Source organism: Cuculus canorus, chromosome 10, assembly GCF_017976375.1.
Source record: "Cuculus canorus isolate bCucCan1 chromosome 10, bCucCan1.pri, whole genome shotgun sequence".
NCBI lineage: Eukaryota > Metazoa > Chordata > Aves > Cuculiformes > Cuculidae > Cuculus > Cuculus canorus.
The window spans coordinates 1,598,910-1,711,301 of record NC_071410.1 but is presented as its reverse complement, the minus strand read 5'-3'; the positions used below and the strand labels follow the sequence as shown (position 1 = coordinate 1,711,301).

The 112,392-nt window shown below is 47.7% G+C and overlaps 2 protein-coding genes and 1 long non-coding RNA gene across 9 annotated transcripts; 1 reads left to right on the top strand and 2 right to left on the bottom strand.

Annotated features, from left to right (window-relative positions):
- The first annotated feature begins 16,813 nt into the window (after window positions 1-16,813).
- Window positions 16,814-112,192, top strand: CYSLTR1 (cysteinyl leukotriene receptor 1). Of its 6 annotated transcripts, none has more exons than XM_054075501.1 (4): window positions 16,814-16,962; window positions 102,623-102,746; window positions 107,652-107,817; window positions 110,476-112,192. In XM_054075501.1, the coding sequence occupies exons 2-4, from the start codon at window positions 102,733-102,735 to the stop codon at window positions 111,538-111,540; spliced, it is 1,245 nt and encodes a 414-aa protein (XP_053931476.1). In that variant the 5' UTR covers window positions 16,814-16,962; window positions 102,623-102,732; the 3' UTR covers window positions 111,541-112,192. The 6 variants fall into 6 exon arrangements, with proteins under 6 accessions (XP_053931476.1, XP_053931475.1, XP_053931474.1 ...); XM_054075500.1 differs by lacking the exon at window positions 16,814-16,962 and adding an exon at window positions 94,504-94,648; XM_054075503.1 differs by lacking the exon at window positions 16,814-16,962 and adding an exon at window positions 105,866-106,153 and having other exon boundaries at window positions 100,136-102,746.
- On the bottom strand, window positions 31,373-45,130 carry LPAR4 (lysophosphatidic acid receptor 4). Of its 2 annotated transcripts, none has more exons than XM_054075505.1 (2): window positions 44,721-45,130; window positions 31,373-33,515 (listed from the first exon to the last, which is right to left on the bottom strand). In XM_054075505.1, the coding sequence occupies exon 2, from the start codon at window positions 33,366-33,368 to the stop codon at window positions 32,322-32,324; it is 1,047 nt and encodes a 348-aa protein (XP_053931480.1). In that variant the 5' UTR covers window positions 33,369-33,515; window positions 44,721-45,130; the 3' UTR covers window positions 31,373-32,321. The 2 variants fall into 2 exon arrangements, with proteins under 2 accessions (XP_053931480.1, XP_053931481.1); XM_054075506.1 differs by lacking the exon at window positions 44,721-45,130 and adding an exon at window positions 43,837-44,118.
- Window positions 71,566-87,098, bottom strand: LOC128853132 (uncharacterized). The gene is made up of 3 exons (XR_008451423.1): window positions 86,569-87,098; window positions 72,778-79,980; window positions 71,566-72,674 (listed from the first exon to the last, which is right to left on the bottom strand). It is a non-coding gene; the product is annotated as an uncharacterized LOC128853132 (long non-coding RNA).
- Window positions 112,193-112,392: the final 200 nt, after the last annotated feature.

Sequence of the window (112,392 nt, the reverse complement as noted above, 5' to 3'; positions counted from 1 at the left end):
GGGCTCCAAGGAGAATGATTCATGGGAGAAAACAGGCTCGTGAAACAATCATTTTATTGTTCCATTAAGATGAGAAACAGCACTGGCAGTACCTACGAATCAAAGCATCTGCAACGATGATTTCACTGCTTGATTGGAATAATGAAAAGACATGAAGTTTTTTTCCCTATCACTGCTTCTATAAGAGAGCAGGATAAAGTCTTGGGAGCTGATTTAATTTTCCTGTCAAAAGTTAGAGGAGCAGGGATGCATGTACCTGAAGATAGAACAGATTTATCTCAACCCTTCTTGAGAAATATTATCTAAGCATAATTTTGGGGGGATTTTTGCTTATAAAGATTTTTTGTAGACTCTAATTCTTACACTAAGCTCCTAACTGCGCTTGGACTCCACTGAAGCTGGACACTGCCAGTATGAACGCAAGGTGTGTGCCCTCCTGTGGGTAGAGACAGAGCTGAAATCCGACAGTGGAGCAAGCTCTAGGCAAATAAATGAACAGGGGTTGGGAAGAGGCATGGAAAAGAGCTGTGGCATCCCACAAGAAGGTAGATTTGGTCTTCTGAGACTGGTGGGAGGGAGCAGAGAAGGAGCCAACGAGACTGCGTGTCAGACCAGGGCCTGCTTCCTATTTTGTCGCATGCTGTCCTTTGCTTGCATCCCGTGAGGACTGTTAAACCAGCTGTGTGTTGGAAGGAATGAGTAAGTCATTACTACTGCAGGCACACATCATTTGGGATAGAGGAATCAAGATTTCCTTTGCAATGCTAATTTGTTGACCCTGTTGATTTTTTTCTGCTACTACTTCTCCTTTTGACCATGTCTCCAGTACCTCTGTGTCCTTTTTCCTATTTTCTCTTTCAAATTCATGTTTCACTCATCAGTAACTGTTTTTCTCTGACACCTGGGGAGGAAATGCAACACAATCGTGTCTTAACTACATCTGCAGCATTCTGCAGTTTTGCCATGTTTCAAGCAGAAGGCATCCTTCCGATTCTAGGATGACAAAGTAGTTAAGATACCTCCTATTTTTCTTATATTTTTCCTTATTTTCTCCCTTTTTTAGCCTCACATCTATTTTGTTTTCTATCTGTAATGTGGATTGTATCAAACTAACAGTTCCTTAAATGCTATCTCTGAAGCTGAGTTATTGGTTGCCTTAAGGAATGTGACTCTAAGTCAGCGTTTCTAACCATAGATGATCAGATGTGGGATTAAGGAGCTAGGAGAAGGAAGATTTGTTGTCTTTGAGTCACTCTAAATTTACTTTCCCCCCAGTGTTACAGTTGTACTTGGAGGGGCAAAGCGCAACTACCAGTTGCACTACCCTTGAACCGGTACCACAGCTCCTATCTATTCATTAGGGCTTAATTCCGAGCTGTAACTAGCAAAATCCCATGCAAACATTCCATATAATTTCTAGGGCCGTTTAATTTTTTTGCACAGAGATCAGGCCCATTTGAAGCTGTGTGTGCAAACACTGGGGGCATTTACTACGAACACACCTTGCCAACAGCTTCCCACGCACGCAGTGTGTGTTTAGCTAAGGACCCAGATCACAACAGTCCTTCCTATCTTGAGAAAAAGGGATCCCACTAACTTCTAGTGGGTTTTAATTTGACTGTAACGTTCCATTTTTGCTGCTTTAAAATGAAAACCTTTAAGAATCTGTTTGGGAGATCCAGAAGAAAGCTTTTGATATTGGGATAATGCCTCTGCCTTTAAATCCTGTTAAGAAACTGAAGAGTATGGTTGCAGGATGTCCATATGTAGAACATCCCAACAAGTAATCTAAGAGAGAAAAAGTTCAGAATTGGCTTCTTAAAAAGTCTGATTTCAGACTAAAAGCAAAGTTCCTTATGTCCCTTCCCTGCTGAAATCAGTGGAAGAATGCAGGCCAGTCCTGTGATGCCCTGGAAAACAAACCATAGCCAATCCCAGTGCCCGTTAGGCTCTGACTGAGAAATTATATTTGCCTTTGAACTAGAACTGGACTCCACAGTTTCTCATTTCAGGCTGGGTTTTGGTCTTTTTTGTTCAGGTTTTTTTTGGCTTGCTGAGCTTTCATAAAATGCTTTGGGTTGGGTTTTTTTCTGTTAATTCTTTGTAAGCAGATGACAGATGTTTCACAGATCTGTCAATGATTCTCAGATTCCTCTTCCACATCAATATCAACCCTGTCTCTCCTTTTCCCAGGACGTCTCAGCATCTTTGCACCTAGATAAAAACCAGTACATGACAAAATACGTTGTCTTGGATAACTGCATCTCATAAATTCATGGTACAATCAGTTTTTTTTCTGAGAACTACTGTACAGTTAAAAAAAAAAAAGAAACCACTGGTTTGTGGTCGAGACATGAACAGAAATGTGAGTTTTACTCAACTGAATAATGGTGTCAGGGTGCAAAGATCAGCCATGGTGGTTCCTTTTTCTTTCTTTCATTCTAACTGGGAAGAGAATTAATATCTGGAAGGAGCACTGGACAGTTGCTGCATGGAGGATTTCAAGCTAGCTATGTTTACCTGTATTTATTAGATTGCCGCAGAGCCAAAGGTACCAGGCTTCATCAAAGCAATATCCTGCCTTTTGTCAGCCGTCTCAGCTGCAGAGGAAGGGAAGATATGCCTTCCACGGTGCGTGCGGCAGCGAGACAGCAGGTATTGGAGCAGGAGGGAAATTCCAGCGCGAGCACGTGAGCGGTATGGCGAGGGCTGAGCAGGGTTTAACCGCTCACCACAGCTGTGCTGGGGCTGCTGCGTGTTTTGGCAGCGCAGGCGAGTAAGACGGTTCTGGGGGAGAGGCGCAGGAAACCAAGCAGGATAAGCATATCGTGAGCAGTCCACAGACTAGCTTGCAGGAGCAGGAAGGGACAGTGGCCACGCACAGCCTGGCGCTGAGACGGTGTCGGGCACGGACTCCTCTGAACTCTAGAACGGGCACTGCAGAGCGGTGAGAGAGAAACAGGGCTGAGTTCACATGAAGTCAGGTCAAATCTGCAAGCAGGAAATGTTTGTTATTTGCTGGCAATATGGTTTCTTGTTAAAACTGGCAAAAGTAATTAATTCTATTCTCGTGGGGAGCAAATGAGCACTGGCAAAAAAATCTATTTTTGCTTCCTAAAACATAGATGAAAGTCATTGCAGAAGCGAGAGGAGCTCTGCAGCTGAGAGAACTCATTGTTTCTCATTCAGTCCTCTCTGTTGAGAAAAGATTACCAGAAGATGGAGGGAGGGCATTTAGATCCTATTGCGGTGCTATTTAAACATGACCCTTTTCACATTAAGGTGTGAATTCATCACACAGAGCTTAGCAGCCTCTTCCTTTACAGCTTTATTTTATGAATCACATGTTCAAGCTCGAAACTCAGCTACCTTTCATCTCATGGCTATTTCTTCAGACAAGGCTATATATAACTTTCATCTGAAACTGTCCCAAGAGCAGAACACGGCTGCTTTCTGCTTGTATGTGTTAAGGCTAGACCAACTGCATCCGTATGTCCCTGAACAATGAGTACTCTCGTGTCTGATGACTGAACACTTAAGCGGCTGCAGAAGCGTGTATGCAGCTCATGGGCTTCTCCTCCATCCCCAGGGGAGGCAGGGTCCTCACGGAAGTGGGTGCTGCAAGCAGGGAGCTCACAGGAGAAGCTAAGCCAATGGGTACGTGATCTTTCCCTCTCTCTCTGGCTCAGTGAGTCTTGAATTCTTGGCTGTACAAATGGAAGAGCTGAGAAAGGAAGGGTGGAAATGCGCCCCGCCTTTTTACAAAGAATAATAGGCAAGTGCGGTAGTGCGGGCAGTCTCCCTTGAGGCGTGTGACGTGAGTGGGAACCCACCTTGAACACCAGCGCTGAGCCGAGCGGGTCCTCCAGCCACGTGGAAGTCACAAAGGACAGCAGTGACACCACCACAGCTGCCTGGCACCTGGCTTCTCTTTGTTTGGCTTAACCACCACTGCATCTGTGTCTTGCAAAGAGCTGGATCCTGTCAGTGCGAGTGTGTCTTGAGCACAGGGGGTGGGTGACACGAGCTGTTTGAGAGGCTTGAAAGAATATCTCTTTCCTGGACTCCTGCTGGATTGAGGCAGGAGGTTGGTGTTGAACAGCTCTGGAGAGCACAGCTCCCGGCATGTGGCACAATTCCAGGCACTTCCTGTAGCACAAGTGGAAATGCAAAGTGTCTAAAGTGCTTGGGCACATCCAGGGCAGTGCTGGCTGCCTGTGACAGCAGTTTGGTTTCTTCAGTTTGACCAAAATCACTTTTAAGAATCCCGAGTCCTTTCTCCAACCTCAGCTTGAGTCTTTGGGAGTGTGCTTGCCAACGAAAAACTGATCACTGGGGAAGACAATCAAAAGCTTTCCCCTTGTAGGGCACCGAAGAAAGCTTTGAGGAGATGATACCTTTTTTCTCAGCCTATTTCTTGGTGAGAGAGTAAACTTGGGCAAAAGGCTGCTAACACTGGAACACTGCCCACGCAGCTGTGTGACACACAGCACCGACCTGGCTGAACTCGCCAAGGTTTCACATTCATTCACAAAACTCTCACTTTGGAGTGGCATTCTTGGGAACCGCCTGTGCTCCTGTATACATTTGCCCTGTACTCCCCACTGCTTGTCCTGATTTATTTGACTGAAGTGTGACTGCCCCGACCTGAATCCAAACTAACTCCGGCCTGTTGGATAATCCCGTGGTGCACAAATCCCTGCATCTCCCTGTGCTGCAGTGGCTGCAGAATGCTTTCCCCTCTGCCCATTTAGCTCCAGCCCTGGGGCTGTAACAGCACTGTTCCTCGCATGACCTGCCTGCGTATTTATGCAGCTTTGCGGACGGGCTTCAAAGCCCACACCGTTCCGTGCAGCTGTGGCTCGGCTGTTAGTGGTTCCCCAGGCAGCGGGTCTGAAGGCCCCTGAGCTATGAGATGAAGCACAGACAAACGATCGTGTATTTACATAACTTCCCTGATGAATTACTGGAGCGCCTCGTGGCCATGGTATTAGCTGTTCCACTTCAAGAGGATCAAGAAAGAGCAAGGGATAAGACAAAAAGCTTCTGATTTCTTGTGTTGGTGTCAGTCCCTCTCTCCAGAGCCCTTCGTGTCAATGTTTATTTGGCTCTGCCCGAATGAGAGCTCTCCATGCGCAGAGGTTCATTTGCTCTGCAGCTCTGTTAATGGATGCAACCACGCCAAAGCAGCCAGCAGCACGCAGCCCTCCAACAAGATCCAAGCGGATTTTAGGAACTTTCAACCTTCCTGAAGACCAGAATATATCTGGCAAACCACGTCAGTTTCAAATCACTGTTCATGGCTTCTGAAGCTGCCGCTGGTTCTCAATCCATTCACTGTTCCATCTAGAGAGCGAGGCAGACGCAGGGAGTTGCAACAACCGCTCTGGGTACAGCATGGAGGAGGCTCTGCCAGTTCGGTGTGCGTCACCTGCGCACACTCACAGAATCACAGAATCACAAGGTTGGAAAGGACCCATTGGATCATCGAGTCCAACCATTCCTAACACTCCCTAAACCATGTCCCTCAGCACTTCATCCACCCGTTCCTTAAAGCCCTTGAACTGACAGCTGCGCTGGTTTTCTTTTACCACATGAGGCCAGGCTGCTCCATCACCCAGGGCCTGACTTCTGGAGCAGTCCACATAAGAAAGGGCTATGGATGAGGTGGATGAACGTCTTGCACCGAGCACCAATTTCAGAAGCCGCTCAGAGCTCTGCCCCAGCACAGGACGAGGTGGCCAAGACGAGGCAGGGCAGCAGATGAACCACAGACAGCCACCTTGCATCTACCACAGTCACACAAACCGCTCGGCTCTTTCAGAAGCTATTTCAGCCTTCACTCTTGCCTCTGACAAAGCTATGGCTGATGACTTCTGCAGTGGAAAGACATGTTCTTTTTAGTCTCTCTCCACTTCTGTGAGAGCCTCCATGGAGCCGTGTGGCAGGTGGGGCACATAGAGTCTATAACAGCATGCAGGGGAAATGCAAAGCAGAAGGGATGGGAGGTGAAGACCATCACCAGGCACACCCTCTCTTTGTGCTTGGAGGAGACACACCGAGATCTGCTGAGGGGAAAAGATCAGCCCTGGATTCACGACAGCTCATTCCCACACTGCCTTCAGCAGTTACACCGGTGGTGACGGGAGGGAAGAGGCCCTCACCGTGCACGCACGACATTGGTTTAGTGGAGAAGGAAGAAGGTTTCTAGGGGTCTGCTAAAAGGAAGCTGGTATGGGAGTGACTCAGTGTCTCATTGTAGAAAAATCTGGACGGCTGCGAGCCTCCACAGCAATCACAGCAGTGATGGTTGGCAGCTGCTACATCCAGTGACTAAATCTTTGCTCACCTGAGTACCCCTAACGCCCTGGGCAGCCTCACCTGCGGCTCCCACCCCGCCCACAGCTCCGTTTAGGCTCAGGGTGGGGTTATTGCTTCCTTTCCATCTCTGGTGGAGGTATGTCCGGGAGGGACGGACCTCGGCCGTGCAGGTAACTTGTTTTCTAGGGTGGGCCCGGAGCTGCGTGTTGTAGTTTGCTTCCAGCCTGAGCGTTGATCCTGGCTCTTGGAGGAGCGCCTCAGAGCTGCATGGCAGGCCGCTCCCTGGCTCGGCCTGTGCCTCTGCCCCCTTTGTTCCCGGCTGGATGAGCCCTGGCCCTTATTTGCTTCTAAAGTGTTAAAATTCCTAGGTCATCGAACAGGAAATTTAGGTTTCAATTCTGCAGGGGTGGGATTGAGCTCCCATGACACCAGATGCTGCAAAACCACTGGAACTTTGCCTTCACACAGGTCATCTTTTCTTAAATTCTATACATGATAGAAACAATAGTATGCCCTAAACCACCCATCTTTCTTCAGGTAGCTGTGATGCAGATGTCTTAATTTGGAGAGATGACTCTTACCCTTTGTTCACTTTGTGTAATTACTAGGTGAACCTGGATCATTACTTAGGAGGGTTTATATGCTGAGGTAGCTGAGGGCACTCTTGTCCTGTGCCTTGAGGGGCTACAGAGAGTGATCTCCTTTGTGGGCAACCATTAACTGCTAAAACAACCACTTTTTTTATTACTTATCAGTGTCCTTGGTTGTTTTTTTGTGAAGGCATCTAATTCTGCTCATGCTTGTTAAATGCCGATCTCTTTCAATCTTTTCCAGAAATGTGGCAGAAGGATGCTTAATGTCATGACTCTGGTTTCCCTCACATTGGAAATGGGTTCAAGAAGCTCTGACAGCTCCTGCTGAGTGAGAACCAGAGCAAACCTCAGGTACTGAATGGACTACAGTAAGATAGGAGGATGCCTCATGATTGTAAATGTGTCCAGCCTTTTTTTTTTTTGGTTTTTTGTTTGTTTGTTTGTTTGCTTGAAGTGAGAGTTTGGTTAGAGGTCTGTTAGTTCTGCCTCTGCCTCACGCCAGTGGCCCAAGTCCTTTACTGGATGTAGCTGTTAGTAATTGCAGCACAGGGATTTATAGACACATTTATTCTACTTTTATGTTGTTCTTAAATAAAATACTGCCTGCGTTGCTGATCTTATAGCTCTTAGCATCAGGAGACGGTAAACGGAGAATGTTCACCCTCTAACAGGGTTTGTATGACCCTGTTAGAGCCTCCTTTGGTTGCCAAGAAGGGTACGGTGAGGGTGTGATTGTTTGATACCTGTTCTGGGAGAAGGTAGACTTCGCCTTTGTAAGCGACTGTTCTTCCCTTAGTGACTCAAGGGAAGCGGAGAGGGCTCATTAACATCTAAGACTGTGCAAGTTGTGTCCCATGCCTGGTGTGCAGAGCCAGGAAAAGGTTGAGATCAGATACGCCTCCAGAGTTCAGGCAGCAGAGATGTGAGAAACTGTAAGATGTCAGCCTGGGACTTCAGCTCCTGGATTTCACTTCCGTGAGCTGCTGAGGTCCTTCTTGGAAGCAGCCTGGCACACCTGGCAAAGGTCAGGGCGGGAGCTGGGTGTGCTCTTCCTTCAGCCCATGCTTTTCCAGCTGCTGAACTGCTTTTTCTTCCTCTCTGCTCTTTCCAATTGGTAACAGGGTCATACTGTCCCCCTTCTTCCCTTCCAGCCTGTGTGACCCTTTTTGTGCTCCATGGCAGACGTGGCTGTGGAGTTCATTTCAATTTCAGACAATTTTTTGTATTGATAGAGTAAATGGTTTTATATCTATGACCTTATAGCTCCTTAGGTTTAATTACTATTTTAAGCTTATTTTTCACCTTCAAGGTCTGGCTAGATGGACATTCCCTTGCTGAAAATGTGCCTTCAGGGCAGGAAGGAACTTGACTTTGTGAAGATTTATGTCCCTTTTAACCTAATTATGTGACTATTTGTAATAATAATCGTCAGTCTCACTTCAGATAGTAAGATTTCTGTAAGCAGTTAATTGCGCCTGGCTTTAAGATGTCTACTACTGAAATGCAATGAGGTGAAGGCATTTATGTGAATGAAACATTGGAAATGTGTTATTAAAGTCTGGACACTGTCTTGAATTGCTTGTGCAGAAGTGTAAGGATGTGGAGTTGGGAGTAGAACTTAAGTGGAGCAATACAAGAAAACATTAGTTTCTGCAAAACACTTGAGGCCATTTAGAATGGGATTTAAGTACTTTTTAGGCTGACATGAAAACAAGAGTAATAAGAACTTTCTATAGATGTGTAACCGTAGGGAAAGCAGAAAGTTAGTTCACTGTAATTGAGAAAAAATGAAATGAGGAAAAGATAATTCTCTGAAACAATGAACCTTACAAAATTTTGAGACGAATCACTTGAACCACTTCTGGTCTGACAGACATTTCCATCAAATCAGGCTTTATTTTAGCAGTAGATGCACGCCTGAAAGTTTTAAGAAAGATTCACTTTGGCATTCACTCTGTCTCCATGCTGCTTCATTCCCCTTTTATTTTTCACTCTGTGCAGCTGCTAATTTTTTTTCCTTTAATTAAAAATATAGCTAAATAGGGACCAGTAACGATCTCCCCTGTTGCTGGCGCAGCACAGGGGCTCCGTGCTGCCAGGGTCCCTGGCCCTGGGATGTCCCTCAGGAAATGGCAGCCACTGGACCTCTCCCCGGCAGCGAGGGATGAGTTGCCAACCTCTCCATGTGCATAGCAGGAGCAGGATGCCATTCCCAGAGGGTTCACCCTCCAGTGCCTCTCAGCTCCTCAGGGCAGGAGGGAATCCACAGGCTGTTGCCTCACAGAGTTGTTGCCCAGCACTTCATCCGATATCCTTCTCAGGGTGTTACCACTGGTTTTCTGATTTCTCTTCTTATTTTTGTATGTGCATTTTTCTCCTGTGTCAGATGGATGGATGGATGGAAAGATGTGATAGGAGGGAAGCACAGAGACGTGTCTCTTGCCTTTCCTGAGGCACCGGGGGCAAGTGGCAGCGTGTCCCCTCTGGCCCCGGCCAGCCCAGAAGCACCAGCGCAGAGCATTTCAGCTTCACGCTGCTGTAATCGGGCAGCAGCTCTTCGTCCCAGAGGGGAGCTTTGTTGAGGAGGAAGGACCTGGCAGCCACCTCAGCCGTGCCCTGTTGCAGAGCCGTGCAGTGGAGGGGAAGCAGACTGTCTGTGGTCAGGGCTGTGGGCAGTCCTGTCCCTGCTGGCACTCCCGTTGCTCGTCAGCATTGGTTTCTGAGGGAAGGTGACTCTTCGCGTTAACTGAACCCAGAAAAGCTTCTGGTTTTCATCTGTCTGCACAAGTATAGCAGCCCTGTGCATCTCTTCTGCCCTCCGTTCTCCTCTGTGCACCTCTCCCGGCAGTAAAGATGTCTTGCTCTTCTGCTTTCCTCCTCTCATTTGGCCTTTTCCTCCCTCAGTCTTAGTAAAATCCACACTCAGTTCTGGTTTCTTTCTCACCAGTACTTTTATCTCCTTGTCATCCTTAGTTCTGGAGACCTTTTTCTTATGCAGGCAGATCATCTTTATCTTTACATCTCCTACACTTGTTTCCACTACTATTTCTGCCAACCCGGCTCTCATGTAATTCATTTCCTGTTTCTTTCTCTCTCCCCTGTCTTTTCCTTTTCTGTCTCTGAAATCTTTACTCTGTCTCTAGAAAAGTCTTCATCGCTCATAGCCTCCTCAGATGTCAATCTCCTAGGTGCTCCTGCCTTGGACAGTGTCCACTTTCACCTCCCTGGCTTCTGCTTCCCACCCACCTTCACAGACCTCTGAGCACCCTGCACCCTTTCTCCTCTCTCTGCCCTCTGGCTGTTCACTCCACCGGGATCTTCACTCGGCCAGCTTCTCCAATGTCAGCTCATGTTTTTCTTCTCTTTTTGCAGTCTCCTCCTCTTGCCCACCATGACCTCAATGATTCATATTGCACTTTTTCCTCTTCCTCATGTTGTGCATGGTCTAGCCTGACAGGTCCAGACTCTGCCTTTCATCACATACCCTTTTTCTGGTTACATGTGTACATGGCATGAACGCCATCACCTTTCTCTAATGCATATGTGATGTCTTTCTTATAAACTGTGGTGTTGTACTTAGCAATTCTCCTTCTCTGGGTAAATCAAATCCTGAATCCACAGTTTTGTCTTTGCTTGGCCAGAAGTCCTAGTTTCCCTGCTACATCTCTAGTAGCTTTTTTTTTGAGAACACATCTTCCTCCCTGACTTTTTTAGGTTTCCTAGAGTACTCTGTCCTTCATTCTCTTCTATTCTCCCACTACACCCCATCTCTGGATAATCCCAGAAACAGAAAGCCTTTGCCTATGCTGTGCTATGTACCGAATCTTGGGTGCTTCTGGCCCATCTCCCTTTGCCCACGTTACAAACTCAGGGCAGGCAGATACCATTCCAATTCAGCAAAGTCCTTACTGTACTTTTCCAGATTGGCCAATGGATCTGTTTTAATCCCAGGAGGCAGCATAGAAATTCCATCTAGCATCTGGTATTGTGACAGCTGTCACATCACTTAGCAAACGTATTGGAAATTCGTGACTCTACACCCTAATGTGTGTGGGATGCAGCAGACAATGGCCCCATCTTCATTAGGATTTTCATGTGCTTCAGCCTTTTTCTGTCGGATTGTTGAAGGAATGGAGAAAACTTCTCAAAAGATTCCTTAACAATTGGTTGATGTTAATAACTAATTGACTTCTCCAAATGTTTACACAAACTATCTCCTGGATTTCTATCATGAACATCCAGGCTTCGTTGCCTGGATTTTTGGTTGCTGACTTGGTTGCTCCTCTTCCCAGGAAAGAGCCATGCAAGCTCTTGAACAAGTTCATGAGTAGAGCAATGGGATGGAAGCGAGCCGAGTCAGTGCTCAGAAGTGCTCGGAACTCTGCCTGTGCTTTGTTGAAAAGAAAACCTGCCATCTGTCAGAGTGACGTTATGGTGGGTCAAAGTAAAGCACTAGTGCTTTCAATTTGGAATTAAATAACTCAAAGAGGTGTGAAAGTGGGGAGCAGAGAGAGCTTTGTTCTTGCAAACCTCAAAGGAGAAATAACTTGGCTTAGGTTTATGCTTTAACAGGTGGGTTTGGTTTTTTTCTAGTTTTAACCACTTCATCTGTCTGCTTTGAAGGTCAGATGGTTTCACATCAGCTCTTCATAGGAAGCTGAGGGTCTTTCAGATTGTCTCTGCTAGTAGTATTTATGATCAGCTATGCAATTATCAAAACTTAAGTAGTTTGGCCTTTCTGGGTAGCAGTTGCTGCTGTCATCTTGTTCAACGGTGTCTCTCGTTGCAATAAGCCTTTTGTAATTTTATGAAGAATCGCTGATAATGGCCATTGACATTATAATGGTCAATAATGTATTGACACCCTGGATCGGGGATTGAAAGGGAAAGTAACCAGAAAGCATACCTTTACACCCCTGCTTCAGGTCTCACGCTTGTATATTGCTGCCGGCGGAACTGTAGCTCTACAGCCGCAGTGCCAAGGGTTGTTATTGTCAAAGGGTGACTCTGGACTGCGCGATTGAGAGCAATGTGTTAATCTGTGAGCAGTTTCTCATAGCAAGGGTGGGGAAGGGGGAAGCTGGAAAACAGGCATAGCTGGGGTTTGTTTCCCACTTGAGCCTTGTTTCCAGGTCTGATCCAGGATGAGGAAGGCAGGAGAAGGCAAGCTTGTGTGAGGAGCTGGTTGAACAGTTTGGTTTATATTAGCTCTGGGTTCAGGTTTTTTTTTTCCTTCTACTCTTACCATTGTTTTGATTACCTCCTATTTGAGGGGAGTGTTCTGTTGAGTGCCCGGGAGCACGCTGAAGGAGTGTACGTGGCATTGTCAAGAAGAAACCTTATTCTACAGAGGTATTTTAGAGCTTAGTTGTGAAAATGCACTGAGCTGCCTGGAGAAGTAAAGCGGAACTGAATCCTAATGCTTAAGAGCATTTGTTATCTGGTGGCTTCAAGATCTGACAAACCAAAGGTGTTCTCATCCACCCCCTGGGCTGCTCTGCTCTGTTCCTCCTCATGGTGTTTTTCTTTCTGAACACAGGATGGCAGTACGTGCTTTGAGCACCGGTTGCAATATTGCGTGTATAAAATTAATGCTAACTTCTAATCCTTTTCTTTGCAGTAACTTGTAAGAAATGAAGAGTATTTATTCCACAGTGCCCAAATGTGTCATCTTCCTTCCCTTTATAAAAATGCAATCCATTCCTCCTTCTGCCCTTACTCCTAACAGTGCTGCATTTTCTCCTGGTGCTGTGTCCCAGTGCTTTGAATCAGTGCTTTTGGTGCAAACTGCTTGTGTAGATACCAGGTTTGGGGGGGCTTTACAGCGAGATCAGTCTGCTGCTCTGTGGTGCAATGGGAAAAGCAATTTCTGGCATTGGAGTAGAAGTTCTATCAAAGGAATCTGTCAGTGGTGGACTGAAGAGGGCAGCTCAGAGGAAAAGGACCTTCAGAAGCAGTTGTAGGGGGAGAGATTCTGGCTGTGACTATGGCATGAGGCTCTGGGGTGTCTCAGGCTAGCTTGGATAAGAAGCTTTTAGCTGAGCCAAGTTTTTGAAGAACCCTTATGAATTACTTTCTTCCTTAGCCTTTCTCGCCTTGTGGAGGTCATGTGGGTGGCAGCAATCTTTTTCCTCCAAAGATATCCCCAGTTTTCTGCCTCAGCAGATGAGTTTATGGAAAGTAACTCATTTTTCTGTATTTTACCAATTCCTCTGAGCACCTCCTGACACCCCCTGTGCGTGTTCCACGGCTGCCCTCTGCCGCCGCTGGGCTCTGTAGCAGCACTGGCCCTTTGGCTGGATGGCATTAAGCAGGTTTGCATACAGACTTTGTAGCCTTGAGTTACAGTGGGTGTTGTTTCACGTTGCTTATCTTTTGCTGTTACCTCTCTTTGAGAGTATGATTGTAGGACCAGACTTGAAATTTAACAACCTCTAATATAGACACCATGTTGTTATAACAGACCTTTTAGCTGGAAAAGATAACTACTTCCAACTATATTTGCATTCTTCACTGAATGCTTTACGGTTTCTGCACCTCCCTTCCCTCGACGCACTGTCTGCTTTGACTTCTGTTATGTTTGACGTTGATATATCAGTTTTGTCTGTGATGCAATGAGACCTTCAGACAGGAAAAACACAAGAAATGGCTTTTCTCTGTATTTTTGCTGCACCAAAACCATCCCTGCCTATTCCCTTGCGTGGGACAAAGCCACGCAATGAAATCTAATAGTGTAGGAGCACCGTGTATTCCCTCTTTCAAGCAGCAGTCTGAGCAGATTATAGGGGATGCTCTGGAGCCGCTGCTCTGCTGAGCAGGGGTCTGGTTAACTGGAGGGTGGGTAAAACCCTGATGTGGAGCAGAACAGACTCGATGCACTGCTTAGATCAGAAACACATTAGTGACACAGACCTGCTGTAAACAGGCTTTTAGTTTTGGAAAGGAAAAAGGAGGTGCTGTTTGGAACATAGGTAGCTTAAATTGTGGGTGGGTCTGTTTCCTCAGACCTTTGCTGTCTTTAATAGCTTCATCAGTCTCTTAGTTAACTTGAGTAAGGCACAAACCTGAGTAGTGCTGGACCGCACGCCAAAGGAGCGGCTGCACTGCTCTCAGGAAAGCCAAGAAATGCTTCCTTACTATAAATAAGATATAAGCATGCAAGCCAAATGTGGAGCTAGGAATGAAAATGACTGAAATAAAAGGCAGAAGACAGCAAGCATGTGAAATTCAAGGCTTCAGAGAGGAGGCATTTTCTCACTGAACATGTGTATTTTACCTGACTACATGAATAAATTACGCTTTCTAGCAGAAGTGCGGGAAAATAAACTGCTACTGCATTTAAAATCTATCAAAACCTTAGTCTAATTCGGAGTGCATTCATGAAGGGGAAGTTTGTGGATGTCTTCTGTAGGTGATGCAGGGGGAACCAGTCTATTGCACAGGTCTGTGCCTTGGACAGCTTCTCACATGCAAAGGGAGAGGATAAAAGAGCATATTCTTGCTTTACTAAGCACCAGAGAAGAGCTGACTATGCAGATCTGATCATCTGTCACTGGAGAACGCTTCCCTTGCACACAGAACCCAAATAAGTAGATGTGTGAAGTTGTGAAGCATCCTTTACCACATTCAGGAGTCAGACTTTTACAAAGACTACCTGAATCAAATGGCAGGTCCCCAGAGTTCTGAGAGCTATCCTTCTGGGAAAAAGAGCAGGGATTTGTGTATGCTCTGTACGGCCATTGGGAGGTGCGGACCAAGTCCCAAAGGCCCAAGGATGTTGGAAGCAAATCTTAGCAAAGTGCTTTCAACCCTGAAGAGGTTAATTGAAGACGCCCTAGTCCTAATCACAGTAAGTGCAAGACTACCAGTCATTCCAGACGCTTCCTGTGGAGTGTATTGACACAGCGTTCCTGCAGCAGGATGGCCAGCAGAGGAGACAAGTCGCTCGTGGTTCTGGGAACTAAGACAAACAAAGCCTCAGTGATCCCACGTAGCTATACAAAGCATCGGTGCTCCCACGTAGCTTTGGCCAACTTCCAGGTCTCATGGGTGGGAAAGAAGTATTAACTGAAGCTCGCCAAAAACCTCTCACTGACCTTGCTAAAAAAGGGCCTCAACAGTCCTCCTCCTGATTTCTAGGGCTTGGTATTTTTCATCTAGCAGTATAATCTGCAAATTAAATAAGACAGTGGACATATTTTGGAGGACATGGGCTCGTGATTTGCAGGAAAGCACAAGACGTGTTCCTGAAAATCCTTATTTACCTAAATCTAGAACTGGTGCACATCTCGCCTGAAGGCTGCTGTGCACACCTTAGGTGAAATCAATCTGATCTGTCTTCAAATTGTACCAGTGAAATTATGACTTGTTGCTTCCTGAAGCTTTGCTGAGAAGAAAACAGCAAGGAGGCCTTGGAGATAGGAGCTGGGTGCAAGAGAGCAGCCCTCCCTCTGGGAAAACTGCCCTTCTGGTGCTGCAGGGATCTCGCTACCACTGCAAAGGAAGGTGTGGTTGGAGTGGGGATTTGGGGGGATCTCTTGAGTCACCCACCCATCTTTGGTCATCAGGGCGTTCCCAACAGATCCAGGATGGCGATGAGTTTGCAGTTAGGATAGGGGTGCACAGCAAAGAGGTTCAAGTGTGTGTCCTGAAAAAGGCCTTGTGCAGCCACCGCTGTCAGAGGCTGCTGCTCAGTGAGAGCTCAGGTGCTGAGCAAAGCAGGTGCCTCGGCCCTGGGTGATTTCTGAGCAACTTGCGTAGTGAACTAATAATGGTCTTCCACAGCAATCCGTAAGCTCAGTGGAGCAGGGCTGCGTGGTGCACCCACAACAGGGAATCGGTTTGATAGGGGTGTAATACAAACTTGTTGTGACAAAAGGTCAGTGATGTTCTGCTCAACAGAAAGTTGTTATGGGATCTCGCTGTCCTGTGCCTGGGAATTATTTAGGAATTACTGTACGTGTGCATGTAGTGGTGAGGAAGCAATTGCCTGTCCTCTTAGTCCAATAGCTGTGTGTGGGATCTCACAAGTGCAGCTGCACCTTGCTGGCTTTCTTGGTACCAGCAATGATGTGTTTGTTCTTCCTGGCTTCTTGCACTAGCGTGCAGTCATTTCTGTACAAGAAAACAGGATGAGCTGGTGGCGTGAATCCTTTTTGGGCTGGGAAACTGGTGTAGGAGTTGATGACATCAGTGATTCTGGACCTAGGAGTCTCTACCCTTTTCTTTGTAGTGCCTGTGAGAGACCATTTAAGCGTGTGACAGATGGGAGGCTATTAAAGTGACTGATGTGACTCATGCTGGTTTAATTTATCTTCCCATTTCAAGTTTGTGTTTTGGGTTTTCCCTTCCTATCTGTCCCACATCACCTCCATCTTTTGTGTCTGCTCTCTAGCTAGCTCTTTCCTTCCCTCCACTTCTTACAGATTTATGTCTGCTTTACCTCTTTTTATTTGCCCAAACCCATTTTGCCCCTTTGTGCCTTTCTCCCTGTTGTCTGCACGCACTTTTTTAACCTGTCTGTTAGTCCTTGCATCCTCCACTACCCTGGGGCCATGGGAGGACTTTGAGCCCTACCTCCTCTACTTTTTAAGTAGGTAGAATGATTCAAGCCATCTAATCAACCCATATTATCTAATCCCAACCTCAGCACTGATTGTTTCATACAGGGTAACACTGGATAAAATCAAGCTAATGGGTAGGCTGAGAAGATCCATTTGGGGAGTGACCAGAAAATATCCAAGTGGATTTCCATGGGCAGGTAGATGGCTGCAAAGCCACTATGAGGACCTTCAACAGTGGCATAACAGTCTTTAAGCAGGGCCTGCAGTATGGCAAGTGTACAAACACAGGCTGTTAAGGAACGTGTTTCTTTTCAGGGTCCCCCTCCAGACACCAGGCAGAAAAGTGTTGGGATGACCTTCATACCTGATTCTGTTTCATCAGTGCTGTGATGTGCAAGGAGTAGCATCTGCCTACAAATACCAGCCAGCATCACACCTGGGATTACAGCCCACCTCTTGCTGCGCATCATACCTTTGGATCAGAGGTAAGGAGTCAGTGCCCGGCTGCTGGCGGTGCGAACTTCCCTTTTGAGTACATCATGTTTTTATTGTTCATGAAAGAAAGAAAAAGGTGTTCCGTGTTCTTGAGCCTTGAGTCAAGATGGGATAATTTGCATTTTTGTTTATGGTGTCTAATGAACGATCCCAGTGACTAGAAGAGAACTGGAGAGGGCACATGGGAGTGTTCTCAGAAATGGCCCTGTACCAACTCGGTTTCTGATGTAAGAACATCAGTTCTCACTTGAAGTGTGTACCAGAGCCTCAGAAACCAAACAGAAATGCTGACATTGCCTATAAACTAAATCCTTGATGTTTTGAAATGCTTGCACTGCGGTTATCTCAAGAGCTCTAACATGGAATCAAGCATGTTAGCAGTATTTCAGCATCACATAGCCAGGTGTGTTGATGGTTGCGGTAGGGGGTGATGGGCCACCTGAAGTGAAACCCAGCACACATGGATATTCACAGCCGAACAGTGCCCATCTGCCTCCTTTCTGCTACTAGATTTGACTTAAAGATGGGGGGGTTTGGTTGGGAAGAGCAATGTTGTCAGTGCTCAGCTCTGAAGGTGGAGGCTGCAGAAGCACTGATGCACAGAGCCTGTGTGTTGGTGCAGGCAGTGGTTTGCTGCTTCAGGTGTCCAAACTGCAGGAGTTTGAAGATTCCAGAAATTATGCCTTGTTTTGTTGGTTTGGCAGTACAATTCAGTGCCTCTGTGTGTGTTTTCTTAAGGAAAAACTGCCTGTCTCATTTCCATGGTTGGGGAAATCACTATACAAACAGTTCCATGCAGGAATACAGTATGCAGGGAAGGGATATCTCGGCATGATCCTTGAGCTAGGGCTCACTTCTTCCCTATCTGTAACAGCTCAGGGCCAGCAGAGCTCTCTAGGGCTGACTTTTTTCCCCTTTGGTTTTAGGGGATGGTTTTGGGGAGGTCCGGACACAAGTTGTGTTTGGGGCCAGCATGAATCCTACTGTGTCACAGCTCTGAGCTGAAGCTGCTGCTGAGGGGTGCTTGTTCAGAAACAAAGGTGTGTGGTGTGCTGGGCAGGTTTTCTGTTCTGTATATTTCTAAATAAACAGTACAAATGCCAGTCCTTCAGCTAATGGATAAAATCTAGGCTGTTTAAAAGGAGTTTCAGTGTCAGCAGTGTCCTGCCTCTTCCTCTGTTGACCAGTGTGGCTGTAAGATAACTGCTTCAGCATGAGGGTCTACAGCAGACAAGACCAAAAATGTTTCTCTGTGATCATCCAAAGTATACAGACCTGAAAATAAAGCCTCCTTTGCTCTCGTGCCCTACATCTTCAGCAGAAACCATGCCCTTTCCGTTAGGAAACGATGTTTTAGTGAAGTACAGATATATGGGCCACACAGAGCAGACTGAGAATTTGCAGGTCCTAACATGAAGGATTTTCACATTGGAGACATTTTTACTTTTAAATAGATCAAGCTTAAAAATAAGCCCAATTCTTGTGTGTTTTGCATCAGATTTCCTGTAAAAGTAATAAGGTATTCAAATAATGACCTTTCCCCTTTGCCAGCTCTCTGTGCTGTCCTGAAGCTGACTTTGAGAGTTGCCATGGAAATTCAAACTTGCCAGGCCATCTGCATAGGATGAGTTTGACTATGAATCGGGAAACAAAAGGAACTGGATGAAAAGTCCTTTTATCTGAATACGCATTTTCAGCAGTGATCACTTGTAATCAAAATTCCTTCCCTGATTTCCTGCTGGGGACAGGAGACTCCAAGCCTTGTGGCAGTACAAGAGGAGCTAACACAAAACTATTTTTTGTCGCTATGGTGCTCTGAATAAATAGCCTTTTTTAGGACGGTCTCCAAAACACCCCTGGATCTTGCTAGCTAACGCAGCCATTCAACTGCCCAATTATCTGTATCTCTTTATATTTCAATTTATCCTGTGTTTCCTTGGTTAAGACATAGTTTTCCATATAGAGATGGAGCTTCCATACTCACTTGCTTTTCGTGTTCCCTGTGTGAAAAGAATATGAATAAGAAACCCGCTACCTGCCACCAGCAGGTAAGAAACTAAGTGTAGCCTGGCAAAGTCTGTGATCACTTGCTTTTAGCCACTTGCTTCTCAAGGCCTGAAACTGCGCGAAATGCTGTGATGCTGAGCTGCTTCCTTACACAAACAACTGGGGAGGTGGAGGTTTTGGAAGAATTATTTTCCTTAGTCCTGTGAAGTTACTGAGACAGGAGGACTTTTCCATGGTGTGAGGCTGCAGTTGGGCCGTGCTGTTCCATGCAAAGATGTGACCTTGAGCCTCACAGTCTGGCTCGATTTGATAAGCACCTTGCTGTTCTGACCTGGAGTGTTCTAAAGCTGAGCTGCGCGCCTTTCATCAGCTCAATACGGTGCCTACGGGTCTCTTGCAGAGCTCCTGGCTCTGCCCGCGGGGCCGAGCACATTGAAAATCAGCTGGTTGAATTCTCTCTTTGGCGCTTTGTGATGTGGCTCAGTCCCTCCAGTGCATGTCACTGGTGCCGACAGACACCAGAGCCCATCTCTGCTCTTTGTCCGGAGCAGCCGTGCGTGGGTGAGCGCAGAAGGAAAGGGGGAAAGTGTAAAAATACGCTCAATATATTTTCATGAGAGAACACTGTGGAATATGTTCTTTCACTTCAAACTCTGCAAGAAAAGGAAGTAAATTTGATCTCTGCTCCTTGCTCACAGCCTTTTAAGTTTCTTTCTGTAGCAGTCAAGTGAGACAAAGCCAGTAAAAATATATCCTGTTTTAGCCATTGGTCTCGCCCCGCTCCAGCTGCAACCGTCTGCTCAGCCTTACCAGAGGAAATTTTACTGCTGGAGCTTGGGCTATGAAACCAAGTGGGTTTTATGAGCAACTGCTTGAAATCTCCTGTGTTACCCATCTCCCCCTGGTGAAATATTTAGCAGAAGAGTGAGGGAAAGAGCAATCCAGGAGAAGTGTGAAAACACTACGGCCGTTGGAAAAAGTCCCTGTTTGCTCACAGAGCCCTGTGTGGTGTTTGAGATTTCCTGTTTGAAGCACAGAGACAACGGTGGTGCTGATCACTGACCGGATAAAAATCATTTTTAATGGTCAAACAGCACAGATAAGAAACACTGCAGGAATTGGGGGGATTGTACTGCTTGTATATGGACTGGTTCTTCTGTAGTAGAAAGCGTTCAGCGTCCATGAGGAGGAGGAGCAGAGGCCATGTCCTGTTCTGGATGCTCTGCCTTTGACAGTGGGACCCTTCACAGCTCTTATTTCCCAAACATCTCTCCTCAGGATGGGAGCTCTTGCCTTGGGTTCTCCCTACTCCCGAGAGCTCCCACACAAAGAAAGTCATTCTTGAAACGAAGGGTAATTCTGTTAACTCCACACACCACAAATTTCTTTGCGATCAGGAACTTGTTCCGTACGTCTGTTACATAGATCTGCTTGTAGCGTTTCCTTTTTTGCCGAGATGTCCTTTCTGTACCGTGGTACTTTGTATGCTTTCCCCTTGCTGCTCCCCGTGGCTGTGTCTGCAGGGCAGCGTGTTTTCCCAGAGCCTCCCCGAAATCTCTGCCAGTTCCAATCTGCAGCTCAGCTGCCTCGACACCCACTTCTCACAAAGAGCCCTGGTATCCCACACCTCTGTGCACACCCCAGAGGCTTATATTTGTATTTGCCTGATTAGGGCTCATCTGCTGTGAAGTTTGTGCAGATGTTTCTTTATTTAAACCATACTTTATGAGGGGAAGGAAAGGAGAGACACATGCAGAGGAAGGAGGTGTGTTTCATAGCATCGCTTACTCTGAAGTGACTTCGGTGCCAGGAAAATGTGTGCATCGCTCATAATTCTTTTTGTCTCATTTGTCCTTCCTACTCCCCCCTCAAAAAAAACACCAACAGGAATTCCTTGCTTCCTTACTTGCTAATTAAATCTCTCTGCCTACAATGAACTAAGAAGGTCTATCAATGAAGCAGTATGTGGTCAAATGATGGTTGGAACGGCTCCACAGGAAATTTGGTAGGAAAATACAACTTCAGCAGCTTAGCAGGCTTTATTTTTAGGGCGCGTGAGCTTGTTTAACTCTTGAATGCAAACTGCCAAATTTCTATTGTTGTCAGATGGCTCCTGTCCCACCAGGCTGAGTCAAACGGGTGACTCACGGGCAAGGGGGAATCACTTTGGCAATGCATTGTGATATTTTTTTTTCCTTCCCTCCTCCATTCTAAGATGTTGAAGATAAAACCTCCAGTCTAAGATGATAAAACTTGTTTGCAAGTTAGTCTCCAGTTTGTTCTGGTTAATAAAATCCTGCTTGTAATCAAAAAAAACCCATCACATTGCAAAACTGTTTGAAAGCACCTCGTGTATTGAAGTTGGGTGCTTTTGCAGTTGGCGTGGCTGCCTCTGCTCGTGCTCCGGGCTGGCCAGGTGCAAGCCAAGTCCTGAACGGAAACAACAGGGCCATGTTAGCTCAGCATTGTTCCTCAGCCAGCAACCCCTGCCAGGAGCTGGGATTTATTAAACCTGGAGAACAGTGCTGTACAGAGGCAGGGATGGGGATTTCAGGTGTGAGCTGGCTGGCATCTAGTCACCTTGGCAAGTGGATGTAAATCCTGTGCAAGGGTGAAGTCCATATGTTATTTGGGAAAAATAATATTCTACGTGCAGCGCACAGCCCCTCTCCTCTCCCTCAGCCCTGATCCTCCCATATCCTTACCCTCCTCTGTGGTACAAGCTACTCCCAGAAATCAGTGAGTTCTGCAAGATATATATGAGGTCAGACACAAAAACCAAAGACTGACCCTACAGCTTGGGAACCAAGCATGGGAGGGGAGAGATGCAGAGGTGGGTATAGAGCATGTCCTAACTTCTCACAGTAAGACAAGGCTCAGCAAGATTGCTTCACTTAGTGCAAGTGGACGTGGGTTCAAACAGAGCCAATTCCTTACCCTCAGTCAGAAAAGGTCAGTGTGAGTTTGCATCTAAACACAGTGCCAGCCCCCAAAGCTTTGGCTGTGAAGCCCTTTCAGCTCCTAAGAACATCCCTGCACTTGAGCACCAACCCTGCTCACCAGAGGTGGCTTCCATTTCCCCAAGATCCAGTTGGTGCTCAAAGGAGCCCATTTTTGGTTGGTAGAAGATGTGAAAGCAAAACCAACAGAGATCCTCAACAGCCTTTCACAAAATCAGCTGGGCAGTTGCTTTGGATGCTGTCAGCATCGTACGCAGCCAGGTGTCAGCTCAGAAGGGAGCTGTGGTGAAGGTGATCAGAGTTGATTTCCTTAATTTGTTAAGGAAACAGTTATAGGCACAGTCTCAGGGGTTTTGTGTCTGATCTTGTATACATGTGAGGTTATCTTGGGCTCCTTACTGTGCTTGCTGCTTACACTTCTGCCTTTTTGGCTGGGTACCAGCTGGGATACAGGAGGACATGCTTTGAGACCATTGCCCACAGAGATGAGAAAACTTCACAGCATTTCTGATGGTCTTCTCTTATCCTGTGCTCTGAAGTAGGTTGGGGCTCTGGTGCCTTGGGGCAGAGCAGCAGCCAAGCAGCGCAGGGCATATATTGCTGTGAGCACTCCTTGTCTAACAGCCGCTGGGCAGTCACTGTGAATCTGGCTGCAGCAGACCCAGAAGGCAGCAAGCCAGTCATGGGGTTTTTTTGATGTTTCTTCAGGCTTATGGCACTTTGTAAAGATCTTACCATTTCTCTCACAAGTACTTAGAGGGGTCTAGGCTGGTGACCTTTTTTCCATTATCATGCTTGCTGTGAGGTGTTTGAATGTCACGACTTGTCGCCTTGTCCCTTGGGTGTGTTGTGCAGAGCGCTGGTTCCCCTACGTGTGAGGTTTCTCCACGGCATCGGGGTGCACTAGGCTTTGCTGCCCGGCAGCTCTTCAGGCACCAAGGACACAAACTGTTGCTGTCGGTGTTGGATTATGCTCAAGCATGGCTCTTAAAATGAGTAACAAGTCTCGCTAATACAACATCTTGTCTGTAGGCTTCATCAGAGTGGGAAAAGACTGATGGCTACAGCAGAAGGTACAATTAGACTTTAATAGCCAACTACACTGTGACACTTTCTTCTGCTTATAGCAGGCTTATATCATCTCAGCTTCCGGTGACTTATGTACTGAAGGGTCTGTTATGAGTTCATTGTTTAGGAACTATGAGTCTGTTTACTGTTTATATTATGTCTAAAGAACTTTACTCATTGAGAGTTCTTTACCATAGTGTATCCTTGGGTCCTTCACTAAAGCCTCAGATCGCACAAAGTCCAAGATTTTGGTGTTGGACAAATCTACATGTGATTTTTAAAAAAATCCCTAAATAGCCAAAACACGCAGTCCTGCAACTTTTACATCAGTCTGGCTCAAGGCCATGGCAGTCTGTCACACACAAGGACTCCTCAAGAACTCAAGCAATTGTTCTCACTGCTTCAACAGTGGTTATCCTGATTTTTTTTTTCCTCTTTAGCCTTGTGACTGTTAAGTTTGCTCAAACTGCCCTGCTTTGTCTAACAAGAGTAAAGTGATAACTGCCCCTCCTCAGCTGCAGGCTTCCAGATAACTGTAAAGGATGCTTTTAATGGTTTGGGTATTTTTTTCCAAGGATATGTTGCTGTATCAGCAGAAGGTTCTCTGATGTTATGAGAGCTGGAGTACAAAGCCAAGCAGATTAAGATAGCTGAATAAAAACGGAGTATGAGTCAGGCCCTGAGAGTAGGGAAGGCGTTTGGTTGCTGGGGGATGTATGCAGCCAGCTGGGTTGTGCAGGATGAACGATGTGCGCAATGGGTTTATTTCTGTATTGAATAGTGAAATAGTTTTTGAATCACCCTTGATAATTCTGATCTGAAATATGGGTTTGCTGCCCTTGGGCTGACCTCTAAGCATGTGGTGGCTTTGAGGTGCTAGTCTTACTGGCTAGGGAGTGCAAATGTTCAGGTGTTGTATTTAAGACTCGGGGAAATCAAAATCTTCTTCCACCGTATACCTACCCTTTATTCTGGGAGAGATGCTCTGATGCACTGACCTGGGCTGCAAAGTTGGCTTTGAAAGTTCCTGTTCTACCCCCAAATATGCTCTCCTGCTCTCATTCATGCCAGCACAGCTGTTAGAGACAGAGCTGTTAGCAGGAACCCGGTTAAATGATCCAGGTTAAAAATAAACTCACATTTTGGGGAGAGGTGGTGGAAATGAGAGTTACCTTTAAACCAGATCATTGTAGTGATCTAACAGACAGTGTGAGCTCCCAAGCTGTTGTAGCCCTGCTCAAGGTCATTAGAAGAGCCAGAGATGGGTGTGGGGAGAAGGGAGAGTGGCAGCCTCCAAAGTCAGTTTTGTTGTCCTCCACCCCTCAAAAATAGAGGGACAATTGAGCTGTGAACCCTGGTTTCAGAGTGCATCAATTGACATGAGTTGTGTCTAAAGAGTTGTGTGAGTCGTGTATAAACATTTGGGAAGATGAGCGATTGCTGCATCACAGTGTCTTACTTGCAATTCCCCATCCTTGTTTCTTCCTTTGATCCCTAGCTGCGATACTAGTTTGTGATGATGAAACTGTATATGGGAACAAGACAGGAATCTGAACAGCAGCTGTATTTGACTGTACCAACATCATGACAAACAGGATGAATATTCCTCTTCCTCTGGGCTTAGGATGCCTATTGTACAGCAATGTCTTCTTTCCCACATCCAAATGGGAGTGGGGGTGGAAACAAAAACGATTCTCTAGCAAAACTGAGAGAAGATGCATTTCTAATTGTATAATTTGCAATGCAAAACCATTAGGTTGGTGGAGGGAATTCAATAGGAACCCTTGGCCCCGTGTTCTGTGGCCTCTTAGCTGTACACGTGCCAACGACCACTGCCAGCAGTGAAAACAGCATCACCAAGCACCAGAAACAGAAAACGCCTTCTCCGGATCTTACTGCGAGGAGAGCGTTTAGCAGAATGTGGTTGTTGGTAGAGTGAAATTTGTCCTTTGATAACTCTAAACCCTGCACAAATCTGAAAAGGAATCGGTCTTCTCCAGTTCCTCCCTGGGCATGGTTGCTGCCCGGTGGTTACATGCCTGGCTTTGCACTGGGTTTAAGTATTTTGCATACCTGATATTGCTCCTGTGCAGGAATACTGTTTCTCTTCTGATAGCTCTGTAGTTGCACGAGTGAATCTCAACTCCGTCGTGGCCTCAAGCTCTGTGAGTGGTGCTGATTGTGCTATTTATAACAGAAAATTGGAAAAATCTCTTTATTGCCTTACCCAGGGCAGCGTGGTCATCACCTGACCTTGCTGGATCGTGCCCTGTGCTTGCACAAGGCTTTATTGGGGTATTTTTGTTCTCAGTTCAGGTCGTATGTTACTGCACAGGACCTGCACAAGGCTGTGATGGCCAGTGAGAGAGCACGCTAGAACTTGTGATGTTAATAATGACAGGATGTCACTGGTTGAACACAGGGTAATTTTTTTTTTCTTACCTATGTAAAATCTGTAAAAGTCTTTCCCAACCCAAGATTCTACCTCTGTGCAGTAGAAAGCGATCTCCCCTGTGATATCTGTGCGCCGATCTGATGCTGTGCCATGTGACACCTCTGTTTAAAGCACTTTCCCCCAACTCCCCGATGCAGCTGATCTTGATTTAGTGTATGAAATAACACCTCTGCTGTGCATCAGCTGCTAAATCGGTGTTGCTGAAGCGTGCCAGGCAGTTCCCGGACTCCTTGTGTAATATCTCACCACTCACTTTTGCTGGGATGGCTTTCCTGCCGTGTCGCTTCCAGAGGTAACACAGCTTGATGCCAGCTTTGGAAACAGCACCGTTCTTCCAGTGCTCAAAAAATATTTCTCGATTTAATTTTTTTCCGTTAGTGTGAGGATGCAAACTTTGTGGTACAGTTGAGTTTGAAGTTAATACGTAACAGCCAAAACACCAAGTCTATAAAGATATTTTCCTTTTCCTCTGGAGAAGATAGCTACCCTCACTTTCTTTTGGGGTTGAAGGTGCTGTACCAGTAAAGAAATTCCTTCCAGCAAGGCATGAGAAGTAGGAAATGTGAGGGTGGAAGAGGGGTTGCAGAGGTGCCCGCTGAAGCGAGGGTGGCTGTGGGAGACGCAGACAGGGACAGAAGGTGGCTTGGTATCCCAGGCTCTAACTTGTCATCCTGTGCAGGAGGGAGAAACGAGAACTTGGGGAAACAAGTTGAAGTTTATTCTCAGCCCATGGCAGGGGAACTGGATGAGCTTTAAGGGCTCTTCCAACCCAAACCATTCTAGGATTAAAAAAATAGGTTCAGTGGCAACTGCTTTGGTCTTACCTGTCCAATGTGGTCTTAGGATGCCGACTCTCAAAAACAGTAGAGAGAATGACTCCCAAGGAAGTATTCCATGACTGTAAAGATGATTGAGGCTAATGATGCGCTGCCTTGGGAGAAGCTGGGGGGATTTGTATAAAACCAGAAAAAGCAATGACCAGCTTCCCGTGCTTATGGTTTCCAGGAAACTGTGTGCACTGGATGTACTCAGTTTCTTAAGACGCCTACAGAAAAACTTGAATTGAAATATTATTCCAGTCAGTGTGTGTATTTATAGAAGTCAGAGTAAATGAGTGCGCGCACACACAGTTTTTCAGGAAAAAAATTATCCTTTTTTTCAAATGTGTGCACACACAGAGCTGCATAAAAGAGCAAACAGTGCAAAATGTGTGTTGAGTTCTATACAATATTGACATTGGTCAAAACCCCCCAGGCAGAGAAAAGTTAGCATAGGGTTTTCTAAGGTCCCGGACAGTTAATTATTCTAGGAAAACATAGTGATCCTAAAGAGGAACTACCCGGCTCTTTGTCACAGTGTTTTAGGTGCTTATGAGTGAATTTCCTGTTGGGTTTGCATGGAAGTTAAAGTTATGAATTAAAACCAAGAGCGGCCAGCAGTGTTAAGCATTAATTTTAAGTGAAGTGACATTTTCCAGAGAAAAACCAGGAATAGTGCAATGCTTTTCTTCGTGGTGAAATGTGCCCATTTTATAGAGGTTAAAATTCACTGAGGTAAGGGACAAGCTTAAGATTGTCTATTTTCTTTCTCCGGTCCAAGTGGGCTTCAGTGTTCCAGAAGCCCTGTTCCCTGCGGAACCTCAGCAGGCAAAGTCCTCCCAGTTACCAACAGAACAAACATGGAAGGGAGAAGATTCCAGCAGGTGGACTCAGTACCTAGAGAAAACGATCTTTGCCCACTGCTGTGGAAAGTAAAAAAGATGTTTTCAGTAGATCTTCCTCTTCCACTTTTAGGCTCATTGAGTGCAGCATCTTGAATCCTTCACAAACTTTATTTCTTCAACAAGACATCTCTGTAGCACCTTGGGGCTGGTGTGAGTTATGGTCCTTAGGGGTGCATCGGGGGGGACTCTCAGGGTAAGCCTGAGGTCAGCATTCAGAAGTTAAAATTACAGCTTTTCCAGCAATAGGGGAGAAACAGGGTTTGGGCATCTAATCTTATGCAGAACAGCCCTGCCTCTTAAATTAATGCTGAGCAACATAATCTGCTTACTGAAATGAGAGCTGTTTTGTTTCTGTTCTTAAACCCTGCCCAAAGAACTATTTGGAGTCCGTCCTTTCAGATGCAGCAAAGCTTTGGGCTTATCCTCTGCTGAGGGGTTACGTTTGTTCAGCAGGCGCAGCGAGACCCAGCTGACTTCTGGTGCCCAATACCAGCGGAGGAGGACTGGCTGGCTCTGGACTGGCTGGGATTGTTAGGAATGGTTGGACTCGATAATCCAGTGGGTCCTTTCCAACCTGATTCTGGGATTCTCCCAACCCTTTCTGTGGGATGGTCACCTTTGTGCAGCTGGCTGTGGGACGTGCAGGATCCTGGCAGTGCTGCTGATGGCACGCATCGCTCTGCATGTGTGGCTTGCCCTTTGCAGCCTAAATTGATGATATCTGAGCATCCCCATGCTGTGCTCCAGGGTGTGCCGGGGAAACAGCCTCAGCTCCCTCACTCCTCCTCCTTTCCCTTTCTCTAAAGAGGGTACCTTCCTCTGTTCTGAGACAGCCTCTCCAAGGTGGTAGTTTCCTGCCTATTTTACAGCAAGTCCACCCACTAGGAATGGTATGGAGTGTTCCTGGGGAGCTCTGGGTAGGGACACTGACTTTCAAGGAGATTATCAGAACTGCCAGATAACCTCATCAGATGATGGATCCCCTTTTCCTTCCCCGGCTGTGTCAGGGAATCCCTCTCAGGGTTACGCAGCAGGTTTTTGCTAGGGAGGGACAGCCTGCAGGCAGTCTCACCCTGTTGCCCCTGCAGCACCACAGGGAGAGCATCCTAAAAACATCACGGGGGTGCTTTGAGAGGGACCTAGAGGCTGAACCTGAAGAGCAGGTCTGCGGTGGGCCAGTTTAGGAGGACCAGAGCCTCGCATTGTGATGTGCAGTGACGCACTTGCACGTGCAGCATGGGAGCTTTTTGCCTTTCTTACACAAGGAGACAGTACATGACTTCATACACGACTTGTGCTGCCTCCTTGCATTCCATAGGCTTGAGCCTAAGCCGTTCACACCGATTCTGCAAAGCTGGTGAAGATTTATGCTGTCCCATGAACACTTAGCACGTTCCAGCGGACGTGGAGCCTGCTGTAAGAGGAGAGCCTTTCCTGGTCACTGCAATACAGGGCCCCGCTTCCCCCTGTACTCGCATCTGCCCCCAAAACTCAGGCTGGTGTGGTGTTTCGTATAGGTGTGCATATACCAAGGTGAGTCTGAGTAAAGAGGTTTTCACCTTACATTTCAGAGCGTCAGCTTTCCAGCAAGGCCATGAGCCGTAAGGTGTGCGGTGAGCTTGTAGTGAATGAATGAATCACAATGGGAGGACTGGGGAACAGGAAAAGTGAGCTGGCCGGGGGCAATGACATCCTTGATTAATGCTGTATGTTTAATGCCCGCGAGGATTGCTGGGTGCTGTCTCAGCTTCAGCTAGACAAAGGCATCACCTTCTAATTAATTTGATTTTTGCATTTAAACCCCTAGTTCTGGCCATTTACTGACAATAGCTCTTTGTCAGACGGGGGGGGAGGAGGAACACTAGACTGCTCCTCAGCCAGAAAAACTGTGAATCCACTTTTCTTTACCACGTTGCTCCTTCCAGCTTGGCTTTACCAACATCTAAAAAATTACTTTTCCTCTCTGAATGCATAATTGGTTATTTATACACAAACCGTTGAGCATTCACATGGCAAACCTGACCTAGACAAAAAAAGATTAGTCAAGAACTGTCCTACCAGATGTGAGTGTCAGTCAGCATATGATCTCCACATAATTTATAAGGTATTAAATTACAAAATAATGAATCTTTTCAGTTAACATTTTGGCACAGGATGATAGTATTACATTTTATGTGAGAATATCGACCGCAGCTCTTGCCCTATAAAACTGCAAACAGAAATTTGTAAGCATTGGCACTAGTTTCGCTTAGAAAAAGACACCCATTATGCTCGGATTACAGTTAAGCTATGTATGTAGAGCCTGGAGGTTGTCCAGTCACACACAGTTCTTTCCCCCTCTCTCTTTCAACATTTCCTTAAGAAGGCTAGACAGTGGTTTCTGGGTTGGATTTGGGTTTTTTTTCTTCCCTTGGATTTAACTGGAGTGAGGTCTGTGGAGCACAGAGCCAAAGGTCTTCCAGAACTCTTGCAAACAAGGTCTTCCTCTGCTGTCAGCTCTGAGGTGCTGGGCCAAAGTCTGCTCTTGCTCACCCTGAGCAACTGAGCAGAGAACTGCCCTGTCCCACGAAGCTCCCAAACCCCACTAACTCGGGGATCTCATCTTTCTGCTCCTCGCTTTCACGTGGGACGAAGCAGCTTTAAAACAGGATTTACAAGGTGGCATTTAAAAGGTTGCCCACTGACATCAACCCCGCGTGTCAACAAGTTTCTAGTCTCTCATTGTAAAACAAATACTAAAGGTTTTTGCCTCGGAAAAGAGCATTTACTCATACACCATATATTTTTCTTGCAAATAGGAAGAGGGTTTAAAATGCACCCTCAGCTTTTTAGTGAATCCTTTTCACTCTCATTCCTTCTCTCTCCCATCCCTGAAAATGGAATTCTTGTCTCATTAAGTACAATTTCTGATGGCAGGGTAGTGGTAGGGCAGTGGGACTGGGTGCCTCTCCTCTTCTGCACAGCTTAGGCTGTGTCAGTGCTGTTGATGGTTCGCAACCCCCTCTTCTTGGCCTGACAGCTCTGTGGCGTGAGGGATGGTTTGCTGCCTCTCCAAAACCCTGCCTGTATCGAAGCCTGCAAATTCCCTCTTGCCTCGCTTTGCATTTTGATCTAAGGTACGGAAACAGCTTCTCTGAATTATGTACATTTTATGGCAAGTGTTGAAAGAGGCTCATCAGCCAAAGGAAATAAGGATTTTAAAAGGTCTAAACAGTTTGGTTCAGGCCTGCACGGGAAGGAAAGGGGCATGGCACTGCCTTCCACTCTGCCTGTGGTTCAGTGGCAAACACTGCTGCTTAAAACGCAGCTCGTTGCTTCTCTTTGAGGTGAACTTTCCCCGGGCACCAACAAACGCCCTACAACTGACTGTGACCCTGTCCTGTGTGCAAGTTCCTAGTAAATAGAGCTGTAACTCAAGGCTGAGCTGTAACAGTTTGGCTGCCCTCGTGCTCCCTGCATACAAGGGGTTGATGATACGGTTCTCTGCAGGGCGAGCTGAAAGCCAGGGGCACGGGAGAAGCAACAGTCATGTCAGGGCTCAGCTAGAGTGGTCTCTGCAGTCTGTCTTAGCCTGGCAAGCAATTGACTTTTTTTTATACAAAGTGAATTTAATAATAAATATTCCCTTCAAAGCTTTTCTGCAGCTGAATTCTTTTCACACTTCACAAATCTCTGGTTGCTTTAAGTAATAATCACATGTGATGGGTGGTGCTCTGTCATGAGGCTTGATCTGAGCGACTTAGGATAAATAGGAGAGTGGAAAACAGCTGTTTGATTAAGATTTTGTCTTTTTTTTTTTCCTTTTGGCAACAAAGTCCTAGAAGCAGCTTTATGCTATACCGTGGAAAATGTAAATTATTGATCTAACAAGAAGTAGTTTCATACTTTTTCAAGTTACATTGGTTTTCTCGTTTGGGTCTTGCACTGAAGAGTGACTCAGCCTGTTCAGGTCAGGAGAGTTTCAGACATAGAACAACGGCTGGGGAAATGAACCAAGTAAAATGCAATGACATGCATGATTGAGATTATATGAATGCATAGAAAGTTAACTAAAGGGAGTGCAGGATATGTAATAAATTAATTGAAAATCAAGAAAGCGTTGCTGTAACCAACCAAACAGATTAGCAGCACATAGTTCCTTTGCTCCCCTCTAGTTTAGCTGACTGTATAGCAAACCCAGCCACTCGCAAGATCTTCCGTGAGTTGGAGGCTGACCCCAGCCGGCTGTATGCAAACAGCTCTGGAGAGGTGAGCACTCGGTGATTCTTCAGCTGCTCATGATTTCCACACAAGAGATTTGACCCCGTGACAGCTCTGGGGTTTGAGGCCTTTTCTTTCAGCTGACTTTAGAGTCCGGCCCTTACCAGAAATAATCACATAGCATCTCCTGGGACATAAAACCCCAAGTGCAGCGGAGCAGTAATGTGCTCTTGACCTCTCTGTAGAGGCGGCATTTAAAATAAATTAAAAGACATCTTAATCTGACAAAGATGGAACTTATTTCAAAACTGCATTATTAATTATTAATTTCTCTTATTATTCTTTCTTTTCTATCAGAAAGCAACTGTTTTGCATCCTTTCAAAACAATTATTTACACTTCAAACATGCAATAATTCAGCATGCCTGTGCCTAGTGAAACCAAGCTTTTGCAGGGAAATGAGGAAAAGCCAAAAGCTTTTATTATGCCTTTTTAAGTAAACATACATATTGTGTGAAATTATTGAGTTAACATATGATGATGCATCTCCAGAAGGTGTGAAATATTGACAGGTATCTCTAAGAAAATCAGATTTTCTATTTCCCAACTGGTCCCATGTCAACTGCTGGGAGAAAAAAATGCCAAATGTTGGCACCTTCTGATTATTAAAGTAGGTGTTCTGTTCCCTCCTTAGTTGGAACATAATTTTTCACCCATCCATGATCTCCAAAGGGAAATCCATCAGGATTTTTATATTTCCTGTTCACCTGTTGCATCGGATGGGACCATCCAGTATAAGGGTTTATCTACCTCTGCAGCTATCTCCCCAGCAACTTTTCTTCATTAACACCGAGTGTGAACCCACATATTCCAAACCACTATTACACACGTGATGTTAATTAAAAGCTAATGGATAGCTCCATGAATAAACATCTCATTAGAAATGCGATTCGGATGTTGGGTCTCCTCCATTTGTCATAGCCTGGTCACTTATTTCATCCTGCGGTGCTGGTAGCGCAGTCTTTGTTAGAGGTGTCTCAGTCTTGAAAAGAGAGTCCATTTTTATCTGGGTTTTTATGTTGAAAGACTTCTGGAAGGATTCTGATGTAAAGTAGTAGATGAACGGGTCAAAGCAGCAGTTCATTGTAGCAATGCACAATGTGATTGGGTACATTGTCCTTGCAAACCTCTCCAAGGAGCAATTTGCTATCGTTTGGGACCGCACGAGAGCATACAGGAAGAGTATGGAATTGTAAGGCACAAAGCACACCACGAAAATGGCCACGTGCACAATGATCATTTTCAGTACTTTCTCTTTGTTTGTCCCAATCTGAGACAAGGTGGCAGGTTTCCGGAGAGTCCTGAGAACTAAAGAAGAGCACGTAAGGTTGAGTAGCAAAGGTATTATGAATCCTACCACTTCAATAAATATAGTGATCTTGGACAAATAGGTTTTCCAGATGCGCTTGGAAAAACCTTCAAAACAGGTTGTGCTGGTGTTTGAAACGTTGGTTGTAGAGAACAACGAAGCTGAAATCCCACCGCTGAGGACCAGTATCCAAACACCAGCACAGACGATGGCGGAATTTCTCCTGGTCCTAATGGTGCGAGATCGGAATGGATAGACAATAGCAAGGAAACGGTCGACACTAATGCAGGTGAGGAACAGCATGCTCCCGTAGATGTTAGTGAGAAATGCTGTACCTGAGATCTTGCACAGGCTGTCCCCAAAAGGCCAGTGCCTGTTGAAATTATAAAATATTTTAAAAGGCAAAGTGAACACAAAAAGCAGATCTGAAACAGCCAGGTTTGTCATGAAAATGGCTGTTTCGCTACGCATCTTCATCCGAAAGCAGAAGACAAAGAGGGAGGCACAGTTAGTAATCAAACCAAGGATGAAGACCACGCTGTACACGGCTCCGTACAAGTTGTACTTAAAGGAATCATCTGTCAAACAGGTATGATTGTTGCTGTGGTTTCCCATGCCAAGTTTGTGATGTGCTTCCGAAGAACTTCAAAGTCTATTTCAGTGACATCCATATAATAAGGCAGTGATCTTTCTTCTTACTGAAGAAACGCATTCCAGGGAGGTTACTTGACACCTTGCTACCACATCACGAATCCTTTCATCCTAAAGGAGAGAGAAAAAGATGCTATCAGTCTTGCAACCTCCTATCACCTAAAGAGACTGTGCAAGAGAACACATGCTCTTTCCTTTCCAAATGAATGGATGGGCAAACAAGACCAGTTATTAGTTTTCGAGGCAGTCTTTATAAATCCCGCTATTATTGGGATATTTCTAAGTTGACCACAGCAGTTACCATCCTCAGCCTTGCCTTTCCTTCCCCTATCACTCTGTAGTCCTCTATTGGAAGGAGAGTGAGTACTAATTCCAACTTTCCATTTGGAAAGATTTTTCTTTAAAATGTGAAATGGAATTGGCCCAGTGTGTTTGGAAAGAAATTGTGGACCCATGGCATTGCCCAGGAAGAGAATCGAACAGTCTGAAGTGTTCACCTAACCTTATGACAGAAGGAGAAATATGTTGAAAGTTTTGCTTGCTTGTAACTGCGCGGAAATGAGTTCTGTGGGTTTTCAACCTCTTCTGATGCAAAAGTATGAATACCCCAAACCTTACATGGACAAAGCTTTGCATTTTCTCTACTTGAAAATAGGAGCATACTTACACAGGTTTTTCAAAGCAAAAGATGAAAATGTTGTATTCCAGAAGTGTTTTTCAGAAACACTTTTCAAAGTTATGCTTGCCACTTTTGGAAAATGTTGCCTATTTTCCTTAATTTCTGCAAAAATGCTATTACTTTCCAAGGAACATTTTTTGCAAATATGAAGTGCTTTGCAAACAGGATTCCTCTAAGCTGTACTGACAGCTTCACTTCTTTTCTGCTCTTTGCCACAGTTCTGAACCTGAAATTTGGAAAAATCTCATAAATATGCTCTTGTAAGAATTTGCCCCAGTTCAGCAAGCTTTAGAGAAGTGCAGAGTTGAAGCAAATATGCTGTTTGCGGGAAATCAGTGCTTTCTGGACTGTCTCGATGCTCTCACTGCCATTCCAACTACTGGTTTTAAGGCCTGTGAGGGTAAGAGATTGGCCGTTCTCCCTCACTGGAGTGCGCAGGGTTTGCGAGTTGGAATGTGGATACATCTTGGAAATGTGGAGCAAAGTCAGATAACTAAGGGAAAGGCCTTTGCCTTATAAACTACAGCAAACCAAATATGAAACAGAGTTTGTAACCCTCTTGTAATCTAAGAAACATCTTAATTTAGGAAGGTGAAACCCTTGTGAAGGGTAGGATCCTTTCCAGAAAGTCATCCTCTGACAGCATAACTTCAACAACCGAGTTGTGTTAAAGGTTGAAATGGCAACATGTAAACAAATAAACTAGGGAAGAAAGCATGGAATCGGGACAATTCGGGATGCAAACTGATCAAAATCAAATGTTTTCCGTATGTTTTTCAACAGGAAAAGCTCACGCTGACCTTGTTCTTGCATGCAGGCTGTCAGTGAGTCAGCTGGTAAAATGTCAAGTGTTGAGAAAGACGTGACAGCCATGGCTTTGCCAGAGGGAAGGGACAAATTCTGCCCTCACCTGGGAGGACCTGGGCAGCTGCAGGCTGGACAGAAACCAGAGAGAGGGCAGGACCTCGCCTTTGCAGCTTCTGCATTAGTTGGACTTAAAATAGTAGGAAGGGAGGATCCCCAGATCTCACTTCTCTGAAAGATGGCTTTCAAATTATTTGAATCTTTTGATATCCAAAAAGATGACCTGGATCTATTTGTCCTCCCCCATCAGAGACAGTTCATGGTCCCTGCAGGCCAGGGCAGAGTCAGGAACGGGGCCGTGGAGTGGTGCTTTGCGTGGGTTTATTGTTTGGTCCGTGTGATAGATGCTCATTGCCCAGTTTATTCAGTTCTTCCTTTCTTAGATGCATTTTGAGTTACATAATTGCAATGATCTCCTGTATCAGCAACTGCTCAAACCAGAAGCAGATATGCCCTTATCTGATCGCTGTAGATCGTGTGACAACAGCAGAGGAGACCAAGCCCAGGCTGAGGCTCTCTACAGCACATGTCAGCACGCACCTCATTGTGCAGACTGTACGGGGCTTTGGGGACCAGCAGACAGAGGAGGGAACGGGCTGTGTAGAGAGCAAAAAGTTCCTTGCATCCCTTTGTGGTTTGGCCCTTATCTGTTTTTTCTACTAAATTCATAGCTAAGTAAACTTCATTGTGAAATGACCTCAAAAAGATACAAAAATTTAAACTTATGACAAGGATAGCAGTAAAATCTCAAAGGTGCGCTTTCTTTTAATACACAGTAATCTACATGAGCAAAGGTCTCACCTTTGAAATGCCTTTAAGCAAGAACAAAAGTACACATGAGCTCCAGGAGGGATAGCTGTGCCTCTTAGCTTAAACCTCAGCCCAATGCATTGAGTACTTGGCTTTTAATTCCCTCTGAGTAAAGAGAAAGCTGCACCTTGTCTCCACCTGGAGCAATTTTTGTTTGTATTGAAATGTAACCTCTTAAGTAGATCCTTTTCTCCTGCAGTGTGTGAAAACCAGGTGCACCGGGCTTTCCTGGTCCAGGCTTCATGTCTGGGTCCTAACTGGGGAGGTCTGAGAGGGACTGAGTGTCCTTCAAAACCTCACGTGGCCATGTGCCTGGGAGGTCGATGGAGACCCCTCTATCCAGCCTGCACGCACAGTCCAGGACTTTGGCTCTTCCTCAAACCCCAGCCTGACGCAGCAGCTTTGAAAGGTGGCTTTGAAATGCTCACCTTTACTACTGACAGAAGCAGCTATTGCCAGCAGCCTGACCCAGATACTCATTACACAGGGGAAAAGATGCTCGATCACTCAAGTATTTCCCCCCTCCCTGCTCTGCATCAGACACCCACAAGGTCAAATCCCAGTTTTTCTGGTGTCTCTGGGAATTGCCTGCCAGCAATTGTCTAGCTCGGTCATGGTCTTTAAAATATAAACCTGTGCTGTTTACCTCTCTAGCACAGAGGTGTTTAAACAAGCTGACAGGATGCTTTGAAACTCAGCCATGTGCTTTCAATTCTGCAGCTTGAGCCTACGGATTTAGTTTTCTGAATGTAAAATTTACTTTCCTTCCTTTTTCGCTGAGGATTAAAGCAGTGGGATGATCTTCATGTACACCATGTTCACCACTTGGAAAAAAAAAACCAACTAGCAATACATTGTAAAGTGCTGAGTTAAGTGAATATAAAGAAAACCATTTAACCATTCTGTATTCCAGGCAGGCTAAAACTGTAAATCCTGTATCTAAAATGAGGGCAGTACATGAGGGGGGGAACATATCCAGCTGTTGTCAGAAGTGGTACCCAGCAGAACAGACAGCCTATTTAACATGGTAATATGAATATTCTCTCTCGAAGCAGGGGTGGTAGAAGCAAACCTCCAGCAGCTGGTGCTCCCTGACGTAGCCCTGTCGTTCTGGGAGTTACAAAGTGGGGCTCAGTGGAGTAGCTGACAGGGTTTGTTCCCGTTTGCCCTTTATTGTAGAGATATCCCCTGTCCTCTGTGTGTTGAAAACAAAGGAAAACCTCTACGTATTACTTCCTATGGTCCACGAGTATCCTGTTTACGGTTCTGTTATTTCCTCCTCCTCCTGGCACCTCAAGGAGCCTTCAGAACAGCCAGCCTGGGCTTAATTCAGATCAACCTTTCATTAGCACCAAAAATTACTGCAGGCAGAAAGCACACTGTAAAATCAGATTCAGTAATTCCACAAAGACCATTCTTTCTTCTTCCTGCACTTCTCATTCTCCACAAGTCCAGCAAACTTAGGTCAGAAAAGCCAGTGTGTAGTTTGCGACTGACATTTTTGCCTCTTTGCATTTTCTTTTCCTTACACGAGATTTTAGATGGATGTAACTTTCTCAGGCTGAATATGTAGGGCATCCCGTGTGCATTCATTTAAACCTCTAAGCACTGCAGAGCCTTTTCTTGCGACGTCTGATACAGATCAAATGCAAAACCCTTCCACATCTGAAGGGTCTCTTTCTAGATTATCACTGTGTGTACTCAGACTGTCTCTAAATCTTGCGAGACACAGGTTTTATAGGTCCAGAAGCCCAAAATGATGAACCTAAAAGCAGGGATCTGAGGTTGGGGGGGGTTCTCTGGACTGTATCCGGCAATGTCTCTGGGTTATGGCAGCACTTGCTGTGTTTTTATATGGTCTCAGACCCTGAACTTGGGAATAAATAAGTATTTTCCTCAGCACAGCATATGCTCTATGCCTTCTCTGACAAGAACTACATTCATTAGAGGGTTTTCACTTCCCTGTCCCTCACCCAGTTGGTACAAGGATTGTACGATGTGTAACTCGTTCCCACTGCTGAGCCCAGGGTAAAGGCTTCACAACCACAAACTCTGTCATTTCTTCAGCTCCTTGGGTTTTGTTTCCCTCCTTCCCTCCACTTTAATTACACAGAAGGCTCAAAATAGATCTCGTCGGTTTGGGGCAGAGGGAGTTTCTTGGGGTTTTTTGAAACTTTTTTGCAGAGATGAGAATTTTGCATAAGGCTTTTGGGTACTTTTGGCTTTTTAAGTACTATAGGTAAGGTGAGATACTCTGCAACTGTTTGCATATGGACTTAAGAGATGAACAAGAAACTTCTCCTACCAGAAAAAGTAAGTGTTTCTGACACACAGCAGCGCTGACGAGGAATCGTACCACCACCAAGCTGTCATTTCTATACGTTACATTCACTTGAAAACCACAAAATATGATTTCAAGAAAGCAAAGCAGTGATGCAAAACACAACAGAACTGTCTCATCCCTGGGTTGCCCATTGGTTTGCTGCCCCTGCAATACCTCAGTGCCTGCAAGGTGTTCTCCGCTTACTGATATTTTCTCTTTTCAATGAAAGTTGCTGGTTTTGATTGCATTAGCCAAAAGCACTTAGAAGAACAACCCTCCAGTCTGGGGGAATCTGGGTGCTGCCTTTTCCCTTTCTGCGGCTGACAGGGCAGTAGCTGCGTGGCACAGTGATGCTGGCTCCATTTTCCAGGGCTAAGGACAGCTTAAGGAAAACTGTACTGCCGGAGCAGGCTGCTGCTGCAGGGAAATGCCTGGGGATGGGAAATTGTTTGGGACACCAAGTTTGGGGCTGGGTCTCAAACTGACAGCTTGTGGAGTCTCTGTGAGCTCTCCCCCTTCCCCAGCGCTGGCAGTTTCACCTGTGTGAACATTCCCTACATGAACCTTTGCCCATGTTTCTTCCCTGGTGCAGCAGGAGAAAGGATTGGGGATTAGACAGTGGGAAACAAAGCAGCTGCCTGTAAACAAAGCTCTATTGACTGTATGAAGTGATGGAAAGTAGAAATGCTTTAATCTCTTTCATTTACTAATCCGAAGTGATGTATCTGAGAACAGTGGGACAGAAGTAGACAGAAGTGTGACTTTGAAGTTCAGCAAAGGTTTCTGTAGCTTCAAAGAGCCATTCTTCCCTGTGTTTTATCAGAGTGAATGCCTAACCGGTATGCTGGGCAAAAAGGGGACATTTTTCTGATGATTAGCATAAAAGACAGGCAGGAAGGCTGTTATTCATGGCTTTGACACTTATTGTGCCATCAGTACCTTCATTCCGCAGTGTTTGCTTCGAGTGTAGCAACACCTCCCACACCTCGTGGGAAGGTGGAATCCTGAGCTACTCGTGATCATTTGGGTCAATCAGGTTTCACTGCCTACTTTTCAAATTACCTTTGATAGATGAAAAACAAAACACAGGAGCCTGTGGAGCATCTCCCTTTGCTCGGTCCCCCAAAGCCACCCCAGGGACCCACCGGAGGCGGTGGGAGCGTGCCGACTGTTCCTTTGCTCCCTGCCTGGGGTGGCTTTGGCTCTCCGGGAGCTTTGCAGACCCTCCCAAGTTCAACACCTACTTTCTGTTGCCTGGAAGTCAGTGAATGAATTACGGCAGGACCCCAATTTAATTCTTCTCGAAGACAGAGTGGGGGAAATGGAAACCTGAGCCAATCGGACCTCATCCAAAAGGCGCTCTCCTTTTTTCTTTGCCCCCTAGTTTTTTTAATTGGTCAGCCCTGCCGTTGTCTCCGAACTGTCCTCCGAGACTTACAAAGCATTTCCTGCTCATGGTGACTTCTCTGTGCTGTATCTGTTTTGTATTGAGCTAATTAAAATGTTTCCTTCTGAAGAGAATGGTGAACTGACTTACCCCACACTCAGACACTGATCCTCAGGGCATGACTCTCTTTTTGTTTTCACTAAGAATGTCTCTCTCCATTTACATCACCCCTTTAACCCTTGGTGCGCTTTGGCCTTCCCCAGCCAGTACAGCCTTAGGAGGGTCTGGTCCAGAGCCCAGAAAGGATGGAATTCACCCCAAACTTCCCAGCAAAGTATGCTTTATGTTACTCTTGCAAGAGGGACTTTTTGCTTGTGAAGGAACCTCAATCTGATGATGGAAGCCTGTAGGAATGCTGCTTTTTTTTGACTCTCAGGTTGCTCGCTAAGGGGAGATGGCATTATAACAGCATTGCTAGATTCAATAGAAATCCCAATAGGAGAGGATTTAGATGCAAAGAAAAAAAAAGGGAGAAAGGAGACTTAGGCTGTTTGACCCAATACTTGAAGATTTACAGGTTGTTTTAACTCAGGAGTAGAAGTTGGTGGTGGAAGTAGCTGTGTCTTTGATGTAGGCATGTTTATTTAAAAAGCAGGGGTAAGAAAAAAAAACCCAAAAATAAGAAATGAGAGAGTTCTGTTTCCCTGAACCACCGGGGAATCCAACAACAGGACTCGGTTTATTTGCTTACAGTTCCAAAACACCCTCCAGTCAGCGTCCTGCCCAGAAAGCTTCCTTTCTTTGCTTTCTCTGCCACAATTTCCCGTGGTTCCTTGGTGATTGCTTGGTTTCTTGACTCCTTGTTGCCTTTCCTCAGCAACTTGAGAGGTGCCTGCAGCTGCATGAAGCCCTCCTTTCACCCAAACCTCCTCTGACCGCTCTTGCCAGGGCTGTGGCTCCAGGCTGGTTCCTCTACCGTCCCTTGGCTGAAGCAGGAGGGATGCACTTTCACCTCTGTTTATCCTCAAATCATAGGCCTTTTCACGCCCCTTGTGTACATCAGCATCCACAGCTTCCATCCAGCACCACAGCACAACCCCTATTTCAGCTTCGCGAGCTGGACTGGGTGCAAGGACCTGAAGCTGGTTTCTTTGTGGGTGCTGAGCCGAGTCCTCCAGCGGGGCAGAAGCAATCCATACTCTGGTCCAGGCTCAGGACCTTGAAGGTCATTTATTTACTGGAAGGATTTGATAAATTAGGGCTTTGTTCTCTCCAATTGCTTTGTTCTGGGGAGGGGAAGAGGAAGGTTTGAGAACTCTCTTGGGACAGCTGAGTGGGTATTGCCATCGTGGTTACATTTGCTCCAGCGCTCTGAGCACTGGAGATGCACAGTCCCTCCCAGAGCTGCTGGGCTTCAGTGGGAGGAAGCATCCAACCCCCCTGCTCTCCAAGGAGCACCTCTCTCAGAAAGAAATGTTTGTTGATTTGGAAGGATGGCTGGAGTTTTCATGTCATCTCCCTCCCACTTCGGGGAAGAACATTGTCAAGAATTCGGTGGCACGTGTGAGGAGGCACAACGCACCGCGATGCTATTTATCGGTACAAACTGGAGAGGTGGCAATTTGCACCGATGTGTTAAAATCAATAAGAAATGACTTCACAAAAGAAAAATACCAACTCTCAGCCAGCGTGTGCTGTTTCTGTGGTGAAGTTTCTTAGAAATCAGACTTCTACTACTAAGATGAGAGAATGGGAATGATAAATGAATTAGCATAAAGGATGCTGCTTTTATTGCTAAATATGGTAATTTCCAGTTCCTGTGTAAAAGTAAATGCAGGCTGGGGCAGAAGATGGTGCCTTATCTGCAGGTTGAAGAAATAAAAATGGAAATAACATTAGATGAAAATAAGAGCTCCTGTTGTGGCTATTTGCTTATAGGCATGACAGGTACTCAAAATATTATGAGATCATGTTCTGTACAGTCTGCTCTGCTGATAGCACGCGTCTTTGTCTCCGGGCACAGGGACTGATGGATGTCTCTCAGTTTCACTTGCCAAGATAAAGAGACTTCCTTTCTTCTAAAAAACCTAGCCAGACCATTACAAATAATTCAGAAGACTTTCCTTGCAGCCAGGGTCAGCTGAGGCTAGTTTGGCTCTGAAGCGGTCTGGAACTTTACCCCCTTTTCTGGGACTGAACTGAGAAGATGTTGCATTAGAGGAAGCCTTGCAGAGCCACTGTCTGCTCTCGGGAATAAAGAGCTCCTCTTTTCAAGGGAAGAATTTGCCTTTTGTGAAAGGTGATGTCTCCTCTTCCCTGAAACTAAATTGGATCTTTATTTATGGAGGACAAGCAATGTGTGAAGGAGCAGAGTGAGTCTCTGCATGCGCGCCTGACCTGGAAAGACCTGTTGGAGCTGGGTGTGTGCTCCAGGAGCCATCCTCACCCACCCCAGGCTGTGGACGGGATGCCTCACCAGTGTCCCATTTGTGATCCTGGAGCTCTGTGTGAGCCTTCACGCTGGGACCACCGTGCCATGCATGTACACCTGGTAGACGCTGGTAAATGGAGCCCTGACACTCAAACAGGCTCTGACCAGCGTTAGCTGTGGCCGGAACACAGGCATCACAAACATTGCCGTAAATACGTATAGCTGCAAGCAGCCGTGCTTTAAGAGCCAAGGCAGTACCATGATAACTGAATCCCACTTCATTTTGCCACGTACTGCTCTCCCCAGGCAGCAATCTTCTCCCACCATCTGTTCCAGAAGTAACAAATCCTCCTCCAGTGCACCATTTCCCCAGGTTCTGGCCCAGTGTTTGGGTAAAATTGCCTTATCGCCCGCTCTTGTGCTCCAGCCATGAGGCCGCAGGCTGGGGAAAGGCAACCATCTTACAGCCGGGAGAGCATCCTCTCCCCAGCACGAGCTGCAGCGCTCGGGCACAGTTAAGGTCTCAATCCTTGCTTCTCAGGGAGGCACAGGGTCTCGCACTTATTGTCGTGTTACAGCACCCCGGATGAAAGCGAAGAGGTGGTTTCATTCAGGCATTGCTTCTGTTCCATCCGTGTGGAGCTGAGCGCCGAACTCCAGAATCTCAAAGACAGTGATTTCTATCGACTGACCCAACCCCAGCCAGGGAGGGTCTCCTTTTAAGTCTCATAGGATTAAAGTGAAATGTATGCTCAGCCTTCCCCTCCCTCCCTCCCTCCCTCCCTCTCTCTTCTTCCCTCCCATGTTTTTGAGGATTTTCTTTTAAAATTCAGAGGCTTTGGACCCCCAAAGTGCCACCCTTGCTTTCCTGCCTGTTCTATTTTGGATTGCAGAGCGCTGGTAAGGGAAAGATGTAAAAATGCCTTATCAGCGACCTGTGAACTTTGCACTTCCCATGCTCTGGGTTTCACTGTTCTGTTCATCCAGGGGAGCAATACAACACAGTGCAATTGTCTCCTCTCAAACAAAGATTAAGGAGTGTCATTAGAAACCCCAATTGTCATGCAAATTCTCCTGCCGCGGACTTACACTGTGTTAAATCCTATTTCTCCCAAACAGCTGTATCTTTAAATTATGTTGTTCATCGTTTATTTTACTTCTGACACCGATTTTTCCTGTCTGCTTGAAGCTCTATTTGAGTTTTTCACAAGGAATTTTGCCACTGAGCTTACAAAGAGTAGATTTTAACCATCACTGAAAGCCAAAGCGATAGATAAAATTTAAAGGTTTGCAGTATTAAAAAAAAACCAACTTATTTCATAATTTTTCATATAGTTTGCATGAACTGATGTCACATTATATGAAGCTGAAAGCACGGATCGCTGTAAGCTGAATTTACACCACACTTATATAGAAGTTTACACCACACTTATGTAGAAGCCTTTCTTAAGTTTATATTCAGGCGTCTCTAAGAGTCTGACTTCAAGCACAAAAGAAAAGCCCTAAGCAAGGGATATTCTTCACGAATCTGAAACAAACAACAGGAGCAGAAAAGTCTTTAACTCGTCATCCCCGGTGACACCACGAGAAGTGTGATGTGAATTACAACGATTTCCACAGCAACAGTTTGGAGGAGCAGCTCGCACAGGGATTACTTTGCAAAAACCTGGAGATCATCTTTCTCCCTTTAAACAGAAACATTGGCCTCTCCCCCCCCCCGAGCCACGGCGGAGCTCAAGGACGAGGAATGAGAGCTGCCCGTGCAGAAAAAACATTGCTAATCCCCACCGAAACGCACCGCTCCAGCCCATCCCGGGCTGGTTTTATCCCACAGATTTGTTGAGCCTTCAGAAAGCGCCACCATCCTTTTTTTCCTGAGCTGACATGAACCCGGGATGCTTTCCTGTCGAGTTACAAAGCGAGGAAACAGGCACTTACCGCGTCCGAGCGGCCGGGGCAGCGCTCGGGGCAGCGCTGGCGGATCGCAGCCCGGTCCGCCCCCGGCAGCCGCCGTTCATCCTCTGTGTGTGCGCGGCCCACGCGGAAAAGCTGCGCTCTCAACTCTCCGCGCGGTTACCCATCGCTCTCTACAGCCTAAGGCCGGCGGCAGCGCTCTGCCCGCCTTTGTTCGGGGAGGAGAGACCCGGCGAACGCCGCGGCCATCGCGCCTCGGGAAACGGGAGACGAGTCCGGGCCCAATGGATGCACGGGGGGGGGAGGAACTGTTGGGGTCTCGGTGGGAACGGCTTTCCATGGGGTGGGGCTGTGCTGGGAGCGGCTGAGCCCGCCCCGCGCTGGGGCTCCGCTCGGTCCCTCTCCCAGGGCTGTATTCCCATCCAGAATTAACAGCTTAAGGACAGCCCGACAATGGGCAACGTGGATTTCCTGCGCGATGAGCGGGGGCAGCGCCTGCCGGAGCGTGCCTCGATGGCAGCCACGGGCAAAGCTGCCGACGGCTCGGGATGTCCTTTGCGCGCCTCAGAATGCTTTATTTTAGTTTCCAATTAAAATTTGAGGAGGAGAGGGGGGAGGTGGGAACCGCACAGGCATTGGGTGAGAGCGGGGAGCCGCCAAGCGAAGCCGGCCGTGATTTACAAAGGGGGTTGTTTGGTTTGGGGGGTTTGAATCCTCTCAGAGGAGCTGACTCGGAACAGGCTGGACTCCTGCCCCCCAGCAGTTCGCCCCAAGAGCCCTGCGTTCCCGCTGGAAAACCTGGAGGCGTTCACATGTGAAAATGAGAGATCCTTGAGGGGAGCGCCGCTGCCTCCCAGGGAATCCCAGCAGAGCCGCCAGCTGAAACTGTTCTGTTTTTTATGTCTTACCTTTAATATGGGTCCTTCGGCTCGGGAAGCGGATCCCGTGGCAGCGGGCGGCTCCTTTGCCTCAGCCTGTTTATGCTGTGCAGCAGCCGGTGGTTTTTTTCTCTCCTTTTCAGCCCTCTGCAGTTCCATAGGTTTGCAATCCTGCGTGTGCTTTCAAAGCCCAGCCTCCCACCTAACGCGTCTCGCTCGCATTGTGTTTGTCTCCCCTTTTCCTCTGCTCTCCTTGGCTGTTCCCACAGGCAGTCAAGGCCAGTAAACAACTCATTGTGAAGCTGGAACTAATGTTATTCCTCGGGCTGGTGGCTGCCGCAGTGGGCTTTTATCCAGCTGATGCAAATAACTTCCTGACTATCTCATATAACAGCCCAGCTCCGGGCTGCAAAACCTCGGAGGGCTCACGGTTTAATCAAACGCCTGAAAACACGAGTGTGAATTGGGATTGAAAACGGTGAAGGTACAGGCGTTTCCTGCTCCTAATGGTCCAGAGGTTCATCTTCCCTCTTTTTGCTGACGGACAGGGTGGGTGAGGTGGGCTGTACCCCACTGCTGTGCAGCTGGGGGGGGGCATGCAGCCTGGGAGAGGGCTCAGCATGCAAATCCACCCCTATCACCAGCAAACTTGCATACAGAGATCAGCTTTGGCCCTTCATGGCTTGTGGGCATTTCAGGCTGGCTGCTCGGAAATCCTCATCCCTCGGGTGGGAGGCAGCTGCTTTTCACACCCTGGGGCCCATTGTTATGCGAGGGCTCCGGGTGAGGACCAATTAAACAACACGTCTGCATTTGAAATCGCCCTTGTTAGGGAAAGAAATGTAGTTTGGATGGTTTGAAGCTGGGTGTGCTGACACAGAGTAGAATGAGCACACAGAAGCCCTTCTCAGATTAACGTTTTGTGTCTCAGCCTTCAAAACTACCTGTTCCTGGGCAAACCCCCCTAGAGAGGAGATCGGTACTCCCAATGAGGATTAAATACAGCACAAATCTTAAAATAAAGCGAAGCTTCTGTGCTTTTTACAGTGCATGGCCAGAATGTGGCAACTGTGCCAGCTTTGAGGCTGTTGGGATTTAACCAGGCAGCTGCACCAATCTGGGGTGTTTGCTTTTTCTCTGGAGTTATTGGTTTAATTAAACACTCCTAACAAAAGTCTTCAGCTGTTGTGAACTTCAAGGCCTCTCAGGAATCCCTCTTTATATGTTGCCTTTAACCTGAGAGGAGACTGGCGATGGTATTTTTGCCTTTTGTGAAGTCTATCCTTCTAAACTGTCCTAGCGGTTCCAATTTCATATCCATTCATGGTTGCCATTGAATTCAAAAGCATCTCTAGCGAGTAGGTTATTCAGTCACCTGTTACTTTGAGTTTCCCTTCCTAAAAGGAGCATCCTTTTCCGCTCGATACAGCCAACTCTAGGAGCTGGACAAATAGAACCTCTAGGTTGACCCATGATGCTACTCTCCATCCTCTAGAGATCATAAACACAAATACCAAACTTTCCCCTTACAAGACACAGAAAGCTTTTGGCATTAATGAGAAAGAAAACGTCTCTATAATAATGTATTCCTGCTCCCCTCCAAGGCGCGTTTCACCAAGCAGCACGCGTACACCTCTGCCCTTCTCCACACCAGCGACACAGGCCGAGTGCTGTGCTATCAGTGCACTCTGTGTATTTTTTTAAGTGGATAAAGTACAAACATTTCCAACAAAGTATCCTTAACATAGGTTTATTTGTCAAACACGGAAAAAAAAGGAGGTGGCTGCCTCTCTTCTTAGTTACAGTTACAGGCGAGTGTTTTCTTTAAAATGGAAAAACAATGAATAGACTCCTCGGCACTTCATCCTCTCCTCTCTGCACAGCCGTCTGCTGTCCCCACCCGGATCCCATGGTGTTCATTTTAGGATTGGTTCAGGGTGGGAGTTAGTGAGCTCTCCTTGTTAAAATATTGGCAGTACATCAATAATCTCTACTTGTTTTGGAAAACAAGGGGAACTGGGCTGTTATCTTATTGGAAGCCATGGCTGCTGAGAAGGCATAACATGTTTAAGCAAAAGTTTTGCCCCCTGTTTACAGTACTCGGATGTTCTGCTTGTGCATGGAAACCCTACTGATACGATCCTTCTGTTGTGTTTCTGGTTGTCTATTGTGCCAGTGGTCTAGCGGCTTTCGGACCGGCGTATGAGAATTCCATTGATCTTAGCAAGGCAGGAATATCTGAATTTAAGGAAGAAAATTGCCCCAAAGACATGGAATTTTGCATTTCTAGCTAAGTAACGCTTAATTCTTCTGCTGTCAAACACACTGACTATTGTTAGTCAATTGATGCTTTATTCTGCCAGGATTCCAACATCAGGGTGCTTATGGGCACTCAAAAGGAGCCAAAGAGCAGAACCGAAATGAAAATTGCATTTTAGAGGCCACTAGAACATATCTGACAGACATTAGCTTTTCCCCTTCCTCCTCTGTCCATTGGCACGGCTTGTTTCCTTCCTTTGCTTTCTCACGGCAGCAGACTTCAGTAGCAAAACGCTGCGTGGCTTTAGTTCTTCGTGCTATGGCAGCGCATGTCAGGTGTCCTGAGGCCCCGGGGAGCCCTCCCTGACGCAGAGAAGAGCTTGTTAAGAAGCCGCTGATGCTGCAGTGGTCAGAAGGGACCATCCAGGAGCAGCTTCACAGCACTGGAGTGGTTCGGGGACTCTGCTTGGGGCCGTGGGTAACCCCAGGTTGCCCAATTTGCCACCCTTTGAGCTTACAAATTTGGTTGTGTTTAGAACTTTTGGCTGCCTGCAGTGGATCCTGATGGTATCCTGTGTCGTTTGCTCATCCTATGAGGCATGCAGCTTCCTCAGGTCTCAGGGTTTTAAAAGACCAGCTTTAGGACTGGAGCTCCCATGCTACCGCGGCTTCTGTGGAACAAAGGTAAAGCTTGGGTGACCCCAAAGGAAGCATCGGGATGATTAAACCATCAGGTTCCATTCTGGTCAGATGGAGTATTTCATTTAGCTGTTCCCAGGAAAGTGGAAGGAAAGAATTAGCAATACTGGCATTTTCCTTGGGAAAAAAAATAAAAGAAATATCACTTTACAGAAGGCACAGTCTCTGCTGGAAAAGATTTTGAAGGATAATTCCTGAGCAAAGGTAGCAGAGCCCTCCTGGAGCTCACCAATGCTGCGGTGTTTACTGATGCTTAATGGCTTGTCCCTGCTTCCATTCAAAATCCCTTTCTATAACAAAGCCATAAAAAATCACAAATGGAAATGTAATGCCCCATCCTCTTAGTTTTGGTTTGTTTTTTTTTTTAAATATGCATTTAGATTATGCTTTTTAATCACTTTCAGTGCTGCAGAGAGATGACAAAATAAAGCAAGCGTGCCTTTGAGTCAGTGCCTTCAGTTTTCAAAGGCTCTGTTTGAAAACTCTGCTTTGTTAATTTACCAGCACTTAAAGTTCCATTACTTCCCAACCCAACAGGACCTTCTGCTAATGGATGACAGGATATTTCTTCTCCAAATGTTTAGTGAAACTGAAGCTTTGGGGGGGGCGGGAGAAAGTGCTGCTGGTGCCAGCAGGGTGACCGAGTGTCCAGAAAGTCCCCGCTGCTCCCCGTGCTGGCAGTTTTCTAGTGATGGAGACCATCTGCTAACACGGGGTACAGCCTGTTAGGAAGGACTGGAGCAACCCATCAGCCTGGGATTTGCTTCTCTGGTGTTTAGACCCCGCCAATGGCAACTGGCCACGTTCTCCGGAGTCCTTAGGGCCTTCCTATGTTCAACGCACTCCACTGGAGGCTACTGGGATGTGTTGCGTTGTGTACAAAGTACAACAAAAGGTTGTACTGTTTGCTGCGTCAGGCAACCAGAAACCTTTGGTGGCACCAAGTGCCTGAGCCTGAACATTCCTCCAAACTATGCGTTTTTTTCCTAAACCTTTGCTTTTCTTTGCTATGTGGCATCATCAGTAAGCTGAAAGAATGTCAGTCTTTTGGACAGTGGCCTCTCCGTGCCTTGAGGCACACCTTTCCCTTTGCTTTCTGTGTTTTGCAGTGAGTTTACTGGGCTCTTCCAGCTCCGAGACTGCTTGTCTCAGTAGTCTCCGAGTCTTTAATTTTTCTTGTCAGTGCAGAAGGGGTTCATTTTGCAGACTTTTCATTCATTGCTCATTTCCCCCATAACACGGAGCAATTTCCAATTTTACATGATCAAATCTAGCCCATAATGTCTCCCTCAGAAACTGTATCGGGAGTTCCTTCAAGCAAGAGAGAACTACCTGATTATCCTCTCCTCCAGAACGAGTTCAGATACTCACTCTGTCCTAGTTTGGGGGGGGATCCGAGGTCGTTGACTCTTTTTACCCAGTTCAAAGGGGCTGCTTCTCAGTTCCGTGTGCTTCACAGTCCCCACTTTAATAAACGCGTGGTAACATATCCGCTTGTTTTGACAAGAGGCACCAGTTATGCTGAAATCTTATCCCCTGGAAAACGGAGCAGGTGTTTCCCAGCAAAGCTGCTGGGCTGCCTGCGGGAGCTGCCGCCAGCGCCAGCTGATGAGGAGCCTGAGCTCCAAGTGAATGGCACTGCTCCTCTCCCGCGGGAGGATGGTGTTCGAACATGTCCAAGGGGAAGCGGAGAGGGCTGCCTTTGTGTTCCCGTCGGTGGAGAGCTGAGCAAATTTTAACGAAGAGTGGATGAAATGGAGTTGTTTTATTCTTTTTCTGGATCCCAACAGATTCTTTTATTCTTTTTCTGGATCCCAACAGATGGCTCCCATTCCAGGCATGGTGGAGCCTGGGTTTTTAGCAGGGATGGAGATGCTGTACATGTATTCCGGACAGCACAGCTCCCCTGGGCTGTAGCCAGACCATAGCACGGCATTGGTAAAGGCTGGTGCTTCACTGGGGGAAACTGAGTTTCACCAGATGAATCAGGAAGGCTGAAGAGCTACAGCACCAGCAGGAGGCAGTTAATGAAGCAAGCAGAGAACAACAGACACCGTGGGCCAACGCTGGCTGACTTCCCCACACAGTAGCGGGGACAGCATCTTGGAGCACGGCAGTGGAGGGATGTTGTTTCAACAAAACAAACCCAAAGGCCGTGAGGAGCCGGTGAATATCATCTGTGTTCCAATGGCAAAAAAAAAATCAGGGTTTGGAAGGAGCTTGGAGCACCTAAAACAATTGAAGGCGCAACTGGGCAGGAGCTTGCAATTCTGCTGTGCATGAATAGAAGGAAGAAGCAGCTGAATATCAGGAAACCTCTTCTAACAATGCGGACTATTAGGCTTCGGTGGAGATTCCCGAGGGAAGCGGTAAAAGACGGCACGGGCTGAATAATAGAAAACCAGACAAAACCATAGTGTACATATACTGTGAAGAAATCCTTCAGTACAGGGATACACAGTTCACAATTCCTAGTGAGCACAGCATTGCTGTCATTAATAACATCTTTAAGATGCGTTTTTTGATACACGGATTTAGAAGAGTTCTTGCAGCCAAGGAGGCCACAAGCTCTCTGTGTGGGTCTTCTCCCTGTGAGGTGGGTGGTAGAGGAGGGAAGAGGGGATGTGCTGCCTGACACAGCCCTGCAGTGACCTCGCACTTTGTTTCCCAACAACACAAAGTGGTTGCCTTGGCTATGCCTGTCCCTTGGAGGAAGCCTGTTTTCTGCCTTTTCCTAGGGATTGTCAATTAAGCCAGGCCCTACTCCTTCTAGTGGGCAGCTTCCTTCCTAGAGCTGTTTGGGAGGGGGGATCTCCCCACTGCCGTGTGCTGGGTCCCACTTTAGGAGCAGTGAGGGTGTGGGGCTTGCAGGATTTTGGCTGTGCGGCAGAAGGTAGGGCGATGCTGGGTGACTCCCAGCCCCTCTGAGCTCCCCTCACCTTCGCAATGTGCCAGCCCCCGTGGCTGTTGTCACCGACAGAGAACAGAAACAAAGCTAAATTAGTAAAATTCATCATCTTCTGTAGCTTCAGCGTCTTGAGAACCCCTTGCAGCATCACAACATACAACAACAGTGTGGCTGTTATCAGAGAGTTTATTGAAGAAAGAAATATGCTAGAATGGATGAAAAGTTCAATATTCCCAATTTCCGTTAACATCCAAGCCACTGCAGTTCCTAGGAGTTGGCACAGCTCTGACTTCTCAGCGGATGACCCTTTTGAGTGTCTTAACCCCAAAGAAGGCTCTTTTTAGTATGACTGCTCCACGGTGAGCGGGGCTGCGCTGCACGCCAAGGTCCAAACCTTCCTGCTGTTCTCCTCTCCTAGGGACTACATTAGTAAAGCATATTAACGGAGCTAATCTTCCCAAGCCGTGGGCTTTTCTGTTGCACAAACTTACAGTTGGGCGGTGTTAGACAAATCAAAGCCCTATTATTCACGTTGTACCACCACTTAATGCCTGCTCTCTCCAGTCCATTGTTGATAGCACTTTGGCATTGCGTCAATCTGATTGCAATTAAGCTTTTTTTACAAAGCATTGGTCAAGGCTGTCTGTTCTGGTTTTGATTGTTCGTGCTCTGAAAGGTCCTCCACAATGGATGTTCCGGGGAATATGCTACCAGCTGTGTAATGCCCTTGTCTGGTAATTTTGATAATTTTTTTGTGACTCATGGAGGCTATTTTGGTTCTGATTTGTTTGTTTTTCTGATTAAAAAGTGGTTTCTAAAGGGATAAAAGTATGTATTTAATGCACTAGGGTTATGTATATTTTTCTGAAGTCTTTTTCTATCCGCAGAAGACTTTCTTAAGGTTTCTTCTACCAAAGACTCAAAAAATATGTTTGTGTTCCCAACAAAAGTAGGATGCTATGTTCCTCTACTATGTGGACAGGCTGAGGGAGTTGGGCTTTACACCAGACTGTGTGCCTTCTTCTGTAAGATGCTCAGAGCTTTGACTGAAGTATTCCTGCCGTTCAGTGCCCTGGGCTTTGGTGGCCAACGTGCCAGCACTTGTGAAAACGGTGGCTCCTCTGAGATTTAACCATATCGAGGCAACTCCTTCCCTTCTGGTTTTATGCATTATCTGGGACCACAACAATGGGGGTTCCCTGTAGAACTTGGGAAGACTGAAGAATGTTTGGTTTTGCAGTTTTCCTTTGTCCAAAAGCCATTTTTAACATGGAATTTCTCAGATTCAAACCTCAAACAGCATTCTCATGCCAAGGACATCCTAACCGTTTGTGGAGATTTTCATCTTGTAAAATTCCCCCCGGCTGATCCCTTCCCGGTGTCCAGCCCACTGCCGCCAGCTCAGCTCCCGCAGGAGCCCCGTTGCACACCGGCTGCACGGCTCTGGAGAGCAGCGCTCCGTGAAATGCGAGACCCTCTCTCATAATTCATGGGCTTCCTATTTTGTCATAGCTAAGTGAACAGGGAAGGACAAATGTATTTCCTGTGGCTCAGAACGCAATACAGGCTTTACTCCTGGGGTCATATCTTCCCTCCATTACAACCCTTCTTCTCCCGGGGGAGAGGATTTACTTAGAAGAAGGATTTTACTTGACATTTAATGGTGAGTGTTACTGACTGAAGATCATAGACCAAAGCAAATAAACCCCTATAGTTTTACATAGTCTGATGAAAAGCCTGGTTGCTAAGTAGTCCCTCATTTCTCGTGATGTAATTTTACTGATTAGTAATAGACTCCTCCAAGGCAAATTGGCTCTGAAATGGCAGGAAAAGGGATGTTTTTTTTTGTTTCTCAGCACCTGAGTGGCTGCTGCCCAAGCTGCTCTGGCACCCGCTGCTCTCAGGGTGCGCTGCTGTGGGCTTGAAGATTATTTTGTTCATCCTGTCCCCACTGCTGCCTTTGTCAGAACCACAGATGTGACATTCAGCAAAAAGAAAGCTGGGAAGACTTTAATCTAGTTCAGCCAAGTAGTGACACGGCCACGGCTGGTGGGTTTGCTGAGGCTTTGGTGGAGCTGTTCTGTATTGGTTTGAAACAGCTTTTATTGACTTTGTGCGACCAAAAGCTTCTGAATGGCCCTGACTCTCACTCCTGGGCCCGACTCTGCACTGCCTGTGCCGGGAAGGGCTGGGAACGTCGGGGAGCACAGTGCTCAGTGCAAGGCGGCCGTACCCAGTTTGGCTGCAGTCTGTGATCAGAGCAGGACGGCGTGCTGAGGCCAACGAGATGCCGTGACCCGCAGTGAGCACAGTGTTCCATGGCCTCTGCCCTCCTGCACATCATCCTTTCCGAGCTCCAGCAGGTCAGCCCAGCGTTGCCCATTCAGGGATTTGGCTGTTGGCCCCGAGCTGGGGCTCTGCAGAGCTGCCGGCGGGGCCGGGGCAGGGGGAGAGCCATGGCAAAGGGCAGGAGAGGCTGTGCCTCAGCAGCGTCAGCCCAGCCTGGCAGCAGCCCTGCCCACCTCTGCATGTCCTTCAGCACAGGACAGCCCTCTCCTCGTTGATCACCTCTGCATTCATGCCACTCTAACCATTTCAGAGAATTATTGAATAGAGCCATGGAATCGTTAAGGCTGGAAAAGACCTCTAAGCTCATTCAGCCCAACTGTCAGCCCAACACCACCGTGCCTACTAAACCGTGTCCTGAAGTGCCACATCCATATGGTTTTTGAACCCCTCCAGGGATGGAGACTCCCCCACCGCCCTGGGCAGCCTCTGCCAGGACTTCACCGCTCTGTCAGTAAAGAAATATTTCTTGATATCCAACCTAAACCTCCCCTGGCGCAACTTGAGGCCTTTTCCTCTGGTCCTACTGCTTGTTACTTGAGAGAAGAGACCAACACCCTGCTCACTACAACCTCCTTTCTGGTAGTTGTAGAGGGCCATACGGTCTCCCCTCGGCTGTGTGCGATTCCCCTCCTTGCAGTGAAGTTGCTTTCACTGTGCAGCAGCTGGAAGGAGCAGAGCTGCAGGGCAGACCCCAGCTTTTCTGCAGGAGCTGCAGATGCACGACTGGGAAACAATGAGTTTTCAATCAAGCCAGCATCTTCTAGCAGGCTCTCTGCTCCGGCCTGGGGGGATCTGGCTCCAGCTGCACTGTGCTGTGATTCAGGACAGGAAGCAGAAACCAGCACACCCAAAGGGAAGCACTGGAGGAATTCAGGGAGACAGAAAGCAATTAAATAGCCTGGAATTTGTCCAGGTCCTTAGGGTTGTCACCCCACCTCCTACGACCTTTTAACAACCACACGTGGTCTGGGTCTCCATGTTACACCTCTTCTGAGAGGTGGTGGACCGGAGGGTTTCTTTGGTACCAGTTTCAGACCAAGCTCCACCTCCAGGCACTGCAGTGCAGTTTCCTGTGGCCGCTTGGAAAGGTTTTGCTTCGGGAGCTCTCGCTGTGGCAGTGGCACGGCTGGACTCTGCCAGAGCTTGTGATAAATATTCTCATGTGAATTTGAAATGACTTCTCAGACCTTTACTAGCAGATGCTATACTTATCTTAATGCTGACACATCTTTAAATAGCACAGTTGCATTACAAGGTCCCTGTTTAAAGAGTTTACCACTGTTGCTTTTGCTGAGCGTAGTTCATCCAAGGCAGTTTGAAAAGGAGCAGAGCCTCCCTAAGCGCCACTTTGATCCTGCTAACATTTTTCTGACCAAAAATAGTTGCCAGAGACTCTCCCTGCTCTGTGAAGTCATTGTTACACCTCTTCTGTAAACACTTTTTCCTCTCTTCTTGTTTTCTTTAGCTTTCCCAAACCACCTCTCCTACCATCATCCAAATCCTGCTGAACGGCTTCCAAATTCCTCATCAACCCCCTTTCTCAACGCAGCCTTTTGGTATCAACTGCCCTTGGCTGCCAAGCACGTGGTGCTCCACCTCACCCCGGAGTAAATGACTTATTTCAGAGGCTCCCCTGGGAAGCGTGATTGCTCCTCTTTGGCTGGGCTGCCCTGCTCCAGCAGTGGTGGGATATCTGTTTGCAGTGTGAGTGATAGAAACCTGTAGCTTCTTCCCCCCTTCTTCTTGGCTCTTTGCACTTATACTTGGCTTCTGCTAATTTATAATGATGATGGATGCATCTTTAATCACAGGAGTACTTTGCACGTCCCCCTGGCAGTTGCCGGCTCTGATACAGTGCCTGTGCTCTGGGAGCTGCTGCCAAGGCAGAGCAGCAGCTGCCGGCCCGGCTGGAGCTGAGCACAGCCCAGGGCTCAACATACTGCTCCTATTTTCCAATCTCTTTCTTTTTCATCTGCTTTTATTGATTTTTTTGACCGCGTTATCTTTTAACGAGGACAGTGTCAACAAACGACAGGTCAATCTAAGCTTTCAGCAGCACCAACAAAATATCATCCATGGGAAATGGAGAGAATCGAGACCTTTTTGGGTGGTAAACAGTGGCTGCAGCAGCTTTACAGCTGTTTCAATGATGGTCCTTTATCTGGAGAAGGAGATGGGGGGAGAATCTTCCCAAAGCCATCTGCTGGAAGGAGAAAGCTGACCCAGTGCATGCACTCAGCCTTGTGACCACCACAGTTGGTTTGGGTTCCATGAGGGCCACATGTTAGCAAGCTGGCCTTAACGTCCTTATTTCTCATCCTTGGACCCCTTTATAGGCAACAGAGCTTTCGGTGTGTTAAACGTGATGCTGCAGCACAGCTGGCAGTGGAGAACAGGGAGTGCGCAGCCAGCCCTGCGGCTACAGCTCGCTCCCCAAGGAGAGAAAGGGAAAGGAGCTGCTGACATGGCCCCTCCTTCATTTTTTAGGATCCTGCCGCACCAAAGTCACGGGAAGCACCATAGCTTCTCCTTGCTGGAGAAGCTCATAATTACATACCTGCTCGTCACCCCACTTTGCCACAGGCATATCTGTGGTCAGCGGAATTGTTCTCTCCATCCCTGGGTGGGTCTGTAACCCACCTTTTACTTGTCCTACAGTTGCTGCTTGGTCTTGCCTTTCTCCTCCCCGGGACCCTTTTGCTTGGACCTTTTCAATTTAGTTTTGCTACGAGCACAAGTTATGACCAGAGCTCTGCATGTGCAGCGCTGGAGTTAAACTTTCCCCTTGTTTTAAAAGAACACATGGTTTTGTTTAGCACTAGCTAAGGAATTACAAGCCGTATGTCTTGAATATGTATCTGCCAAGGTAAGTAATCTCTGCTGTGAACTCCAACAATCAAAGCTCAGGGTTATTTGTTTTCCTATGTATAGATTTACCAGCTGCTGGTCTCCAACATTTATTGATGTTTTCTTTTTGCTAATCAAGACGTCATTGCCATGTTTAACTAGGCGGTCTGTCATCTGACATGCAGCGGGTAGCTGGGCAAGCTGCGTGGCTTTTCCACCACCTGGGGCAGCCCAGCCCTCCTGTGTGCCTGCAGCAGGCTGGGGACGGACCTGGCACCGAGCCCCGACTTACTGTTTCTACCAATTCTACTCGGGGGATCAGGTACAAGCAGTGATTTACCCATCCTGACGGCTCCCCCAGAAAAAGACTTGCAGAAACCTTAATACAGGCTGAGAGAGTTGGGGTTGTTCAGCCTGGAGAAGAGAAGGCTCCAGGGAGACCTTAGAGCGGCTTCCACTGCTGAATGGGGCTCCGGGAAAGCTGGGGAGGGGCTCTTGGTCAGAGAGTGCAGGGATAGGATGAGGGGGAATGATTTTCAGCTGGAAGAAGGGAGATTGAGGTGAGATTTTAGGGAGAAATGTTTTCCTGTGAGGGTGAGGAGGCCCTGGTTGTCCAGAGAAGTCTTTACAAAGAAAGGGTTTATCTGGCTCAGATGTTTTTCTCCTTGCTGGATTTCAAAGGCTTCCTCAAACACCACAGCAACAGAGATTTGGGGGACAGTTCTTGAGAAAACTTTAAAATGCAATTTGGGAGTTGTTATCACTTGCCTTTATAGCACCGACAAAAAGAGATTTGAACTGTGGTACTCTCAGATAATCTACTGACATCATTGACCGCATGTTTTAGTCGTGGAGTTCCTTGACAGCGTACAGGCATAGAGCGCTTTCAGGATCTCCCTGGCCCCGGGGACACGTTGGGAGCAGCCCGAGGCTGCGCCTGCCCAGCAGCCTGGCTGGACCCAGCACCTCGCCTGCAAAACCTCTACCTGTGCTCCTGGCATGGCTTGCACACGTCCTTTTTTTTTGGTCCAGAGAACCACGGGCAAAAAAGGAAGTGGCCTAGAGCTTGGTGTAGCTGTGTGCGTGAAAGCGGGGCCAGAACCCAGGGAGCAGAGCCAGGAGAGCGATCTCTGGTCTGCTGGGAGAGAGCGAGCTGCGCTTCGGTCCAGAGGCTCAAAGTGCTGCTGCTCTTCCTGCCTGCAGTCGGGCAGAAGCACATTTCTCTAAAGGGAGGTTTGAAACTGGGAAGAGAGAGCAGAAGGCAAGGTCCTGGTCCCTTCTCGCCCAAGGAAGAGCTGGTGTTCCCAGGGGATGAGCAGAAGGGAATGCTCTCCAACATGTTACACAAACTACAACAAACAAAACCCCATCTACTGCCGCAAAATGATCCCTGGGACATAAATACAGCAAAATCTCTGCTCACTGAAGCTTCCCATGCCATGACCTATGGATGGTCTCCAGCTCAGCCAGGGAGCAGGCAGGAATCTGGCTTTCACCTGTCTGTCCCAAGGGTTTCCATCAGCCGGTGCAGCACTCGCCCTTTGGTTTGTTCATTTGGGTGACTTTATCTTAATCTACCTGGGAGAATTCCGTGAGCTGCATTGATTCTGAGTGTGCTCTGAGCTCTTGACCAAGGACACCGTGTTGAGCACTGAGGTTGCTGTGGCTCTCGCCAGAGCAGGTCTCCATAAACACGCGGGGTGGCAGCTCTGCTGGGGTGCAGCGCTGGAACCTGATGTTTAAAAATAGCCCGAATGGAGAGATGAAAAGAGCCCACAGCGTGTCCACCAAACACAAACCCTTTAATGAAGCCGAGGGACTGGGGCTGGACCAACAAATTTGTGAGCAGAGGGAGATCTGGTAGCCAGTGTCACTATGAATAGAGCGCTTGTAAAGAGACTTACGTGCAATTTGCACAAGCAGGGAGGCTGCGCAAGGGAAAACAAGGTTCAATGAAATCTTTTTAAAGGCTCTGCTTTTTCAGTCCGTGTTTAACATTTAAACTGCTACGAATTTGATACCTCCAGATCCAAACTCATTCCGCTACAGAAGCAGGGAGAGAAAAACTTGTTTGGCTTGATTTTCAGGTAAACTTTGACTTCTTCATGGGCTTTTTTCCTGTCTCTCTATATTGGTGGAACACATTCTTACCCATTTCACACATTCTTACAGCCTCACAACAGTATCAGTCGTTTTGCTAAATGCAGTTCTCTGGATAACTCGGAGAATAAACCCCGTTTTCTGTGTATTGAAGAAGGAGCCATCTCTATCATAAAGAAACCCGTGTTTGTGATTCAGAATGGGGTATTCTGCAGAGCAGAAAGCTCATAGAAAAGCTGCAGGAAAGCTCCCACCTGCAGGGATTCAAGCTGTCTTACCTACCCACTGCCAGCCCTCTGCCACAGCTCAGGAGGAGAAAAGAGAGGAGAGGGGAGACCTAAAAGGATAGTCCAACTATCTTGTCCAGTCTAGTCCAATTGCCTGAGAGGAGCCGTGTGTTTAGCTCTGCTAGGATGGTGCGAAGCGTGACTTTGGTGTCTTCAGGGAATTCATTGAGGAGGCTTTAATGACAGGCAGTCTGTTAGTTTAGGATGATGATGTCTGCATTTTCCATTGGACCCAATTAAGCTGCTGGATGTCGGGCTGAGCTACTGTGTTTCTGCAAACCCGATGTAAAGTTGAGAGATTTTTTTCTTAAAAGCAAGCAAATTTGGCTTCTGGAAAAGGTGCCTGAAACGAGTGCCAAGTGCAGGCCAGGATCAATACTAAGAGGTGCAGCCTGAGCGAGACCAGGAGATGCAAAGCCATGAACTCTGAGGAAGCTCAGCTCTGTGTTTTATAGCCCCGAAATGACTGCAAAACACTATGAAAATACCCTGGTTGACTGTAACTCTTTGGGACCTGCAGCCATGCCCTGCACAGCGCAGCGCTGCACGCAGCCACCGAGCCTGCCTGGGCAGGGGCAATGTCTGAGCCGTTTGACACGGGCTTAAATCCAACCCTGTCTGGGCACGGCCGTGCCTCCCGGTTACTCACACTCTTGGGCTCATCTCTACCATGCAGTCTTTCCAGCTGTTCAAAAAAATCCCTGAAACACTAAACCATAAACTCCTTTTTTTTTTCTCCCTTTCACAATTAGAGAACTCAGCTAAGAAGTGCCCACAGCACTGCTTTTGCTGCCTTTGCTGATTAACTCCTCAGCCCCAGAGGCGACAAATATCGTCTCCCTTTGAGGGCTGAGCCAGATAGTCCTGTTTTCTTCAAATCTGCTTTTTCTCCCAAACGGTGGATCACACATGGATGATGTAAGTTTTTAGGATGCTGTTCTTGCTGCTTTCTCTGTGACTCTGTGCACATGTACTGTCACACGGTGAGGTCCGTGTTCCTCTCTAATGAGATGAAATAAGTAACCTGATAGTTTTGTGTTTCTCTGCCTGACTGCCTTCCCCTTAAAAACAAGGCAGAAGCAGCAGCATCAGAGTCCCTGCAGTGTATGCGCTTGGGTTTCGAGGGGTTGGTTACCGACATCGGTACCCAGGGTGGTCAGCAGGAGGCTGTGAGTGCAGGGACCTGGCTTCCAGTGTTGGTGCTCAGCACCTGAAGGTCAGCTCTTCTGTCCAAATAGGTGCCCCAAAACATAGTGAACCTTTTAAACATCTCTTCTGAGGTGCCTTCCTAGCAGGTTTGTGTGCATTTGCAAACACAGCCTTGCACTAGGGACACAAACACCAGATACACCTCCGTGTGCTGCTGTGATGGGACGTCCTGGATCTATCAGCGAGTGGCTGTGTCACAAGGTGCTGCTGAAGAGGCAGCTCATCCTCTGCTAATTAACTCTGCCAAGAGCCGAGCGCAGCAGGCAGGGAGGACCAGCCTGCTGACAGCCCTGCCCTGTTCTCTGACAGAGGGGCTTTGTTCGGCTCAGGTGTCCCTGCACGGAGCCCAGCAGGCTGAGCTGCGACGGAGCAGCAGGCACCGCTCGGACTTGCATGGAAACTCAGGTCATGTCGTGCAAATCAGTTCACTCCTGCAGACCGCTGGCAGACGCCCTGCCTCCCCGGGTTCACTGGGTGTTACCATGGAAAGCATCAGCTATTTCTGTTTCGCCTCTTGTTGCTTTTACAGCAGCGGTGCTGAGGGCAGGGAGCAAAAACCATGTGGTCAGATAATGCAGCCGCTCTGAGCGCGCAGGAGGCAGAACAGTCTTACTTGTCCTGCCTGTCTGAAACCACCATCCGAGGCACGAGCATTTGCCAGCCAGCTACAGCCACAGGTGCTCTTGTAGAAATAAGTTTCCCATGACAATTCAAGCCTCACTTGCCAGCTAACTGGTGGACGGGCACAGTTGTCTGAGCTCTGCAGGAGTGGCTACTGGGCACGCAGCCACCCCACCACACAGCCAAGAGGGGCAGAGGATGGAATAGCAGCTGCATTGCATTTGATAAACTGGTGTTGCCTGAGGAAAAGTCACATTGGGTCCACAATGCTGTGTTGATGCTCAGATAAAGTTCCACGTTGCTGGTGCGAGGGGAAGAGGAGGGAGATGCCAGCCACTCTTCCTTGTGAGTGTGGAAATTTTAGCTACCACAGCCGGCAGGTGAAATGAATCTATAATCCTCTCTGCAGAGCTGGTGGCGCAGTTCGGCTGTTTATCTCAATCCTTAGGCAAGGTCAAGCAGGATTTTGCTTACAGAAGGGCTGAAGCCGGGTGCTAATTCATCACCAAGGGAGCATCCCTCGACCTGGCACCACAGACCCAGTCTGAGATGGCTTCAGGCAGGTGCAGGTCTGCAAACACACTGAGGGATTTAGGAATGACAGAGCCAGCAGGCAATGGGGTGGGGGGAAAGCCCTTCTCTGCTCCAAAGAACATCCAAGCCCATGGAAAAGGGGATTAAACCAGGAGGTCTGATAAGTCATTTCCTATTTTATTTTTTTTTTAATTTTTTAAATGAGCTGTGTGATTTAAGATTGCTGATGCGAAACAAGACCAACACAGTTTGGAGAGCGAGGGCAGTGCTTGGTTTCTGAGCGGCCAGCACCCGCTGGCACTCAGGCTCCCCGCGCTGGCTGCAGGGGTGCCCGGGCAGCGCACGGAGCAGGGGCGGCGCAGTGCTGGGTGCTGGTGGAAGGGAGCGAGCAGCGCCGCAGAGCCATTCAGGGCTCAGGTATTGAACGTCTTTTGATAGAGGTCTTCTTTTCAACTGCTAGTCATGTGCAGACTCAATGGAGGAAGAGGAGGATGAGGCAGAGCATGGCTGATTTGTCAGAAGCTGAGAGAATGTTTTCCCTCATGCTTCCATTCCAGCTCGCAGTGGCGCAGCCCTTTGGAACCAGCTGACAAAGCACACCTTGCTCAAGTGGATGCGTTTTGCCTGCGTTCAGAGCTGTGCCTGTTCACATCCATGGCAGAGCTGGCCCTAGAGCTTTGCAGCAGCGTGCACAGGAGCAGGATGTGGCCCTTGGTCCGTTATCCCAAGCCAAGGAGCTCGCGGCTCACTCAGCAGCCGCCTCCTCTGCTGTGTTTTTGCGCAGCGCTGCTTCCGCTGCTGCCAGGGCTCACCTGCGCTTTCAAAATACCCATTCTGTGTCAGTGCAGACTCTCTGTCAGGGCTGCGGCTCTGAGTCAGCAAAACATTTCAACGCGTGCTCTATCGCACCCCGCCCCGATACAGGAGTTAAGCAGCTGCTTATTATAAGCTTGCACTTATATATCGTGGGGGGCTGGAGGGGTATTGCCAAGCGATGGCCAAGACTCAGAGCTGGTAACGGCGGCTCTTGCTGCCCACCTGGAGCTCCAGGTGGACCCTGCCCAGGCTGCCTCCTGCTCTAATGCTGTTAAAGAACGAAAAATAGTCCAAAACTGTAAATATGGGAATAAACACTCCCAGAAGTCATCTGCTGTTAATTTACAGTTGAATCAATTCATTTTAATCCAAAAACAGCAGAGCAGTTTTCAGTCTCTGAAGGCCATTGAATATTATTACGCTTGATATCATAAGCAAAAGGATAGCAGGGCACGTCTTTCCCCCGACTGTTTTATTTCACCAAGAGCACTTAGTGTTTTGCCAAATTCTGTCTCTGAGGGTCACTGCAAATGCGTTCTCCTTCTGCTTTTCATATAATACTGAAAAGTGAGCTGCGATTGTGCAACTGGTTAACTATTCTTGCAATTTTAGCTTGGAGGCTCCTCTCTTTTAAAGAACACAGCTTGCTCTCGCAGACTTATGTCCCCCTAAAAAAAATGAGTACATGAGCAACCTGTGCAGTGCAGCCACAGCAGGCTGTTACCTGAAATAATGTGAATTATTCCTCTTATCTCCTTAAAAGAGGAATTTCTATTTTTACAGGATGACTTAAAGGCCGGTGGAAACACGTGAGAGAGCAGAAACCCAAATATTTAGGCAGATCTGCAAACCACTTCCCATAGCCAACACCGCAGCTGCAGCCAATGCCAAACACTGTCTGTTTGCTTCCTGGGTGATACATTTTTCTTAAACGATAAGCTGCTGGAGCAGTTCGAAGTGAGCTTCGCCTGGCGCTTGCAGTGCTGAGCGGCACTGAGAACCAGCAGCAGTGTGGGTTTTTTTCACAGAATTGTTCCTGGTCGCTGGTTATTGTCCTGGTGTGGAGTCTTACTGGGCACTACGGCTGCCACGGTCCCCATTCTAACAAAGGATGCTACGGAGTGTGCCTCGGTGTCTGTCCTTGCAGGCACGGGGGTGTCTGTCCTTGCAGAGCTGTGCTGGAGGTTATCTGGAACGTGGGACAGCTTTCTGGGTGCAGAAAGGTCCCATACCTCAGGTGGCCATAGGTCTCACCCCTGTTTTCCTTACTCCGTGAATGTGCTCCAGGGCTGGGCAGGGTCTCACGCAGCCTTTGCTGGCGCACGGATGCTCAGCACCCCTACGGAGAGCAGCGTGGGGCCTGAGCACAGGGCAGCACAGCTCATGTTCTTGAGATTTAAAAAATATCTATACTGTTGCTGCTGAAAAGTATGAATTGAAGCCTAGTCTCGCTTGATCTTTCCCTTCCTTTCAGCCTTTTTAACTAATAGTAGGCACATGTAAGTGATTAACACAGCCTCGTGCGGCTGTTTCTCGTTGTTTGTGCAATCCTCAACACGTGCTTTATCTTCCAAGTACGAGGTGGACGTGTTTGGCATTTCGTGCCTGGGGACTTTGCCAGCCTGGTGGGACATGGCTCGGCTGTGCTGCTGCCACAACACCGCTGTCACGGTGACAGCTTCCAGCTCCTCCCTGGGCGCTGCTCAGACCCCTGGACCGTTACACTGGGATCGCTGCTGGAAGGGATCCCTCATTTTATTCTGGTAATAAATGCTTTTTTAATTTGTGGCCTTAATAACAGCTGTCAAGGCGGGTTTTGTCTTCGACACGTTCTTTTGACCCCTCCCCGTGTCCCTGCCATCTATCAGAAGTCCGGGTGGATCTATGTCAGGTGCCAAAACCGAGGATAGAAGGGGAAATCAATTAAAATCTTAGAAAAACTTTCCATATCCCTAATGAAATATTGTTTTCTTTGAAAAACATTTCACAGAAGATTTGATCAAGGTCCATTCTGTCCAGCTGGCAACCAGTTCACAAAGTCATCCAAAAAACATCATGAAATGATGTTAATGACAATAAAAACCATTCAACATGCAAAGGGAGTTTAAAAATAATGCAAATATTGCAGAAAATAAATGCATGCTGTGTATACACATTATGAAAAGTAAGAGAAATTAAGAATGGAATTGCGTCAGGGTAAAGATGGCAAGAAATTCTGCCAAGTGCTCAGGTGGATTTCACACAGATTTCCAGTCTTGAATCGCAAAGAAAAGGGGTTCTATTGCTCTGACCATGGGGAGCCTTGGTGTGAACAGGAGCTCAGGTGCCTGCTTCCTCCCGTCTCTGGACAGGTCACACAGAACTGAACCAATCTGAGCTCTTCAACATGACCAGTGCCGGAGGCCATGGGTGAGCCACCCGCTGCTCGGCTGACTCAACACGGCCAAGTGCTGAGTCCCGCATTTGGGACACAACAACCCCATGAAGCTCCAGGCATGAGGAAGAGCCACTGGAAAGCTACCTGGTAGAGAAGGACCTGGGGGTGTTGGTCAACAGTGGCTGAACGTAAGCCAGCAGTGGCCCAGGTGGCCAAGAAGGCCAGTGGCATCCTGACTTGTATTAGCCCTGGTGTGGCCAGCAGGACAGGGACAGGATTGTCCCCCTGGACCTGGCAGTGGTGGGGCTGCACCTCGAATCCAGGGTTCAGTTTTGGGCTCCTCACTACAAGAAAGACATGGAGGGGCTGGAGTGTGTCCAGAGAAGTGAACAGAGCTGGGGAAGGGGTTGGAGAACAAGTCCTATGAGGAGCAGGTGAGGAAGCTGGGATTGTTTATCCTGGAGAAGAGGAGGCTGAGGGGAGACCTCATCGCTCTCTGCAGCTCCCTGAAAGGAGGTTGGATCAAGATGGGTCTTGGTCTCTTCTCACAGCTAACAAGGGATAGGACAAGAAGAAATGGCCTTAGGTTGCACCAAAGGGTGTTTAGATTAGATATTAGGAAAAGTTCCTTCACTGACAGAGCGGTGAAGCCCTGGCAGAGGCTGCCCAGGGCCGGGGAGGAGTCCCCAGCCCTGAAAGGATGCGCGTGGCCGTGGCACTTGGGGACATGCTTTAGCAGGCACGGTGGGGTTGGGCTGATGGTTGGACTTAGAGATATTTTTCAACCTTAATGATTCTATGACTCTTACCTTGATCACTTTCTATGCGCCTTTTCTCTCGATATTTTTTTTGACCCAGCTTACGCAAAAGGTTTCTGTCCGTGAAGGCACCCTGAGGCCCTGCAGAGTCTGGTGGCGTTGCTGATTCTCGGTGGGGTTGTTTGCGTAACTTTCTATGTGCTCTTTAGATTCAGACGCCTTGTTTTGATCTTTCTTTGAGTAATTCTTTGAAGTGTTGATCCATGACGTGGTTTCCTACAGCCTCCTAAGAGGTACGAGATAATAAAAAATACGAGTTTTATTTAGGATTTTCATTTTTTTCCAAAAAAAAAAGACTGTTCGGGGGAAAAAAACGTCTAGGTTTATGCCGTAACTGGGAGGAAGGTTCGTTCTAGGTCTGTAAAAACCAAGCATGAATGCAAGCTTGAGCAGTGCTACAGTAGCAGCGTGGATAACAGGTCCTGCTGGAGCCGGGAGCTCCTGCAAATGGAGCAGAAATGTGATAGCATATAAGGGCATTTAGGGGAAAATGCAGCGTAACTGAAATGATTTGGTTTATCCTTGTTTGTGGCTTGTGGCTGAAAGTCTGGCAGCTTTTTGATGTTTCCCAAATCCATGTTAACCTATGAGAGGAGCGTCGCTGAGTGACTGGGAGCTGGGGAAGGTCCACCCTATGTGAAAAGCTGTGACCAAAACTAAATGCATAGATGAAACAAACAGTCTTGTGCTGGCAAAACTGAGGTGGTTGTGGTTTCCTTTCTAATTTCTGTGCTCCCGGGACATGAGTAAGCAGCTGGCAGTCGTAGTCCATAAACAGTCAGATAAGCACTAGCAGAGGTTAAAGCACAGAGGGACCCAATATACTTATCTGACCTCAAATATCATGGGCCATCACGTCTGTCCTCTTACCCTGTTCGGACCTTTCCAAGTTGGAGACAACCATGTTTATTTGCAGTTGGACCCAAAACACATCTGCACACTGCTTCCCTAGCACTGTCCTGTGGGTTTTCTCTCCAGAGCTACATCTGCAAAGAAGTAGAAGGAAATCTGGCAAGGGCCGTACTGTGGGAAAAAGAAGTCACGCAGCTTCACAGCATTGAAGAGAGCCACACATATAGTAGAGAGCTACACTGGCCTGTGAGGACAAATAGGATCTCCCCACCAAAAAGCTTCTCTTCCTGTCTGTTGGACCACAGAAACCATGCTGAAGAAACACTGAGCAACACCTGGTGCTCAAGGGGTTGTTTTTCAGGTTGCCAGAAGAGGAAAGTGGCATTTTTAGCACATAGGCGAGGTGTTGCAGCAGGATGACCATCACTACATACCTATTAAATTAAGATCTTTGTACAAAATGAGCCTTAAAACATGCTGAAGTTGTGTTTGTGTTTAGAAAAAGAATGAATGGCAAAGAGATACACTCTGAAAATACAAAGTAGAAGCAGATGTAGTTTAGTGGCAGGAAGGTGTGGTGGTGGGAAAAGCACCAATCTGAACTGTCAGTGCCCATAGCCTGGAGAATAGAGGCCTCAGAGTGATGGGAGCCCCCTTCTCCCATCTCCACCCCCACTCAGGTGGCTCTGTGGTGCTCAGTTTAACTGGCCAGGGAAGTGGGTTTGTGCTCCTCTTAGCCAGGTATCCCTGCTCTATAGCATGGTTATGGGGGAAAACCACAAGGGATGAGACTTGATAGGTGCGTGTATTCCTCTGATGTCCTGCCCGGGTCCTGCATTGCTGGCGGTCCCCAAGAACACATTCCCAGTGGAGGGAGCTCCAGTCTCATCCTTTGGGCTGCTCCCTGTGACCTTGCCCAGAACCTGCAGAAGCCAATGTTTTGGATATATTCACTTGGTGGTACTTGGGAGCTTTACCTTGAGTGGTCTTGTGTAAGGGAAATCCATGGCCCATATACCCGGCCAGCTGAACCTGCCATAAATGCAATAAGCCACAAATATCCTTAAAAAAACCTTCCCTTTAAGCATCAGCATAAGGTTTAGTCCCTCTTCTCGCTCTGAGGAACATTTTGGCTCTTTGCAATGTGATCAGGTATTATGGAAATGAATTTACAAATACATGCAAGGTCACAGAGTAATTCGAAGACAGGGAGTTAAACTTGTTTCCTTTTCCTTTGTTTTTAAGTCCATTCTCATTGCATACAGAGCGTAGCTGAGACAAACTTTGCACTAAACATACATTAGCACCAGATTCTGCAAAGAAGCATATTTTTGCCTGTTGTTTTTTCCCTTAATCCAGGGCTTTAAATGGATCCTTCCATAATTCAAGGTCATCGTTAAATATTTTAAATAGTTGGTCAAATGCCAAACTATTTTCATTGCCTGAATGTCTCTCCTTGGAGAATTATTGCAGACAATGAAATGCAGCATCTTCAACATTTGTGTCAAAGAGAAACCTCCCATGACAAGGAATTTCGTAACTCAGGAACTTGACTCTATTGTCCTGAGTAGGACAAAGGGTCTCGCTGTGTATTTTATCACCAGATCTCTGTGACATCCTGCACTGCAATTATTATGGGTTTTATTACAGGGAAAGAGAGATCTCATTTCTGGAGTTCATAAGAAACCGGGAATTAAACCGCTGGTAATCCTTAGAAATATATGGATGGAGGAGTTGCGTGCACTAGGAAGGCTTGATTGCCCCTGATGTTGCCAGCACTCTCACCAGGAGCATCCACAGGGCTCGGAATGGCAAAATGACCAAATTGAAAGGAAAAGGAGGTTTTCCGTCCTTCAATTCCCAAGGGCAGCATAGTGAAAGCCTCTTCAAGGCAGTGAGAGGCCTCCTTGGTATCTGGGTGACGCCTTGATCTGCAGCGGAGTACACAAGCAAGCCTCAGTCCCACCATACACTTTGGTTTTCTGTTTTATACTGCAAATGAACTAATCAAACTCTTTCTAGGATACTCTTTTCACCATCACTTTCCTTGTGGACATAGTTGAGGAGGTTAAATGGGGCTGACAGAGAGGCAGCAGTGGAAGAGCTTGTACCAGGCAGGAGCCGTAGCTACACTGCTTATGGAGATTGACCAAAAAACATTCAAATGGCCGCTATGCTTTGTTCACGCTGAGGGTGGGGAGGCCCTGGCCCAGGGTGCCCAGAGCAGTGGTGGATGCCCCATCCCTGGAGGGGTTCCAGGCCAGGTTGGATGGGGCTTGGAGCCCCTGAGCCAGTGGGAGGTGTCCCTGCCCATGGCACAGGGTAGAATTCGGTGATCTTTAAGGTCCCTTCCAACTCAAACCATTCTATGATTCCATGATTCTATGTTGTCTGCCTGATCATGAACCCTTATTTGCTTGGTGGAAGCAGTAAGAAGAATTTTCTGAAGCTGGATTATGAACAGATTAGACATTTGTCTTCCTTTTGTGAGAGCAAGCAAGCATTATTAGCTGGAAAACAGATGTACCTGGCTTCGAGTGAGTAAAACGCTGTCATCTTTATTTTCTTCAGAGCCCTGAGTGATTTCTGCATTGATTGGCACTAATACTCCAGAGTCTGTGGCAAGAGTTGGGTGTTTATCTCTGTTACAATCAGCAGGCTGGGCTGGTGTTCATTTCCTTTAGCTCACCAGTTAACGGATGGGCTGGGGTTTCACAGGTGACGTGCCCTGTGCCGGCCGTGGTGGGAACACGAGGGGCCGTGGAAGCTCCTGCTCACCACCGCGGCACGGAGGGAAAGGCACAAACTGATGGCCTTGCAGCAGGACACGGTGTGGTTCCAACATCTGCAGGAGATGCACCACGACCACCAGAGTGGCATCTGACAGCAGGAATGAAAAGGCTATAGGGAGATGTCTGCCCATCGTTTAATTAGTGACAGCAACGGTCTTGAAGAGTTTAGTTGAAAAGATTATGGAAGGTGTTTTACTTTGTAGAGGAAACAACTTTTATTTTGCATCTAGTTAATCCTTTTTTCCCTCTTTGTTGCTTTTTTTCTCTCTTTAAGGGAAGGAGAGAGTAGAAGTCGGGATTAATTTCTTCTTTCGTTTCCTTGCTCCTAATAAAGACTCGGATAGAGCGTAATTCAAGCGAGCACTTCGCATGGAGTAAGGGGAGAAGAGTCCTTCTAGCAAAGTGGGGCAACTTTGTATGTGATTGCTTTCGGTTCAGCTGGGGATCTGTACCACGTCGTGCACCGTGTGGAAACAGCCCCTGGACGAGTGTGTCAGACTGCTGCAGAGCAAAATGTGCGTGTGAAGCACGAGAGAAGAGTTTCCCTTTGCTTTTCAGGTGCTCCTTTAGCTTGAAAATTATTTTTAAACTGGAAATGAAGATAACTGGGGGAAAAAAGAGACTGCAGTCTTAACCTTTTTAGCCCCACAGCTTTCGCTGTTCCAAATGCGTTTGCCTGGTGAGTTTATATGTGGTTGTTTAGAGGCAGCATATTTTCACTCTCTGTTTCTGTAACCAGTAAATAATGCAGGGGAAATGGTGAGCTTGGCAGGATTTATCAGATGGTTGCATGGAGCCATCCCCCAGCGCCCGCGGAGGCTGGAGGGACACCCCTTTGGTGCTCGCTGCAGTTGGGGGGCATCGGCCTGGCTACAGACGGGCACGGCTTCAACAGGGAGACAAAAGGTTGAACACAGAGAAGGAGCTCGAGAAGCCAATGGCTAGGGATATTATTTCTTTATGATCTCTTTTCTGGCCTGTTCAATATTTGTTTTACGCAGCTGCCTCCGACATCTGCTTTCTATCTCTTCTCTTTATCCGTGCAGGTATTCAGAAATGCCTTTCTTCTTTCCGCTGCTTTATGTGTCTCCTGTCTTGTCAATGAAACGTGCAGCTAATTGGATTAAAAAAAATCATTTTAAAATGGGCTCTTGCATATCTTACACACAAATAATTAAAGGAGTAACGTTAGCTGCCTTTCACATAAAGGAAGATGGGGGAAAACAGGAAGATGAGCCTAAAATTTCTTGGGAATCTGAAAGTAACCTCAGCCCATTCTGCAGTTTCAAGTTGAGATCCTTGCCCACCTTTCTACTTGATGGCTTTTAAGCTACTTTCCCAGCCTCCAACTTCTCCCTTCTTCAGTTGGGGCAATCAGGATGCGAGCTGTGATTCAGCCTTTTGGCCCAAGATCCACCTCCAGAGCATCGGGCTTCCCGGGTGAGCAGCTCCTTCTGGTTAAGCATGTAGCTGTAATGCCAGAAATGGCTGATTCTTTGGCTTTTGTCGTTAGTTGGCATGAAAATGTTGCCGAGCAGCACTGCTGCCCTGCTACAGCAGCTCTGCTTTACCCAGCTGCAATAAGGAGGCTTACACGTGTCAGGAGGGGCTGTGTTTAAGCTATTCCGTTCCAGTTTCATCTGCAATCGTGTTCCCTTCCATTCCAGTTTCATCCACAATCATCTTTCCTTCCACGCCAGTTTCATCTGCAATTGTCTTTGCTTCTCTCCTCCTCCCCAGTAAATCTGGGGTTGTTGCTTTTGGATAAAGAAGGCTACAGCTCTGCAGCATTCCTCAAAAAGCAAATACAACTTTTGACCTCAGCAAAGTTATGCCTGGATTGAAGGTCAGCAGCTCCACAAGCCGTTTGGGCTAGAGACACTGATGGCTCTTCCTTCCAATACTACAGCCTCCTCGGAGAAAAACCCTTTTTCTTCGTAGAAAATCCCTCTCCTTTTGATGTTTTTCCCATTCGTTGTTACTTATCTCCTTGGACACAGTTTGCTCTTCGAATAACATCCCTCCATGCTACAATATCTCTGTATTTCTGTGGCCAAGTTTCTCTTGCATCCTGAATTATCCACGGAACAGGCAAATCTGCCTGTTCTCACGTAGATGATCAACAGTGAGGGTAACCGCTAAGCCCCATGACTAACTCTTATGAGGCAGAAAGCACTCCGGCACTCAGGTGGGGTAGTTTGGGGGTTAGCCAGCCCTTCCAGCCGAGAGGGCAAACTGGGTTTGCACCCCCTCCTCCTTGCCACCTTCCTGAGCTACCAGGGCAAACAGCCAGCGTATGAATGGAGGTTGGAAAAGAGCCGCTCATGGCTCTGTATGGTGTCTAAAAGGAGTAGGGGGGTTTCAAGGAGAGAAATACGCAGCAGAAATGGAGCCAGGAGGGATCGGGGTCTGCAAACCCTGGAGGTCCCCAAACCAGCCCTGCAGCAGAGCAGCACCGAGGTCGGTGTCTGTGGGCATTCACATCACTGGTTTTCCTTAGTAGGCAGAGGAAAATCTGACGTGGTTTTGCATGTTTGTAGATGTGACAGTGTAAGCTATGGTAAAATATCTGCTTATAGCATGACCTCTTAACCTGAGGGCTTTTCTGCTCTGCGGTGAATTCCAGCAAGCCCTGTGCTGCTGTGTTTACAAGGAAAATGCCTGCTTTCTGTGTTCTCAAGGCCACGGCTTGTCTTGCTAAAGATCCTTAGTTAGCGTTGCTCACCCCAGTAAAGCTGGAGTGAATAAATATTCCTACTCTGCTATTAAAAAAACCCAAAAAAACTAAAATTGAATTTTGATAATTTGTCACCTCCTCTGGTTATGCGTTATGAGTTTTGGTCACCGTACCCAGAATCAGCCCCAGCGCCAGGGTGGCCGGCAGGGCGAGCATCCCTTGCAGCCGGACCCCCAGGTAATCCATCCGAAAGGCAGGAAGGATGTAGCCCACCCTGGGGACTCTCCTTGCAGCCAGCCAGACAAACCATCCTTCCAGAAGGATGCTGGCTCCCCACCGTGGCAACGAGCATGAGCACAGCTGGTTGGTGTGTTGACAGCCCAGCGGCGACCGAGGTCAGAGCAGGATGGAAAGGTGATGGATGGGAAAGGCCATGGGGTGCTGGTCATGACCAGCTCCATTGCCCCTCCAGCAGCTGCTGCTACGGGAGCTGTTTCGGCAAAGGGCTGGGGTAAATTACTGTTCCTGGCAATGACAGGCAGGGTCCCCCTTCCCAATGGTTTCCCGGCTCTGTAAACAGACTTCTGTGTGCCTGGCTGCAGATCAGAGCCGTGCTCATCAGCCCATCCAGCTCCGCAGCAAAGCTCCGCAGCGTTCCCAAAGAAAAGCCAAAACCAATATGTTTATGAAATCAAAAGATTGCAAATACACTTTATTTACATTGCTGACACTGAAAGGAGAAACACATGCTGCTGGTTTGGGTGCCTGTCCAGCCTAATTTCAGGAATATACAGAGATCAGAGGGAGGAAAAAGAGGAATTGCAGTCTATAGTCTGTCCCATCTCCAGTTTTAAATGTTATAAATCATTTGTGTGGTGCAGCAGCGAACGGAGATGGGCTCGGCTTTGTCACAGGCTGGGCTCCATGGATCGGTGCCGTGAGTTAAATTGTCGGTAACAGGCAGGGCAGTGCTGCACTGCTCAGGGAAGCGCTCATCTCTGTCCCTCCCAATGCGCTGCAGTGGGGATGTGAAGCCATGGACCTAAACATTTTATTATTTCATATGTGCTATTTATTGTTTTTATACGCATTCTACCACCATGTAAGAACTGACAGGAGCAAGTGCACAGCATCCCCATCTTCATCCTCAAAGCTCTCGAATTAAGCTTAATTACACTTTGTCCCTCTCAACCAAACAGGTGGGCAAGGCAAACGAATAATGTATTATAAAGCTGTCCTGCTTTTTGGAATGGTAATGTGTTTTCATTGCCAGGTGGACAGGGGTGAGAGCCTGGGTCACGTTGAGCTGCTGGATTTTTCCTCTAACAGGCAGGACCCTCGGCAAGTGGAGCCTCCCTGCCCGGGGCACCAAGGGCAGTGCGAGGGGGCAAAGCTTGCTCGGGCACAGCTGCTCTGGGACCTGCTGTTAAACCTGTTCCTGTGGCCCAGAGCAACCCTTGAAGCCGTGTCAGTAAGGGCTCCTTCATCAGCATCACCTCTCCATCGCAGTTTGGCTGCCATTGAAACGGGTGACATGCAGGACCTCTTTCTGGGGTTTCCTGGTGATCCGGCTGTGGGGCTCATCCTGGGCTGCAAGGGAAAGTAAATACAGAGAAGTAACCAGGAGACGTTAAGGAAGTTCTACCATCAGTTCCTCTATTTTGGGGCTCGCTTGGAGGTCCTGTAAGCTGTGGCAACGCAGCTCACCGTGTCACGGGCTGCGAGCTTCCCGCAGAGGGTGCGTTGCGGTCAGGGGCTCCGGAAGAGCTGCTTTTTGGCACATTCAATCGGTGAGGCTTTCCAGTGAGTTCTGGCCAGTTGTTCATTATCAGAGCGTATCTAAAAATAAACACATAGAGGAAGGGGGGATTTTTCTTTCATCTACATGAAATTGTCTGTGTTTCCTAGAGAAAAGGGTTCTTAATGAGGGAATTGGCTGAACCTTGTATGTCATGATTAACGTGGAGGGAGTTTACACCCATTCAACCAGCAAGCAGAGCTCATCCCCTTCTGCTTGGATGGATTGCGGTCCTTCCCATCCCTGTTGCATCCTCACAGCCTCGTGTGCCTGAATGCACTGCTTGACTCCCTCGGTATGGCTCCTGGTGCCTCATCTGTAGCTGCAATATGGTTTTCCCTTGATTCTATAGTAAGATATATGTCCAGGATTTCGGGAGTACTGGGTCAGGGGCTGGAATTGAGCACTTTTTCTTGCAGATGTCAAGCCGTGGGGTGACTTTTGAGTCACGGTGTCACCTGATACCCCGGTAAGCTCCTGTTAAATTGAAAACCATATGTCATCGAGGGAGCTTTGCGCAGTCCCTGCCCCGACTGTGCGACCCACGTTGTGCATGATTTCACTTACAGCAGCATCCCTTGCAAAAACGCAAGATCTGTGGGGTGCGGCAAGAGCCCCGTTCTGACCCCTGCCTGCACGAGCTCACACTCACACCCTGAGCATTCACTTTTCATCTTCAGTTATGAACATATTGTCGTGCTGTTATGACGAGCAGGAACCTGCAGCAGGGCCAGACCTGGAGCGATTTCTTCTTTAGCTCTGTAGAAGTGTAATTGCTTGCCCTAACTCCAATAATCCTTAGGGAAAGGGAGGGGATAATCAGTTCCAGAGGGTTTATTTGGCATAGTTGCAGCATGCAAGGGTCTGGTGTGGTGGACAGAAAGGTGGGACTGGGTCTGAAGCGGCCGTGACTTCTGCTAAGTCAGAGTCAAGCAGGAGATTTTTTGTTTCAGTTGGCCTAAGCCATTGCTTTCCCAGCAGAGGGCACGATGTGCAAATGAGAATGGTGACTAACCTGCTAGAAGCGATATCAGAAATGATACAGTAAAAAGGAACAAGTGTGCAGAACCAGGAATCCCAAAAGCAGCCTGCATCGGAGAACGCCGTGTCCTTCTTGCGACCGGGGCGGCTCAGCACCGTGCAAAGGGTCTGGCTGCCTCTCCAGCGAGCATCTCGTGCTGCCGACTGCTCCTGGCCCAGAGCCACAGTGCCGAAATATCTTCTGCACTTTTGAAAGCACTGGTTTCATTATCAAACAGCTCAGAGCTATTTAAAATGTAATTTGGAGAAATTTCTGTGAATTAAAATATTTTGGAGCCAACATCTGCTAGAAGGAATGCAATTCCTCCTCGTTTTTCAGAATTTTGAGGCATTGATGTCAAAAGAGCAACATTTTCCACCACAACTCAATGTCAAACATAACTTGCTGCAGGGAACAAATCCATCTCTTCAGTTTAATCTGCTCATTTGTGCTGTGCGAGGCCTAAACTAAAGCCTTTTTGTCTGGCTTTCAGTGCTTAAGAAAGTAGATCTCTGAAAGATTACTTGGTTGTAGAAAAATACTTCCATTTCTGACTGCTCCCTTCTCAGAAATGGCTCCCTGGATTATTATCAGTCTGGTTTTGGAAGAGATTTCCCAGCAAAGGCATGAGAAAAGTTCCATTCTTTCCTTAATAATGATGCAAACACAGTCCAGGACTGTCCACCCTGCTTTCTACACCACCACCAGCTTGCGCTCATCTCGTGGTGTTTGTTTTTGTTTAAAACTCCTTCCCAGTCCATCACTGACCGTACACCTGGCCACATGGTTTATAGTTTTTATAAGATCTGCTGTGGACTTTCTGCCATTGACCGTGGACCTCTGGGCCTCACATCACTTGGAAAGCCCTTAAAAGCACTGCCTGATCTGCTTCAGCAGGTCTTACTCTTTTTAAAGCTCTGGAAGCATTTTAGATTGGCTCCCAAAATCATAGAATCATCACAGAATGGTTTGGGTTAGAAGAGACCTCAAAGCCCACCCAGCCCCACCCCCTGCCATGGGCAGGGACACCTCCCACTGGATCAGGGGCTCCGAGCCCCATCCAACCTGGCCTGGAACCCCTCCAGGGATGGGGCAGCCACCACTGCTCTGGGCAACCTGGGCCAGGGCCTCCCCACCCTCATAGGAAAAAAATTTTGACTTCTGTTGCATCTTCAGGTCTCAGAATCCACCATCCCCACCGCATGCAAACCGAAGGTCTGGTACCCACAGGTACGTGTGCAGTTGGAGGTAAAGGTGCTTGCAGGTGGTCTCAGAGGGGAGGACAGGGCATGCCCTGAGCCATCCCTGTTTAGCAGAGGTGCCTCCTTGCCAGGGCTCGGTGCTTCCTCGCTCTCCCCAGGCAGAGAATTCCCCTCTTGGTTGCGCAGGGGCTGTGCGAAGGGCAGGACACGGCTAATGCAAGATGCAAATGCCTTCCTGCAGTTGCCCACGCTGGACTACATCCTCCCAGCTGTGTCTTCCTTGGGCTGTTCCTGTTGGTTTGCAGAAGAGGGATGGGTTCCTCTTCCCTGCACCCCAGAAAAGGCTTCTGCGGTCAGGAAGAGGATGGACTGCGCTTCCTCAGCCACCCGAAAGGACAGCAGTGTTTGCAGTGCCCATGAAACCAGGAGAAGAAGTGCTGTGGTCTTCTTGTGCAGAAAATAGCTCCAGGCTCGTGGTGAGGACACATGGGACTGTGAAGCTCTCGCAGTGACCTGGCCTCGTAGCCACAGCTGTGTGCACAATCAGGAGCGCTGGCTCAGGAACCAGCCTGAATCGCCTCGGAAACTGTGCTTCAAGGGAAGAAAAAAAAAAATAGCCGATGTGTATTCATAGAGCTGTAGAGAAATCCCCTTTCTTTAAACAAATGTGAAACTTCAGATGAGGGTACAAACAAAGAGAGCAGCGGGTCTGACATCAACTGCAAAGAGCTCTGGGGATTCCAGCTATGCAAATCTCTCGGCAACCCAATCTGCTGCCTCAGATGTGGGCGCAGAGCAGGGACTTCTTTGCAGAGCATCGTCCCTTCCAGCCAGTTCATGGCCCAGAAAACCCACCTGCTGGCAGGAGGAGCACTGGCGGTGGGTCATGCTCAGGGGTGAGCTGTTGTGTGCATAAAGTTCTGCAGCACAAGGAGAAGCCAAAGCCTCCTCAGTCTCACTGGGACTGATTTCAATCCCTCGCTGCACAAAGCATGTTTTCAGCCCTGGGGAAGAGGGTCTCCACTCCGCACCAAACATGAGCTCCACACTGAAACTATGGGTAAATCCTGGAGCTTCAAACTGCCTGGTAGCTTTCTGCTGACAGGGGAAAGAAAATGCTTTCTATTTATCATTTTTATCATCCTGTGGAAGGTTCATTTCCTTTCTGTTTGAGAAGGTGATCAGAAGTGGGTGTGATGGGGTCAGGCTTCTGGTAAACGTTCAACAGCAAAAACCAGTTTGCTTTCTCCTGCTTAGATGTAGGACAGGAGATACAAGGCTACAGCAGCGTCTCTCAGCCATTTGGTGCAGGGGAGGACGCGGGGAACGGTTTTCAGCTGAAAGAGGGGAGATTGAGGGAGAAATGATTTCCTGCGAGGGTCGGGAAGCACCCAGAGTTGATCTCTTCTCCCAAGTAACAAATGATAGGATGAGAAGAAATGGCCTCAGATCGCACCAGGGTATGTTTAGATTGGACATTGGGAAAAATGTCTTTAAAGGGTGGTGAAGCCCTGGCAGAGGCTGCCCAGGGCAGGACTGGAGTCTCCATCCCCCACGGGCTTCAAAAACCGTGTGGCCCTTCAGGACATGCTTTAGCAGGCACGGTGGGGCTGGGCTGATGGTTGGACTGGATGAGCTCGGAGGGCTTTTCCAACCTCAATGATTCCAAGATTTTATGATCCTGAGTGGTGAATTCAAAGATAAAAAATCCTGGCTGCCTTGTGTCCTAAAGAGAGTTCCAGTCCACTTGTGGACACTCAGCCTTCTGCATGGGCTTCCATAGGAGGAGCCAAAAAGCAGATCCTCAGGAAGAGCACATGTTCGTCATAAATAACACACTCTTTAACAAAACAAAATTTATTAATTACAGTACTTCAAGTAACATTTCGTCTCCTCTGAAAATGGCATTTGAAGCTGCCAGAATAAGAACAGTTTTCTCAGGGCACCAAATTCTGGAGACATCCTTCTCGCAGCAGGAATCAGCTCTGCTGGGCAGCATCCGAATTTAAGGGATTGCATCATTAGTTTTTTTATGAACTTGATTACCTTTCTGTTCTTCTTTTTCTAAGAACCCATCCCTCAGTGGTGGTTCTTTTCGGTCTTCTCAGAAGCAGTGGCAAACACTCGTCACTCACTTCTGACCCTGCACTGTCTGCAGCATCTCTGGCACTGCCAACATTCATCATAAATACCTGCACATACACAGATAAATTCTGTGAACTCAAATAATAATAATATTCATAGTTTTTTGTTATAGCAGCCAGAGGGATTGGGATATTTTTAAAGATTTCAGCAGCAGTAAGAGCTCAGCACTTTAATCTTAGAGCCAGACAAGTACAGCTGCATTATTAGTGCTTGGGGTTTGATGTAGAAGCCAAGGTGCAGCCTGTTCTTAGATATGGTAGCAAAGATCAAGAAGGAACATAAAGAGAAGGAGGAAAAGAAGCAGGAAGGATCTCTAAAACAACTCTGGAGATATTAAACTGCATACAGTCATGTAAAAAACATTATTGTTGGAGTCCGTGTCAGAAAAGACTCCCTTGAGCGATCTCTGAGATCCCGATGCGAGATGCACACTTCTCAGCCTGGGATATTTGCCTCTCACTAAGACGCTGCTCACTTTATCTGAGGTGTTAAAACCTGCAGACAGTCCCGAGGAGAGATGGTCCTCTCGCTGCCGGCTGCCTCCTGCCTGCAGCACGGCGGGTGCACCCAGTTTCACTGCCCCTTTTCTGGGTGTTCCCTTCCAGTCAAGTTCATCTTAGAGAAGGAGGAAAAAGCATTTTTGAGACCAGTTGCAAAAAGTGTGATTGTGACATTTAGAAACTGGTTGGTGAGCCGAGCAAAGAGCAGGAAACTCTGCACTTGCTGTTTGCCTTGGGTTTGTGAAGCCTGATCTTCAACTGATAGCGCCTGTGCCTCTGCCCACCTTGGCTTGCAGACCGCTCAGGAAAGTGGTCACAGCTCCAACTTTCAGCTCCAATAGTCTAAGTGCCAGGCAACCGCTGCCAGCAGGGCACGTCAGGCATTCGCTGGTACCAGTTTGAGTGTGAGGACCTACTGCAGGCTGAAGGAGAGAGGGTTAGAGCTGAAATTCATCATGCTTGGGTTTTGTGCCCCACATCTTTCTTCTTCCCAAGTAGGCAGAGGCTTGTTGCTGTGTTCAAGCTGGCAAGGTATACTGAAGTTCTGGAAGCATGACAGAGGGAGGCTGTACGTAGTGGCTTGGTTATTAATACATGGGGGTTTGTCTTATTTCACTTTTCTTTCCACCTTTTATGATCTGTGGGTTGCAGAACTTATCACAGAAGTTCAGTCTCTCCAAAGCCCAGTCTTTAATTGAAGTTGGAGGGCACCTCCCATGTAAGAGCGCGAGAGTAACTGGAAGTACCTACGTCCACTTGTGCATTGGGGAGCATCTGAGGTATCTGGAGTACCTTATGTTCTGCTGATAAGCTATTAGTGTTTTGAGGAGACCCCAGGAATCACCACCTGGGTAACAGCTCTGTTATACATACACTTGAGCACCACTGAGGGACATGCATGGCCCTGGTTTTCTGCACCGCCACCGAGGGAGCTGGAGCAGCTCTGCTAAGGCCAGGGCATCCCTCTCTGCCTCCGAAACCACAGCCACTGATATCACAGACCCTCCTGGGTACAGCACATGGAGCCTTCAGCAGAAGGGCTTTCTCAAACCCTCTCCCCTCTCACAGGGGTGCAGCAAATAGCTGCATTCTGACTTTCCATGTCCTGTTTATTTCTGAATGTGAGAGAAGCTGTTTATTTCTGTGTTGTAGCCACCTCCCAAAAATAGCTCCAAGTCTGCAGTGAGGTGTGGCCGCTCAGCCCTGCTCTGTCCTGGGGACTCTCGTGGTGGGGCTGTGGGACAAGCCCAGCTGGGCTAGGTCAGCTTGGTCCTCATCTTCTCTCTCAATCCTACCCGTTCTCCATCCTAACTGGTGAGTCACCTGAATTAGAGATATTTTAGGACATAGATCATCTCTTTAGTAGACAACCCTATAGGTCTTGGCTCAACAGGTCCCTGAGTAAGCCTCTAAGCACCCTTTTTATATAACAAATGTTTACGTTGCTTTAGTTTTTACAGCCATTCGTGACATGCCATTTGTTTCACCTGAACAACGAACGAACTCTACGTGGAGAACTATCAAAGCAAGCCTGGGGCGCTCTAAGGCTGTCAGTCAGCCTGAGCACCCACAGCCCAGCGCTCGTGTCCCAGTCCCAAGGGGCTCCTCGACCCCTCCAAGCTCCTCTCAACATCCAAAGCTAAATACCATCATAAACCAGGGAGGTTTAAACGCCGTGCTGTGCCAAAACGAGCTTGGTTGTAGAACAGTTTTCAAACCAGTAGTTTCAAACTGTGCTGAAGTATCTCCTCTTTGGTGTCACTGCTTCCACGGGGAACGGGCGCTGCTTTTTTTTAGTGTAGATCTGTTGGACATGCTAAAAAATATTTTGTAGTAGATGTATACATTGACAATCCTTAAAAGAATCCCCAGGAGGTAACTGAGGGACCTGAGCAGGGCTGCGGCCGTGCTGGAGAAGTGGAACAACACAACGTAAGGGCTGTGGGTGGGAGCAGCAGTGCTGCTGGCCTGCAGGAGGTCATCTGCCTGGAACAGGGCGCACTCTGCCATCACCAGGATCCAGATGGTGCTGGACATCAGCCTGGCGTTTCTCACCGTCCGTAACTGTCGAGACTCCGTGGGGAAAAAGGTTATCAAGTACGCCTCGAAGGCAACACAGCTTAGCAGCAAGCAGCTGATGTGTGTGTTTGCAGCGAGGAGGTTCTGCAGCAGGGCTGGTGTGAACGCTGTAGACGCGATATTAATGTCAAAGGTCTGTACGACCATCTCCGTAACAACGCTAGCAGCAACCAGGATGTCTGCCTTCGCTAGGCTTGAAATTAGAACCGTGGTGGACTTGGATGAAACCTTTGTAGACTGCAGGATGATTATCGCGTACAGACTGCCCAGCAGGCCCAGGAAAGTGCTGACCGTATTTGAAGAAGACAGGACAAGGTATTGGATGTATTTCAGTGCCAGGTATCGCCTGAGATCTTTCATGTGATCTCTCTCCATGGAAATGCCAGTTAGGGAAGAATACCTAGAATACAGAGAAAAGGAGGGTGATTGAATGTAAAATTAGTGGGATGGATTCCAGACAAATTATTGGGTGTCTGCATTTGTGCAGACGTGCTGGCATCCTCTACACTTAGCATTGATGGTTACCAAGCTCCAGAGGCATTCAGTATGTGAAATCTTCAGACTGCATCAACTATTGAATAAATTGCTTATAAACCCAGGCAATAGCATTTTTCTGTAGTTAATGCAGGAATCATTGCAAAGAACTGGCATGACTCTGGACTCATACTGGAAAACCAAAGGTCAGAATAGGGCTCGTTTCATTACGTGAGTTTTTTCTGTTTGCCTTTGTGGGTCAATTCAAGAAGGAAGAATGTATTGCCTAATGTTGCAAGAAAAACGTTTTCCAGTTGTGCTGTGTAGAAGAGTAAATAAGATGTTAATTTCTCTTTCTGGGAAACAAAGTAATAACCTAACTGGAATACTATCCAAGAAATGTCCCAATTGATTCAGTAATTGATAATTAACATGCGTTCCATGTTGGAACAGCTCCAGAGGAGGCCAAGGAGATGACCTGAGGGCTGCAGCACCTCTGCAGTGAGGATGGGCTGAGAGAGTTGTGGGTGTTCAGCCTGGAGAAGAGAAGGCTCTGGGGAGACCTTAGAGCAGCTTTTGGTACCTGAAGGTGTCCCAGGAAAGCTGGAGAAAAGGCTTTTTACAAGGGCATGGAGAGATAGGATGAGGAGGAATGGCTTTAGATTGGAAGAGGGAAGATTTAGATCAGACATTAGGAAGAAATTCTTCACACTGAGGGTGGGGAGGCCCTGGCCCAGATTGCCCAGAGCAGTGGTGGCTGCCCCATCCCTGGAGGGGTTCCAGGCCAGGTTGGATGGGGCTTGGAGCCCCTCATCCAGTGGGAGGTGTCCCTGCCCATGGCAGGGGGTGGGACTGGGTGGGCTTTGAGATCCCTTCCAACCCAAACCATTCTATGATTCTATGCAGATACCCAACTGATTTCCTTTTCTGGTCATTAACTCAACACTTTATACCCGAACGGCAGCTGTAGCTTCTGAATAAAGCTGAATGCCCAGCTCCAGTGTGGGAAATGGCAATGAATTACAGATACTGGGCTACAGGTGGGCTCGGCAGCGCTTGCTGCCACAGCTTCACAGCACACAACTGCTGGCTGCAGAACCCACCGGGGTTTGTTTGTAAGTTTTGCCAAGAAGGGATGTGGTCTCTGGTTCGGCGTGTGGTAGGTGACAGCATCCCCATGCTCGCTGGAGCTCCCGTGCCTCTGAGTTTTCATCTCTGAGTGCAGGAATGGAGCTTCCTGGGGCCACAGCAGCTGCTACGTGGCTGGAACCTGATCCGGTCGGTGCCCAGCCCCAGCTATGGCACTGTTTAAAACGTTTCTCTCATGTTCTGAGTTTATGTCTGCATTTCTTTGGGAGTAAACTAAAAGCCAAGAGCCATTTTAAACATTATTGTTAACAGTTATTAAGTTTATTTTTCTTAAGTGCCATTAACAAAGCCTAAGACCAACTCGCTCTTCCACTGATGGGGTATCTGTGGGCAACTGCTGGCTTTTTTCTCCTGGGACTCAGCAGAGCCACGATTAAACACAACTCTCATTCCCCCCGGGGACAGCTATGCTGCTCTGTTTCCTCTTTGTTTATCAGCTGAACCTCTTAATGCAGCCAGTTGGATGTTTATGAATCAGTTCTGAGATCTGACCAGGGATTTGAGGGAAGGTTTATAGGCCTGTGGGAAGGTACACAAAAGAGCCTGAAGGTGTTTGAAGAGGAGCACATCTAGTCCTCCTTGTGCTTCTGGGTGCCTGGAGTCCTTTCATACTTCCCCACCACTGGTTGCCTGCAAACTTCTGCAGAGATGCTGTGCTTTGGGGTTGAGTTTCTCCCTTGCTCAACTTGATACCAGCCTCGCTTCACTGGCATGCGTGAGCAAGAGGAAAAGCTGCATCCCACTGACCATTCGCTAACACTACCCGATGGAATCAGCCACCGAGAGTGGCAAACTGCTGGATTTAGGCAACATTCGAAACAAAGACATTTATGAGAACAGCCCATTCCTACAAGCTGCCAGTGGCAGTCCTTTATCTGACCTATAAGAGGTTTTGAACTCACCCTTAAATTCAGTGGAAAGAAGTACCTGTTTCTGATCTCAGTGGGTGGCTTCCAGTGAAGTATTTTGCATCAGTGAGATTAAGTTTGCTTAATAGCTCTTCACAGTCATTTCGTATCGACATGCTGAAGTAATCTAATAAGTCAGGGTTGCATCCCAATGCGCCGCTCATTTCCTGCACATGCAAAGCACCCATTGCCTTCAACTGCAGCTCTGTATGACACAGAGAACTGGTTGGAGGTGACTAACAGCTCAGGATCTGGCCTTGTATTTACACACGCATATCTTAAGCAGGAATGAACTCTGTAAAGTGCCCAAGTATTTTCAGGTGTCGGCAGGATTTATGTAGTACCACATTGAAAGGGTGTAAATGTGAACCATCTTTCTAGGGGATAAGGTTACGCAGTAAGAGGCTGACTTGGTTAAATCATTAGTTTCCCATCATCTCAAAAGCAAGAAAAGTAGTTTACAAAAAAATTGAATGAGAATTATCTGATGAAGACTATTATAAAGGAACAGCATAAACATGTCACAATGATATTGGAAGACACAAGATGAGGTGCAGTGCAGAAGTGGTGTGTGGGTAAGAAGTAAACTCTCCATAAATCCACTGTTAGATAAAGGAAGATCAAGGAACAAGCCTGCTCCCTGCAAAGTTTGTATTAGAAACCAACACTTCATGCTAAAATTAGAAGACAATTCTTCTCTGAAAGTCACTTGTGCGGCGGAACGTGTGCCACAGCAAGAGCTTGTAACAGAAAGCCTCCTGTAGGGCTCCTGACTGGACTAAAAGAAGGACGAGATGGAAGTTACTGAGGTAAATTCTGTGTTTTCAAATTCCTGAGCTTCAGGCAGTTTATCCAAGAGCCAACTGGCTGAAGCCATTTCAGAGGTATTCAGGTTTTCATGGAGAAGTCTTAAAAGACAGATACTAGAAGTTCCAGAAGGCTTGAAACAGCGAGGATGGGGCCTGTCTTTAGAAGGGAGGAGCAGGGCAAGAGGACCTGGAAAAGTGTAGGTTTAAGTTCCCAGAAAACTGCTAAAATAATCAAACTAATTGTTTTCTAAATGGTAGAAAGGAGATAAGGAAGAACAATGTGGATTTCTCACAAATAAAACAAATCTATTGAGCCCATCTTCCTTCTGTGGCAGGATAAGAGATGTCATGGGTGAGGAGAGAACCAGCAGGTGTCGTCTCTTGGATTTTATTAAGACTCTCGGTATCATTTCAGGAGGCATTCTTAGAAAGGAGCAAGCTAAGGAAATGTGGACTAAACGAAACTGTGATTAAGTTGCGCACAGATGAATGGGAAACTAAGAAAAAGCTAATTATCAGAAATTAAAGGAATGATGTTTCAGATGGGGTTCTGCTGAGATCTGACATTTCGTGCATTTTCATTATCTACAACAAGGAACAGAGTTGGTCCTTATGAAGTTTGCTTATTAAGTCAGGGATCATGAATCTGCAGGTGCAGTGTCAGATCCATACAAGAGCTGGTCCTTGTGTGGCAGTGAGTGAGAGGAACGAACGAACGCGAGGGCAGGAGGGCGGTGTCTATTAGGAGTACGGGTAGGAGCGGACATCTTCTTGTGGGCTGGTGGACATCAAGTGCTTTTCAGCCCTATTTCTTGCACATCTGTGAAGAACGTTTAGACTACCAAATTATAACAATCATTGCTGAGATGCAGCAATACAGTCTTTGCTCACAAAGAACTAATCTCAGTCATTAAAATGATCATTGTAGTGACACTAACAATTTTGTATGAGCCAGCTGCCAAGCCATTTGTGTTGTGTCTCAAGTCCCTCATTTATTTGTGCCTAAGTTTGCTGTAATGCTTCCAAACACACCTTTATCCAGACTCTACTCTTTCTGAAAGTTTGACAGTTATTTCCCTTTATTTTGAATATTGGATCGGTGGTGAAGGGGTTAGAGATCTAGCTGAATATAACTATACTATTTTTTTATCTTTAAGCACCTATCTCCCTATGTGAATTGTCAGAATTCCTGAGAGGAACACCTTGGAGCTTGTATTTAAAGTTTTGCCAGTACAGTTACCTAACAGGTCTGGGTGGTTGATTCAATCCTGGCTTGTTTTTCCTTCGGGTGAGGCAATGGGAAAATGATAATTCTGAGAGGTTCCCAGGAAAGGTACTTAGCCAATATCTTTAAGAGTGAGATTCCCGTCTCTTGTTGAGACTTGGTTTGTACCAGGTCGGTTCATCCGAGATTCACATGCACCTTTTCTCTTTCTTTAAGTATCTGAGCCAACTCATTGGTGGAATCCTTTACAGGAGAGGTAGGAAAAACGTAGTCCAGTACCTTAGCCGAACTGTGATACTGCTCATCTTACTCTAATTTTCCACAATGATTAACTAGAAAATGATTGCACATTTTTTGCTTTGACAAAATCTCTCTGAAATCAGTGGTCTGTGTTCTTTCCATGAAGCTGTGTAGACAAAGACAGATTTCTCCAGTGACTCCATCTCGTTCTTCTATTTCATTCGTCCTTTTTTCCGTTTAAGAAGTTTGAAAGGAAGAAGACAGCAATCAGTGGTTGGATTTACAGCAGACTTTATCATGTCCTTGTGGAGCATTTGAGCTCTGAGCTTCTGGGCATTGGGTCCTATATTTCACCCCGGGACTCGGTGATGAGCCCATAGTCTCTACTAATGACGAGGGTTAGAAAAGGATGCTGAGCAGCCGGCACAGCCGCAGGAGGGGCCCAGAGCAGCCAGTCCAGACGCTGAGCTCGGTGTGATTTTCACCCCCTCCCTTCTTGAAAACTTTGGCATTTTGCATAATGCTGCCAGCATTTTACATAACGTTGCATCGTACTTAGGAAAGGAACTGGAGTTTCTGAGTGGAAGATACCTTCCCACTTTCTGTTAGAGTTGTGTCTGTGGTGTCCTCCCTTCCAAGCCACAGCTGCCCCAGGAGACGGGATCACTGCCGTGGCTCCCTCCTGCCTCCCTCCACCCCTTTCACGCTATGATTTAGTGATTAAAACTCTCACCCAGAATGTAGCAGAGCGAGGTTTGATTTCCTCCTCTGCTGCAGGGGATTTAGATGTTTATCTCTCGTGGGTGTCCTAACCAGCGGGCTACAGGTTGTCCTGAGGTGGGGACGCTTTTCGTACCACCTGAGGAATCCGGGCACAGCAGATCAAAACAGCCGACACCCTGGGCCAAGGGGCAGGGATGAGGAAAAGACTCATGGATCACAAGACAGGTAATTGTGGATGTTTGCAAGGCAAAAGGGTGTCTCGGTTTCTGATATCCGCTCCGAATGCTGTTTGTATACATCAGCTCTAGTAAATGAGATGGAACTGGGGGGTGTTCCTGGGCGCTGGACCTCGGCTCTTCACAGTCTTGAGAGAGCCCCAGGGCCCCCCAGGGCAGGTTTGGCACCGCCAACGCACACCCTCCGGAACACTGTGAGGGCAGGGGCTGGGCTGCAGGGGGGCACGGAGCGCTGCCCGTGTCACAGGGATGGGTTGAGGGCACCACCCTCAGCGACCCAGCCGAGCTCGGAGCCCGAGATCCTGCGGGGCACATCGCTAGTCAGATATAACCTTTATATATGTAAGATTAAAGAGTCATTGAATAAAGAATAGATGTATGAAGGGAGTGCAAAGAAAGATCTGAAGCCACAGGCTCCTCCTTCGGAGAAGGTGGCTGCCAGCACAGCTCTCCTGAGCTCCCGCTGCCAGTATCCTCCTCCACAGCCAACCCAGCAGCTTCCCTCCAGCTGGGAAATCCTGCCAGCCCACGAAGGACCTCGGGATGGAGAAGAGGTGCTCTCCGTCAGCAGACCCTTCCCCTTGCCTGCACCAGGGCAGGGCCAGGCAGGGAGGGAAAGCAGCTGCCCTCTCTCCACCCGGCCGAGGCAGGGGGGATCATGCCCGGGATGGGGCCAGGTGGGAACAGGAACGGGGAGATCTTTCCAGAACAGCTGCTTCCATCACACTAGAATGGCCAGAATGGGTGAAGAAGGCAATGTGAGCCAATTCATCTGTTTATTTATAGCTTTTGAAGCCGCCTCTTGTGGTATTCCTTACAAGGCATCTTCAGGAGGATCGCTGCCTGTGGACAGTGACAGTTTTTGTTTAGCCCTTGTTCCCATGAAGCCTCGGTTCAAGCTCACGGGAGGTTTCTTGCACAAATAACACTTTGCATTTTCAGTGGTGCTACTTTTTGTTTCCACAGAAATTGCTCTCGTGGGATGCTTTACAAATGTCAGTCAATATACCTTCTCGTCTGTGGTTGTTACACCGCCTAGTCCGAGAAGTACACAAAAACATTTGCTACCCTCAAACAAATACTTCTTCTCAAAACTCCTCCTGGAATCATGTCAAAGAATATACAGAAGAGGTTAACAAATGCGAAACCTGGATTACTGCTGCGTACCCTGACTGCAATGAAGGAATATTAGCATTTAATTAATTTAAAAGCAAAAATACTTACATTTGCTGGAAAAAGCAGCCAGGAATGGTTTTCTGCATCACTGTATTCTGTATATGACCTGTAGCAGAGCTAAAATGTACCGTTTCCCTTGGATTGCTTCCTGGTTTTTATACATAGTCTCACGTATTAGGTATCACGTCAGAGCACGAGGCTATGCTGACAGAATTTGTTTTGCTAGGCAACATCCCCGGAGCTGGTTTCACAAGAATTACTCGCTTGAATCATAGTAGCTATTAATTTTCAGCTGTCTGGAAAAATTGATGCCCTGTGCGGAAGAGGAGTCCCAGACAGTTCCTCAAATGTATGCTTTGAGATGGGACAGATTACATGGTGTGATCCTGAACTCATCTGGGGGTCGCATGAGTTAACACAGATTATCCATGAGTAAAACAAGATTTTATTCTGAGCAAAGAAAAGGTGTCCTCTGGCATGAAAAGCGGCGCTATATTGAGCTGGACTGGGCTATCCCTGATGAGTGTTTGTGTTGGTGTTGCCTGGGATACCCATGTTTGATGCTGATTACGTTTGCACTAAGGCTCTTCTATTGTTCTGCAGAGGTGGTGTTGGTTAAGCCAAGTTCATCCGTGCTTCAGCGCAGGGGAGGCTCTTCACACGGTCTCGGTGCAGTGGGAGAGCGGAGAAGCATCCCGCAGACATCGCGAAGAATAGCAAATCGGTATGTTCACAGCCACGTGAACGTGTATCACGGCTCCCAGCCTTGTAGATGCTAATCTCACACCGCAGGTCAGTACTTGAAAGCAGGGAATTAAAGGCAGCGACGCTGCCTTGGTCTCTGATCGACGGGGAGGGTTTGCTGCCACTCCAACAGCAGCTCTGCCGGCAGCACGTTGTTCCCCTCACCACTTCTCTAAGTGATGGAAAGTTGTAGAAAGATAAAGCAGCTGAAAATCCAGGTGCTACCAAGCACAGTTATTACAGCCGCAGCCTGCGGAGTATTGGCAGTCCTCGGTTTGCACTGTTGTGCCGAGGCCAAAGCCAGAGACAGTCCTTGAAAACAGGCAATTGGCTGGCAGGTGATTAATTCCTACTTTGATTTAAGTGTATGAATATTCATTTTTGCGTTTGATTTTAATAAGTTAGCTTTTGCCTGAGGCTTCCCATAGCAGATTGAGTTTTTACAACTACTGTTTCTCTTATATTTGCTTATTTTGCTTGCACGCCAAGACGATAAAACAGAACCGTCAGCTGCAAGAGCATAAATTCTGCGAACAAGCTGCAGACTTTCTCACCACCCTGAAATTTCATAATAACCAACGGAAAAGATAAGGCACCACCCATGTCACCAGCATGCTTCCTCGTGGCACGGCTCTGAAAACACTAATGAAATCATGGGATGGCAGGAGGGAGGGGACTGGTTGCTCCGGACCTGAGCTGTGCTCCACTTCACCTTGAGCCAGCGTCGCGAGACAGGAGCGGCCATGGGAAAAGCAGCTGTGGTGAAATCTTTAATCCGTTCCCCTCGATTAATCTTTACCTGCAATAGGAATCACTCCCAATGACTGGTGGCTTTCAGTGCTCGTCTTTGAACCCCCCGGTATCTCCCTTGACGCCAGCAGAACAAACACAGCATTCCCGACTGATTTCTATAGGGCGTGAGATGGTTTCCAGTGGTTTTCCATAACCTGTTTATTTTGTGCGCCACCTTTGTTTGACGGCTTTGCCCGGCTTCGTACATTGTATAGCAGCGCTCCTTACAGCTGAGGACTTCTAATTTCTTTTTCCTCAGCAACTGAAATACAATCAGATTTCATTAGAATCCATCAAAAGGTAAGAGAATTACAATTTTTTGTCAACCCAAAGTACTCCACTTTTTGACATCAGAAGGTATCATTTGCGTATTCTCTGGTATAAAAAAAACCCATTCCCTTTTGTCCTATCACTTCTCTCCCTGATCAAGAGCCCCTCCCCAGGCTTCCTGGAGCCCCTTTCAGTACTGGAATCTTCCAAGATGATCACCACAGAGAGAATGCTTTACGTTGGCCCCTTGGTAAAACACGAAGAGGAGGGTATGGAGGTGTGAGACCTCAGTGTCTTCTGCAGCTCCCTCAAAAGCACGAGTTTCCACCTTTACAAACAGCTCATCAGCAAAGAAATAATCAGCTCACTTGTTTTGTTGCCTTTAGTCTCTATTTTGACTATAAAGAAGGAAATTCACTTTTAACGAGAGCAAATGCTGGGATTAAGCATTGCTAATGTAGTGTTTATTCCTTGTGGACACTAAGTCCAGCAGTAAGACTTCCTTGCAAGTGGCTTCTAGGATTTCATGTGGCATAGCTGACTGAAAAGATTTCCGTGTGGGAAAACAGTGGAAAGGTTGATGGCAAAATGCTTTTTGCCTAAGGTATTGGATGTAAGAAGATTACAGAAAAAAATGCATAAAGAAATGCTGGTGATTCATAAAAGTGAGGGGAAGAACTGGGTACAAAGAGATTAATGCAATTCTCCCTTGGTTTTGGCTTCCTCCTGCCCTGACTAAATCCCACCTCTGCTCTGGAAACAATAGTGGCAACAGCATTTTGGGAAAAGCCCCTTTGGCAGGAGTAGGTGAGGAGGAAATTCCCCATAGCTGCCCATAGTTGAAGTTGTGGGAATCTCTTGATGAGTTGCAAGTTCTCAGCTGGCAGCTCTTGTGAACGGATACTGCAGGAGCGCCCGGAGCCTCCCTCCAGCCCAGGGTGAGAGCTGTGGGGCTCCAGCCCGCGAGCAGCCGCCCTGTCTGCCCAAATCCCTCCTCAGCAGCCGCTCACTTGTTTCTCTCCGTGCTGTGTGTGAGACGGCCTTTGGGCCTCTGTATTTTTGTTCATAATGTGATTTACACGCAGTGTCACCGCTGTCCGGGGCTCCCACAGTAGCTACTACGGTCAATTCAGACTGTTTTCAATTAAGGGTCTCGGGAAGTGCTTTGCTTTGAGTCACAGCATTCCTGCCCGGCATGGCGCGGCTCATCAACGAGGACAGGGATGGTGGGAATTTCCCCGGCACCCACAGAATTCCTTAGTTCTGGCACCACAGCTTTCTGCCGAACTCCTCCACTTCCCACTCCCAACGCACGCTCACCGTGCGCCTGACCAGGCTGCCTCCATCCCTGTTAGCCCCCAGAGGCCACACAGCATGAAACGACAGGCAGGTAGTATTTTCCTCTTGGTACCAAAAATCAAATGATCAAAAGTGATTTTTACACTGCCCTTGGACGCAGTTTGGACATCTCTTCCCGAGATGGTGCCTCCAGGTGGCCCCACACTAAATCCTACCCTCTTGCATTGTCCTCTTTCCAAGGCTTCCACAAAACCACAAAATTAAGCATATTTGAGCTTAAAAGGACCTAATACATCCCATCAGTGCAGAAGGCTTTTTTTCACCACAATTATTTGTCCAGTACTTTCTCTTGATGAGATATTGATGTCTCCATCTAATGACCTTTCATCCCCTTCCTGATGCACGGTCTCAGAACTCTCTCTACAGCTAATGACATGTTTGCTGGTTAATTGTCCCCTTTTTACTTGTCTTCATTTATCTGAATTCTCATTTGTTCATATCCTGTCTTCTCCCTCTATTTCTTACTTTCTTGGTCTTTCTTTGTACCGAACATGCAACAATTTATAGCCTTACTCACAGTTTGATATTGCATTCATAAATAAAGGCAATTGTTTTGATTTTTTTTTAGCTTGAACAAGATGCATAGGACAATCAGTAAGAAAATATGGTGAATTTCTACCAGCTTCTGCAGAAAAGCAAGAACAAAACCATAACCATCAGCCAGAAGTTATCCTGTGTGCTCTGCGTGGAGAAGGGAGTCTGGTTTTCAACCTGAGGCCAAGATACAGATACTCAAAGTTTTACTTTTCTCCTATTTCCTGCATTTCATAAATTGTCTGACTGAAAGCCTTTCGAGACTTTTGTTTCTCTTCCAGTTCCTCACACTGAGAACACAACATGGAAATCATGTAAGAAACCCACATCCCTCAGCTCGGCACAAGAGGAGAGTGAACTCGTTTCTGTGGCCTTTTAATGGGAATTGTGTTCCCAGATTTGGAGCTGCGCCCTACACGCAGCCTATCTATGTTCTCATTCCTAACAGCAAACAAGAGCACGAGAGCGGCACGGAGGTGCCTCTGGGAAACAGAAATGGCTGCAAGAGCTGCTCCGTGTCCAGTCCTGCCAAGGAGAGGGAGAACGGGAGTGAGCCGTGTCACTGGGAGCACCTGGTCCACTCACTCCCTGGCTTCAGCTTAGAAATTTGGTTATTTGTTAGCATTCATGTAGTAGTGTTGGCAGGAATTGAACTCGGCCCCACCGCAGATGAAGCTGCAGCAAAGCCGGGTTCGTGTCCCACGGCACTGCTCAGCGTTCAGGAGCAGCCCGAGGATATCACAGAATCACAGAATCACCAGGTTGGAAAGGACCCATTGGATCATCGAGTCCAACCGTTCCTAACACTCCCTAAACCATGTCCCTCAGCACTTCATCCACCCGTTCCTTAAACACCTCCAGGGAAGGCGACTCCACCCCCTCCCTGGGCAGCTGTTCCAGTGCCCAATGACTCTTTCTGTGAAGAATTTTTTTCTGATATCCAACCTGAACCTCCCCTGACGGAGCTTCAGGCCATTTCCTCTTGTCCTGTCCCCTGTCACTTGGGAGCAGAGCCCAGCTCCCTCCTCTCCACAACCTCCTTTCAGGGAGTTGTAGAGAGTAATAAGGTCTCCCCTCAGCCTCCTCTTCTCCAGGCTGAACAACCCCAGCTCTCTCAGCCGCTCCTCGTCAGACGTTCTCCAGCCCCTCACCAGCTTTGTTGCTCTTCTCTGGACACTCCAGAGCCTCAACATCCTTCTTGTGGTGAGGGGCCCAGAACTGAACACAGTATTCGAGGTGCGGTCTCACCAGTGCTGAGTACAGAGGGAGAATCCCCTCCCTGGCCCTGCTGGTGACCCCATTTCTGATACAAGCCAAGATGCCGTTGGCCTTCTTGGCCCCCGGGCCACCGCCGGCTCATGTTCAGTTGGCTGTCAACCAGCACCCCCAGGTCCTTCTCTTCCGTGCAGCTCTCCAGCCATTCTTCCCCCAATCTGTAGCTCGAGCTGTGCTGGAGGTGATATTTTCTGCCCTTCCCAGGAACATGCAGCCATCCTCACGTCCGTACGTGCTGCGTCCTGACCCCGCGCTCCCTGGGCCGCTCTGCTCCCCCAGCATCACCCCTTGCCTTCTGCGGCTCCTCGGCGCACTCGTGGTGTGCTCAGACACCGTGAGGCTGCTGCGCAGCTCCTGGCGCGCAGTCAGGCTCTCACTCGCCGTTACTTCTTGTTGCACCCAGTGGCAACAGCAAGTTTACTTCTTGGCCTGATTTTTTTTCTCTTTTTGGCAGCTTGAGCATCTCCAGCAGTTGCTCTGGCAGGTGCTGCTCCAGCGGGCAGCCAGGCGAGAGAGAAAAGCCGTTTTGCCGTGTGGGAGGTCTGAGACCCAGCGTGGCAGGGGGAGCAGATACCAGCAGCGTGCATCCCATCATCTGCCTTTGCACGGATGCCAAATGGGTGTGTGAATATTCAGGCATCGCTGGGGACTGGCAAGCCTTGCAGCAGCCGGGGTGGTGGCTTTTCTGTAGGAGTGCAGCCCATCACAGCCTCAGCAGCAGCACCGGGTCTCTGCTGACGCCCGTGAGCATCCCCCAGAGAGTAAATCCAGGGAGGCAGCAGCAACGCAGTCATGTAGACGTGTGCTTGCCTCTACTGTTCTGGAGTGGCCTCAACACAGATTTCCCAGAAAAGGGTTTTCTTTGCTGTCTTGAGACCCTGGAGGATACACACAAGCTGCTCCTCCAGACTTTCTTTGAGAATCATTTCTCCCGAAACACTTGAGATGCTACCCCTGAGCAGGAGTCTAATTTCTGTGTTCTCCTGAGGGAAAACAGAGGATGCATCAAGGAAATTGTTTTCCAATGACTGGGGCTACATTAGAAGATAATATTTGCAAATGTGTTTTCCAGCTTTTCCTTAGTTGTTTTGCAAAGCTATCTTGGTCTGAGGTTGAGCTTTTCTTTGGGGTTTTATGGGGATTTTTTTCCCGATGTCTGGGGGTTGGTTTCCTTTGTTTGTTTATTTTTAAGGGAACAGTTTTGTTCAGGCTTGGAAACTGGAATAGAAAATTATCATTAAGACTGAAAAACCCCTGGAACAGAAAATTTAGTCGTGAACTGAAAACAGCACTTGAGGTCTGGACAGGTTGTAGATGGTTGAGGTAGAATGAGATTCCCGTTTCCTAACAGCACCAGGAAACAGCTTTGCCTGGGTCTTGTTGGGTTTTAATTTGGGCTGGGTGACACCAGTGCCATTTCCAGAATGGGGGACCAGACCAGACCGGGGCTTGTAGGCCACGTACAAGCAGAAGTAACGTTGTCCCATGTCTCACCAAATTCATGTTTACCTGGCGTAAGGGTGTTCTCCAGCAGCTTTGTGGCAAATCAAAGCAGAGCAAAAGCTTCTTGCACTGGTGGGAGGTAAATGCAGAGTCCTCAGAAAAGCCTAAAGGAGTACTGGGGTTGTAAGAGTTCGGCTCACAGGGGGAGGCATGGCTGGAGCAGGTGGGATTCGGGCAGGTGAAGCCTGTGCCGAGCAGTGTTCTCCGGCAGCTCTCTCAGCAGCTCAGCTGAACCCCCCGACCCACCAGCAGCAACAGAGCCAATGCCACGATCCGTCTCCGTACGGACCATTGTACGTGCCATCATCACACCAAGCAACCCGTCTGCTGCCGAGGGGAGCTGAAAACAGCACAAGATGAATTACTGGTGCTGCCTTCCGTGTTTGCCAGAAACCTGCTCCTCTGTGCTGAAGATTAACGGTGGTTTTCTTCAGCTGGCGTGGGGGAACGCTGGTTGACATGAACAAAACCCTGTTATTTCTTCAACAGCAGATCTTAGGAGCTGGTTAGAGTGTAATTATTGCCTAAAAGAATGAAAGAAGGAAACAAATTCTGCACTAACCCGTGTAATTCCCTAATTAGTGAGTGTATTTTATTTGACAGATGACAGGCATTAGTGAATTGTTTCCTAGTGCGACCACACGGACAAAAATAACTTACATAGAAAAACCGTTAACTAAGAGAGCAACCTAATTGCACCATTGTCAAACTTCAGACGCTCTGAACAACCTCGCTGGCAACTCTAGGAAACCAATTTGGAAACATAGCTGTCCCGAGGGAGTCATTTAGGCCTATTTAATGCTTAAATTGCTTAAACATTGAAAATCTGGCCATTGTCCCTTGTTGCCAAGATTTCTTTGTGTTCCCATTTAACATTTTTGACAGCCAATAATGGAACAGAGCAAAGGCAGGTTGAACCCAGCCACCTGCGAGTTGTCCTGAGGGAGTAAATCCTGCAGCTGGCTGGGGAAAAGCCAGGGGATGGAGGGGGCTGCCTTGTGCCCAGCTCTCACTGTGCTTTCCTTTCCAAGCGAGACCAAATATCTCGGGTTTTCACATCGAACACAGCCCCCGAACGTGGCACAACAGCTCCAATCAGAGGTTTCTGTGTTCCTTTGACCAAGAAGAGGCGTGCAGGGCTGCCCCTGCAGAGCAGAACGGGGAGGGATTGTTGGTAATTGCACAGCTGAGGTTGAGAAAGTCAGCTTGAAAGAGGGGGAAGTGGGTTTGACCATGGCAGCTGGGATTCAGGAAAGGGGAAAGACAGAGTCGTTCATATCTTAATTAGTCCTGGCCAAAATACGCTACTGACGAGCAGAGTCTCCAGCATGCCCTCGGCTCTGGTCTCCATGGAAAGCCTCCTTGCCTGTATCCCTTCTTCAGCGGACCCGCATGCCTTCACTCCATGAGTGCTCAGCTGATGAACGAGGTTCTCTACAGCCCCCTGATCACCCAGGCAGGATTTCAGCACAAGTGATTCCCCTTTCCTGATGCTTGTTCTTGAAATAACGTGATCCACCTGGTCTCACCTATTTAGTGCTGAGTGCCACACCACTAACGTGACTGCAGACACGTTCTCTCGCTGTTGCGGTGAAGATCACCCCTTTTCCTGTAAGCGCAGGCTTATGAGGGCACGAGCAAGGAGTTAGAGGTGAGACAGTTAGCACTTTTCTCTTCTGGTTCCTCAAAGGTTTGCCTTCTCTATGGTGCATTATTGCCTCTTGCTTCACTGTCTCTCTCCTGCTGCAGCTCATACGCAGCATTGTAAGCTCTTGTATGAGCTGTTACTGTTCTTTTGCTTTTTGTTGTCTGTGATACCAATGCTGTAGCTCTGGGAAAAAAGTTCGGAGACAGCATCAACACTTATTAAACAGAAATAGCGCTTTGGTTTTTCTTATCCTCTCTTTCAGCTGTCATATCTCTCCCGCTCCCCTTTTGTGTGCGGCTACAGTGCTGGTTCAGTTTTCAGAAGTTTGTGATGAACATGAATGAAATTGCAGTTGAGAGAGAGTTGGCTTCAGTACTGTAAAAGTGCTTTGGTGAGCTTCAGCCTCAAGCTGGGTCCTGCCAAGTAGCTCGCCAGCTCTTATCCTTGATGCTTTGCCCACTGAACCCTCCTATTTTGTACAGCTACCAGGAAGGTAAATGTAAAATGTTTTATTTCTGTTTGATAAAGAATTATTCTTAAAGTACAGCCTTTCTGGAGGGTCCATTTCAGCTTGGTACCATGGCCTGGCTGGGCAGAGTGGTTACAGGTAGGTCCATCCAGTGGTTACGGGGCCCCGGCCAGCCCTGCCGGCAGCAGATGCTGCTGGGCATGTAAAGGTTGGGAATGAGCAAGGGCCAGAACAACCCAGCTCATCTCCTGAGGTTCCCCTTTATTTTTTGAGTGAAAGGTCGCAGGAGGGATTTGATGGTTTCATTCTCGTGAAAATCCTCAATTCGCTGCAAACACCATAGAAGTTTTTTAATGGCAAAGACAGGGCTTTGGACAAATTGCTTGAATAAAGTAGACCAGAGGGTGTGTTGATGCCAGTGGAAGTTGAAGAGAGCTTTGTACAAGCTGTAGCTTTTGTGATCCAGAGCAGTAGAGGGGAAAATGTTGGTAGCTGCTCTAAGAAATTCTGGTCTTCAGATCAGAGGAAGCTGATATTGGGGTTTCTAGGGCTTGTCACTGGGCAGATCATAAGTCTGTTAAAGCTGATAAGATAAAGTTCTGGAGAGAGTCTTGGGTAGGAGGAGTAACATATCTGTTAAAGGGGAGAATTGCCAGAGGTTCAGGGTTTTTTAAGGCCACACCAGTGGTTTTCAGAAGAAAATGACTTTCACTGCCAGCTGAAACTGCAGATGTTGTGTTCCCTGCCTCCCCACAAACCCAGCCCAGCGTGCGCAGGTGGTGGCACTAATGCCGATGTCCATCACCGTGACGCGCACAGAGAAGGCGAAGGGATTCCCAGCATTCTTTTGTTTGATTAGGATTTGCTTTTTCCTCTCTTTGGAAGAGAGCACTGGGATGTGTGAAATAGGACCTGGGACCTGCCTGCTGTTCCTGGCAGCAGTCGATGCAGAGACGCTGCGAGCCGGCCCTGGGCAGGGGAGATGTGGCAGGACCTCCTGCTGGCGTCTGCGCTGCCCGTGGCCCTCGGGCTCGCTAGAACAGCTACTGCTTCTAAAATCCCTGTCTGTGAAACAAAAATAAAGGCTACGTAATGATGGTCCTGTTCTACGGAGCCCTGCTGTGCCTCGGAAGAAAGCATTGTGGGAAAAATTAGGAGGAAAACACAACATAGAAATAATAATGCCTGCAAGTAAAACTAAATAAACAATGGAGCAGACCCAGAATTCAGCTGAACGAAGGGCTTGTGGTTACTGCGGAAGTCTCAGTTTGGAAAACACCAGCTTGATACTGCTAAATTCCTGTTCTAATACAGAACAGGCAGGAATGAGAAGCTGGAATCTGATTTTTTTGAAGGTAACTGAGGAACTTGGGTATGGGTAGATTAATCACAAGACAACACAGAAATTAGTTGTTAAGTTTAGCACTGGGTGGGCATAAAATGCTCTGCTTTCTGCAGAAGCCGCTGTCTCCGAGTGGGTTGCTTGGGTCTGTTGCCGTTCATTGTGGACAGGCAGGTACAAAGCACATGGTATGCTGTAACCCTACCTGACTTGCATGAGCATAAAACATTATGGTACACATCAGGAAAGGCCCTGGAAGAACAGATATGAAGGCTACCAGGCAGATCGTGGCCACCCAGACTAAGGACAATGGCCTTTTAACATCAACTCCTCTTTATTAATCTCAGCCCGTTAGTTAAGCACAAGCATAGCTGGTTTATTTCAGTATTCCAATGACCAAAAAAGGCCAGTTTTCGTGATGTTTAATGATATTCAGAGAGCAAGCATCAGCCATAAATCTTGCAGACATGGGCAGGCAGCTCTCCTGAGAAGACACTGGCATTCGCTGTGGGGTTTTGTGCCAGTCTAGGGTCAGAAGTAGCTACTGAGCCTGACGTTGCGAAGCCAACATGATTTTTGATGCATAAACAGCCACAGTAAACGGATAAAATTGTGCCGTGTGCTTTAAATCCACACATACTTGGAGTGTTGCGAATTTGAACCCAAAGCCTCGTAAAAATACTCCAGGGAGCTCATAGAAGGTGCTTCTTGGAACTTGGAAGTTTACTGGAAGAGCCTAAAAAGGCATTTCTTGCAACATGAGCACATCTCAGTTTTTGCAACATCTCTGGTGGTATCTGCTGGACGGGGCATGTTATTTGTCACCTCTGGTAGGGGAATTTTTCTCTTCCAGAGTTGTTTTTCATCAGTTGGAAGCAGACATATCTTCATATTTTAAACACTGTTGAGTTTTGACTCGGAGTCAATATTGCCATAGAGCCAGGACTTTAATTGCTGCTGTGCTGAATTTGAGGTCAACTCTAAGGAATCGGATTGCGGCGTGTTCGTGTCTGGCACCCTCAGTCTGAGCCCAACGCTGTGGCTTTTCTTAGAAGTGACTGACCAAGGACTACAGCCTGTGCCGTGGGTTGCTCCCAGCCTCCACCACCACACAGACTACCACCGCATTTTAATCACTCTTTTGATTATCAGTGATCACAAAGGGGATGATCTTGTGCGTGATTTTATTGTTTTAGGATAAAAATTTTCACTGGCAAGAAATACCCCTGATTTACCCAGTTGGAACTCAGAAGCTTTGGTAATAAAGAGAATTAAGATCTAATTCTGAAAAAGATTAATCAGTTGGTGCAGTTGCTGTTTCATGCTTCATACAGGGAGTCCCATCTTACACCCTTCTCTTGGCATTCCTTTTAATTCAAAGTTGTTCTGATTTGATTGTTGTATTGACTCAACGCATCCGGCTGCAAAAGAGGAAGACAAATGGGAATTATATTGAATGACTTTTGGGCTGCATCTCCAGAGCTGGAAGGTCACTTACTGCTGATGGTTGTCCTCTTCACCCAGGGAGATCTTGCAGGTGAGCGTGTCTTGGGCTGGGAGCTGATCAGATGCTGTGGTCGCTTGGGTAGGCGAGAGCAGCAGTTACAGAAATGGATGCCTGCGAGCTGTAAATTGGACCACTGTGGGCAGGAGGTGGCCTGCGTGGTGTGAACTGGAGCAGAAGAGCACGCTGGTAGACAGGAAAGCATTGGTCCTTCACTGTAAGCATGTTGGGCAATGCATGTCAGCAGATGGGAGGGACATCATCTGGGAGCAGGAAAGGAGAAAGAGCCTGAGACACTGTCTGAAAGAGGAAGAACAATGGCTTAAAGTCTTAAAAGCAGTTAAATAGCTGAAAACGTCCGAAATCAAACCCAAAATTTTAATACAGTTCACCGAATCTACCAGCCAGAGGTTTGTGATGTGGTTTAGAAATGCCCAGGCAAGAGGGGGGGAAAGGGAACACCCAACAGTCAGGTTAACGCCAGGAAGAGAGAATGATTATTGAAGCGATACTTCAGGTTAGAACTGGAAATAATAGTACTCAGTTTAAATAAAAAGGCTATTTGACAGTAAACCTTGGAATAGCTCCGTGACAGAGAGGGGTCCCAAGCAGATTTGTTTGCAGGAACTGAAGCAGCATATGCAAACGTGCAGAATGTGTTTGTGCTGAAGCCGATGGGTAACGTTTGGATGCTGAGGTTTTAAGGGAGAACACCCTTTTCCCAGGGCTGCTCCTTTTTTCTCTGTGGGAAGCAGGAGTACCAGCAAGAGAAAAGCGAATCCCATGATTTTTGCTTGGACTTGAAAAGTTAACGTTTGCCTGAGAACCAGCAGAGCAACTTTTCCAAGAAACTCTTTTATTACTTTTTAATATTCCCAGCCTGTGCCTGCCAAAACATTTTTGCCTTGTAAACTAGAGGAGAAATGAATCTGGAGCTGCGCAAGGTCTGATGCGGTGCTGGGAAACGGAACCACCCCAGTAAAACTGCCTCCAGCGCGGCCCTGGGTGTGCGCTGGGCTGGGGCTGAGCCGGACCTGGGGTTTAGTCCCAGTCTTCGAGCTGGTGCGGAGCAACCCTGGTGCCCTCCCCAGTCCTATCCACAAATTGGGAGGAACTGGAAGTACTTCATCCTGCAAAACGTGGGTTTGGTAGGCACAGTAGTAAAGATGACTTGTTTCCTGCATGAAATACAGTAAAACACATCAAGGGCAATAAATCAGCTCTGACTGCAGAGTGCCTGTTTTGATCAGCGGTTAAAACTCATCATTAATTTTACTGCTGTCTGTGGCTGTTATTTAGGCAGCTTCCAGTGCACTTTTTACTTCCTAATCACCAGGAGTTGTTTCTTGCCTGTCCTTTATTCTCCATCTATTATCAGCCTGAGAAAGGAGTTTGTTTGTTTGTTTGTTTCCCCCAAGGAGCCCAACTGAAAAAACATGTAATTGGCTTAAATGGGCTTAAAAGCATCATTAATTCTTTCCACCAGAGGAAAAGAATATCAAAGTGCAAATGTTTAATGTGCATTTCAAAATATTGAGGATCTCATAACACGATAAAGAGGGGAGGAAAAAAGGCTTTGGAAAGATACAGCACCACAGGTGTGAGAAGAAATTGTTAGTTGTGAAACTACAACAGTCTGTGATTAGTGTGAATGTAGTGAGTAGTGAAAATATCCCGATATGTGGGTTACACTGGCAAAGTCTCATGTGGTTTGTAGCTATTTCACCTCCCAGGCAGAGAGGCTGGGCACGCGCTGCCTACGAGGGGCTGAGCCGAGGGTCTTCACTCCAATCTAACCAAGCCAAGGAGAGTCCTTGTGGTTTCTGCTGGGCTGGGTGATCGTTGTGGGTCCCTTCCAACTGAACTTTTCTATTCTAAAGCATATTTGCAGCATCTTCTGCGTGTGCTCTGCAGAGGACAATTTGAGCGTGTGTATGAAACAGAGCTCACACTCGGTTGGAAGAAGGACGCTCCTCATTCCATCACTGGAGCAGCAGTATCTACCATTGCAGACAATGGAAAGGTCTCCTGCGTTGCCTGTCCGTGTAGGTGGTTTGTGTGGAATCTGGTATCATGTACCTGTGCCTCGCAGTGCTCGCTGAGCACCCGCGGAGCATTAGCAGCCTGTCACTATTACCGTGCTCAGGACCAAGAGGTGATGCTCTCTGCTGGGAGTCCCAGGCAGTTACACAGGGAGCTCAGCAAGGAGGAGCATAAGGGAAAGTGCCATCCTCTATAGTCCTTTTTTCTCCTGTTTTAGAGACTTTCTTAGAGCTACATCTATATACCTGACGTATTTGGTTCACTCGGTAGAAGCAAAAATCAACTTTTCATCCTGTAGGCAGCATCAATGCACAAAATAGTTGAATTATGGCAGAAAAAACAGTTGCATCCCTCTCCAGGGAGGGGGACTGGGTTGGTTTGTTTCTAAAGAATGCACCCAATTCTCAGCACATCAGATAAGAGCTGCAGAGAGCAGCAGGTTAGAGAATTGAAGAGCTTGATGCCCAGTGGGAGGAAGGTGCTTTTGGATCTGATCAGAAGACCCTGGCTGGCCTGGAGCAGGCACGTCGTTAGGGGTCTGAGACTGTGTTTAAATAAATCCATGTGGAAAGCATGGAACAGAGGCATGGGACGTCTTGAATAGTGGATAACAACTGAACAAGCGCAGGAGCAACTTGTCTCCCTGGCCAAGAACATGAATTGTTTTGAGGTCGTTTCCACCAGTGACACTTGGGAAATAAGAAGATGCAATTATCAGAGTCCAAACTTCCCCTATTCCGTAGAACTGCCCGGTGATATTGTCCAGGGTCTGTTCTGGAAGCAGAAATACAGAACTGTTGGAGGTGGACACCAGTAGCTGTAACAGCCTCTTGTCTTAGTCTGGGATGTGAACACAGCCCACTGAAGTAGGTCAGAGTCAGAAGCTGAGATCAGAGGGCAGACACTGTGGATGTAGATATTCAGGATATAGGTATTCATCCAAGTCTGCCACATAAAGTGCTGTGGCCAGTGCAAATTAAAAAGAGAAGTGTCAAATGAAACAGGAGCGACCGCTTACGCTGGACCCGTGGCCAGTGCAGGGTCACGGGGCAGATCTCTGTGGCAGAAGCCGTTCTTTAGGTGACACACCATAAACCATCACGCGCTGCCACAATAGGGCCCTGGCTCCTCACCACGAGCCCCACCTTTAGCCCCAAAATATTCCAATCCCTGGCAATCTGGAACATCTTGGGTGGAGTGCGTGTAAAGCTTCTGAGAGCCAGAAGAGCAGACTAGTGAAGGGCAGGGGTTCCATCCTGATGGGTCTTCCTTAAGAAAAGCCTCGGGGACAAGCCAGTTGAGATGGAAGCGGTCAGCGGAGACAGCAATCTTGTTCAAATAAGAGCAGATGAACTCCATCTCTGATGTTCCGTGGTAATTTACTTGACTTGCATTACATCATAGATAATCATCTGGCCACTCTCAAATACATAACAGCAGCGTGGATTGATGGATGTGCTGGATAAATACGGGCCTATATAATCAGAACGTGTCTCTGTTATCAATGTGGAGGTTCAGCAATGTGCACCAATTCACCTCTCCATTTAGATTTTGAAAAATTTCCAAGTGGTACAAACCTCAGAATAATTCTGATGCCAAAAATTCACGTGTTTTCATGATGTTTATTGTATTTCCATTCCAAAAAGAGCAAGCTATCTTGCATACAACTATTTCTGGCTTTGTGGGTTACTTTCCAAAAGAAGATTAAAACAGAATTTCTCCATGAGAAATATTTTCTTGTGTACTGATGAATTTTCCAGAGTTTACTTTGCTTTCTTCCAGAGAAAAAGGACCCCAATAGTTTATGTAATGAGAATCCTCTGCTATTCTAAAATGAGTTCTGGAGAATTAAAAAGCTACTTTACTGTTGCAGGGGAACTGTAGGGGAAAAAAAATATAAAATCTCCGATGGCTATTTTTAAAAAGTGTGTGTCAGGAGAATTTTTGTATTAAAACAAAGCAATAAATCCTGTGTCACATTCTGAAACAAAGCCAGAAAATCGAAGCACAACCTTTTGCCAGCTTGAAAGCGAGTGCTGGTTCAGATTACCTGGATGGACTCTGATCCAGTGGGAGGTGTCCCTGCCCGTGGCAGGGGTTGGAACTGGATGATCTTTAAGGTCCCTTCCATCCCAAACTATTACGTGATTCTGACTCCCAGCAAGGCAGATTCTGAAGCCTGAAGTCACTGCTGGCCTGCAGAGACACCCCCACACCCCCAATTCCAGTCTAAGGGCCAATAACTTGGAGAATTTTCCAGCTCCTGATAAAGCTCCCAGGAATGGGAAAGTTCTGTCACTTTTGCACACAAATGCCATCCACAAAGCACCAGTGAGTGTTTCTCGTTTCTTGTCTGCATTGTGACTTGTGAAATAAGGGAGATGCGCGCAAAGCAAGCTATCGCTCGCCCATCTCCTGCACCACTCGCTTTACACGTACACAACAGGAAGGGGAAGTAGCAATTGGCTCTATCAGTACAGCATCTCCTGGCAGTGTGGCTGTTCTTTTTATTACAGGTTGAGATGTTGGAACCATAAAACCCCTCAAAGGGGAACCCAGCTTTTCATGCCAGCAGCCCAAAAGTCTTCATAATTTCTTTAACTTTTCTCTTTTCCAAAGTGGTTATCCATGCAAGGGACTGAGGACGCTGACCTGCACTGGGAATCCTTGCCTGCCGTGGAGCACAGCGAGATCTGGAGGTGTTCAACAGCAGGTAAAGCCAATCCGTAATGCCTACAGAAAGGTAAAACTTCAAATCTTGTATTTTACAGACACATATGTAGTGTTCTTGTACAATCATCCAGTTGCTGGTTCTCATGGCTTGCTGAGTTTCTCCATCAGCTGAACCACAGTGAAAGCACATCTCTAGGTCCTTGTCTGGAGTTTTGGCCTGATGAGAGCATCCTTTCATTTTGCACAGGGTGAAAGGATCAGAGCAGGTTAAAGGGTCCCTAAAAGCCCTGCTTCAGAAGTTTTCCCTAGAGGAAAATGCTGCACTCACTGCTCTTAAAGACCTCAACAAGGTGTGAAGGCAGCGTGGATCAGCCTGGGGTAGAGTGGAGATGAACTCAGCTACACCGTGAAGCACCCTGGGGAGGCTGCGTCAGTGCCAGCACCCCGTACCCTTCCCAGTACTTCTGTGGTGCGTCCACACACTGCTCCACTTCTCAGAAAAGGCAGCACAAACTCATACCTTTTGGTTTGCATTTTGAGTGAAAACCACATGAACCCTTTCTTTGCGGCAGAAGTGTTGTTCCCTGGATGATGTCTTCTTGTACCTGTGAAAGAATAACGTAATTCTCCAAACATTCAGGCTAACAATGATAGGATTGTCTGAATGCTATCCTTGCAGTCACTTCTGGTATTGATTTATTTCATTCATGTCAGGAGATTAAGTGCTTTACTCTAAAAAACGCTAACTAGAGGCAGTGCTGAAGATGTTCTACCATCTCACTCAGCTTTGCATCTTTCCTCAGTCCTTGTTTCCACTGGAGCTAATTAAAAGTGTTGTATTTGCAGTAGGATATGACCAACAGCTTCGTGATGGGCCTTGAGCAGTCTGATCCAGTGGGAGGTGTCCCTGCCCTTGGCAGGGGGACAGAACTGGATGATCTTTAAGGTCCCTTCCAACCCAAACCGTTCTACAAGTCTATGATCTGAGACACAACGAGGGCTGAGATATTCTTCACAGGAAGTTCTCTAGCTCCATTCTTCTCCCACAGATATGAGGGAAACAGGGAGCTTCATGGGTCTTCCATGGCTGGGGTGGAGCAGCTTCTCATAGCTGTCAGTTAAAGACCACACATGTCAACATCAGTCCCTAAAAAACAAGTGGACGATGGGGTCAGAGCTGGAACTGCGACATCTGGTCTCTGTCCTGGGTCCAAGGAACAAATGGCAGCAAATCCTATGGAATTGAGGTGGCAATAAGGGACGGTCCTCTGGAGAAACAGGTCCTGCTCCATGAGGGCCCTAAAGTGAGAACAGAGCAGAAAATGGATTGCATATCTTTGGCAAGAAGTAGAAATTGCTTTTCCAAATAAGGCCTCGCATCTGTGAGCTTGATGAAGGAGGAGGCACGCAGATATACCCATCTGCCTCTGGCCACCGATCCCACCATTTCTCTGTGTGGTCTTCTGCCCTGCGCACACGCTGACTCGGCCAACCTGGGGGCTGACTCCAGATCTGCCACCACTCGGAAACAAAGGGCACAAACGGAAGCAAAAGCCACTGGTTTCAGAATGACTGTGGGCTGTTGGGCACCAAGGCGTGGAAACTGTTGCATAAGAAAGACTCCTCCTCTCACGCTTGAGCAACACCTCCAAATCTTCCATTTCCCTTTGACTTTCCCATCCCTCTGCAATCGGAATGCTCCCCGTACCTGCTAGATGTAGGGCCACCATGGCAGTGCACTCCACTTGTTAGCCCATGCTAAAAGCTTTCTGTGCCCCATTCATAGGTTTTTTTCACTTCCTTTCTTTGTGTGCTTTATTTCATTGCCATCAAGGGAAGGATGTGTCCAGGATGAGGAGTCCTCCTTCTGTGGAGCACAGGGACCACAGCTACGCAGGTCCAGGCTGGGGCTGGCCCGAGGTCAGAGCAGGCAGAGCTGCTCAGGTCTCCATCCCCCATCGTAGGCATCACCATGGTCGGGCTTTTCTCTACAAAGTAGATCTGGCAGATGACATTGTCACCAGTCATTCCACCCCGGTGTCACCCAGTTCACCCTGTGGCAAATAACTCTGAGCAAGTCTGAACTGAAGTTGCGATTACCACCCTTTTCACATGAAATTCAAAGAGAAACAGCTTATTTTAGGAAGTCCCAAGAGAGGAAAGAAACTGCAACATATTGAAAGGATGTTTGCTTTATCATGAAATGCTGTCTGTCTGATTCCTCCTTCTTAAACAGCTACTGTGAAGCAGCTGCCAAAGCTGGGGAGCTTTGTCATTCAGGCTGCAAACTATTTTGATGTTTAGGGAAGTTGCTTGGAACTGTAGCAGAAAAGGAAGAATTAAATTGGATTTGAAAGGGTTGCTATGACATTTAATGAAGGGCTCAGCATCTCAGAGTCTGGTGTCTGACTGGGTCTGCAAGCGCAGGGAGAGAAGGCAGTGGAGGGCCAGGCAGTGCTAAGGCAGCTCAGCTTAACTCTAAAGCACAATTGGGCTTTTTTGAGGTTTGCATGGTCCTGGACAGATATCCCAAGCCCCTAACCCTCAATTGTGCCTTATCTCATTGTCCTGTGAAAAGGGAATTGGACTGATTTACAGTCTAAGCATCAAATTGCTCTTATTAAGCCCTAAAAGAACAAATCTCCAGCCTCCAGATGTCTACCCAGCCATTAAAATTTGTGGAGTTAATTAACAATCACCTTTGCGGGAGGAAAATTCTTTCCCAGAAGCAAAAGGTATTTTGTGTAGGTAATAGGTGAAATGCCAGATGAGCTGATGCCTCCAACAGAGTCACCGCACGCAGAGATCTGCTGACACAGGGGAAGTGCCAGCCATTAGCATCGTCTTGGTGGCCGCATCACTCTGCTTTCTAGAGTGCTCTGAAATGCACTCCCCTTCCTTCGCCCTCCTCTGGGTATCTCCTCTGTCCATGCCTGGCCTTTGCATGCACACGTTCTTGTGGCCATCTCCTCCATCCTTTGAGTGGCCCCTCCCAATTCCTTGTCCAACCTACCCTGTATCGTCTTCTTGAGACTTTGAATTGTCCGTCCCTGCGCTGCGTTAGCTCAGGTTGGACGTACAGGAAGGCTCTAACAAACCAAGCAGGGGAAGAAGAGTGAGGAGGTGACCCAATGAGGTGTGCGAGGGACACCACGCTGATTGCGCTTCCCTCCTTTGTCTTTGAGTCAGCATCAGTGGCCTGAAGATCTTCCCTTGCACAAACTAGGGGAGCAGAGCTGTCACGGCCTGTCCCACCAAGCAGTGCTGGCCATTCCCAAGGGTCACCCACAGCCCTGCAGCCGAGGAGGTCTGCTTTGTCCTCTCTTCAGGTGCCAGGTCTACATGCCACGGATCCAGCCTTTCCCTGGAGCGTAGAAGCCCCTGTAGTGCGTAGAGGTGTTGGGTTGGCCACTCTCCAGCCACCCATCCTGAAGGACAGTAGGTTTCATCGAGCTCCTCCTGGTGCAGATACATTCAGTGAGTACCCCAGTCCTGCTCCCATCAAATACCGCGTGTCTTTTTGGCCCCACTATACCACAGCCGCAGTTTGACCTTCTCTTAGGAGTCTAGTGAGAAAATCCTCCTCACACCAAGTCTCTGACTCTTCTGCCAGCTCATCTGGAGCAGCAGCAGCCTCCTCCATCCCACATCAACCTTAGTCTGACCTTGAAACTAGAAATCTCCCTGTTCCTGAGAGTAAAGGGTAGTAAAGAAAAGAAGAAGGAACAACAGAGAAAAAAAAAAAACCCAACAAAAAAACCCCTGTGCAGCAAAAAGCAGAAGGAATAGTAAAAAAAGGTACCAGAAAAAAAGCAGAAGGGATGGCAGAATGGAGTAATACCAAAATGTGTGCCATGACTTAAACAAACTACAGTACAGGTTCAAAGCATAGGAGATGGTGGGTGATGCAGTGCGTTGCCCAGTCTTGGAAGCTCTTGGACCTCCATCCTTGAAAGTCTTCAAGACCGGGTGGGATAAAGCACTGAGCAACCTGTCCTGACCTGGTTTGAGCAGAAAAGAAGGGTCCAGGAGACCTCAGAGCAGCTTCCAGTACAAAAAGAAGCTGGGGAGGGGCATTTTACCAGGGCATGGAGAGATGTGATGAGGAGGAATGGCTTTAAATTGGAAGGGGGAAGATTTAGATCAGATATTAGGAAGAAATTCTTCACGCTGAGGGTGGGGAGGCCCTGGCCCAGGGTGCCCAGAGCAGTGGTGGCTGCCCCATCCCTGGAGGGGTTCCAGGCCAGGTTGGATGGGGCTCGGAGCCCCTGATCCAGCGGGAGGTGTCCCTGCCCATGGCAGGGGTGGGACTGGATGGGCTTTGAGGTCCAACCGACCCCATCCCGTGTTCCGATGACTCTGAGCCGCGGGTGCCCTGCCCCAGCGGGGCTCTGCCGCTGCTCTCGGGGCTCTGCGCTGGACGCGGCACCCGCGCAGCCCCCGGCGGTGCGGCGGAGGACACGGCTCGCCCCGGGGGGAGCGGCAGCCCCGCAGCCCGCGGGGGAACCGGGGGGGGGGGGGGAACGGGGGACACCGGTCTCCGCCCCGGGGCGGGGCAGGGCTTTAAGGGCGGCCGAGGGGCCGCGGGGGCGAGCGGCGGCCGTGAGTGCTGCGGGGACGGGGACGGGGACGGGGACGGGGACGGGGACGGGGAGAGGGAAAGGGAGAGGGAGATGGGAATGGGAACGGGGAGAGGAAGATCGGGATGGGGATGGGGATGCGGGTGGAGGTGGGGATGGGGATGGTGAGAGAGTTGGTGATGGAGGGGACGAGGATAGAGATGGGGCTGAGGGGTGTGGATGGGACGGGTCGGGTTCGGCTCCCCAAGAGCCGCGGCGGTGCCGGTCCCTCCGGGTTCTGCCCCCCCCCGCAGGTGCCGGTGCCCCCCGGGCTCTCCATCCCCGGGGTCCCCCAGAGCTGCTCCGTTCCCCGCTCACCAGCTGGGTTCCTCATCACCCCCTGTTCCCTTTCCTAGGTCCGACCTCGCCCCCGGGGAGCTGCTGTGGGCGAAGAGCCGCTCCGGGGCAGCTCCTGTGCCCCCCTCACACCGCACTCAGCCCGCAGCGGAGCCCGGAGCTTTCCCGAGGAGCAGTGATGCTTTCCAGCCCGGCCTGAGGCGAGCGGCGCTCCCCTCTTTGGTGGTATGCTTTTAATTGTGTTATCAGTTGTGCCATAATCTACTTGTGAGCAGCTACAAACCCAGCTGGGCAGTAGGAGGCTTGAAGAGGAGCAGCTGTGCAGGGGTTTGCTGTCTGGGATGCTTTCTCACTGCTCCTCACGCACATTCCCGAGGAGCTGGAGCCACCAGCACGTAAATAAATGGTTCAGTGAACTACAGCTGTACAAATAAAAAGTTGCAAAAGTGATACTTATCTGCAGTTCACAGTGTGAAGCTGTTCTAAAGCCTCGGCTAGGAGATGTGTTTTGTGCTTTACAGATGCCTTTGCCAGCGTGGAGCTCTCTTTACATTAGCTTTCTGCTTCAATGTTATAAACATCATTGTTTTCCTTTTGGTGATGAAAGACATTTGAAGTTGGTTTTAGAAATATGGAATATAGACAAATACTTCATGCGGTTGTTCATTATCTGCTGATGTCTTTGAGAACAGCAGCTGAAAGGCTGAAATTTAGTCCCTGCAGGAAGCTAGAAGTTTGTGTACACACAAACAAGCGGAGCAATTAAATAAGGAAGTTTATCTAACGGGTGGAGGTATTTACCAGTGTGTCCTGGTTATCCATAGGCAGGATGGCTAAACTGGCTGAAGGGAGGAGTGATGGCAGCGGCAGGAAGGCAGCGGTGCCTTCTGCAGGCACACATCACTTGTGCCCTCTCAAAAGGCACTCAGAATCCTGACTCCAAAGGTGCCGTTGGGAGACGCGGGTGCTGCCCGCGCTGCCCCGATCCCCCAGTGTTCCTGGGCATTTCTCCGTCTGCCATCTCTTCCCTTCTCTGAGTGTTACATCCTATCACTACTTTTCGGGCAAACAGCTTTCTTTATTCTCTGGGTTGGCCACCCAGCCCAGTTTGTCCCATTTTCCACTCCCCCTTTCTACTGCTCACATCTGCCCAGAGGTGCAGACAGAGGAGCGCAAGCCTCCAGCTTCTTAATCACAAACCTCTTGGTTGTGGGGGTTTGTAACGTATGAGAAAGAGCTGCCTTGCAAGTACAGCGATTTTATCTGTGTGAGTTTTGATAAGATCACTGTGCTGCTGATCTCCGTGCACTCTTGCAGATCCCCATGCGAGGCATGAACGCAGTAGTAAGGATAACGGTAGCAAGAGCTCCATCACCCACGTCAGATTATCTAGGCAGATACAAACAAGGAATGAAGGTCATACAGCTTTTTTCAGAGCACTGCGCTACCAAGGAATTGGTTAAAACCAGACCAAAGTTACATCAAGCTTACTGTTATCCCTATCTTGGAGATGTTATGATATTATTGAGTTTGCTGTTTTCATAATTTGAACCTCAAGCCTGAAGTGAAGACCTCAGGCAAGCAAGGGTGCCAGTGGTGTGGGCTGAAGCTCGATCTCCTGGCCTCTTGCAGGGGACCCAGGGCTCAGTCTCTCCTGCCCCAGGCAGCAGCTTGGTGTCCCTGGCTTGTCCTCACAGAGGAGGGGCAGCTGGAGCCAGAGAAGCTCAGCGAGACCCACTCTGGGCTTTCTGTTGTGTGTTCGAGGAGCTCAGGCTCGTCCACGCCGCAGCTGAGGTCTGGGTTCTGCCTCCACCAAGAGGTCGCACTTGTGGTGCCAGGAGAGGACGTGGCTGCAAATGCGCTGCCTCCTTCTTATCAACGGGTTATGGGTGATGAGCATCGCTAGATAAGCGCCATTTACACAAGCTAAGGTGAACTGTGAGTGATGTGTGGCTTTTGACAGAGCCCTGTAGAGCCGTGTTGAGTCTTGGCTGCCTCTTCTGCCCCAAGCCCCTCCGCAGTCACGTGGTGGGTTTCTCCTGCACCCTTGTGTGTTCATAAACAGCTCAAGGGGAACAAACGTCTCCTCTTCTGTCAGGCTTTGCCTCCTCTGCTGTCTGTGCCACCTCGCTGATAGCTGCTGAGCTTTAATCTAATTTGTACCTTACAGATAAGAAAAAGATTGTTTTAAAAGCATAAACTCCCAAATAACTGAAACGTAACTGAAACTCAGAAGCCTTGAGCACCCCAGCATGGTTCTGAATTCCCAGTAAATCCTGGAGGAGACAGGGACTCAACCCTAATGCTGCCACACTATGGATAAAAAAATGTATCATTTAACATCAATTTTGAGCACACATGTGTGGTGTGGGTTCTCATGACTGATTTTGTCGCTGCTGTTGCTTTCATCATTGTTAATCGAAGTGCTGTTATGTGTCTATGTGTATCCTGTGGTTCTGGTCATCGGGGTTTTACTTGGTCTAAATATTCTGGTCGTTAGGGACCAGATCTGGTCTTTATATTTAAATTGCTTGGTGCTATTGCCACCCACATTATTCCCCTCTCTCGTTTTAAGGGGTTGCTCCCTTAGCCTGTGAGAAGTTAGAGCTTTTCTTCAGTGATTCAGTAGGAGCAGGATGCTGCCAGCACTGAGGGCTTATGAAAAGATGGCTCATCTTTACATCGCTAGTTGTTGGTACCAGGTTAAGAGAGCAGGCTGCAGGTGGTGGTTACAGTAACACAGGTCTGCACGGACCCACATCCCCTCCTAGCTGCCCTCTTCTTTACAAGAGAGATGATGGGCATCCTACTTAATATTGACGTTTTATTTTTGTGTGCTGCTTTACACAACTCACCTGTGCTTTTCACCACGCTCATCGCCAGGTGGGATCAGTGCCTCAGCTCGGCAACATGACAGCGCTGTTTGATAACCTGTCGTGCCATCACTCCATCGATGATTTCCGAAACAGAGTCTACTCCACGCTCTACTCCATGATCAGCATTATGGGCTTTGTCGGCAATGGCGTTGTGCTGTATGTCCTCATAAAAACATACCGGCAGAAGACAGCCTTCCAGGTGTACATGCTGAACCTTGCCGTGTCTGACTTCCTCTGTGTCTGCACCTTGCCCCTGCGTGTCATCTACTACGTCCACAATGGGAACTGGTTCTTCAGTGACTTCCTATGCAGGATCAGCTCGTACGCGTTGTATGTCAACCTGTATTGCAGCATTTTTTTCATGACAGCAATGAGCTTCTTCCGTTGCATAGCCATCGTCTTTCCAGTCCAGCACATCAATCTGGTAACGGAAAAGAAGGCTAAGTTTGTCTGCATCGGCATCTGGATTTTTGTCACCCTGACAAGTACCCCTTTTCTGCAAAACGGGACATACGAACATGGCAACAAGACCAAGTGCTTTGAACCCCCCGAAGACTCTGAGAAGACAAATCTAGTGGTGGTCCTGGATTTTATCGCACTATTTGTGGGCTTCATTTTTCCCTTTGTTGTCATAACTCTCTGCTACACCATGATCATAAGGACCTTACTGAAAAATTCCTTGAAGAAGAATCAAGCAAACCGCAGGAAGGCAGTCTGGATGATCATCATCGTGACGGCCACTTTCCTGGTCAGCTTCACCCCATACCACATTCTGCGTACAGTCCACCTCCACGTGCTGCGGCTGAAGAACGCCACCTGCGAGGATGCCATATACCTACAGAAATCGGTCGTGGTAACGCTTCCCTTGGCAGCTTCCAACTGCTGCTTTGACCCACTTCTCTACTTCTTCTCAGGGGGCAATTTTCGGAAGAGGCTTACCACGTTTAGGAAGGCTTCTTCCTCCAGCTTAACGCAAGCCTTCAGGAAAAAGTTTTCCGTCAAAGACAAAGATGAGGAACCCTTTGGAGAAAGCCAAAGGGAGAATGAAAAGGCATCTGTGGTGCCCTCATAAGGGGCTAGATCATCCCCTAAGATCTCAGCTGGGCAACGGAGATCTCTGAACTCTTCTAGGAGAGGTGATGGAGGCTTGCAAGCCTTCATCACAATTGGATATATAATAATAACAGCAGATGGTCCCTGATTTATGTGACTTAGGGATGGTACAGCCACCACCAGGGATGGTACAGCCACCACCAGGGATGGCCAGCCTCTCACCCAGGAGCACTGCTTGGACAAGTGCAGGCACCTAGCATGGAGGAGCTACCGCCAGCACCAGAAAACTGAGCATAAACAAACTCTTCAAAGCCTGTATTTGAGCATTTGCTTTGTTACGCAACTCTACAAAGAGTTCCCTCAACTCTGGGTCGGTGGGAAATGTAAACGCACCACACTCAGGAAAATACTGACAAATAGAGGGCAGAGTTTCACTGAGTCTTCAAACAGTGGCTAAACTATTGACATAGCAGAGGCCAGGATAATTCCTGCCCTACTCCCAGATGCTTCTGCTTTGGATTTCAGTTTTATGAAACACGCATTATGTGTGTAAGACTTGCAGAGCGGTGCCGGGGTCTGCAAATCGGGGAACTCGGGCTTGAGCCCCTCTCCCACGCGGAACTTTGGACACGCTCTCAGGGGCAGCACTTCATGTGTTCCTAGAAGAATCTTGTCTGGCAGCACTTCATGTGTTCCTAGAAGAATCTTGTCTGCAGGAGCAGTGTTAAAACTGTGGTATCCGAGTGTGCGTTTCAGTGGGACTGATCCTGTAAGTGGTGGCTCTGGGATCTGGATCACCACTGCAGTTCTTTAGGGGACTTCATCTAAAAGTAGAGCTGTGGGCGTGCAGGTCTGGGGCAGGATCAGACCC

Excerpts from the sequence above, each read along its gene's own strand:
- LPAR4 (XM_054075505.1), bottom strand. The coding sequence starts at position 33,368 with ATGGGAAACCACAGCAACAATCATACCTGTTTGACAGATGATTCCTTT.
- CYSLTR1 (XM_054075501.1), top strand. Across the intron at positions 107,818-110,475 it reads CGGCGCTCCCCTCTTTGGTG|GTGGGATCAGTGCCTCAGCT; the intron begins GTATGCTTTTAA and ends GCTCATCGCCAG.